This window comes from Acomys minous (genome assembly GCF_964271855.1).
Source record: "Acomys minous genome assembly, chromosome: 2".
NCBI classification, from domain to species: domain Eukaryota; kingdom Metazoa; phylum Chordata; class Mammalia; order Rodentia; family Muridae; genus Acomys; species Acomys minous.
Window position 1 is genome coordinate 85,181,504 of NC_140484.1, and position 121,491 is coordinate 85,302,994.

General features: G+C 54.4%; 9 protein-coding genes across 27 annotated transcripts; 3 read left to right on the top strand and 6 right to left on the bottom strand.

The window, feature by feature from the left end:
- Nucleotides 1-3,700: 3,700 nt before the first annotated feature.
- On the bottom strand, nt 3,701-9,905 carry BCL2L12 (BCL2 like 12). Of its 3 annotated transcripts, none has more exons than XM_084759386.1 (8): nt 9,765-9,905; nt 9,158-9,272; nt 8,813-8,955; nt 7,223-7,309; nt 7,045-7,136; nt 6,663-6,737; nt 5,484-5,771; nt 3,701-3,909 (listed from the first exon to the last, which is right to left on the bottom strand). In XM_084759386.1, the coding sequence occupies exons 2-8, from the start codon at nt 9,262-9,264 to the stop codon at nt 3,859-3,861; spliced, it is 843 nt and encodes a 280-aa protein (XP_084615512.1). In that variant the 5' UTR covers nt 9,265-9,272; nt 9,765-9,905; the 3' UTR covers nt 3,701-3,858. The 3 variants fall into 3 exon arrangements, with proteins under 3 accessions (XP_084615512.1, XP_084615513.1, XP_084615514.1); XM_084759387.1 differs by having other exon boundaries at nt 9,741-9,873; XM_084759388.1 differs by lacking the exon at nt 6,663-6,737 and having other exon boundaries at nt 9,765-9,904.
- Nucleotides 9,906-9,965: 60 nt separating this feature from the next.
- IRF3 (interferon regulatory factor 3) lies at nt 9,966-14,604 on the top strand. Of its 4 annotated transcripts, none has more exons than XM_084759212.1 (8): nt 9,966-10,201; nt 10,779-11,104; nt 11,970-12,141; nt 12,237-12,307; nt 12,443-12,608; nt 12,700-13,080; nt 13,919-14,034; nt 14,381-14,604. In XM_084759212.1, the coding sequence occupies exons 2-8, from the start codon at nt 10,940-10,942 to the stop codon at nt 14,561-14,563; spliced, it is 1,254 nt and encodes a 417-aa protein (XP_084615338.1). In that variant the 5' UTR covers nt 9,966-10,201; nt 10,779-10,939; the 3' UTR covers nt 14,564-14,604. The 4 variants fall into 4 exon arrangements, with proteins under 4 accessions (XP_084615338.1, XP_084615337.1, XP_084615339.1 ...); XM_084759211.1 differs by having other exon boundaries at nt 10,875-11,104; XM_084759213.1 differs by having other exon boundaries at nt 10,906-11,104.
- Nucleotides 14,605-15,227: 623 nt separating this feature from the next.
- On the bottom strand, nt 15,228-28,789 carry SCAF1 (SR-related CTD associated factor 1). 8 transcript variants are annotated; one of them, XM_084758717.1, is made up of 13 exons: nt 28,674-28,698; nt 26,768-26,900; nt 26,536-26,616; nt 26,043-26,156; nt 25,799-25,856; nt 25,276-25,373; nt 24,903-25,003; nt 24,703-24,818; nt 18,583-21,258; nt 18,022-18,104; nt 17,586-17,804; nt 15,767-15,895; nt 15,228-15,640 (listed from the first exon to the last, which is right to left on the bottom strand). In XM_084758717.1, exons 4-13 carry the CDS (start codon nt 26,148-26,150, stop codon nt 15,449-15,451), a joined length of 3,780 nt encoding a protein of 1,259 aa, XP_084614843.1. In that variant the 5' UTR covers nt 26,151-26,156; nt 26,536-26,616; nt 26,768-26,900; nt 28,674-28,698; the 3' UTR covers nt 15,228-15,448. The 8 variants fall into 8 exon arrangements, with proteins under 8 accessions (XP_084614843.1, XP_084614840.1, XP_084614838.1 ...); XM_084758714.1 differs by lacking the exon at nt 28,674-28,698 and adding an exon at nt 28,056-28,649; XM_084758712.1 differs by lacking the exon at nt 28,674-28,698 and adding an exon at nt 27,628-28,649.
- A 1,712-nt stretch (nt 28,790-30,501) lies between these two features.
- Nucleotides 30,502-34,258, top strand: RRAS (RAS related). The gene is made up of 6 exons (XM_084758655.1): nt 30,502-30,728; nt 32,750-32,837; nt 32,935-33,037; nt 33,146-33,254; nt 33,697-33,815; nt 33,891-34,258. The coding sequence occupies exons 1-6, from the start codon at nt 30,576-30,578 to the stop codon at nt 33,973-33,975; spliced, it is 657 nt and encodes a 218-aa protein (XP_084614781.1). The 5' UTR covers nt 30,502-30,575; the 3' UTR covers nt 33,976-34,258.
- Nucleotides 34,259-39,680: 5,422 nt separating this feature from the next.
- On the bottom strand, nt 39,681-68,454 carry PRR12 (proline rich 12). 2 transcript variants are annotated; one of them, XM_084758677.1, is made up of 14 exons: nt 67,837-68,454; nt 66,319-66,431; nt 65,636-65,797; nt 62,248-65,555; nt 61,161-61,827; nt 58,956-59,398; nt 47,444-47,560; nt 47,149-47,282; nt 46,296-46,771; nt 43,767-43,892; nt 43,548-43,645; nt 40,969-41,115; nt 40,773-40,868; nt 39,681-40,610 (listed from the first exon to the last, which is right to left on the bottom strand). In XM_084758677.1, exons 1-14 carry the CDS (start codon nt 67,920-67,922, stop codon nt 40,464-40,466), a joined length of 6,120 nt encoding a protein of 2,039 aa, XP_084614803.1. In that variant the 5' UTR covers nt 67,923-68,454; the 3' UTR covers nt 39,681-40,463. The 2 variants fall into 2 exon arrangements, with proteins under 2 accessions (XP_084614803.1, XP_084614804.1); XM_084758678.1 differs by lacking the exon at nt 67,837-68,454 and adding an exon at nt 67,468-67,808.
- A 181-nt stretch (nt 68,455-68,635) lies between these two features.
- Nucleotides 68,636-78,878, bottom strand: PRRG2 (proline rich and Gla domain 2). 6 transcript variants are annotated; one of them, XM_084759458.1, is made up of 7 exons: nt 78,770-78,878; nt 77,350-77,507; nt 76,810-76,985; nt 74,897-74,936; nt 71,997-72,144; nt 69,582-69,707; nt 68,636-69,261 (listed from the first exon to the last, which is right to left on the bottom strand). In XM_084759458.1, exons 2-7 carry the CDS (start codon nt 77,432-77,434, stop codon nt 69,243-69,245), a joined length of 594 nt encoding a protein of 197 aa, XP_084615584.1. In that variant the 5' UTR covers nt 77,435-77,507; nt 78,770-78,878; the 3' UTR covers nt 68,636-69,242. The 6 variants fall into 6 exon arrangements, with proteins under 6 accessions (XP_084615584.1, XP_084615588.1, XP_084615587.1 ...); XM_084759462.1 differs by lacking the exon at nt 78,770-78,878 and adding an exon at nt 78,049-78,763 and having other exon boundaries at nt 76,810-76,964; nt 77,350-77,406; XM_084759461.1 differs by lacking the exon at nt 78,770-78,878 and adding an exon at nt 78,049-78,763 and having other exon boundaries at nt 77,350-77,406.
- NOSIP (nitric oxide synthase interacting protein) lies at nt 78,852-93,730 on the top strand. The gene is made up of 9 exons (XM_084759316.1): nt 78,852-78,993; nt 89,104-89,174; nt 89,526-89,631; nt 90,065-90,146; nt 92,474-92,633; nt 92,716-92,828; nt 92,903-93,090; nt 93,192-93,300; nt 93,627-93,730. Exons 2-9 carry the CDS (start codon nt 89,105-89,107, stop codon nt 93,696-93,698), a joined length of 900 nt encoding a protein of 299 aa, XP_084615442.1. The 5' UTR covers nt 78,852-78,993; nt 89,104; the 3' UTR covers nt 93,699-93,730.
- A 6,301-nt stretch (nt 93,731-100,031) lies between these two features.
- Nucleotides 100,032-109,155, bottom strand: RCN3 (reticulocalbin 3). The gene is made up of 7 exons (XM_084759269.1): nt 109,040-109,155; nt 108,316-108,563; nt 105,592-105,794; nt 103,937-104,109; nt 102,223-102,283; nt 100,657-100,856; nt 100,032-100,482 (listed from the first exon to the last, which is right to left on the bottom strand). The coding sequence occupies exons 2-7, from the start codon at nt 108,552-108,554 to the stop codon at nt 100,375-100,377; spliced, it is 984 nt and encodes a 327-aa protein (XP_084615395.1). The 5' UTR covers nt 108,555-108,563; nt 109,040-109,155; the 3' UTR covers nt 100,032-100,374.
- A 508-nt stretch (nt 109,156-109,663) lies between these two features.
- On the bottom strand, nt 109,664-118,098 carry FCGRT (Fc gamma receptor and transporter). Its single transcript, XM_084759246.1, has 7 exons — nt 117,940-118,098; nt 117,321-117,597; nt 116,767-117,024; nt 116,095-116,370; nt 111,168-111,437; nt 110,147-110,263; nt 109,664-109,962 (listed from the first exon to the last, which is right to left on the bottom strand). Exons 2-7 carry the CDS (start codon nt 117,385-117,387, stop codon nt 109,853-109,855), a joined length of 1,098 nt encoding a protein of 365 aa, XP_084615372.1. The 5' UTR covers nt 117,388-117,597; nt 117,940-118,098; the 3' UTR covers nt 109,664-109,852.
- Nucleotides 118,099-121,491: the final 3,393 nt, after the last annotated feature.

A 121,491-nucleotide genomic window follows, 5' to 3' on the forward strand; every position in this document is an offset into this window, starting at 1 on the left:
ACAGGCCAAGAAGAACAAGGGCCATTGGCCTAGAAGGAGGCAAGCGGCGTTTGGACAGCAGCGATTGGCTCTCAGGGATGTCAGTCAGCACCATGCGGCGGATCCTGCCCCCCGCTGGGAGGCTTTCTGAAAGAACTGGGGCGCGTGGGTTCGTTGAGCTGTAGGGGACCCTCTAATCCCTGGAAGGAGCATGGGGCGCGCTCTAGTCTGGGGTTCCGAAACCAGCTTGAATCGCTGTGACCGTCATCGCCATGATCTCCGCCTTTGTGCGGGACGGCGCCAAGGTCCGAAGACCTGTGGCCTCCGCGTGGTCTCCAGGTCCACTGCCTGCGGGGATCATCCATCATCCTTTGTCTGGCCAACTACCACACGTCAATCACCGGCTATCCGGACGCCGCCGCCTCCAGGAAGTTTCCTGGGATCTCACAGTTACTTCTTGCCTGAGGATGGCTGCTAATTGCTGGGTTTGTGCCACGTTATGTCCCTCTAGTGCTTGGTCCAAACATAAAAATCCTTTAAACTCCCACATGAGCCCCTCCAATCCGGTCCTCCGCATAAAGTATGCGTGCACATCCGACTTGCTTCCTTCCGACTACCTTGATGTCTCCCAAGAGCTGGCTTTAAGGCGTGCTAAAAACCTCGCCCACCCAATACGGTTTTTCTTTTTCGCTTTTGGTTTTTTGAAACAGTTTCTCCGTGTGGCCTTGGCTGTCCTCACTCTGTAAACCAGGCCGGCCTTGAACTCACAGAGATCCACCTGACTCTGCCTCCCCAATGCTGGCATTAAAGATGTGTGCCACCACCGCCCGGCTTGGTTTCTTTTTATTCTGAGACAGGGATTCTTTGTAGCCCAGGCTGTCCTGAAACTCAACAGATCTGCCTGCCTCTGCCTCCCCAATGCTGGGATTAAAGGCGTGCATTACCACGCCAGGCTTGAGAAATATAAATTAACACAGGGAATCTCTGCAGCCCGTTCAGTTTGCTACTAATGTAGATTCCTATGAGGAAACAGGCTAAGATAGGAAAAAGATAGGTCAGGACCACCACACGTTTATTTTTTAATTTATTTAATTTGGGGTGCGTGTGTGTGTACACAGTATGGGTGGAGGCCAGAGGCTGAAGGTAAAATGCCTTTCTGGATTGCAGTGTACTTTCTGGCTACATAGACCGGACTGGCCTGGAACTCAGATCCACCTACCTCTGCCTCTCAAACTCTGGGATTAAGGGCGCATGCTGCCTTGCCAGGCACTACCTTCTTTTTTTTTTTTTTTTTTTGAAGGGAAAAAAGTGTCTCAGTGAGTCTTGAGCTGACCAGTTCAACTAAACTGGCTGGCCAGTAAGCCCTCAGATCCTGTTTCTGCCTCCCAGAGTGGTGTTGGGTGACTGGCCTGCACTTGCAGAGCTTAAAGATGTAGCTGACACCCACCCGGGAGACCTGTCATTCTCCACTCACACCTATACAGTCCAGCAACCTCAGAGTGCTCTCGGAAGTCAGCGCTGGAGAAGAGGCTTATTGCTAGTTAGCCTAGTTCAGAGGTTCTCAGCCTGTGGGTCAAACGACCTTTTCACAGGAGTCACCAAGAAAACTCAGGTATTTATGTTATGATTTGTTACAGTAGCAAAATTATAGTTATCAAGTGGCAACAAAATACTTTTCTGCTGGGGGGGGGGGTTGCCACAACATGAGGAGCTGTTGCGACATAGGAAGGTTGAGTACGGCCCTTACAGTACCACCCTAGCACCTCAAAAAAAAAGAGCAGAGGCACTGACACAAACCAAGCGGCGACATGTTTCTTCCATACTGAAACATAGGAAGAGGAGGGAAAGCTCTTGAGACTCAGGAAACTTACAAGACTAAGAGTCTCAGAACGTCCAAGACACATAAGCTGTTGCCCAGGGTTACAAAAGCAGTTAAGCAGGGGCTGAGAGGGTTCAGTCTAAGCACCAGTTTCCAGCTCCCTTTCAGATGACTGGCAGCTGCCTATAACTCCAGGTCCAGGTGATTGGCTGGCCATGTTTCTGGTCTCTTGGGTACCTGCGCCCACACCCACATACATATCCACTGCCCCCTCCACATAACTGAACATATAATTTCATTTAGCTGGGTTTTCCAGACAGGGGTTTCTCTGAGTCACCCTAGCTGTCCTGGAACTCACTCTGTAGGCCAGGCTGGCCTCAAAACTCACAGAGATCCGCCTGCCTCTGCCTCCCAAGTGCTGGGATTAAAGGGATGCATCACCACCACCCAGCCTGTACATGTAATTTTAAATTTAAATCTTGTAGAAATCTATAAGCTGAGGTTGGAGAGGCTGCACTCAGGGGTTAACAGTGCTGGTTCTTCTTTGTTGTTTAAAGATTTATTTAATGTATATGAATGATCTTTGTTCATGCATACCAGAAGAGGGCACCAGATCCCATTACAAATGGTTGTGAACCATCAGGCAGTTGCTGGGAATTGAATTCAGGACCTCTGGAAAAACAGCCAGTGCTCTTTTTTTAAAGTTTTATTTATTTATTTATTTATTTATTTATTATGTATACAGTGTTATGTATGTCTGCAGGCCAGAAGAGGGCACCAGATCACATTATAGATGGTTGTGAGCCTCCATGTGGTTGCTGGGAATTGAACTCAGGACCTTTGGAAGAGCAGCCAGTGCTCTTAACCGCTGAACCATCTCTCCAGCCCCGCAGCCAGTGCTCTTAATTAACCTCTGAGCTATCTCTTTAGCACCAACACTGTTCTTGCAGACAACCAAGTTCTGTAACCCCAGCTCTAGGGGCTATGATGCCCCTTTCTAACACCTTCCTTGCTGTGTGCACACTCATACAAAAACACATACATACATACATATATACATGCAACATACTTTTTAAAGATAATTAGAGCTTAGAGATGACTGTTAACCTTCTTGTAGGCCCTGCACACATGTAGTGCACACACTGTTGAGACCTGCTCTTTTAGCATAACTTTAGCCATTTTGTTCCAGGGCCACCACCCATTTCATATTATTGATGCTGACACAGAGAAGTTGACTGTGGCTTGGTATTCCCACTGCTGGAACTACAGCTGGCCCAGACCACAAGCTCCACTTAGGACCAATCAGACTAAAGTTGGTCTGCTTTGTTTAGTTAGCCAAATATCTTGGGTCAGAGGCCACCACCCAATAGTATTCCAATACACCACGTATGAGCTGATTGTGGTTTCGCCTTTATAAGTAGACTCCGGCAGGCTCCCGTGCCTGGGCTGTGTCCCTCACTGATCCATCTTGGGATGAGCCTTCAATAAAGCAGCCATACCTACTGAGATTGGTCTCTGAGTGGTCTGTGTGGCTATTCCTGGACCCTAACACATACACGCAGGCATACGCTCATATATAAAATGTAATGTTTTTTTCCTTTTGCTTTGTGAGATGCTCTTACTTTGTAGCCCTGGAAATCACTAGACCTATGTAGGCCTCCAACTCACAGAGGTCCACCACCTTCTGCCTCACAAGTACTGGGACTAAGGGAGTGGCCACCATGCCCAGCAGGTCAGCCAGAGACCCTGGCTAGAAAACAAAACAAAATAAAAAATGTAGATTATGATAAAGGAAGTCGCCAGCTTTGACCTCTTGCCTCTTGTGTACACATATTCCAGTTCACATGTCTCAAATGACATGTACACACACACACACGTAAACTCACACAAACACTTTAGTGCTCTAGTTGAAGAACAAAGCATTTAATATGGAGACATTCCTAAAAAGTCTTTTTGGCAAAAAAAGAAAAACAATGGCAGGGCAGCCAAATCCCACAGCCTTGAAGGAAGAATGTCCTCAGAGCCTGCGGTCAGTCCTGCAGCTGGTTCAGGGGCGGTGCTCAGTCCAAGGGTAAGTTCAAGTCCACAGGTGAGCCGGCCAGGATGCCTGCCTGTAGAGGACAGAGAGCCGTGACCTGACAAGGACTTCAGTGCCATCACTGCACTCAAAGAGCATGGCGGGGCTTAGGGAGACAAGGAGAGGATTCTCAGACCCAGACAGATGGAGACAGACACCCAGAAAGAGGGATAGAAAGACAGAGCGATGGAGAAAGCAGAGACCCAGAGTTGGGGGATGGACCCCTTGAGAGAGACAGTCCTGGCACTTCAGGAATTCAGTGGCTATTCAGTGGTCTCAGTCTCTGCTCTAAGGACTGCCCGGGCCCGGTTCTCCTGTCGCCTGTTAGACGAAATAGGTCCGGCAGCTTCTCTGCTGAACGCCACATGTCCATCTTTCTCTCCACATTCTTCTCCAGGATAATCTGGACTCCATCACTCCTCACCTCCCTGTCCCAGGGATGCAGGATAATCCCTACAGATGCTCGAAGCAGCATCTTTGATCAGGTACCCACACTGAGTCTTGAGAGAACCTGCAGCTTCACCAACCAGTGAAATCCAGAGTCCTTCCTGCTAGGACTGGCGCCCAGGCCTTCCCCACGGTCTATGTAGAAGTGGACAGGATGCGGCCATGCACAGACAGTCTGTATTCTCAGAGCCTTCATCTCTGTGTGAGCAAGGACCCTCCCAGGCCTGGCTGTGTCCTTAGAACACACTTTCCTTTCTCTCCTGAAATGCTGGACTCTACCATTGAGTCTACTATATCCCAGCCTCCTTTGGTTCGTATTTTGAGATCTCACTAAGTTGCCTAGGCTGACCTTGAACCTCCTCTGTAGCCCAGGATGGCTTTAAACCTAAATGCTCTGCCCTCAGCCTCTCTGGTACCCGGGACGACAGGCCTGCCTCTTTTTACCAGGTACCATCCTCTCCTCTCCCTCTCTTCCTTTAGTACACTACCACCCCTCCAGGATCTTGCTATGTGGCACTTGCTAGTCTGGAATTCCCTACATCCAACAGGCTGGCCTTGACCTCATAGAGCTCTCCCTACCTCTGAGACCTGGGATTAAAATATGGCATCATGCCAAGCAGATTTACTTCTATTTTATGTATATAAAATAATAAACGAAGCCAGGTGTAAGTGGCACACGCCTTTAATCCCAGCACTGTAATCCCAGCACTCGGGAGGCAGAGGCAGGTGGATCGCTGTGAGTTCAAGGCCAGCCTGGTTTACAGAGTGAGTCCAGGACAGCCAAGGCTATTACACAGAGAAACCCTGTGTTGAAAAACCAAACCCAAAATGAAAAATAAACAGGCCAGGGAAAACCTCAATGGGTTGATACTCCACATAGGAAGCAGGGGGACCTGGGAAGACCAAGGTCACTAGATAGACACCCATGCAGCCCTGAAGAATCCTATTCTGCACCCTACAACACCCAATAGCGAGTTGGCTGAGGGGACTGGGGAGCCCTGTGAGATATTCTCACTGTTGGTTCAAGCCAGATGGGCATCAAAACCCCATTAGCACAGTGCCTGGCATACAGCATGCACTCAGCAAACACATGAGGGAAGGCACGGAAGAGCGGGGAACTCTGGACGGAAACCTAAGCCTGGCATGGTGTGTGAGACTTACCCAGCCCCCATGGGCCTGGATCCAGGGCACAAAGCTGTGTACATGTTCCACGCTGAGGCTGGCCAGGGTTCCCCCCAGCCCGGCCACACGCCGGCTCAGTTCCATGGCCAGGGCCAGGCGGGCCAGTGGCTCTGGGGATGGCGGTGGGGGCCCTGGACATGGCAGCGAAGGGCTTGTACAGCTTGAGGAAGAGCTGCCTTCCCGGCTGGAGAAGAGTTCCACAAGGCGGGCGAAAGAGCCTGCTGACAGGCGGGCCAGTTTGCGGTGTAGAGCGGGGTCTGATGCCAGCTGAGGGGCAGAGGTCGGTGTCAGATACTGGCCACCAGCCCAGAGAGGCAAGTTGTGCAAGCACCAACTTCTACCCACCCAAGCAGCCTCTCTGGCCTTGGCCAGTAGACTCCTTCAAGAAGGGCACCTAGAATCAGAGCTGAGTACAATTCTGAGCACTAAATAGTAAACTCTCCTTTAGTTAAGAGTGGTGGCACACGCCCTTAATCCCAGCACTCGGGAGGCAGAGGCAGGAGGATCACTGTGAGTTGGAGGCCAGCCTGGTCTACAAAGGAAGTTCAGGACAGCCAAGGCTACACAGAGAAGCCCTGCCTCAAAACAAGTCCCTGAGAGGCCGGGTGTGGTGGCGCACGCTTTTAACCCCAGCACTCGGGAGGCAGAGGCAGGCAGATCTCAATATGGTCAGGGCCAGCCTAGGCTACAAAATGGGCAGGAAAACCAGGGTTACAGAGAGATGCCCTGTCTCAAGGTAGGGGTCGGGGGCGATGTCCCTGAAGCCCTGTTCTCTACCGGATAACTGCTGTTATATTATGGTTCAACTTTGAAGCCGGATCCCAGGAAACGCAGAGACTGTACCCACTCCAGGAGACATTTGCTCCATGTTCTAAGCTGTGTCCTTACTGTAGCCAATCAGGGTTGTAGACCAGGCTGGCCTTGAACTCACAGAGACCTGCCTGCCGCTGCCTCCCAGCTGCTAGGATTACAGGGATGTGCACCCATATTCCACCTTGTTTTGTCCAAACAAGATCTCCCTGTGTGGCTCTGGCTGCCCTGGAATTCTCTGTAGCCAAGGATAACTTTGAACCAGTGGCAATCCTCCTGCCTCCTATTTCCAGAGTAGGGATACTACGACCCATTTCCACATTTACCTCCCCACAGCCACTCATTTACCGGGCTCTTGTTTCTGGATGCTTCTTTGGTTTGCCATTCTTGCTTTTGCTTTGTTTGTTTGTTTCTTGCTTTTTTCTTGGGGGACAGGGTGATGGGGACAGAGTTAAGGACCTCAGCATGCTACCCAAGGGCTCTGTCACGGAGCCACTCCCTAACGCCTCTGGTGATTTCTCTTGACTAAGATCCCGGTGCATGTTGGTGGTCCATGAAGGACACTGACTTGAAGTCCTAACTGTGGTGAGGCTCCAAAGCTCCTGTAAAGATACTCCAGTGTTCACAGGAGCACTGGGACCTCACCCGACCTCAAAAGACCACCCCACTCCATCTTGTGATCCCTAGCCCACAAGTGCTCTCTCAGAAGCACGGAGCAGAGGCTGGTCACCTTTTGGTTGATAACTTCTGCCTCCTCCTCCAGCAAGGCTACCAGCCTCCTCAGCAGGGCTTCCTTCTCCGTGAGTGGGGGTCCCTGGAACTCTGGTGGGCAGAAGAGAATTGGACTGGGGAGGGGCCGTGGCATCCATCCTACCCTCACCCCTGTCCAGGGCTCCTCTGATGCTGACCTGGGCTGGGCGGAGATTTCAGTTGCTCTTGGACCAACTGTTCCAGGCGCTGGGCAACCAGGGCATAGAAGTCTGAAGTGGCTGGACCTGGTGGAAAGAATCAATAACACTGGCATCTACAGAACAAGATGTTTATGAGCCCTCTCCCATCCCAGCCATCTATCCAGACAGCAACAATTTCTGCAGGCATACCGTTATGTAATTCCATGCTGATTTCTGTTGCCCTGTCCCCCCACCCCCTCCCCCCTTCCCCCCACCCCATCTGGGTGCAAGCTTTGTTCTGAGAATCTCCTGTCTCAATGTTGTATAAACACTGCTCCTGCGTTGTCCCAATATGTCATTAAAGCAGCTTACAGCCAATTGGTGAGCAGAGGAGAGAATAGGGCTGGACTTCCTGCCAGTCAGAGGAGGAAGAGTTAGAGGAGGAAGTGAGGGATTCAGCCAGGGGAGAGAGCCAAGAGACATTAGGAGAGGGGCAGGATCTGGGAAAGCTGCAAAATGCAAGACTCTCTGGCATGTACATTGGGAGGAAAACCACGTTAGCTTAGAGGATTAACAATAGAGTAACCAATATAGTAATTCTTCAGGAGGCAGAGGCAGGTGGGTCTCTGTGAGTTCGAGGCCAGCCTGGTCTACAGAGTGAGTCCAAGACAGCCAGGGCTACACAGAGAAACCCTGTCTGGGAAAAAAAGTAAGTTTATTTAATGAATATGGGTGTTTTGCCTGCACTTACGTCTCTGTGCCAAGTGCATGCCTGATGCTCTTGTAGGCCTTAGGGGGACATCTTTCCTTTACTTCCTAATATGTCCTATCATGCCGCATTTATGTGCTGTTGGGAGTTGAATACAAGGCTAGGCAGGCACTCTACTGTCTCAACTATATCCTCAGCTTTTTTGTTTGTTTGCTTGTTTGTTTTTCGAGACAAGGTTTCTCTGTGTAATAGCCCTGGCTGACCTGGACTCATTTTGTAGACTAGGCTGGCCTTGAACTCACAGAGATTCACTTGTCTCTGCCTCCCAAGTGCTGGGATTAAAGGCAAGTGCTACCACGCCTGGCTCATCCTCAATTCTCAGTAGTCCAGGCTGGCCTTAATCCCAGGCAATCCTCCTGTCTCAGCCTCCCAAGGGTTGACTGCTGCAATGTACCACCACACTCATGTCTGGTGATCATCACCGATCAAGTCCAAAGACCCCCTTCTTCCGTGCCTCCTGCCTCCTGTGTTGGGAGGCTACAAAGAAGGCGTCCCTAAGGCCCAGGGTAGCACCTGTATAAGCATAGAGATAATTACTTAAGGAGGGTGCCCAAGCACCTCCCCCTGGTCAACTACAGCATTGCTCCGCATAAACCTAAGCTGGAGCTCTAATTTATGGGGCATGCCTGTGATTCCAGGACAAGGAAGACGGAGGTGGCAGGGCTCAAGCAAATGTGACTGCCTCAACATTGCCCTTAACCCCTAGAAACAAGTGTAACAGGGACCAGGAATGGTTATGTTGAAGCTGGTGCTGACTTGTAATGGGTGCTGTCTGGATTTTTTGGAACTAGCGCTCCTAGCCCTGAGGGTTTCACAGATGACCTGGATAAATCTCTTACCAGGCTCCGAGGCATAGCAGGGGCGGAGGGGCAGGAAGCTGGGCCGAGAGGACTCCGGGGGACGGGCTCCTCTCCCCAGGGGACATGGGAGGCATCTTCGGAGGCGGCTCAGGAAATCTGTTGGTTCTTCTTGGTCAGGGCTCCTGCGGACACGAACCTCGGAGTTACCCGGAAAGGTTCTGAGCAAGCAGTCCCTTCCCCTCGAGGAAGATCAGGTTTGAAGCTTGAGACAGGCATATGGGGTCAGTTCCAAAGGGAGCAGACAGGCTGCGACCAATACCAAGACTCAGGAAGACCTTCTACTCAAAGGCTGGCCCTGAGGGAGCAGAAGGGTAACTCACTCACCGCGGTGGAGTTGGGACAGGGGACCCAGCCGCTTCACCTCGCCTAAGGAAAGCGGCCAGAACCCTCAGCGTGTCCTCTCGGAGCCCCAGCTCCTCAGAGCCTGCCATGGAGGCACCTGAGGGAGAGGAGAGAGGATGCATCTAAGTGCAGCAATAAGCTCAAACTTCCGAGTCCCTTCCTTAAATGAAGAGAGCGCCAGAACTCGGGAGACACCTAGAAGGTGGCTAAAAGCCATTGGGACAAGTTGATTCCACTGAGGAAAGAGGGTCTGGATAACTGGGTCAAAGGAAGGAGGTAGCTAAGCGGGAAAGGGGATATGCAGCTCCCTCACAGCGGTGGATGCTGAAGGAAGCGCTCATCAAGCTATTGAAGAACTAAGAGAATAAGGAACTACTAATCCTAATTGGCTTTGCGGCGATCACTGGCCCCGTTTCCCTGCTTTTCCACCGAGCAGCCTCCTGGGAGATGTAGTTCCATTTTTACCCCTGAAGGGCACTGAAGACCCCGAGTGTTTGGGCGGCAACGAGGCAGGGCTGGCTGTGGCCGCTCCTGTAGCCCGGTTCTCTCCTAGCACCCAGCTGACCTGATTCGGGGTTCCGCCCCTCACCTGGTTTGGGGTTCCGCCTCAGTCGTGCCGGTACCCACGCTTTCACTCAATTTTTATAAACTTTTCTTCGAAGTTCAACTTTCCCGCGCCTGCGCACTGGGGCCGACCTGGTAACCGCCCAAACGTCGAACGGGCGGGGCTTTGTGTCACATCATTTGCATATGGCGTTCCCAGCATGCCTATAGGCGGAAGGCCAAAAAAGGGCATCGAGGGCGTTGGGCTGTGTTGAACTGCCCCCTTAGCTTTTGCGTTTCTTACCTAAATTATGATAAATTTGTTTTTATCTCAAAATATCGTTAAAGAAGAAATGTCCCAGCGCTCGGAGGCATAGCTGACAAGGAGGGGGTGTTGCGTCGTTGCAAGTCTCAGAACTACTGGGAGCCCCAAAGCCAGTGCTGCCACCAGCACCGTAGGAGCGAGCGCGCGAATCCTCCCCGGTAGGTAACACGGAAGAATCGGGAGGGTGGCGGCCTCGGGGCGCACGATGGGGCAGGCAGTCGTGACGCTCAGGAGCTCTCGGCTACTGAAAACCAGGAGGGCCACGCACGGTAGACGTAAGCCTGCAGTCTCAGCACTCAGATTGCTGCAAGTTCAAGGCCAGCGTGAGTTCAGGAAGGAGCTCCAGACCATCCTGAGCTACTGAGGAGTAAGTTTGAGGCTAGCTTGAGTACAGAAGGGCATTCGAGGCCAGCCCGGCCCACACAGTGAGTCGAAGTTCAAGTTCAAGGCTAGCCTGTGCTACCTACTAAGTCCCTAACCTCAAAACATCCATAAAAACACTATAATAAAATCAAAACCTAACAAACTTGGAGAGAGGCGACAGCACTTGAAGGTACCTGGGAGAAGACGAAAAATGAGTAAGGGTTCTCTGCAAGAGTGAGGTGGGTGAGGGAGTAGTCGCGGTCTCCCTAAAAAGACTAGGGAAAAGGGCTCCGCCCTGGGTGTGGGGCACCCACTTTGAATTATAAAGAGCGCTTTACATTTAGAAAAGGAAAGAAACCTTTGTTTCTACAGAAGACTCTGTGGTAGGAAAGCGGGTCCCATTGTAACTGGACGGATGGGAAGGAGGCGAATTGGATGGGACGGGCAGGAAGGTTTGTGCTGTGGCAGGTCGGAGGTGCGTTCGCCCTTTGACACGCAGGCTCAGGAACTGGCCTGTGTGCGCAGGCCGAAGCATGGGAACCCAGAAACCGCGGATCTTGCCCTGGCTGGTATCGCAGCTGGACCTGGGGCAGCTGAAAGGTGTGGCCTGGCTGGACGAGAGCCGTACGAAGTTCCGGATCCCCTGGAAGCACGGCCTGCGACAGGACGCACAGATGGCTGACTTTGGCATCTTCCAGGTGCTGCTCCCCCGCCCCCACCCCAGGGCTCTGGAAGGCTTCAGAGGGGGCGTTCCCGGGAGTAGCTAGTCAGGGGGCGGGGTCTTGCTAATGAAGGTGGGATGGTCCTGGAGGGGTAGACAGGAATTGATTGGCAGATTCCAGTCATAGAACCCAGAAAGTAAGGTTCACGCTCTCAAAGTTCTGCAGCAATGGTTCTCAATCTGTGGGACAAGACCTGACCCCCTTGTGGGTCGAACGACCCTTTCATCGGAAAACAGATATTTACATTAGGAATTATAACGGTGGCAAAATTATAGTTCTGAAGTACCAGTGAAAATAATTTTATGGTCGAGGGCCACCATAAATAATTTTATGGTTGAGAGCACGAGGCACTGCATTAGGATGGGTGAGAACCGCTGTTCAAGAGAGTGGGGACTGTTTGGGGGTGGGGTGGGGTCTTGGTTTTCAAACCCTTAAACTTTTAAGAGTCGAGGCTGCCTTAAAGGGGTTTAGGTGCCAAAATAGCACAAACTAGTGATAGTATCAGAAGGTGTCCTGGGCTGATTAGGTCACAGAAGGCTTGCAGGTGGACATGGGGCACAAGTCTGTAATCCCAGCACTCTGGAGGTGTCGGCAGGAGAGTCACAACTTGGAGCCCACCTTCGGTTAGAGTGTGTGATAGACCCTGTTTCAAAGCCAAGAAGAAAAAAAAATTGGTTTTGGTGTAGAAAGTGGTGGAGAGGGATGAGGCTGCAGGACGTTCTGTGAATGTGAGAGCCTGGGTCAGGAACCAGCGGAGTACTGAACCTGGCGGGAGGTGTCAGGACCCCGGGGCAGAGCCTAAATCATCTTCCCTGCTGTCCTGGCCTCACTGGTGTGTCAGGCTTGGGCGGAAGCCAGTGGTGCCTACACCCCAGGGAAGGATAAGCCGGACCTGTCAACCTGGAAGAGGAATTTTCGGTCAGCCCTGAACCGGAAAGAAGTGTTGCGGTTAGCTGACGACCGGAGCAAGGATCCTTTTGACCCTCATAAAGTGTATGAGTTTGTGACTCCAGGTGTGTGTGAGCAGGCTGGCTGGCACAGGGGTCACAAAAGCCTTGCGATCAGGAGGGTTTCTGCCACTCACCATGCCCACCTCCACTCTGGCCAGGAGCAAGGGATTTCCTACATTTTGACACCTCTCCTGATACCAATGGCAAAAGCAGTCCGTCTGACCCCCAGGTGAGGGGGCACCTGTCCTGTGTCCTGGCATTCAGCCACGCCTTCCTCCCCGTCCCCAGCCCTTACCCTGGCCCTCCATTCCTTCACCAGTCTGCTACCCTCTTGTCTCCGGCTGTTGGCTCTTTCCTCCTCCAGGAAGACCTCCTGGAATTACTAGATGACATGGCCTTGGGACATGAGGGCTCCTCAGGCCTGGCTGCTGCGCCTGACCACCCTCAACTACTGCTAAGCCCCAATTTGGACAGCTTCCCAAACCCAGAACCCCAGGAAAATCCACTGAGGCGGCTGCTGGCTGAGGAACGTGAGTGCCAGCTGCAGGGGCGGAGGGGCTGCAGCAGGGACAGCAGTCCTCACCCTGGTCCTCTTCTCTCCCCTCTCACACCACCACTCAGAATGGGAGTTCGAGGTGACTGCTTTCTACCGGGGCCGCCAAGTCTTCCAGCAGACACTCTTCTGCCCGGGCGGCCTGCGGCTAGTAGGCACCGCAGCGGGGACCAGAACACTGCCCGGGCAGCCAGTCACCCTGCCAGACCCTCAGGGGTTTCTGACAGACAAGCTTGCAAGGAAGTATGTGAGGCACGTGCTCAAGGGGCTGGGCGAAGGGCTGACGCTGTGGCGGGCAGGGCAGTGTCTCTGGGCCCAGCGCCTGGGCCACTCCCATTTCTTCTGGGCTCTGGGTGAGGAGCTGCTTCCAGACAGCGGGCGAGGGCCAGACGGAGAGGTCCCCAAGGACAAGGGAGGAAGCGTGTTCGACCTTAGGCCCTTTGTGGCAGGTGAGTGCCCTACGGGAATTGGTAGAGCATGGTGGTTGGTTGGATTCCGAGCCTGCTACTAAGCTCTGTGGCACAGACACGGCCTGTACCACCGGGTCCGGAGACTGGCACTGCTGAACCTAATGTAGTAGAGGCACTAACATGCTTAAGATGCTCTGGGAACCATTTCATAGTGGGCACAGAAGTGGTGGTAGGCTGGGGGCAGCTCAGTGGCAGGGCCCTGCAAATCACAGGAAAGGAAGGCCCCCTAGGGCTCTGCCGTGTAGCAGGGGTTTGTGGAGTGATGAGCCTTAGCACCTGCCTCCAGGGCTGTCCAGCCAGGACACAGCCAAGCGCTGATGCAGTTTTAAAGCTGGTTTGAGAAAAGGTCTCACTGCAGCCCAGGCCTTCCTGGTGCCTGGATGCCACTTGTCAGCAGGTGCCCAGTTTAAAGCTGCATCTATATTAGCTACTTCAGCTTTCTGAAGTAGCCTCACTCCTGTTGCTTCTACTAGCCTCGAACTTTCATTCCCCCTCCCGCATCCTCAAGGGCTGGCATCACAGTGCCAAGTTAGAGAAGCACGGCGTGCCTGAGCAGTTGAGGAGCCTTCCCAGCAGCCCCTGAGCTACTGGGGCCCACCATCCTCACTTCTGGGCATTGGGGTGGAGTGGATCAATGTCTCACCTCCACAGTGCTGCAGGAGAGGGGATATGGATGAGGTCACTTTGTGTCTGCAGGGACCTTCCCAAATAGGCAGTGCCTAGGGCGGTGGCAGAGCACTACCAGGGAAGGTATGAAGCTGAGCATATGGGGAAGGTAGAGGATCATGCCTTTTCTGACGTGACTCCTGGGTTCCAGATCTGATTGCCTTCATGGAAGGAAGTGGACAGTCCCCACGCTACACTCTGTGGTTCTGTGTGGGGGAGTCGTGGCCCCAGGACCAGCCGTGGGTCAAGAGGCTTGTGATGGTCAAGGTGCCAGCTGTCTTGTGCTCCTGGGGATGGGAGGATCCACTTGTGGAGGAACCTGCAGCAGCCAGGGACTAAAACGCCCAGAAGCCCTACCCACCACCTCCTGAGAAACAGCAACTGAACAGGCCCCCCGCAGCCGCTGTTCTCCAGCCCAGGAGTCTCAGCAGAGCTTATTCTGGCTGGAGACCCTGTAGCCGGCAGCTGCAAGTCTTTGCACCCTTTGAAGCGTATAGCTCCCAGGAGGGTGGGGTGGGGCTACAGTTCCTAGTAGCACTGGACTAAGTGGGGGTCCACGCTGGGTCATGCTGGGGGCCCCTAGCTGACTGGAGATTTGTCCTGCCCCCTGCAGGTTGTTCCTACATGTCTCAAGGAGCTGTTAGAGATGGCCCGGGAAGGGGGAGCCTCCTCACTGAGAACCGTGGACTTGCACATCTCCAACAGCCAGCCCATCTCCCTCACCTCTGACCAGTACAAGGCCTACCTCCAGGACTTGGTGGAGGACATGGACTTCCAGGCCACTGGAGAGACCTGAGCCTTGTTCAGCTGCCACCAATAAAGTAGTTTGTGCCACCATCATGCCTCCATGACACTGAGCCTAGGCTGGTGGCGACTACACAGGGTCCCGGTTTCCCATCTGCAGCTGGGGTTTGGTGCTCGGTGAGTGAACCACAAGAAGGCGCACCATGGCCGGCGCCAGCTCCGGACCTCTCCTGGAGACAGCGTCACACAGGAAGCAAGGGCTGGGCCCAGGGCTGCACGGCTTCCCTGCAAAGCCAGGGAAGCTGTCCCAGGCTGTGCGTGGCTTCAGTAGCCATGGTTGGCAGCTGGCAAGCTGCAGTGGTGCAGGCTGGCTCACCACGCAGCCCTTGCCAGCCTGTCTCCTATCTGGGATCAGGGCTGAAGTCACTGCCCTCACAACGCTGCTGGCACTAGAGGTCACTCAATGGGATAGTTCTGATGTATACAAAACAGCTCAGTAGCTGCTCAAGGTTGGGCCCTGCTTCCTGTCACCACCACATTCCTGGGTTTGGTGTGACCCCTTCATGGTGCTTCTGTCACCCCAACTCTTTCCTCCTGAAAAGAGCATTTCATGAATTTTTTTTTGAGGTGGGGCGGAGACAGGATCTCTCTGTAGCCCTGGCTGTCCTTGAACTCAGAGGATCTACCTGCTTCGAGGGGGTACTACTACTCACGTCTGTATTTCATGAAATCTTTAATGAAATTGGAAGGGCATGACAGAAGGGCTGGGGCTGTGGGGCAGGCTGAGGGCTAGGGCAGTGGGGGAGGGGCACATGGGGGGGGGTCTCCTCTTCCTCACAGCAACCCTCCCCATCATCCCACTGTGGGAGGTGTAGTGGGGAAGTGGAGCCATAAATATGTCCAGAATCTCAGAGGCGCAGGGGCAGGGTATGGAGTCTCAGAGAGGGGGTAGGGGCAGGCCTGGGCCACCCTTGTCTGGGGGCCCAGGCTCCTTGGGTGGCCGAGGTGGTCCTGGGGGGTCCCCCGGCTTGCGACCGTGCTTGCGGAAGTAGCGGTAGCGCTGGACGTAGGCCCTCACCAGGTTGCTCACCTTGACAGGGTTGATCTCCCCGCTTTTGCTGTGGCAGATCTGCAGAGCCAGGAACAACTGAGTTCTGGCAGCCCCAGGGCACCCTCGACCTTGACTCAATGACTAGGCCTACCCTACACCCCTCTCCTGGACCCAGGGCCCCGTCCCACAGCCCCTCTGCCCCACCTTGTGGACAGCCTTCCTCAGGATGTCCTTGTACTCCTCCTTGGTGATGTCTTTCTTCTGGTAGTATGGTTTGATGGCCAACTTCACCTCCTCCACTGCGCGCTCCTGTGTGTGCAGCTTCTTCAGATACTGGTGGGTGTGAGACAAAGACAGTCAAGACCAAACAAGGAGGGAGTGCCTGCCCAGCAGTTAGCCCAGGCTAGTGGACACCTCGAGGCTAGACCCTGAGCCACTTTGGTCTAGCCAGTTCCAACAGTCTGCTGGGAGACAAAGGAGTCAAACACTACTGTTGCTTTTATGCAGGACCGGAACTGAGGGCTGGCCTTCTTATTTTTGGACAGTTGTCTCTAAGATGCCCATTCCTTTTGTTTGTTTTTCGAGACAGGGTCTCTGTGTAACAGCCCTGGCTGTCCTGGACTCACTTTGTAGCCCAAGTTGGCCTCAAGCTCAGCGAGCCGCCAGCCTCTGCCTCCTGAGTGCTGGATTAAAGGTGCGCGCCACCTCACCCCGGTTCAGTTAACCCACTCTTGCCGCAACTTTTAAATCTTCTGCCTCTCCCTCGAGTAGTAGGGTGAGAAGTGTACTCTCCCCGAGCCCTGAGCCGGCACACACTCTTCCTAAGCAGACCTTACAGGCTTACTCTGACTGCAGACCTTCTCAGTGGTGGGGTACCCAGCCTGGCCACTCATGCTCTGCTCTGGGCCAGGTCACCTGAACTTGGGCAGAAGCACACGACGGGCTGAGTGGTGAAGCCCAGGTGGCTCAGGCTGCTAAGGTGAACAGCATCACAGGGAGCCCAGTGACATAAAATGGGACACCATCATGAAGGGGAGCTGTGCTGGGAGGCTGAGCTTCCTGGGAAAGCCCAGTGTCCCTGACCACAGGTAGAGCTGCTTTCCCAATCAAGTGCATGGAGACAGGGATAGAGCCTGGTCCCACAGCAAGACGAGTGGAGGCAAATGGACCCTGGGAGGTCAGGGCACCACAACACGCCTGCTGTGGTGACGGACACACATGTCCTGGCTACAGGGAGAGCCAGTCCCAGCTCTGTGGGCCATAAGACTGAGACAACAGTGAGAAGAGGGGCTGCCTGCCACTGCGTAACACATTTGCCATGACAAGACAAACAGCCTAGAGGCCTGGCTGGCACAGCACGGAATGTGCGCCAAGCAGGGGCTCTGTGAGCTGAGGCCACCTGCTTCCAGTGCAGGCAGTGGGTGTGCCTCACAAGTGCTGCCTGGGCCATCTAGATGGGACTCTGTCTTCGGGGCCTCGCTCAAGCAGGGGATGGACTCATCACCAGGCCTCACACATGCTAGGGCTACAGGCCTGAGTCCATATGGCAAGCTCAGCCCTAAGTTCTTGACTTTTTAAGAAAAAAGCAACCTACATCTCCCAGTTACATAAAGGTGGGGAGCAAGTGAGAGGTACATTAAAGGGGGTACTTCTACACACATGTATACATAACAAACTATAAATTTGGTTTTGGGTTTTTTTGTTTTTGTTTTTTTGTTTGTTTTGAGACAGGGTTTCTCTGTGTAGCCCTGGCTGTCCTGGACTCGCTTTGTAGAACAAGCTGGCTTTGAACTCACAGTGATCCTCTTGCCTCTGCCTCCTGAGCGCTGGGATTAAAGGCGTGCGCCACCACGCCCTGCCTAACTCTAAATGTTTTAATTGAGGATGACACCCAGTGCTTCATGCCTGCCGGGCGAGCACTCGGCGCTGAGCTGCATCTCCACTCTGGTTTCCTGTTGTGCCTTCCCAGTACCTCGCACTCGCCCCAATCACCTAGTCCTTTGACTCTCCAAGGCCATCTCACCTTGTCAGTGTCCCCACGTCCCTCTGAGCTGCTGCTGCCCTCTCTCTTGTCAGATGCAGGGGCCAGCCCAGTGGGGGTAGGAGGGGTGGAGCCACAGCCCCCTATGGGGAGGCTGCCAGGAAGCAGATAGCTGGAGGGGCCTGGGGGCAGACCCAAGGAAGTGGGTACGGGAGCTGGGGTCACCCCCAGAGTGGAGGGTGGCTTCCGGTGGCTGAGGATCTGTGAGAAGAGAGGATGATGAGCCAAGGGAGGTGGAAGGGAAGAGGGGGCTTCGTACCCCATCTCTTCCCTCAAATTTCCCAATGGTATAGAGCAATAGGCTCCTCTTCCGGCCAATACCTTGCCCTAAGGCCTGCTGGGAGTTGTAGTTCCTCTCCTACCCCGAGGCAATGGACAAAAGAAGGGGCTGCGGGGACTCTTCCCTATGGGAGCCCACCTGGTTGGTGGCCTGGATCAGCTCCTGGGCCTTTGCTCGGCTGGCCAGGTTGGCTTCTTCCATCTTGAATAGCAGTGCAGTCACTGCAAAGGACAGAGAGGTATGGCCATCAATGTGCGTATGAGGATGAATATTACCTACCGCTGATGCTGCCAGGTCCTTCACCTGATCCAGCACAGGGTATAAAGCCTCAGCCTCAGAACAGGAACGGGCCTCATTCACTGGCAATCACTGCAGACACTCCCCCACACCAATGCTCTTACAACTCAAGGGTATGTGCAGCAGTGCCAGGCAGAACGAGGACACGGCATGGAGATGCCTCCTGACCCCCAGTCCCCCACCCCACCCCCACCTAGCAGGAAGACACACTGTTCACGGCCCCCATTCTGGTCCTCTGCTCTACCCAGTTCTGCCTGGAGCAGTCTGTGCTAGTCACTAGGTATCCCTCCGCTGGACAGCTCAGCTCCTGTATGCTGGCGCCTGGACTAGGGCCTGCCCTGCTCCGCCTACCCACCCCGCTCCAGCCATCACCTTCCCCTCTCCCCACTTGGGAAGACTCACAGGCGAGGACACCGCTGGTAGTGCAGTCCACAGCAGCGGGCAGGTTCCAGGGCATGGGTGGGGGGAGCGTTGGCAGCTGGGACACCCTAGCAGCCGGCCCATCCTCTGCGCCGGAGTCTCCAGCTGTAGATGCCACACTGGGGGCCGTGCTTGGGGCAGCTGCGGCGGTGCTGGTGGCTGTGGTAGTGGCAGGCTGCTGCTCCTCTTCTTCCTCCTCTTCCTCTTCTTCTTCCTCCTCCTCCTCTGCCCCTCCTCGGACCCCAGTGTCCTCACTGGCTTCCTCCGGCAGGAAGGAGACTTCAGGGGTCTTGCAGCTGCTATCCACAGTCTGGGAGTCCGGCGTGAGCACGGGTGGAGGTGGGGCTACCTTAGGTGGTGGAGTACTGGGGGCCTTGGTGGTCCGTTCCTCCCCAGACCATGACGTTTCCTCTGTCCCCTTGGCGCTGGCTGCCTGGCTGCAGCTGTCAGCCTTGGACTTCTTCAGTGAACCAGGCCCACCGCTGGCTGTGCTGCTGCCTCCACTGCGGACCTTCTTCCTGGTCTTTGACGGCTTGGTCTTTCCCTTGGTCCCCTTGGCTTTCTTGGCCCCGGCCTTGGCCTTGGCCTTGGTCTTTTTGGGCTTGGTGCTGCCCGGAGCCACCTTGGCCACTTCTGCAGGAGCCCGCTCGTCCGGCTTGAGGAACGGCGAGCGGCTCTCACGGTCGCGGCTAAACTTGACCCCGATGGAGCCCAGGCCCGAAGACGAGGAATCCTTGGCAGGGGTGGTGCTGCTGACGCCCTCTCGGATGAGCACGGCCACCTTGGATTGCAGTTTCACTTTGCGGGAGGAGCAGGACGACGATGAGGATGAGGAGCCGCTGCTTAACGGGGCTTTGGGCAGTGGCCCTGAGCCAGACGCTGAGTCCTTAGGCGGCCGCATCTTCTTGGATGACCTGTCCCTATCTCTGCCCCGGTCGCCCCCATCGAGGGCCTTCCGTCGAGACCCTTTCTCCCTTGAGGACGAGGACGAGGATGCAGCCCCTGAGCGCCTTCGGTCCTTGCCGCTCTTGCCACCCCGCTCATCAGCACTCAGGCCCTCAGAGTCGTACAGCACCTCCCGCTTCGGAGACACAGCAGGTGCTGGCGAAGGTGCCCGGGGCTCTGCCTTGTCCGGGCGACCTACCGTGATGGTCCGTTTGATGGCAAACAGGTCGTGGTCCGTGAGGTCCTGGATAGAGGGTGGCACGGCCCCACGGCGCCGGCTGTCACGGTCAGAACCCGAGGGAGGCACAGGTGCGGGCGGCTTCTCCAAATCCCCAGAACGTTTCTCTGCCCGTGACCGAGATCGCTTTTTTTTCTTCTTGCCACCCTCGCGACGCTTGCCGCGGTGCCGCTCACGTCTCGAGGACGAAGATGAGGATGCTGCTGGAGGTGGTGAGGCTGAGCGCCGCCGGCGCCTGCGCTTCTCTCGGGAGCGGGAGCGGTGGCCCCCTCGTCTGCGGTCTGCGCTGCGGGAACGGGACCGGCGGCGGGAACGGGAGCGGGAACGCGAGCGACGGCGGGCAGTGGAGTGGGAGCCAACCTTGCGCTCACGTGAGCGATGCTTCTTGGCATCCCAGGTGGGCGAGTCGGGTGGCGCTGGGTCCCCGCTGCGCTGACGTTCACGGCGTGCCTTCTTGCGTGCAGGTGGAGGGCCCGGCGAGGTGGAGCGCTGCCGGTAGCGCTCCCGTCGCTGTGTTAGGATTTTGCGGCGCAGGTCCAAGCTGCCCCAGCGCGCGTCAGCCGCAGGCGGTGCGGGTGGCTCACCCAGGTCCACCTGCAGCGCTCCCTCGCCATCTGAGTCAGCATGCAGCGACAGGAAATCATCGCCCTCGGGGGCACGTGGAGCAGAGGCTGGGGGTGCAGCGGGGGCAGCCACTGAAGCAAGGGTGGCTACTGAGGCGGGAGGCTGACGAGGGCGGGCAGAGCGGAACAATGACACTGCCACCCTGGGCTCCTCCTCAGGCTGCACAATCTCGCCCTCCTCTATCTCCGGATCAGTCGCAGGTAGTGGTGGCAGCGGCATCGCTGGTCCACCGGCCGTCACTACTTCCACCGATACCTTGCCCTCAAGACAGGCCTCAGCCTCCGGTCCCACTACGAAGACCCTGCGGCGCGGGGCCCCTTCCGCCCGCGTGGAGTCGGCCTGTGGTGGCGTCCCTGGGGGTCCTAGCGTCTGAGGGGTTGGGGGTTCCCGGTGTGGGCTTTCATCACCTGGGAAGTCCTGGCTCAAGCTGTTGTCATCGTAGATGCCCGCCAGGGTCTCTGAGATGCGGCTGATGCTCTGTGACAAACCTTCCTCCTCCTCTTCCTCCTCTTCCTCCTCCTCCTCTGGTGAAGGGGTCCCCGCTGATGAGCTGGGGTTAGAGCCCGTGGGCTCGAAGGGGTCATATTTTTGCTCAGGGGCTGGTGGTGGGGAATAGGCCTCGTCGGTGGGGTGGAAGGGGTCATAGATGTCAAACCGGGGGGCAGGCAGAGCAGGGGGTGGCGGGGGTGGAGGAGGAGGCGGAGGAGAAGGAGAAGATGAGGATGGGGAAGGGGAAGGCGAGGAGGAGGCAGAGGAGGGAGCAGGTGGCGGGGCAGGCCCTCCATCCCCTGTGCCCAAGGTGAGGAGCTGCCGGGCACAGGCAGGTCGAGAAGCGTGGGACTGTGGAGAAACTGCAGAGAACAGGGTAGACAGAGTCATAGTCAGTGACACCCTGCTGCTCTCTCTCAGTGCAGAGGCCTGCAGACAAGCTGGTGCCATGCCTGCACCAGAGGCAGAGCACACAAAGGTGGTAAAGTGGTCACATCTCCAGTAAATCGACCCATTGATACCACAGGAGTAAGGAGCAGAGATGAAGCTCAGTGGTGACGCCAAGGGCTGGGGTACGTGGCTCAGCGGCCTAATGAGCACAGCTGCCAATGGTCCCAGAGTCCACACTTGAGCCCCGAGGGAGCACCTACTTTAATCTCCCACACCACAGGCTGGCCTTGACCACTGGCAGTGACGTCCCCACAGGACAGAAGAGGCAGCTGCCTCCTACAGGAGGTGAACCTGCTTTGTGGAGAAGAGGCAGCTTGGACAATAAAATGGCAGAGCTAGGGGCCTGGAAAAATAAGAATGTCCTTCCAAAGTTTTGCTCTCAACCTGTACCCAAGGGCTGAGAAGCAAGAGTCACCAACCCACAGGGACACCAGGAGTAGGTGTCCCTTCTCAAAGGCCAGATTCTGCACGTCTCCCTGGATTGCTCCCTCACACCCACTGCGCCAGGGCTGAACGTAGACTCAGATGATGTGTGCAGCACAGGAACAAAGACCACAGCCAGCAAGGCCAGGGAGGACAGTGCTAGCTCCTCATCTAGACCCAGGGTGCAGCACCCTCTAGTGACCGCAGGCCCATGGCTCACTCAGCCTGCTTCAGATTCCGTCACAGAATGAGAATCTGCTCCTTGGCGGGCGCACACCTGTAATCCCAGCACTCAGGGAGGCAGAGGCAGGTGGATTGTTGTGAGTTCGAGGCCAGCCTGGTCTACAAAGCGAGTCCAGTACAGCCAAGACTACACAGAGAGACCCTGTCTTGAAAAACAAAACAAAACAAAACAAAAAAAAGAATCTGCTCCTTCGCTAAACTCCTGTTTCCCTATTTTGTGTCAGGGTCAGTTCCAGGGGCGCCAGGGACTCCCCCTAGGGAAGGGGAGGAATGACAGGTCACTGGTGCCCACCAGGTTCCTGTCCAGAGAACAGATGGGTGTCCATCACATACTTGGAGTAAGAGTGCCTAGTCCCTGTTCCCTTTTGTCATTACAACACAGGCCACATACAGTGTCTGGAAAAACTAGAAGGCAAGTAATTTTGGTAGAGGAGGAGATCATGGGTGACTACTGGGTTCTTTTTCCAAAAGGAAACAAACAAAAAATTTTAAAGACTAACAAACAAAAACATGTAAGCCAGATGTGGTGGCGCACACCTGTAATCCCAGCACTCGGGAAGCAGAGGCAGGCGGATCGCTGTGAGTTCGAGGCCAGCCTGGTCTACAAAGTGAGTCCAGGGCAGCCAAGGCTACACAGAGATACCCTGTCTCAGAACACAAAAGCAAGCAAAACAAACAAACTGCTGGGGCTGACATGATGGCACACACCTGTAGCCTCTACTATTCAGGAGGCTGAGGCAGGGGATCACTCGAGCACAGCAGTGTGAGGCTATGGGTGATGTGATGAGATTTCCCCCCAACTGGAAAAACAGAGCCGGTGTCACGGCACACGCCTACAACTGTGTGTGCACTCTAGACGGAAGCAGGAGGGGCTTAGGGCCAGTGCGAATGCAAAGCAAGAGCCGCCTCAGAACAGCAAAATGGAGGCCCAGAAAAACAAAAACTACAGAGAGATAGACGATAGATAGATAGATAGATAGATAGATAGATAGATAGATAGATGATAGATAACTAGATGACAGATGATAGATAGGTGATAGGTAATAGACAGGCAGGCAGGCAGAGAGATGGAGGAAAACGCCAGCAAGAAGACACCACAGTGAACAGAGTTAGTTGCTACCAAATCTGACGACGTGACTTAGATCCCTGGGACCCACACAGCAGACGGGAGAACTCACTCCTGAAAGTCCACCTATGACTTCCAGACACCGCTGTGGCATGTGCATGCTATCCCTTATAAATATGAGTTTTTTAAAAATAAGGAAAACAAACTTCTCAGTCAAGTGTAAAAACTATAAAAGAACCATGAGCAGTCGGGGAGGCAGAAGCGGGAGTCCCTGAGCTCAGGCCCACGGACAAGTAACTACTTCACTCCCAACATTTGTTTTAAAACAGAACCACTTTAATCCCAGCACTTGGGAGGCAGGGGCAGGTGGATCTCTGTGAGTTCGAGGCCAGCCTGGTCTACAAAGTAAGTCCCGGACAGCCAAGGCTACACAGAGAAGCCCTGTCTCAAAAAACCAAAACAAACAAACAGAACCACAAAGGGAGGGAGGGCAGGAGGCTGCCACAAATTCCAGGCCAGCCTGGGCAACAGAGCGAGACCCCACCTCAAGATAAATAAGTAAATTAAAAACAACAAAACCACAACATAATTTCAGAGTCCCTGTGAGAACAGCTGGCTGAACGCTGATCCCAGGCAGGAGCTGACTCAGCCGCGCGCCTGTGTACACAAGTTCTATTGGGAAGCGCAGCCTCTCAGCCCTGGGGGCTTCAGTGTGGAGTCAAGCGCTCCTGTGTTGTCCAGATTCGTCTTGAGCTTGTGGGCTCCAGGGATGCTCTCCCTCAGCCTAGCAGGTATGTGAGACAGTCGAGGCTGCGCTCACAGGGCCTCACCCTCAGGCTTTAGGATAAGAGTCGAACCCTCTGCTGGCCTCTAAGGGGGTTATGGGAGCTGGGCATCCTGTCCCCTGTGTACAGTGCGTAAGTGGACTTAACAGCTGAGAAGGGACAAAGCGACTGTGACCCGCCTCAAGGGGTCACAAACCATGCTCTTCAAGGCACTGGGACTGACAGCTGCCGAAGACCCAAGGCAAGCCCAGGCCCTTCCCCCTTCTCCACTCTAAACGCGCGCGCACAGAGGGAGGCCACCGCCGGGGCGCAGGCCCTGCCGCAGCCTGAGTTAGAACCCAACCCTGCATGTCCGGGGAGCTGGAGTGGGACCACCTGCTGATGTGCGGATGTCCCTGGGCACCCACAAGGAGCACCATGGGGAGCAGATTCTATCCCACATCACCACAGCACAGAACCAAATTCTGCCTTTCCACTCAAGACTGCAGCTGGTCTCCAGGCCCAGCAGTGGAGCTAGTGAGGACTCCCCTGCTAGGAGGTGAATGCCCAGTTCAAAGGCACCACCGGGCAGCTCTGGTTCCCAGCATGCTCCTTGCTCCTGTGACCCCCAGTGTGCTCTCGTTCCCGAGTATATGCATGAATATCATGACCGTCCTTACGACCTTCACTAAGAATACCTTAAGCAAGGGAGTCAGGGGCTTAGCTTGGTGGCGGAATGCGAGTTCATATGTGTGAGGCCCCCAAAGTCCAGTACCCAGCCCCATGAACAAACACATAAATACAGATGACTTCCATACAATTCCAAGACCACCTACCCAACACAGTGTAGCCCCACATACCTGTCTTTCCTGTCCTCCAGGCCCTGAGGCGAGGCAGCAGACTGGGAACAGGTAGAGGCATGGGGTCCCTGTCACCAATGCGGACCTCAGCCACCAGCTCTAGCATGTCCTCACTTCTGCAAGGCAGAGGAAACGGTGAGCCCAGCAGCACCCTCAGTCTCAGCGAGGGTCACCCCACCTTCAGCTGCCCAGGTTCTTACTCGCCAGGTCGCAGGTCCAGGCGGCTGGGAACCCAGGTGTCCGGGGGATCCAGGATGCTCACCAGCCCCACAAGGAAGCTATCTGCGGCTGTGTCCAGTTCCTGAAAGAAGCCATGTTGGGCTCTGTTCTGTGAACACTCACACCAGCAACTTTCCTAGTTCTAGCCTCTCAGGAACCTACCCATCTCCCCCAAGGACATTCAGGGATCCACCAACCTTATCCTTAATGGTCTCTGGGAGCCAGCTTAGTCAGGGATCTGGTCCCCAGACTCCCGTCACTGCCCACTAGAGGCACCCCAGACCTAGGGTGTGGATGCCCAGCTCCTCTGTCTTGCAGGCCCCAGCACGAAGGCCCATGGACACCCTTACTCACAGCGGCTGTGTCAGCGCCCCCTGACTCCTGTGGACGAGGCTCTGACCGTGGACTCCGGCAGCAGCGCCTCCATCGAAGGCCACGACACCGAGAGCCATCTGGATAGACATCGAAGCAAGGCAGGACTTGACATGAGGCTTCGCAGAACACAGGAACCAGGAGCAGACAGCGTGTGCTGAGGGAGCACCTACCACCTCCCAACTTAGGCAGGACACCGAGCTCCCCCAATGCTTGCACCCTTTGGCTTACTGAAGGGCGCCTCAGCCTGGCCTGTGAGCCCTGCCCTGCCCTGGGCCTAAACAGCTCCTGCTTCCCAAAAGTGTCCTATTACCCCGCTGACAACCCTAAGGCCACACTGGGTCTCATGACGCCATGCCCCTGTGCTGCACTGCACGTCGGCTGGTCCCCTGACAACCAGAGGGTCTTCCCCTGGACACTCCTGACCCAAGCTCAAGGGTAGCATTCAGGACGCCTCAGAAAGAATGAAGACACAAAACCGAGCGGAGGGGTAGAGACATCATACCTTTATCACTAGGCAGGTCCCCCTGCAGGGAGCTTCCCACAGCCTGCTGAATGGCCCGCTGGGAAAGGGCAAAAGTAAAACATCAGGGTGGAGATCTCCAGAACCTTGGCTGCTTAGAAGGCATATTCCAGGCAACCCACAGCCAGAAGCCGATTCCTCCTGAGGGCCAGGGCATGGACCCTCAGCCCCTACTCCAGAGCATTGGGACCTAGGCCGCAGGGCCCACTGCCCATAGCTGTCTTACCAGGATAAAGGCAGAAGGAGACAGGGCGGGATCTCTGTCGGGTGGACCGTCTCCCCGCTCCTCTCCGGACTCTTCTGTTTTACCTCGAGACTCATCTTCTTCCTCCATGGTCACCTGGGGTTGAGGACAACAGTTTGGAGGAAAGGCTGAGGGAGGCAGGGACAGAGGTGACGAAGACCTGAGGGCCTCCACTGCTGTCTCCGTGGCAGCATCCTCCTTTAGTGTCCCTCCTCCACCTCGCTCCTGATGACCTGCAGGGACTAGAGCCATTCCGGTCATTCTTCTGGGCTTCGGCTGCCCCCCCCCCCCCGCCCCCGTCAATGGAGGCCTCCCCGGGCGCCTGCTCCGGCATCGGGCCCTCCGCTGCCCACAGCTTCTTCCCAAAGCTCCCAGTCAAACCTCCAACTCCCCAACCCAGTCAAACGGATGTCAGCTCAACCCTGACTTTGGGTGTCATGATTTTTAAAAGCGTGCTTTAGTCTCAGAAACCCACCTTCCCCACAGCGAGGAGTGCGCCGACATGCTCAGGGGCACCCTGTAACTAGATCCACAGCGTCACACAGCATCCATCGTCCTCCATGGCGAGGAACCAAAGAATTTTACTTATAGCCATGACACAGAACTATGGCACTATGATCTACACAACCACCACACCACTTTAAAAACAAAAAAATGCCAAATTTCAGAAAGGCATGCTGTCCTCCCAGCCCCGTTGGGACACTTGCCTATCACCCAGCTGCCTGTCCTGGGGAAGCATGGCCAAAGCCTCGGTGATGTCACGGGAATTCTGAGCTCTGAGTGCCCAGTGTCAGGTAGTTGAAAGAGCATCCTTCAGACTGGCGGATGTCTTGATTGAGGCTTCAGAAAATATGAACATCACAGCTGTAAACCTCCCCCACAGCTGAAACCTGCTACTCTGAAAACACCTAATCTTGGAATTCCTAGAAGCTCTGGGCTTCCAAAACCACACCTGCGCTTATCTGAAAATGGCAAAATAGTAACATCACACTCATTTGCACACACAAATGGCTGGATACATCTTAGCAATAATTGTAATTGTGATCTTTAGCACTTAGACCAGGCATCCCTGGTTGTGCATCTGCAAGGAAAAGATGCAAGCTCTGGTCTCAGTCCTACTCGGAGCCTACGCCCTGACCTCCACATCCAGGCAGCCTCCCAGCTCCAGCTCTGCAAATCTAAAGCTAATCCCCGCAGACGCACCCTCCTCTGACAGCCCATCAACCACATCCAAGCTCCTCAAGGCTAAACACTGTGTATCAACAGCTCCCAACTCCGGAACTGCTTTCTCACACTGTCTGGGATACGCATGCCATACAGAGCCGTGACTGCCACATATAAGAAACTGAGTCTGAAGCTCCTGGCTGCAGATTTGGAGATTTCCCCCCCGCCCCCCAAACCACAGACATATTATAAGTCTCTGCAGGGCAGACCATGGGAGATCAGTGATCCCTCAACTACAGGGTCCTGAGAGCAACTTAGTGCTTTCACAAATAGCTCATTACACAAAGTACATAAAACAGAATGAAAAATACTTCCCAAGTTTCAAATGGGAACACCCACTTACATGAGTGGAGTTGTGTTAGGAAAATGCGTATGTTGGCGTGCACGAAATCTCATGGAACAATGTATTCTCTCCTTCCTATCAAGGTCAAGTTGTAGAGCACGGCAGTAGATGAGTCTAGACTGCGCTTCAAACCCTCAAGCGTGCACCAGCTGATTCTAACTCCTCAGCCCTAGGCCACACAGGTTCTTTTTTGTTTAAAGCCGTTTTCTTTTTAAGTACTTTCTGAAGGGCAAATACATCTGAGCTGGGTAAAATGCCCAGCACTTTCTATTGTCTTGCTCTCTACACATTTATCTAGTCCCAAAAAGCACTTGAATTTGCTCCAAGGCACAGACTGGATTCTTGCAATCACTGGATGACTCCAGTTCCTTCTAACTGCCCCACCCCACCCCTCTCACCCAGTCACCCATATCAAACACTTCCGAGACCTTGGAGACCCGTCTATGCCACGGGGCACATCACAGTGCTGGCTTCCCTCTCCTTGAGTTGGGAACACATCTCTTTCTTCCAGGTGGCCCTCAATACTTCCTAGTCCTTGAAGAGAGCTTCCAGGCCTCATAAATGGTCCCGGATGCATGTAGATGAGGCGAATGGAGAAGCCATCACCGGTAGACACTTTCCAGCCCTAACAGACATATCCCGGTGATCTAGGTGGCTCTGCAGACCCCCTGCACTCCTGGGACACACATCAAGATCTCAAGATGGCCCCAAACGCCTCTCAACAGACTCTAACCTACGGTTGCACATAAAAACCATCTACAGCGCCTGCAGACATGTCCGGGTTTAGCAATGCGATGGAGGGGGGCATAGGCGCGGTCCAGGCCCTATGGACGCCCTCTGGCACCCCCGGGCGCGTCCCGGGCCCTAAGAAGGGCCCCTACTCAGCGACTGCCTTGGCCGCCGCTGCCGGGTCCGAGGCTGCCACGCTATGCTCTCCAGGCCCCGTGGCGTACGGGCGACACTCGGAGACCACTAGTGACCCGACTCCGCCCCGCCCACCCCGCTAGGCCCGAGCCCCGCGGCCCGGACCGCCGCCGCCATCTTACCCCGCCGCTCGGGCTGCGGCTCCGGCCCCGGCGCGGGGCGGGGCGGACTGGGGCGGGGCTCGAGAGCTGAGCTGGGGAGGGGCGGGGCCAAATTGCCGCCAAGCTTGCCGGGATTTCAAGTACCCAGCTGGGTTTCCAAAACGCCAAAGGGACAGGGGGCGGACTCGGTTTCCCAGAAATCAACGCCTCACGTGGAGGCGGAGTGCGCGCGCTGTACGCTGGGAGACGTAGTCCACACGACAACTCCGTCACTCGGGGACAGTGTAAGGGTGAGAGGTGAAGTAGGCGGAGCTGCTGGGGCGCGCGGTGCGGCCCCCCACAGTGCCCTGCGTGCGCGGGGAAAGAGCGGCGGATCAGGAAGTGATGTAAAAAAGGCGCTCCATCGTTTAGATCCACGGGAATTGTAGTTCACTTTATTGACATGTCAGCTACCCCGCCCATATTCTTCCTTTCTGAGTATGAGACTCTTCTAAATTTTTTTCCCCTATAAGTCCTAAGATTTTTTTGGGAAGGTGTCCATGTAGCTCAGACTTGCCTGGAACTTGCTGCTGTCATCCTTCAGTGCTGGAACTCGTCAGCAACCATGCCCAGCTTATGCTGGAGATTGAATTTAGACCCTCACACATGCTAGACAAATGCCCTAGCATATGTGTGTGTGTCACACACACATATATATACACATATACATATATATATAACTTTTGTTTTTCATTTCGAGACATGTTCATTCTAAGGTGTCCAAGCTAGCCTTGAACTTAAAATAATCTCCACTAAATTTAGAACCTGATACTCGAACTAGAGCATCCTTACTCAGGACAGGAAAGTCCGAAATCTGACTCAGAGCAGAAGAGCCGCCTCAGGGATCTCAATCCTCTTCCCTTGGACGTGTTCCTCAGGCCTTTCCCCTAGGGCATCAGTATCGTACCTTGCACACTCATGCCCTACAACCCAGAATTCTGGGTCGTCCCGGACTCTCCATCCGCTGGCCCCAAAAGTCCAGGCTCTCAGCTTCCCAATACCTAATCTTGTAGTGAGGAGCCCCTCCCGACGGCCAAGTCTCCAGCACGATGCACACTGGTAGGAACCAGGTGTCTGAGCCATCAAGTGCATCCTCCAAACCCCAGATATCCTGGCTGTATGCCCTCCTCGCCGCGGGCTTCCTGACTAGGAGGAGGTGGCTCATGGATTAGGAATGTGGTGATCTCACAGCTTGTCCCTGCCCAGTAACCCCGCTGTCCCCCTCCAGGGCCCCAACTCTCCTCCCAGTCTATCTTCCGTTTGGCTGGGCCAGCAGGAACCGGAAGCCTGGCTCCCAGGGCTGGCCGAGACTCCAGCTTTTAGACCAGCGCCGGGGCAGAGAGCTTGGCTAAGATCCCAGAAAGGAGGGGAGATTCTTTTCCCGAGACCTGTGCCTTCCTAAAATCGCCCTATATACGGCCCTGAAAGGGAGCCCGCAAGCCCCACCTACCAAAAATACCCACGAGTGGTCCTTGGATAACTACTGCAGCAAGCATCCTCATTTGCATATCCCCGTCGGGGGGGGGGGGGCGAACAAAAAAACAAAAAAACTTTTCTCCCGAAATGGTATTTATTAGCATAGCTCCTCCCAAAGGCGGATTGCCTGAAGACAGCGCGTGGCGGGGCTCTGGGTGGGCACAGGTTTATATTAGCATAACCCCGCCCCTCTTGGAATTCCCCTTTTTTTTGCAAACTTGTTTCTTCCTAATCCTAATTAGTATAGCCCCTCCCGTTCCCTGGCCTCGCCTCCTCCCGGAGCATCCGGAGCCTGGCGTCCTACAGGCCGGAGCTCATGTTTATGCAGTATTCATTAGCATAACCCACCCCTTGGTCTCTCCTGACTCCCCCCTAGGCGGTAGCGGCGGCAGCAACAGCGGTGGCGACATGAGCAGCGGGGCGGCGTCCGGGACTGGGCGGGGACGGCCCCGGGGCGGGGGGCCGGGACCCAGGGACCCCCCGCCCGGCGAGACTCACAAGCTGGTGGTCGTGGGCGGCGGCGGCGTGGGCAAGAGCGCACTGACCATCCAGTTTATACAGGTAGTGGGCCCCCACCGGGGAGGGTGTCCCTGAGATGGAGACTTGGAGCCCTTTTAGGATTGCCTGAGACTTTTTTCACTTCTCCCAGAACAATCATTAAGACTCTCCTAAGAGGGTCTCTAACCCCCAAAATCCTCCTCCGATTGCGACTCCAAGTGCCCAGGGCCTCCACCCGCTTCATGAAGGGGAGATTTTTTCCTAATGCGTCCTGAGGCAGATCAGCCTCCCAGAAGTACCAAAGAGCTCTAGTCCCAGTGGAGTACCGTGCTCACCTCCTGGGAGCACCCTAAATTCAGAACAATTACTCCATTCACATCCTAAGCGCTCCCTGAGGCTCGGACTCAGATCTTTCCCAGACCTTGCCTCTAGGACTGGACTGGAACCATCTAGTCCTGAGAAAGGCACCCTGTAACCCCTGCTTGAAGAGGATCCCCCCGCCCCCCAGACCTCAGATTTCAGAAAGATCCTGCTCTACACGACTACTCTAGGAAAGCACCAATATCTGGCAGTACCCCATTCTGCTAGACGGAGACCCCCCCCACCCCCAAGGAAAACCAACCATTTCCCCTTACTAAGTTCCCCACGCAAACTCCCTGCCCTCACCCCTGAAAACCCTGGGTGGCTCCCAAGTCTAGAACTCGGGTTTTTCACAACCTGCTGCTTAGAAGATTCTAGGACCCATAAGAGGACCTCCACTAGCTCGGGAACCTACCCTCCAGAATATTCCAGCCTGTTGTCTCCCTCCAGCATCTCCTAAGGCACTCTGGGCTTTAATCACCTCTCGCCTCCCTTCCTCTGCCTCTCAGTCTGTCAGTCTGTCTCTGTCTGTCTGTCTGTCTGTCTGTCTCTCACACACACACAAGCCTCATCCTCTGCACCCCTTCAAACCTCAGCCCTCAGCAAACACCGCCTAGAGAGGAAGCCACCTTCAGCCCCAGCAGCCAAGTTCTTAAAAGTCCACCCCAGCCCCGGAAACCTCCACCCAGTTCCCACAGGGAGCCTCCCCCACAGCAGAGCCACGCTAGGAAAGCGAGGGCCCACTTGCTGCAGTAGAAGTTCCTGGGTGATACACACACACACACACACAGAGCAATGCCTTTGAGAATCCTACAGTGGGTAAGAAAGAGGCCAGTTCTGAGCCCCTGGCACCTTAGGGCCAAACCTGCAGCTGGCCAGAGGCCTGAATGGAGGCAGCAGGACCCAGTCAGGAAGGGAGAGGCGGGATGAGGGTGGGGCGGCCTCTCAGAAGCTGGGTTGGAACATAGACCTTCCCCAGGGAGGAGACACTGGAGGCTGCTTGTGGAGGAGGGAGTAGAGGAGGTCAGAAGGGGGGGGTGGGGATGGGGGGGCGGAGAGTGGAGGCAGACTGGACAGGCAAGCTAGGCAGCTACTTTGGTCAACAAGATCTCTCAGAAGCTGATCACTGACCATCACCAGACCAAGTGTTACTATTGAACAGGGAATTCTCTCAAACCGGAAAAACTGTTAGATGGTGTAGTGTTTTCATCCTAGGTCCCCAAGTGAGGGAACAGAGGGAAAGTGACTTGTCACAGCTGGGTGTAAGGATGACAAGGGGGCGGGGGATGCTTCATACTGAGGAAAGCAGAGGAAACGGGGAGGATCGGCGACAGTCAGTCAGAAAGGTGGAAACAGCCGCTAGAGAGAAAGGTTGGCCACCCAGAGGATGGGACAGCTCAAGGCAGGGACCAGGGACACGGAGACCCACAGAGAGGGGACGAGAAGGAGGTAGAGATCCCGAGATCCCGAAAAAGGAAGAGAGAGAGAGAGCAGGAGAAAAAGACAGACGGAGTCGAGAGAGAGAGAGAGAGAGAGAGAGAGAGAGGAGATACTGAGATCCAGAGTAGGAAAAAGACCCAGAGAAAGAGAGGGTGACAGAGACCAAGAGAGACAGACCCAGGAGGAGACAGAGACTCAGAGAAAGGATCTAGGGGCAGGACTCACACCCACACACACCAGGATGCTTTGGTGACGGTGGGCTTCTCTGTCCCCCCCCCCCCCAGTCCTACTTTGTGTCTGACTATGACCCCACCATTGAGGATTCCTACACAAAGATGTGCACGGTGGATGGCATCCCTGCGCGGCTGGACAGTGAGGATGGACGGGGCTTGTGTGGGAGGCAGGTGGCGAGGCGGAGGGGACTTGCCCAGGACCTGGGACCCACACATTTCTCTCCCTGACTCCACAGTCCTAGACACCGCAGGACAAGAGGAGTTTGGCGCCATGAGGGAGCAGTACATGCGAGCTGGCAACGGCTTCCTGCTGGTGTTTGCCATTAACGACCGGCAGAGGTGAGCGGGGGTGGGGGGGTGGGGGTGGGGAGCGCTGGTGGATCTGGCTGAGCACGGGGGCAGGTTCCTGGCCCGAGGCTGTCCTCATGTTACTGACTTCTCTTGCAGTTTCAATGAGGTAGGCAAGCTCTTCACGCAGATCCTCAGGGTCAAGGACCGCGACGATTTCCCCATTGTGCTGGTTGGGAACAAGGCAGATCTGGAGACGCAGCGCCAGGTTTGCCATGCCCCCTTTCCTGATAATCCTACTTGAATGGACCTGGGAAGCTCTCTGGCGGCGGGGGGGGGGGGGGGCTGGGGGGGTTGGGGGGCTCTTCTGCTCTGAAACCCTGGTCCCTCTACTGCCACAGCTTTCACTTAGATAGGACCCCCAAGTGGGAGCATCCATTACTGAGGCACACATACTTCCAGAATCACTGGAGGGGCCTGGTCCTTATCCTGATCCCTCTCTCCTAGACAAGGACACCTTTCTTCTTGCTTGCCTCCCAGTTACCTAAAATATTTTCATCATCTTCGTAAGCCTCCAGTAGCCTCTCCTTGGGTCTTCTAGAACTTTCTCTCTTGAACCTGCTGAGGTTATGCAGCACTACCACGCACCTTGGGTCTTCAAGCCTGCCCTCTCCGACTCCCTCCTCCCTTTGTCCCGCGTCTCCTTCCAGGTCCTCCGATCTGAAGCATCCTCCTTCAGCGCTTCCCACCACATGCCTTACTTCGAGGCATCGGCCAAACTGCGCCTGAATGTGGACGAGGCATTTCAGCAGCTGGTGCGGACTGTCCGGTAAGCAGGGGCACCACTTCCTGCCCTCCTGGTCCTTGGCCCTCCCCTCTCATACTCACAGGCTGCCTCCCACAGGAAGTACCAGGAGCAAGAACTCCCGCCTAGCCCCCCCAGCGCTCCCAGGAAGAAGGATCGCGGGTGCCCCTGCGTCCTGCTGTAGCCAGGTAGCCCCAAGTGACCAGCACAGGCTCTCGGGACCAGCTGCCTCGTACTTGCTGTGTGGCCTGAGGCTCTCTCGAGCTGAGCCTCAGTTTCCACCACTGGGTTCCCCAGGACACACTACACCCTCTTACCTTTACTGCTGGCCTCCTGAGGCTACCACTGTGTGCCTTCTGTTAATAACTCCTTTCCCACCCAGGACCCTGGGAGGGTGAGGAGCTCCTTGTCACCGCTGTATATAAGTCCAATCTTTCAGAAAAATAAAGATCACTGCCAAAACTGGAGATCTGTCTTACTGGATGGGTGGGGTGGTTGCTAGAGATGGACCCAGAGTCTCAAGAGTCCAACCTCAGCATCCGTAGCCCAGGTTCTTTTTGATTTTTCAAGATAGGAGTTCTCTGTGCAGTAACCCTGGCTGTCCTGGAACTTGCCTGCCTATGCCTCCCGAGTACTGGGATTTGAAAGTGCGCACCACTATACCTAGCTTTACTTATGTTTTAAAATGAAGCCGGGCGTGGTGGCACACGCCTTTAATCCCAGCACTCGGGAGGCAGAGGCGGGCGGATCGCTGTGAGTTCAAGGCCAGCCTGGTCTACAAAGTGAGTCTAGGACAGCCAAGGCTACACAGAGAAACCCTGTCTCGAAAAACCAAAAAAAAAAAAAAAAAAAAAAATTAAAATGAGAGTGGTCATCTGGTTAGAGGGCCAGGCAGGTAAATGTGTTTGCTGCTAAGGATAACTTTCTGAGTTTAAATCTCAGAACACATATGGTGGGGGGGTAGGGGGGGGGGAGAAAACCAAAACCAAAAAATCCAACTCCTGTAATCTCCTCTGATCTTTAAATGAATGCTATGCATTTTGCACATGTGCTGGGGAGTTTGGTTTTTTGTTTGTTTTTGAGACAGGGTTTCTCTGTGTAACAGCCCTGGCTGTCCTAGACTTTGTTTGGTAAGCAGGCTGGCTTCGAACTCCCATAGACTTGCCTCCCAAGGGCTAGGATTATAGGTGTATGCCACTGTGCCCGGCATGCTGGGTAGTTTTTATGTTAACGTGACACAAACTAAACTCATCTGAGAGGAGGGAACCCCAATTAAGAAAATGCATCCCTAAGATCAGGTTGTGGGAAAGCATTAGTGCATTCTCTTTTTTAAATGTTTATTTTATTTACATGCTTTGAAGTTTTGCCTGCATGTGAGGGTGTTAGATCCCCTGGAACAGACAGTTATAAACTGCCAGGTGGATGCAGGGAATTGAACCCAGGTCCTCTGGAAGAGCAGCCAGTGCTCTTAACTGCTGAGCCATTTCTCCAGCCCTATAGTACATCTTTTTAATTAGTGATTGATGGGGGAGGGCCCGGCCCATGGTGGGTTGTGCCACCCTGGGCTGGTGGGCCAGTTTTATAAGGAAGCAGGCTGAGCAGCCAGTAAGCAGCAACCTGCATAGCCTCTGCCTCAGCTCCTGCCTCCAGGTTCCTGCCCTGCTTGAGTTCCTGTCCTGACTTCCTTCAAAGATGTACAGTGAGTGATGTGGAAGTGGATTCTGTTGTTCTTTTCAAACCCTTCCGTCCTAAATTTGCTTTTTGGTCGTAGTGTTTTATCACAGCAATAGTAAGCCTAACTAAAATACACACACACAGCCGGGCGTGGTGGCGCACGCCTTTAATCCCAGCACTCGGGAGGCAGAGGCAGGCGGATCGCTGTGAGTTCGAGGCCAGCCTGGTCTACAAAGTGAGTCCAGGACAGCCAAGGCTACACAGAAACCCTGTCTCAAAAAACCAAAATAAATAAATAAATAAATAAAATAAAATAAAATAAAATACACACACACTAAATGTAGTAACATTTGTAAAGTTAAGCAGGGATGGTGATACATGCCTCAAACTCCAGCATCTGGAAGGCTGAGGCAGGAGAGTTCAAGCACAAATTCAAGTCCACTTTAACCTCTCTGACAAGACCTTGTCTCGGGGTAAAGAATCTTTTTTTCCTGGAAAGTTCTAGAACTACACTGTTCAATGTGGTGGCTAGACCAGACCCTACATATGGCTGTTAAGAATCCTCAGCCTCATGGTGGTAGGTAGCGCAAGCCTTTAATCCCAGCACTTGGAAGGAAGAGGCAGGGGGGAATCTCTGAGTTGGAGGCTAGCCTGGTCTACAGAGTCCAGGACAGCCAGGGCTACACTGAGAAACCCTGTCTTGAAAAAAACAAATGAATAAAATGTATATGGATGTTTTGCCTGCGTGTCTGTGTGCCGTGTGCATGTAGTCCCTCCGGGCCAATCAGGGCGGCAGATCCTGCAGAGTTGGAGTCACAGTGGCACTGAAAAATGAACCCCAGGCATCTGCACCACCACCAAATGCTCTTAATCAAGCCATCTCCCCTGCCCGTGGACCTTTCTTTGACACATACACTAAATGTGCTCCTCATCTTATCTGTCTTAATTATAAACATGGTTTCTGGGCACACACCTTCACTCCCAGTGCCTGGGAGGCAGAGGCAGGTAGATCTCTGAGTTCGAGGCCAAACTGGTCTATAGAGCAAATTCTGGGACAGCCAAGGGTACACAAAGAAACCCTGCCTCAAAAAACCAGAAAAAAAATGAATAGCTATAATTAATTTCTCCAAGTTCAAAAGTTCAGTAGTCACTCATGGCTAGCAGTGAACCCTAACAGGCAAGGCAATTATGTAAGATCCTGATAGCTGAGGAGGGCCCTACTGGAAGTGCTATTCTAGAAAGTTCCAGGAACTTAGCATACAGTACGAAAACTCTGGCCATCAGGCTCCCACCCTCCACCCTCCGTGTAAAGGAGCAGACTGGCTTCCGGTTCTGAAAGGCAGTCTTTGTATACTTACACGCCAAGCCAGGACCCCCACCAGTCCTGCCGTACATACTGCGTGACAGCTTGGAAGGCTGGGGGCCCAACTTGGTGGCCATAGGACACCAGGCACCAACCTCCAACCCTAAACCGACTCTCCTCGGCTTTACTGAAACAAGGTTTCACACAACCCAGGCTGGCCTCGAACTCCTGCCCCTCCTGGCTTGATCACCCATCACCCAACTCACCAGAGTGGAAGAGCCTCATCTGACCCCCTGCCATCAAATATGTTGGCTTTCACCATGCCTGGGCCTAATTCTCCAACACCTCTCCTACCCACCGCGGGCTCTGTCTCCTGTTCACCGCCCCTGGCAAATGAAATTGAGACTGGTAATTGCGTGCAAGTTGCCTGCCTTAATTCTTCTCTGGGGAAGACACAGGGTACCAGGCTGCCTCATAGGGTAGTGTCTAGTCCCTACTAAACTATCCACAACCCACCGTTTTCTGTCGTCCCAGGACCAATTGCTAGTCTATACTCCAGATTAGAGTGCCGATTAGTAGCATCCCTTTCTGGCTTCACCGAGTCTTGGGGCTGAGCAAGGCTAAGACGTGCAGCAGCAGGCTCACACCCAGGCCCAAGAAGGGGTTGCCCCTTCCAAGAGGACAACCTGCAGCCAGCTGTAGCCTTTTCATCCTTGCCCAGTCAGGGGTTTCCAAGTCTCAGTCGGGGTGGGGGAGGGGGAACAGGACGAGAGCGGGACACTGCTTCTTGCCAGCAAAGGGTCCTGCGGCCCCAGCAGCCCCACCATATGGCAAGCCGCACTTGTTGGCCTGAACGTTCTGGTGTGCCAAGACACACATGATGAAGGGGACAAGTTGCCGCTTGCCCCGAGAAGGAAGCACTAGAACGTGTGTGACAGCTGGCAGGCCATTTTTGGAAAGGACCGGGCTGCTGCCATTCCAAAGTTTCTTAAGACAAGAGTCAAAGGCTGGCACAGCCCGCCTGGCATCTCTCTGGGCACGTGTTTGTGCCTGTGGTAGGGTTTCCGCCCTCTCCCAGGCTCTGGCAACGATTTTCGTGCGGGTGTTTGGGAAAAGGTCTCTCTCTGAAGCCAAGATTGCCCTCTGACTCTGCCCCTCAGGCTCCACAGCACACCAGGCTTGCGCCATCCACCCCCACACCCTCCCCCAGTTTTAAAATGTGTATGGTCACACCAACTGCCCCCCCCCCCAATTTTAAAGTGTGTATGCTCACACCAACTGGCCTGCTTTAACTACAAGAAGCTGAGGGTTAAATTTAGGAACCTGGATTTTACCCAAAAGTCACCACCGCCCTTCCACTCTGGATGGGTGGGCTTTGCAGGTCCAATCTCTGCTCTAGAACTTAAGAGCTGGGACAGCTATCCGGACCCTAGGAAACCCACATCAAGGCACTGCATATTCTGGCCTGCAGGCCACAGTCAGTCCACTCACTAGGAAGCTAACCCTGTCACTCACGTTTCGATTTTAGTGCACACCCCCTCATCGCCCAAGTGCAGCGATGGGGATGCAGGCTCTCCTACGGGATAGGTCAGTGTTCTTACCACTGAGCCATCATCCCAGCCCCGCACTGGGGGAAATTACTAGACAGTAGCTCTTACCAGAAAGACCTGATCCCATCCCTTTTCAGGATAGCCTTGAATTTCCCTGACAACTCCTCCTGGGATCACATGTGAAAACCATTTTGGCCAGCACCTATTAACTTTCTTTTCACATACAGACCTGAGACAAAATACCTGCAACCTCTTGGAGGGCTTCAGGGACACCCTGAACAGCAAATGACTCAGTGACAGAGTTCCTGATGTTCACTATGTACAGGCCCATAGTCCTGAGAGCATCAGACCAACCTAGGCTACCATGAGGTAGGCGGTCTCAAACACTTCTAGGTCACTTATGCTCAGAACTTCCCGGTTGTGGAGGAGACTCCCAGCTCTGTAATAAGAATTGCTACTCATCCAAAAAAAAAAAAAAAAAAAGCCGGGCGTGGTGGCGCATGCCTTTAATCCCAGCACTCGGGAGGCAGAGGCGGGCGGATCACTGTGAGTTTGAGGCCAGCCTGGTCGACAAAGTGAGTCCAGGACAGCCAAGGCTACAGAGAGACCCTGTCTCGAAAAACCAAAAAACCAAAAAAAAAAAAAAAAAAAAAAAGAATTGCTACTCAGCTCCTGAAACTTGTTCTCCCATCAATCAACCTGGAAAGTACATTAAAAATACCCATGGGGGAGAAAAAAAAATCCACTTATTCTTTCAAAGTGGAATTTAACCAGGTGGGGTTGCACATGCCTATAACCCGGCACTTAGGAAGTGGGGGGCAGATGTAGAAATTTAATGTCAGCTGGGTGTTGGTGGCTCACACCTTTAATCCCAGCACTGGGGAGGCAGAGGCAGGCGGATCGCTGCGAGTTCGAGGCCAGCCTGGTCTACAAAGCGAGGCCAGGATAGCCAAGGCTACACAGAGAAACCCTGTGTGGGGGGGGGGAGTTTAATGTCAGCCAGTTACTTGGTAAGCTGAGGCTGCATGAGACCAAAAAGTGGGCTCAGCTGCCTTTGTGGGTTCTGGAAGGAGAAATGGGGTCCTCTGTAAGAGCAGCAAGTGTTCCTAACTACTGAGCTACCTCTCCAGCCACAAGGCCTCCTAGGGAGCCAGAGGGCGGATGACTTAGACAGCTGCCTCCTTGTCAGCCACCATCTCGTAAGGATGCACACTGTGCCCCATGAACATGGCACAGCCCAGACGGAGCCAGTCACTTGACAGTGGAATCCTGCAGCCACAACCCCCTGGGCAGCCTGGAAGATGCCAACCCTTGCTCCCAGGGCCCCGGCTCACCCACCGCCGCAGACAGAGCACTCCAGCCTGCTGGTAAAGTGTTGCTGTTGGGTTTCGTTTGGCTGGTTGTGTGTACACAGTGTATACAAGGTGAGTTGTACAGCGCCCAAGAAAGAGCAAGAGGTCAAGGAGAGGAGGGAACAGGCCAGAAAGGAGCAGGGACAGGACAGAGGAAGGCATTAAAAAATAGAACCACATTGAAAAGACAAAGGGAAGTGGGGCCGAGGGTGGAGGAGACAGACCGCTGTAGAAAAGGAACAGGAGGGGCAGGACGAGGGGAGCCTTCTCACCCTCCCCCTCCACTCCTTCCCCACCCCAGGTATGTACAATAAATAAGATTAAAAATAATTAACAAGATGTTTGGCCCCTCCCACCCAACACCACACACCCTTGGGGAGCAGCCTTTAGCAAAGATGTTGGCCTGGAGGGGGAAGCTTGGGAGGGGAGAGGGGGGTGTCCCCCAGTTCTCTCAAGCCGCCCCACCTCCCTCAACCATACATAGAATTTTCCTATACATTATGTACACGGTGGAGGGGCAGGGGCGATGGCCGTGTTGGGGGGGCTGGGCCAGGGGACAGGGCAAGTGTTACTAAATAGACATTTATACATATATATAAATAATTTCTCTGTACATGAATGGGGGAGGGTGTGAAAGGGAGTAGGGAGGGGGAGGGGCTGTGTGGACACACCCTGGCTGAGGACGACCCCTTCCCTCCTGGCAGCAAGGAAGGCCAGGAGTCAGCTCCAGAGGACAGCTCTGTCCAGCTCTCAGTTCGTGGAGGAGGTGCGGGCCTCGCCAGGCAGGGTGCGGTCACCCACAGCGGCTATGGGCCTGTGCTTGGGCCAGGAGGTCACTGAAGGAGTCAAAGAGCTGCTCTAGCCACGGCTGGTTCCGCATACACTGCTGGACCACCTCCTCTTGGCCCAGGTCCTCGGCACCGCCCTCGATGGCCAGGGTCTGTGGGGAACAAAGGTAAAGCTGTATAGGAAGAAACGGCTAGGGGAGGGATGGGGCAGGGCAGGGTGCCTGAGAAGACGGGGCCCCGGACCCCGAGACTGAAGGAGGGAAGCTACAGCGTAGACCCCTAGCCTAGGGAGGGAGGCTGAGGGCTGGGCTCACCTGGTCTCGGCAGCGCAGGAAGGTGTGGTACTTATAGTGGTGCAGAGCGTGGTAGAGGGTGTAAAACCCGGACTTTTCCAGCTCCACCTTGAATTCCTGCAGACAGAGGGGGGCAGATGGTCAGACGCTGTGGCCAGGGTCACTCGTCACCCCTCTTCCTGGGGGGGGGGGTCACCCCTCCCAGCTCAAGTCATACCTGGGCCCGCACGACGCTTCTCTTGAGCTTGCTGAGTGTCTTGCGGTTATAGGGCTCGCCCGCCGGCCGCAGCCGCACAGCCCCCTCCTCAGGGGAGCCTTCTCCAGTCTGCTCCACCTGCAGCTGTGGGAACGTGTGTAGGGCATCCTGCAGGAAGCCAGAGGGTCAGTGGCCACCTCCCCGGACCCACATACCAGCCAACTCCAGCGCTCAGATCCTTGGGTCATGAGGGGTATCACTGTCCCCCAAGACAATGTCAGGAAATCCTTAGGCGCATTTTGTCTCCCAAGCCTGGCTGTCCTGCCCCTGTGACTCTAGCATGGCCTCAGATCTCACAAGTACCACATTCCTACCCTCCGTCCTGAAACACCCCAATTTATGCGCTCTATGGAATGGGGGAGACAGCTCTGCTCTTGCAGACAACCTAGGTTCAGCTTTAACACCCACACAGAGTGGCTCCCAGCTACAGAAATGGGAGATCTTTTGTTTGTTTTTCCTTTTTTTTAAAGATGTATTTATTACTATATATACAATGCTCTGCCTGCATGTACACCTTCAGGCCAGAAGAGGGCACCAGATCTCATTCTGGATGGTTGTGAGCCACCATGTGGTTGCTGGGAATTGAACTCCGGACCTCTGGAAGATCAGTCAGTGCTCTTAACCTCCGAGCCATCTCTCCAGCCCCTGTTTGTTTGTTTGTTTGATAATTTATTTTTACTTTATATGCATTGGTGTTTTGCCTGCATGTATGTCTGTGTGAGGGTGTCAGATCTTGGAGTTACAGACAGTTGTGAGCTGCCATATGGGTGCTGGGAATTGAACTCGGGTCCTTTGGAAGAGCAGGCAGTGTTCTTGACTGCTGACCCATCTCTCCAGCCCTGTTTGTTTTTCAAGACTGGGTTTCTCTGTGTAGTCTTGGCTGTCTTGGACTCGCTTTGTAGACCAGGCTGGCCTCAAACTCACAGACACACAGACAGTCTCTCTCTCTCTTCTCTCCTCCCTCCCTCCCTGCCTCCCTCCCTCCCTCTCTCTCTCTCTCTCTCTCTCTCTCTTTCTCTCTCTCTCTCTCTCTCTCTCCTGGAGATTGGTAAGTGGTTACAGAAGACCCAGGTTTGTTTCCTTCCCAGCATTTACATGGTGGCTCACAACCATCTTTAATTCCAGTTCCAAGAGACCTGCTGCCCTCTTCTGGCCTCGAGGACACTGCACACACCTGGTGCACATACAGACAGGAAGGTGAAACACTCACATACATAAAATAAACACACCTAAAATTATGCACTGTAATTCATGGTGCCAGCCAGACCTATCCCAGAAGTGTGCACACCAGGTGACTATCTGACCCAAATGCAGCAGCGGTGGCTTACCACCAATCCCAGTTGTCCCTCTCCTTTTTAAAAAGAAAGAAAAGAAAAGAACATCTGATCTCAGGGCTGGAGAGATGGCTCAGTGGTTAGGAGCACTGACTGCTCCTCCAGAGGCCCTGCGTTCAATTCCCAGCAACCACATGGTGGCTCACAACCATCTGTAATGTGATCTGATGTATACTGTATACATAATAAATACAATTTTTTTAAAAAGAAAGAAAAGAAAAGAAAATCTAATCTCAGAGCTGGAGAGATGGCTCAGTGTTAAGAGTACTCTTAAAGCTGGGCGTGGTGGTGCATGTCTTTAGTCCCAGCACTCGGGAGGCAGAGGCAGGCGGATTGGTGTGAGTTCGAGGCCAGCCTGGACTACAAGGTGACTCCAGGACAGCCAAAGCTGCACAGAGAGACCTTGTCTCGAAAAACCAAAAAACTAAAACTAAAAATAAAAAAAAGAGTACTCTTAAACACTGAGCAAGCTCTCCAGCCCCAGAGTTACTTTTTCATCTTGTAACACAGCCTCATTAGGTTGCCCACGATGGCTCTGAGATTTGATTCTCCTGCCTCTGCCTCCCAAATAGCTGAGATGACAGGAGCCATGCACAGACTAATTTACGCGGCAAGTTCCAATGTAGCCAAGGCTACCTAGTAAAGCCTCAACTAAACCAAACCAAAAAACGTAAAAGAATGCAGCTGGGAGCAGTGGTGCACGCCTGTAATCCCAGAACTCAGGGAGGCAGAGGCAGGAGGGTCTGTGAGTTCGAGGCCAGCCTGGTCTACCAAGCGAGTCCAGGACAGCCAGTGCTACACAGAGAAACCCTGTCTTGAAAAACAAAACAAAACAAAACAAAAAACAAGAAAAAGAACACACCAGAACCCTTAGAACCAGACGAACCTTACACCTTTTCCAAATCACACTGACATGTTGCCAGGCATCTCAAAGACCTGACATTCTATCCAAGTATTCTCAGAGACAAATCTACAGGCCTCGGGCCCAGACCCTGCTCTATTTACATCCCCTGTGGACCGCTGGGAAGCCAGAGGCCTCTGCAGCTAGCCCTCATCTTCTCCTGACCAAGCCCAGGGTACCAGGCCTTTGCAATGACCCGCCCCCTCCCCCCTTAGGGAAGTAACCTCAAGTTGGCTGACAACCCACAGCCCAGTCTCCACACCTGATCTGGGCCCCACGCACGGCTCAGGCAGGACCCCACGCACCTGCAGCGCCGGGCTCAGCGACAGCCGCTTCAGGACCTTTTTCTTGTGCTCATTGAGGAGGCCGTCAATCTTCCGCATGGGCGGGAGGTACAGCTCGTCTGCAGGAGCGGGGTTGTCGTCAGCAGACAGCAGCTCCCGGGAGCAGGGTTTGCCGAGGGCCCCCGAATCCCCTTCTCCCCGAGAGCACTGAGCTTGGGGCCAGCCATCCTCCCAGCTTACCATGCGTGTCCTCCAGGGCCTGGATCATGTCCGGGTCCAGGGCTGTGCTGACCAGCATCTCGACATAGCTCCGGTACATTTCCCGCATGGCCCGCGTCTTCAGCAGCCGTCCTGGAACTGCCCGCTCTGGGGAGAGATGGGACAGAGACTCAGGCCAAGATGACGGTGCAGCGAACACTATTTCCAATGGCAAGAACCCACCCGAGATGTAGCCCCTCCCTGGGAAGGCACGGGCAAGGCAAGCCCCTGTTATGGACGCCTCAATGACTGAGCTCAGAGGAGAAAGTGACTTGGCCTGCCCTGGGCGGAATGACACCCTCAAGGCCACAAGAGCAGAGAGTGACAAGAACAATGGTTCACAGCTGGTGAACTAGGCCCCATGGAAACCCACAGAAACACTGAGCCAAGACCAAATGAGAGTGGTGGCACAAGCCTTTACTCCCACTACCTTGGAGTTCGAGGCCATCCAGAGCCACACAGTGAGACTCAATCGAGACAAACAAACCAAACCAAAGGGCAGAGGCCAGGCCTGAGCCATAGCGTGGCTGGTACAGCGCGGATCTAGCACACAAAACACCAAATAAACTATGCACAATGACGTAAGTTTAAAATGCCAGAAGCATCCGGGCGGTGGTGGCGCACGCCTTTAATCCCAGCACTCGGGAGGCAGAGGCAGGTGGATCGCTGTGAGTTCGAGGCCAGCCTGGTCTACAAAGCGAGTCCAGGACAGCCAAGGCTACACAGAGAAGCCCTGTCTGAAAAAAAGGAAAAAAAAATGCCAGAGGCAGAGGCAGGAGGATCAAAAGTTAAAGAGCTACCTAAATACAGAGCAAGTTCCAAGGCAGACTGGGCTCCATAAGACCCTTCAATAAAAAAGGAAAAAGAAGAGAGAGAAGGTGGGTGGGGGGGAAATAAAATGAAATAAAATAAAAAGTGGAAAGCCCATAGCGGGACAGGCCACAGGGAAGGACCGTCTTCCCTACTGAAACAGACTAAGTTAAGAAATCACAGTGGGGCTGGAGAGATGGCTCCAGAGGACCCAGCACCTCCTGGTGGGTCACAGCCAGCTGCAACTCCAGGTCCTGTCCTGGGGATCCAACACCCAGGTATACACACGGGGCATAGGCACAGAGGCAAACCACAGATACACCTAAAATAAATGTACGTTTCTCAGCGCCTTTACAAGTGGATGTGACATGTTACCCGTTTACAGGCAAACAGTGCCTGGAAGGCAGCTCAGGCCTCATCCGAGCCCAGCAGCGCAGGCACGGTATAGCCAGGCTAGCCCTCTCCGCTCACAGCAATCCTCCTGCACCATATGAGGCACACAGCAGTGAGTCCAGCTGGCACGGAAGCCTTGGGGGGGGGGGGTGACTCCAGGTTCCCCCTCTATGAGACCAAGTCTACAGGCCAGGCCAGGCCATGCCCTGCCCAGGGGCACCCAGGATCCGTGGCTAGGATCTAGCCCTGAGAAACTGACCCAAACCACCCACCAGTCTACATGAAGGGCCCTGCTGGCTTCACGGGACTCTGCGCCAGCGCCCACACTGGGCAGGTGCGCCCCCCTGGTGCCTCTCCTCGTCTGTATACAGTGCTCACGTTTTATTTACTTACACATTCTGCAACTCTCACTTATTCTGCAGTACAGGAGAGTCAAACGCCGAGCTACATCTTAGCCTTACGTTTATTTTGAAAAAAAATTTTTTTTGTTTTGTTTTGACTTTGTTTTTTGTTTGTTTGTTTTGAGGCGAAGTCCTGCCATATAGCCTTGAAGGCTGTCCTGGAACTTACGCTGTAGACCAGGCTAGCCTCAAACCCAGAGATCCACCTGCCTCTGCCTCCCTAGTGCTGGGATTAAACGTGTGCCGCCACCATCTGGCTTCACCATGGCTGTTTCCACTTTCTTCTCTCTCTCTCTCTCTCTCTCTCTCTCTCTCTCTCTCTCTCTCTCTCTCTCTCTTTTGCTTTTTGAGACAGGGTTTCTTTCTCTGTGTATCCTTGGCTGTCCTGGACTCTCTTTGAAGATTAGGCTGGCTCACTTTCTTCTTCTGAGACAGGCTACCACTATGCCGTAGCTGACCGGGCTGCAGCTCAGACTGGCTCTGAACTGTCAAAGTCTGCCTTGGCCACTGTGTGGCTGGATGGACAGCATCTACCTCTTATGACTGCCCCGGAAATCAAGCAATTCTGTACTAAGCCAGACGCACAGTTACATAGGGAAATCACTGTGACTGGCTTGCTTGTTTTGGTTTTTTTGAGACAAGGTTTCTCTGTGTAGCCTTGGCTGTCCTAGACTCCCTTAGTAGACCAGGCTGGCCTCGAACTCACAGAGACCTGCCTGCCTCCGCTTCTAAGTACTGGGATTAAAGGCCTATGCCACCACGTGGGGCTGACTGTGACTACTGTCAGCAGTTAAGCTTCTGCCCTTTGTCCCTATTTTGTAGAGATCACCCTGACCCTCCCGAAAGCCAGTGTTCCCTCCTTAGGTGACCGCCCCCCCCACCTCGGCCTGCAGCTGCTGGAACCTACCATCCTCGCTGGGTGCACCAGGGGAGGACTCCGAATCCGAGGAGCTGCCCCCAGGCCCGCCCCCGGCTGAGGCGTTGCCCACCGTCTCCTTCAGCCACTTCTTCCTCTTCTTTGGAGGTGGCTCGGCCTTCACCTTCGCAGGCCTGGCTTTGGGCAGCCGGGAGGTGGTGGACTGTCCCGTGGCCAGGCTCCGGTCAGTCCGCATCTGGCGCCCGCTGGCGGCCCGCTCGCTCCGCAAAGGCCGATCGCCACCACGGGTCACCCTTTCCTTTTCCTTCTCCTTCTCCACGGGGCGGGGCGGGGATGGCTTCTCTGGGGCAGGGGGCTCGGGGACAGCAGGCTCAGGTGTCTGCTCCGGAGGCTTCTCTGATGTCACCTTCTCAGGGGTCTCCGGCTTAGGCGCTGGGGCCGGGGCCTTAGATGGAGGTGCGGAGCTGCCCCCTACAGGGGTAGGGCCCTTGGTCTGCCCAGACCGTCTACAGGGGAAAGTGACAGAAGAGACTGTCCTCAGCAGGCTGAAGACCCCTCACTCCCATCCCGTGGACTGCTCCCATACTGCTAAATGTTCTTCCTGTTTTCCTCAGGTATGAGTGGGGAGCTCTCTGCTTTCCCCACGGCTCTAAGCCTCTCTCCTCCTTCCTCTCTCTGGGTCTCTGCCTCTCTCTCTCTCTCTCTCTGGATGTGTCTCTTGTGTGCCCTCCCCCTGGGTGTCTGTCACCCTCCACTATGGGTCTCTTTTTCCTCCTCCCGGGTGTCTCCTGGCTCTGTTTCCCTCAATGAGGAGCACTCCACTTCCTCCATGTGGAGCTGGCCTCACGCCCTTTCCTCTCCGGCATCCTGTCACTGTCTGTACCTGACTGGCAACGGCGGCCGGTGCCAGGGTTTCCGGGCGCACACCCTCACATAATCCTTCTTGTTGACATTCTCCAAGAACTTCACGTAGAGGCGCTGGTACCGGTTTTTAGCATCCCCAAAATAGCCCAAATACTGTGGAGGGAGCAAAGCCTGTGAGAACTGGAACGCTTCAGCAACGCACCTCCAGACACGCACTTCCGCCCTGCCCCGGGCCATGCCAGAGAGGAACCCCAGCATTGTACCCCCACATCCACAGCCCCACCCCCACCCCCACCCCCCGAGCACAGGCTTACATTACTGGTGGCACAGAACTGCCTCTGGCCGTCCTTGATCTCTGGAGTGAACTTCTGCAGAAGTGCCTTCTGGACACGCCAGATGGGTGGGGGCTCACGGCCCGTCTGCAGCGCCAGCTGCGGAGGAAGAGAAGAGGTAGGCCGGCAGGTTACCCTCACCCCTGCCCTACCGGCCTGCCTCCACAGAGAAACACGCAAAGCGAGTGAGGGCATGGGAGCTCACACCTCTAACCCCAGCACTCTGGCTGAGGCAGGAGGATTGTCATAGGCTGGCATATGCCACATTGCAAGGTGATCACACAAACAAGAAACAACAACAAATTAAGACCCATCTTAAGGTAAGTACCAGGCCAGCGGTGCCCTGTACCAGCCCCATGATGCCCTCAGCCCCAGGTGAGATAAAGCCTGATTCTACCTGAGTCTTCCCAGCGTCTGGGCTAACACGCTCCTTTTCCAGTGCTGAGCCAAAGCCAAAGTCTTATGTGTGCTGAGGCACCTCCCCCACCGAGGCCCTCACTGACAAAAAGCAAGGCACAGTCTCCTACTGAGATACACCGCAGCCAACTAAGACAAAGTCTCGCTAACTCGACATCCTCCTGGGTCAGCATCCTGGTATATCTGGGTAGCAGAGGGCAGGCTGCCTCATCAGGCACAGGCGCTGGCTAATTCTTTTGTTTAAGCAGCAGTATTTCAACTTTCTATTATTCAAGTAGGGTAAACTCTCAACACCCACTACAAGCTAGACCCAGGGTCACAGCAACAAAGACTCAAAGCATCCCTGTCTCGCCTCTGTCTGTGCCTTTAGCCAAAACACTCTCAGCCTCCTGGTGAGCAGACTGTTAACATCTTCTCTGTACTCACGTGACTCGCCCAAGAGCCATAAAATTTTTTTTCGAGTATGTTTAAGTAAATCGCACCAGTTCAAGAATAGATAGCTAACTATCTAGCTAGCATGCAGGCCTCAGTGTCTGAGCTGATAGTCACAGCAGACATCACTAATAGATCCTACATCTTGCTACTTCTAAATACAGAGATAAAAAGCAGACATGTCTAATCAGTAACTACTGAAAAAGAGAAAAAAGAAAAATTGGGGACTAGGCCAAGCGGCTAAAGTTGGGGCGGAAGAGATGGCTCGCTGATAAAGAGAGTTTATTGTTTTTTGTTTTTTGTTTTTTAAGATTTTTTTATTTATTATTAAGTATATAGTGCTCCGCCTTCGTGGACACCTGAAGACCGGAAGAGAGCATCAGATCAGATTATAGATGGGTGTGAGCCACCATATGGTTGGTGGGAATTGAACTCAGGACCTCTGGAAGAGCAGTCAGTGCTCTTAACCTCTGAGCCATCTCTCCAGCCCCCAAGAGTTTACTGTTCTTCCAGAGGACCCACGTTCAGTGCTGGCCCCTCCCCCCATAACATATAATTACAAAGACACAACCTAAATAAAAATAAAATAAATCTTTAAGGAGGTAAAGGACAATTGGCCTAGCCTCTTCTTTTGGGAGACTTTTGGTGACACAGCCTGAAGGTTCTATCCAACCCTAACCAGGAAGAAGGCCTTACCAGAACCCAAATTTGCCAGCAGGTTGACCTTTAACTTCCAGTCTCCAAAGCTGCGAGCAAGACATTTGTTCTTTTTATAAGCCACAAGCTACAGGCTGTGGTAATTTAGTACAACAGCCTGACGGAGACAGCGCAGACCTCAAGGCCTTTCACAGGGCACGCAGAGCACAGGCGGCAAGACCCACAAACAGAAATACAAGTACGCCACGACGGTGGAGACGGTCATCCCTGCTACTTAGGATGCCCGGGCGGGAGGACAGAGACATTAAAGCCAGTCTAGGATACACAGTAAGGCACTATCCCAAAAAGTAGAGCCCCTGCCTACAATCCTCCAAGGAGGGTTTGGGCACTTTTTTTTTTCCTCTTCGAGACAAGGTTTCTCTGTGTATCCTTAGCTGTCCTGGACTCCTTTTGTAGACCAGGCTGGCCTCGAACTCACAGCGATCCACCTGCTTCTGCCTACCAAGTGCTGTGATTGAGGTATGCGCCACCACCGCTCTGTTGACAGGGCACTTTTGAGTACATTTTCTCTTCTAAGTCCATCCCTAGGACCTGGAAACAACAGCAAACATGGAGTCTGGCTTATCCCAAGGACAGATAGGTGCCTGGCATGAGACATGTCATCAACCTGTCACCTGAAGGACCGCAGGGACAAATAGGCTTCCCCTTTCTTTCTTCCTTTCTTTTTTTCTTTTTCTTTTTCTTTTTTTTTTTTATGAGGCAGGATTTCCATGTAGCCCTGGCTGTCCTGGATCTCACTTTGTGGACCAGGTTGGCTTCGAACTCAGAGAGTCGCCTGCCTCCGCCTCCGGAGTGCTGGCATTAAAGCAAGCACCACCGCGCCCAGCCTAGGCGCTCCGTCTTGACCCACACTCTGACATCCTCCATCCCACTGCAGTTTCACACCTAGCATCTGACCTACGCACGTGAAGAGGGCATAGAGATAAACCCAGGCACAAAACAACGGCCCAAGGAGGCCAGGTGTGGTACTGCATGCCTGTAATTCCAGCAGCTTGGGAGTCGGAGGCAGAAGATGACTTGAGGTCAAGGCCAGCCTGAGTTATACAGAGAGACACAAAATATGCTTCCGGAGAGAGGTGATGGGTACTTGAAAAAGAGCATGTGAGGAGCCAAGACAGCCACGAGTGAAATCACGAGAATGCAGACATGAATGAAACATGGTTCTTGCATTCAAAGACTACAGATCAGGTGATCAAAAGAATTCAGATGATAACTACAATCGATTAATCATGTCTGCCTTTTAATTTTGTGCTCGGAAGCAGCAAGGTCTGGGATCTATTGGTAATGTCTGCTGTGAGTTATGGGTGTTGCCATGCCAAGTAATGACTACGTAGTCTTAGCCAGATCAAATTTGTTTCCGTATCATCATTCAAAAAAAAAAAAAAAAGATTATGGAATCAGTTATATGCACGTAAAGAAGGGTCCTAACGGCAAAGGTCCTAACAACTTGCTGAGTAGGAAACAGAGAGGGTCTTAGCTAAAGTGGCATACAGAAATAAAGCAGGGATGGCCAGGTGTGGGGGCGGCGCAGGTGGATCGCTGTGAGTTCGAGGCCAGCCTGGTCTACAAAGTGAGTCCAGGACTGCCAAGGCTACCCAGAGAAACCCTGTCTTAAAAAATAAAAAAAAAGAAGGAAGAAGAAAGAAAAGGGGGGGGGGGAGGCAGGGATGCAGGTCCCCAGCCCCGAGTCCCTTTCCTCCCGGCTCCCACATGGCTCTGGTTCCTCCTCTGTGACATCACAGGCTGCGTCAGAGGGCCATCCGCTCAGCTCCAAAATACTCCCGGGACCCCAAACACAGACTTGTAGCCCAGCAGGCAGGCAATGTCTCTCTCTGTCCTTGCCCCACAGGGCACCAGACCTTTCAATGGCAGCCACATCACAGACTTCCTGGGCCTGTGGGCAATGCCCCCCATCACAGACTTCATGGACCTGTGGGCAATGCCCCCATCACACACTTCCTGGACCTGTGGGCAATGCCCCCCATCACAGACTTCCAGGACCTGTGGGCAATGCCCCCCATCACACACTTCCTGGACCTGTGGGCAATGCCCCCCATCACAGACTTCCTGGACCTGTGGGCAATGCCCCCCCATCACACACTTCCTGGACCTGTGGGCAATGCCCTCCATCACAGACTTCATGGACCTGTGGGCAATGCCCCCCAATCACAGACTTCCTGGACCTGTGGGCAATGCCCCCCATCACAGACTTCCTGGACCTGTGGGCAATGCCCCCCATCACAGATTTCCAGGACCTGTGGGCAATGCCCCCCATCACAGACTTCCTGGACCTGTGGGCAATGCCCCCCCATCACAGACTTCCTGGACCTGTGGGCAATGCCCCCCATCACAGGCTTCTAGGACCTGTGGGCAATGCCCCCCAATCACACACTTCCTGGACCTGTGGGCAATGCCCCCCCCATCACAGACTTCCTGGACCTGTGGGCAATGCCCCCCATCACAGACTTCCTGGGCCTGTGGGCAATGCCCCCATCACAGACTTCCTGGACCTGTGGGCAATGCCCCCCCCATCACAGACTTCCTGGACCTGTGGGCAATGCCCCCCATCACAGACTTCCTGGACCTGTGGGCAATGCCCCCCCCATCACAGACTTCCTGGACCTGTGGGCAATGCCCCCCATCACAGACTTCCTGGACCTGTGGGCAATGCCCCCCATCACAGATTTCCAGGACCTGTGGGCAATGCCCCCCATCACAGACTTCCTGGACCTGTGGGCAATGCCCCCCCATCACAGACTTCCTGGACCTGTGGGCAATGCCCCCCATCACAGGCTTCCAGGACCTGTGGGCAATGCCCCCCAATCACACACTTCCTGGACCTGTGGGCAATGCCCCCCCCATCACAGACTTCCTGGACCTGTGGGCAATGCCCCCCATCACAGACTTCCTGGGCCTGTGGGCAATGCCCCCATCACAGACTTCCTGGACCTGTGGGCAATGCCCCCCCCATCACAGACTTCCTGGACCTGTGGGCAATGCCCCCCCCATCACAGACTTCCTGGACCTGTGGGCAATGCCCCCCATCACAGACTTCCAGGACCTGTGGGCAATGCCCCCCAATCACAGACTTCCAGGACCTGTGGGCAATGCCCCCCCATCACACACTTCCTGGACCTGTGGGCAATGCCCCCCAATCACAGACTTCCAGGACCTGTGGGCAATGCCCCCCATCACACACTTCCTGGACCTGTGGGCAATGCCCCCCATCACAGATTTCCAGGACCTGTGGGCAATGCCCCCCAATCACAGACTTCCAGGACCTGTGGGCAATGCCCCCCATCACAGATTTCCAGGACCTGTGGGCAATGCCCCCCATCACAGACTTTCTGGACCTGTGGGCAATGCCCCCCATCACACACTTCCTGGACCTGTGGGCAATGCCCCCCATCACAGACTTCCTGGACCTGTGGGCAATGCCCCCCCATCACAGACTTCCTGGACCTGTGGGCAATGCCCCCCATCACAGACTTCCTGGACCTGTGGGCAATGCCCCCCATCACACACTTCCTGGACCTGTGGGCAATGCCCCCCCATCACAGACTTCCTGGACCTGTGGGCAATGCCCCCCATCACAGGCTTCCTGGACCTGTGGGCAATGCCCCCCATCACAGACTTCCTGGACCTGTGGGCAATGCCCCCCATCACAGACTTCCTGGACCTGTGGGCAATGCCCCCATCACAGACTTCCTGGACCTGTGGGCAATGCCCCCCATCACACACTTCCTGGACCTGTGGGCAATGCCCCCCATCACACACTTCCTGGACCTGTGGGCAATGCCCCCCATCACACACTTCCTGGACCTGTGGGCAATGCCCCCCCATCACAGACTTCCTGGACCTGTGGGCAATGCCCCCATCACAGACTTCCTGGACCTGTGGGCAATGCCCCCCCATTACAGACTTCCTGGACCTGTGGGCAATGCCCCCCATCACACACTTCCTGGACCTGTGGGCAATGCCCCCCCATCACAGACTTCCTGGACCTGTGGGCAATGCCCCCATCACAGACTTCCTGGACCTGTGGGCAATGCCCCCCATCACACACTTCCTGGACCTGTGGGCAATGCCCCCCATTACAGACTTCCTGGACCTGTGGGCAATGCCCCCCCATCACAGACTTCCTGGACCTGTGGGCAATGCCCCCCATCACAGACTTCCTGGGCCTGTGGGCAATGCCCCCCCCCCATCACAAACTTCCTGGACCTGTGGGCAATGCCCCCCCCCATCACACACTTCCTGGACCTGTGGGCAATGCCCCCCATCACAGACTTCCAGGACCTGTGGGCATGCCCCCCACGTCACAGACTTTCTGGGCCTGTGGGCAATGCCCCCCCATCACACACTTCCAGGACCTGTGGGCATGCCCCCCACGTCACAGACTTTCTGGGCCTGTGGGCAATGCCCCCCATCACAGACTTCCAGGACCTGTGGGCATGCCCCCCACGTCACAGACTTTCTGGGCCTGTGGGCACACCCCCACAAGCTTTCTTGTCCAACTAACATGAACACAATGACACACTGTTATGGTTCTGAAGGGACTTCCAGAAAGTCCTATTGGGGCTCCTCATCAGGCCCCAACCTCTCCCTATCTGCCCCTCTGTTTTTTTCCCAACTGGGCTTTTTGGTCTTCCTCCAAAACACCCCACTTCCTCTACGTTGCTGGTTTTTGTTGTTATGTGCCAGTGTTGGTGGGAATGTGCACGTGCGTGCAGTACCCACGGAGGCCAGAAGAGGGCGAGAGGTTCCCCTGGGGCTAGAATTATCCCTGGTTGGGAGGAATCCACTAACCCATCTCCATAGTGTCACCCTTCAAGAATGGCACCGGATGTCACAGTCTCTATCCTCCCCAGGCTATCTTTAAGGCTTGGACTTGCAGGCGCCTCTCTTGTCAATCATTATCCTCTGCGACGTCTAGTGATTGACTAAAAAGCTGTCCACCTTGAGGACCCCATACTGAGGTGGTCAGCTCACTGCCGGACATCTGACTCGCACAGCCGATGGGCGGGGCCAATCACAGCCCTCCATCTTGATACTTAAGGATGACTGGGACCAATCATGTTATCTCCTATGAACGTGACCCGGGATAAGCTAAGCCGCACGCTGTGTGCTGCTGTCAGCAGCAGTAATGACAGCAGGCGAGCTACCTACACACCCAGGTATGGTATTTAACTAGAAAGATTAGCGGGTCCAGTCCAGTCGCCTGGAACTCTCTACGTGGCCAGGTCAGCCTCCGACTCTGAAGGGCGGGGGTCATAGGATAAGCCCCCAAGCCTGATAGGCAAGAAAACCTCGTGTGCCAGAGTTATGGCCACTCAGTGTGACAGAACCAAACCACAACAAAATCAAAGAAGTTCCAACGACAGGAAGGCAGTCATGGACGGACAGCGGCAACAGACACGTGGCTCCTCAGGCCTGAAACTATCCTCAGTCACCCCTTTTCTCAATGCTGACCAAGGGCCCCACCAGCAAAACCGATGTCATCAAGAACAGCCACCCACCCCGCCTCAGGGCCCCAAGTCCGGCGTGATCTGGCCTTGGTCGCCTTCCCAATGGTCTAGCCTCTCACCCTAGTACTCCCACAAACCAGCCACACGTCTCACACGCACAGGCCACAACCTCAGGAACTGCATTATAGGACCATTTTTTCTTTTTCTTGGGGGAGGGGCATTCAAGACAGGGTCTCTCTGTGTAGCCTTGGCTGTCCTGGACTTGCTTTGTAGACCAGGCTGGCCTCGAACTCACAGAGATCCGCCTGCCTCTGCTTCCCGAGTACTGCTGCCTAAATTTTTTATACTTGTGGAAATAAGAAAGTATAAAATCTGGGGCTGGAGAGATGCCTCAGTGGTTAAGAGCTCTGGCTGCTCTTCCAAAGGTCCTGAGTTCAGTTCCCAGCAACCACATGGTGGCTCACAACCATCTGTAATGAGATCTGGTGCCCTTTTCTCACATGCAGGCAAAACACTGTATACATAATAAGCAAATAAATATTTTTTAAAAATAAGAAAGTGTAAAATCTTACAGCACCACTGAGGATGTACCTCAGCAGTAGATCTTCTGCCTACAATGCCACAGTGAAGGTTCCAGAAGTGGAACTCAAGCTATCAGATTTTGAGACAGGTGATTTTGCCTAATGAACCATCTCACTGGCCCTACTTTTTTTTTTTACATTAACTAATAAATGTGAATTCGTGTGTGTGTGTGTGTGTGTGTGTGTGTGTGTGTGTGTGTGTATGCGCACATGTGGAAGGTTGGAAGCCAGCTTGTGGGATCTGCTTTCTCCTTCCACCTTGTAAGTCCTATGGAGCAAACTCAGGTCCGCCTCTGCCTCCTGAGCTTCCTCGCAGGCCTCCCTGGCTTTTGAGACAGGGTCTCTCACTGGCCCAGAACTCACCAACTAAGCTAGACTGCCTGGCCCACTGGCCCCAGGAACCCACAGGTCTCTGCCTACTAAACACGGGGATTACAAGTAGGTACCACCCAGAGGGCTTGTGGGGTGGAGCTCAGTAAGGGCCCCACGCCTGCAGCTGAGCTGTTGCCCTAGCTCTTGCTCCATTTGAAACACATCTCCTGTATCCCAGGCTGGCCTCGACTCCTCGCTCTACTGGCTGCACTTTCCACGCTGGGAGTCACAGGCTCAAGGCAGGAACTTCCCGCATCAGCCTCAAAACAACACTGCTCAGACGACCATGGAGGGAAAATGCCAGGGCAGCAAATCATGGCACAACCTGACATGCACCGTGTGTGTGTGTGTGTGTGTGTGTGTGTGTGTGTGTGTGTGTGTGTGTTTAGTTTTTGAGACAAGGTTTCTCTGTGTTATCTTAGCTGTCCTGGACTCACTTTGTAGACCAGGTTGGCCTTGAACACCCACCTTGCCACCAAACCCAGCGCACCCTCTGTATTTTACAGAGCATTTGCCCTTGTAGTAAAAGGCCCAGGTCCACAGCAACAGATCCAACGTTCCCAGGCCCTTCTGTGTGAGACCAGGCTAGGCCAGCTCACGTGGGCACACGTCAGCACACTGCCCAGGAGGAGCTCATACCATCAGCTGTGGCTGGGGAGACAAGATGGCGGCCTAGCTCCTAAGCAGGAGAAGGCGGAACGGAGTCCAGTAAACCCTGGAGCAGGAGGCAGAAGCCTGGCTTCTCACCTCTAAGAGTCACTGGTGCCAACAAGAGGTATGGTCCCGGGCTCTGTGCCCCCTGCCACTGCTCGCACTTGGGTAGTATTTTAAGCATCTGAATCCTTGCCTGGCTCCTTCCTTGACCCACACCTGCTGGGCAGTAGGATCAGATGGAATGCTCTGGCTCCTGTCCCAGCACAGGCCAGCGGATGGGCCCCTTCCCAAGGCCCACTGGCCTTCCTGAGCCCTAAGATGGGCTAGAAAAGGCACTGCCTCAAGCCCTGTTCACCAGGGTTAGAAAACACGGGGCCGGGGAACCATGGAAAGCTTGCAGTCTGCCCAGATTGCACACACAGTGACAACTCAGGCCAGCCCAGGTGACTCAGTGAGACCTTGCCTGCAGCAAGCGCCTTTATCAACTGAACCATCGCTCCAGCCCTGATTCAAAGCACTCACAAAAACAAAAACAAAAATAAAATAAAGCCCCCAAGACCACTAAGTCTACCGCTCAGAAAGATTTGTTTTGTTTTGTTTTTCCAGGCAGGGTTTCTCTGTGTAGCCCTGGCCATCTTGAACTCACTTTGCAGACCAGGCTGGCCTTGAACGCAGAGATCCTGCCTCCCAAGTGCTGGGATTAAAAAGGTGTGTGCCCCCAGTGCCCGGCCTCAAAAGAATCTTAATAATAGTTTCTGTCCTTGCCCTGAATTCAACCCAACATCCATGTGGAGTGCAGAGAGAAACAGCTGAGATTCAACGCAATACAACGTGCACAACTGCACTGCCTAACCCTACCACCGACACGCAGAACAGCCCCCCCCCCCCCCCCCCCCCGGTGCCAACAGAGAGACAGCAGCCAGCTGAGCACAAACCAGACATCCATCCTAGAGGTCAGCCAAATTTTTGGGAAACAAGGCTAGCAGGAAGCTGGTTAATACTATTGGCTATTTCCAGTTTTACTCAGCCACTGGTGTGAAAAATACCCACAGAGGACATGTTGCCAACAGATAAATATCTATTTACAAAAAAACAGAGGACAGGGGCTGGAGAGATGGCTCAGTGGTTAAGAGCGCCACCTGCTCTTCCAGAGGTCCTGAGTTCAATTCCCAGCAAGCACATGGTGCCTCAAAATCATCTATAATGAGATCTGGTGCCTTCTTCTGCAGATAAAACACTCATATACAATAAATAAATCTTAAAAAAAAAAAAAAAAAGAGGACGGCATGGTGGCGTACCCCTTTAGTCCTAACACTCAGAAAGCAGAGGCAGGCAAATCTCTGAGTTCGAGGCCAGCTTGGTCTACATAATGAGTTCCAGGACAGCCAGGGCTCTGAAGAGACCCTGCCGCAAAGAAAAACAAACAAAAAAACAAAAGTGGACTGTCACCAAGCACAGTGGTGCACACCTACAATACTGCAGTCATGACGCTAAGGCAGGGGGATTGTTGCATGTTTAAGACCAACCTGAGCTACACAGTGAGATACAGACCAGGCCCCTATCTCTGGAAAGGTCTCTGTCAATAGACAGGGCACTACCCAGCCTTTTTAAAAATATGTTCCTCACTGTAGTTTCCAGGCAAGCCTTCAATCTACTCTATAGCATAGGAAGATCTTGAACGTAGGACCATCCTGTCACAATGTCTGGAAAACCTGGGATGGCAGGCTGACCCCAGCAGGTCCAGATCTGCATCAAGAATTTAAATCTCTGGGCTGGAGAGATGGCTCAGTGGTTAAGAGCACCGACTGCTCTTCCAAAGGTCCTGAGTTCAATTCCCAGCAACCACATGGTGGGTCACAACCATCTATAATGTAACCTGATGCCCTCTTCTGGCCTACAAGCAGACAACACTGTAATACACAATAAATAAATCTTAAAAAAAAATAAAAGAATTTAAACCTCAGCCAGACACTGGTGGTCCATGCCTTTAATCCCACCACTTGGGCATCAGAGGCAGGCAGACCTAAGTTCACAGTAAGTTCCAGGACAGTCAGAGAAAGCCTGTCTCAAAAAAAACAAAACAAACAAAAAAGCCCTAAAAACTCAACCCGCCACACAGCAAGCATCCTTAAGCAGATCACTGCTGCACTACCTGCAAGGTACACACACATAACTGCACCAGATTGATGGCAGCTACATACACGGGGAAGAACAGACTCTCTGGCTGGTCCTCTCTGATCGAAAGCCCCCGAGAAATGGAATTAACCAAGTGATGAATCTGAATCCGGAATGCTACAATATTGACCTGCCAGGCAGGACCGGATTTGTTGCCTGGTCCATAGGCGGGAATTAGTCTGGCCCTATAGATCTGTCAAGAGACCATGGCTTGACAAGCCATATGGCCCTGGGGGACAGGGGTTGGGGGTGGGGTGGGGACAGCACTATTATTCTGCTGAGTAGACACACTGTCTCCCAGCCTTCTGCATGTGTATGAATACCCACAGTGCAGGGCTGCTCTCCCTGTTAGCCAGAGAAGCGTCTTTCTGCAGCGGGCAGAAGTTAGCACAGAGACTCATACCTGGCCGAGGTGCTAAGAGCGAGGGCCTGAAGAATGCTTAGCCCTAAAAATAAACAGTACCTCTGTATCAACCCCATGACGGCTCAGTCAGGGGACATCACGGAGGAGGGGGCAGAATGAATGAAAAACAAGTGTCCTGGCCCAACTCTTCTATCAGCCAAGTCAGACTTGGACCCAGAAGCACCCTCGCAAACCCATGTAGGCGACTCCCCTGCCTGCACTCCCATCCAGACCAGCCTGTCAGACTCCATTTGGGGGCAATGCCTGAGACTCACCTTGAGGGAGGGGATGTCCTCTGCACGAATGACAAACTCATCCCGCTCCCGGAAGATGCCCTCGCCACCACTCTCCCCAGCCTCCTCATCCGTCTCCCCACACACGGCTGCGGTCTCCTGCTTCTTGGCCAGGTGTAGAGGCCGAGCATCTGGAGGTTCGGGGTCCTCTGGGGATGGAGCAGCAGGCTCCTCTGGAGGGGCAGCTGGTGGGGCAGCTGTGGGTGCCGGCAGGGGAGGTGGAGGTGGTGAGGGCAAGGCCGGTGGAGGTGGCGGTGGCGGGGGCGGGGGTGGCGGCGGCGGTGGCGGTGAGCTAGCCACAGGAGTCACCAGTGGAGTGGGTGAGGGCAGGGCTGGAACTGGGGGTGGGGGTGGGGGTGGGGCAGGCTGAGGCGTTAGGGCAGGCGGTGGAGTGGGTGGGGGCTTCTCCTCCAGCATCGGGGGCTCTGAGCGGGGAGGGGAGAGAGGGAGAGAGAGAGTCATGAGGTTTATGTACCACTCACTGTGGTAGCCCGGTCTGCCCTGGACTTCCCGTTACAGCCCAGGCTGACCTTCAACCCCTAACTTTCCTGTTCCAGCCTCCCAAGTGTTGGTTAGGAAGAATGACAGTCATGTGTCGCTGGGCCCAGCTCTACCAAACTTACAAATCCACAAGTGTCCTTAGGGGTTACTGAGTGGAGACGGCAGAGGCAGCAGATGAGACACTGTAGAGGCCCCACTTCTAGGTCCTTCTGGGAAACCATCACTGTGGCCCCAGCAACTTCGTGGAGCTCCTGAAACCCATCTCGTGGGCCTTGTCAGCTCAGAGCTCTCTCAAGTCCTCGCAGCTCCTGTCCAACCTCTCAACTCCACACCCTAATGCCTCCTAACTCTGTGCCCCTTCCGTGACTAACTCCTCGCTCCCTCCAAGGACTGTCACCCCCTTTATACAAAATCCTCCCTGCGCCCCCAATCTGCTGTCACGATTTCCAATGCCATCCGCATCTGCCAAATTCCTTTGTGTCTGTGTGTGGCATGTACATACAGGTGCCTACGGAGGTAGGAGAGGGTACCGGATCCCTTGCGAACGGAGCTGCCGGCAGCTGGATGTGGGTGCTGGGAGTCAATCCTGAGTTCAGCTCTTACCCACTGAGGCATCTCTCCAGCCCCGCTACTTAATTTACTAATGATAGAATCCAAGTTGTTCACTCATTAGGAAAACACGAGTCCCTTCCCTGGAGGATTCTACACAGGAACTCTACCTCTGAGCCATGCCCCCAGCCCCTGACTGGGGGATTCCAGGCAGTGGCTCTACCACTGAGCCACGCTCCAGGTTCATTGCTGACTTTTTTTTTTTTTTTTGGAGACAGGGTTTCTCCGTGTAGCCCTGGCTGTCCTAGAACTCTCTTTGTAGACCAGGCTGGCCTCGAACTCACAGAGATCCACCTGCCACTGCCTCCCAAGTGCTGGGATTAAAAGGGTGCACCACCAGGGCTGGAGAGATGGCTCAGAGGTTAAGAGCACCGACTGCTTTTCCAAAGGTCATGAGTTCAATTCCCAGCAACCACATGGTGGCTCACGACCATCTATAAGGAGATCTGGCACTCTCTTCTGGCCTGCAGGCAGAACGCTGTATACATAATAAATAAAGAAATCCTTAAAAGAAAAGAAAACAACCAAACAAAAAGGGTGCACCACCACACCCGGCTTTACTCAGAGCACTTTCTAAGGCTCATAATCCTTAATAGTTCCTAAAAATTCCCTTGTCCCATTTCCTGGCCCCTTCACCTATACCCTATTCCATCCTCAGCGCCCTCCAGGGCCTGGTACCAGACGCCTGGGATTCCTTGCAGAACCTCTGAGCTCATTTATGAAAAGACCACCTCTAGGTTCTAGCGGCACACACACACACGCCTTTAATGTGTGGCATGGGAGGCAGAACTGCTGGATCTCTGTGAGTTAGAGGCCAGCCTGGTCTACAAAGAGAGTTCCAGGCCAGCCAGGGCTACGATGAGAAACCTTGTCTCTCTGAAAACCAAAACAAAGAAAAGACTCTTCTTTCTCAGAAAAGACTTTTTTTCTCTGTCAATCAGGAAGCCACTTTTGTCAAGTGTGCTGGCCTACACAATAAAAAGCCTGTTAACAGTGTGTAACCTCAGTCGTATCTGCTGACTCCAGCGAGCCCCATCCCCTCCGCCCCCCAGGCCAGCACACCTTCTGAGAACTCACCGGGCGTCCCATTGCTGTTGGTGCTGGGCAGGCTTGGGAGAGGGGGTGGACCGGAGGCTGGAGGTCCAGTGTCTAGGGGTGGCTCCTCCGGTGTAGACGTGTCCTTAGGCCCCGTGAGGGGGGGATCGTCCAGGGCAGAGATGGCGGAGGAAATGCTCTCCTGTAGGTCTCGGTTCTTGGCCACCGAGTCTTCTTCGTCCGAGGAGAAGGAGGGCAGCGTCTCGAGATTCCTCTTTAATTCCTCATCCAGCCGCTTGCAGGGTGACGGGCAGCCCAGGCCCAGCCCCTCGCTCTCGGCGGCCTCCAAGGCGCCTCCCAAGCCAAAAGGACCAGAAGGCGCAGGGTGTGACACAGTGGGCGCGGTGGGCGGTGGGGGCTGCAGGCCTCGGGTGGGCACCGAGGCTGGCACGCTCTTAGGGGGGCTCAGCGGAGGCGTCAGGCCGGCTTGGTAGAGCGGTGGGTGCCTCTTGCCTGACTTGAGGAAGTCAAGGAAAGAGGCCATGAAGCCCGACTTCATCTCCGGCTGCTTCTCCTCAACCTCCTTGATCTTGGCCTCGATTTTTTCCCTGGTCAGGTTGGAATCCAGGCTGTTGTGGTCCACGCCGATGATGGTGTCACTGGAGGGCGCTCCCAGACCCTCGCCAGCCTTGGGCACAGATAGCTTGATCTAGATGTGGACACAGCAAGGCGTCAAGCTCTAGGGGCCGAACCCCCCAAAACCTCCTCCCCCTCAGATGCAGGGAATCCACAGTTTGCCTTTCCTCTACGAGACCCTTGTGTTCCATAGCCCGCCTCCCAATGCCTATATGCAGCTTGTGGAATCCTGGATGTCAATACAATTAATCTCACTCAAGTGATAGGCGGCCAGGCCAACAGCCCCTTCCACACGGGATCTGAATGCCCAGCCCAGCCCTCCATTGGCAAGACTTCAGATCCTGGGTCCTGACACCAAGCCCTCACAACATTGTAACTCACAGAGATACCAGAATTCCATCTTAATGAGACAGTCACTACCCTGTACCCTGCCACCTTCAAGGTCAGACGATCCAGCCCAACCCCACCCCCACCCCGACCCAGTCCCTCTCACCTTAAGTGGCTTCAGGGGCTCCAATCGGGTACCTCCCATCTCCTCAGCCTTCCTGCCTCTGCCCCTACCCCGGCCCCGAGGTTTCTTGGCCCCATCAGTGGTTATGGAGGCTGAGGCTGGCCCTGCCATGGCAGGACCCTCCAGTGGACGAATTCGGGGCCTCCCCCTGGGCCGGGGAGGGCCGTCGCGCTTTGCCTTGGTGGGCTTGCGGCCACGGCGCCGAGGGCCGTCGGGACCAGGGTTGGGTGGGCAGAAGTCTATATCGCCCAGCGGTGAGAGGGCTGGTCGGGAGCGGCAGCTAGACACCAGATCAGGCAGGCGCCTCGGGTTTAGGCGGATGTCCGCGGGCACGTCGGCTTTATCCTCGTCGGCCTCAAACTCATATTCCTGTGCATACAGCTTCTTGGGTGTCTGGAAGGGGGGGTCTCGACGCCGTAGCAGATGGAAGGAGGACGTCTTCAGCAGCTTCTTTGGCTTGGTTGAGCAGAAGATAGGCGAGGTGAGGCCACCCTTGGGCTCGGACACGGGCGGCGGCGGGGGAGGAGGAGGTGGCGGCGGCGGCGGTGGGGGTGCTGACTGATGGGGCCCGCTCTGGATCAGGCCCAGTGGCTCCGCATTGACTGTGGAGGGGAGCTCAGGGGGTTTGTTGGGATCCAGCCCCAAGCCTGGAGTCTCTGGTCCAGCTCCGGCCGCCCGACCTCCACAGTAGGGTCCATAGGGATCGTAAGCAGCGGGCCCAGGGTGGGGACCAGCACCAGTCTTGGGGTCTCCATCATCCTCAGCCTGGCCAGCCTTGCCATAGTCATCAGCTGCCCCTCCGCCAAACATCTCCTCCATACTGGGGAAAAAGCTCCGCTCCTCATCTTGGAGCAAAGAGTCAGGGAAGCAGATAGACGTGAGGGGTACAAAGCGCGGCGCCTTGGTCCCTTGAGGGCTGGGGCTTCGGTAAGCGCCTGCAGGATCCTTGCCCTCGGTGTTGGGTGGTCCGACACCAGTGTCCCCGGGCCCTGGTGGCAAAGGTTCCAGAGCCCCGAGCAATTCCTGCATGGCTCCCGGAGGCTCCAGGCTCTCTTCAGGCCGTAAGCGAGGGCTTGGGGCTGTGGGTTCCAGGCCGTGAGTGCGCAGGTGGGCTTCAAGCTGCAGCGGCATAGGTGGCGGTGGTGGGGGCGGGGGCGGCGGGGGCTGGGGAGCCCCATCCCGGGGAGCTGGCTCAAGGAGGTGGACGCCGACTTTGGGGGCACTGGATGAGGGGCTGGGGGCATGGCTGAGCACAGAGGGGAGCAGCTGGGGAGGAGGTGGAGGCAGCACCATGGGAAGGTCAGGACCTCCGGCCTCTAAGAGGAGGCCATGGGGCTGGGCTGGCTGGGCCGTGGGTGGCGGGGGAGGTGGGCTCTTCTGCAGGAAGGCTCCCAACTCCTTGGCACCTGCTCCATAGTGAACAACCGAGGTGGCTAGTCCCTCAGGGGTTTCACCACCCCTTTCTGGACCCTTCTTCTTGTCCTTCATCCTCCCCAGGCCCAGCTCCAGGGCAGCCGTGGCGCCCTCATCCAGGCTGGCACTGGTCCGGATGACACTTTGCAGGTGGTACCTCTGGGGGTCTTCCTTGGCCAGTTCATATGGTGTGCCTGGTGGTCCGCCAGCTCCACCACTGCCCCCAAGTCCCTTAGAGGCACCAGCAGGCCCATCCTCGCCTACCAAGCCATCTGCCCCTGAGGTCCGAGGGGGGCTGGGTGCCTGGAGCAGGTGCTGGATCAAAAACTCTTCATCTTCTGTGCGCTCGGTAGTAGCAGCACCAGGGCCACCGAGCAGCTCTGAGCCATCACCTTTGCCCTTGTAGCCACCTGTTCCAGCTGCATAGCTGCTGGCTCCAGGGGGTGCTAGGAACGGAGCAGAGGCTAAGACCGAACTTAAGTATTTGCCAGGGGCTCCTGGAGAGCCAACACCGGGAGGGCGGCCAGTCGCAGGTGGTGACTGGAGGGGTCGGATTATATGAGATGGGCTAGCCTCCCCGCCACCGCCCAGAGAACTGGGTCCCCAGCCGCCTCCGTGGCCTGAGAGCGCAGGGGAGTGGCCAGTACTGTAGCTGAGGGAGGGGCTGGCTGTGGGGAGACCCTGTGAATGCGCAGCTGGGCCTGGGTAAGGCTCACCCTGTACCCCATAGAGCTGGCCCTGAAGCTGGTCGGGGGAGTAACTCTGACACGTAGGCAGGCCAGGAGGTGGGGGGCCACTGGGAGGCTGAGGGGGACCCCCGGAATAGCTAGGGCCTTTGCTTAAGTCCTGTGCTTGACCTCCTCCAAACCCTTGCCCATAGGCCTGGGGTCCCAGAAGCCCTTGGGGCTGGCCAGGGGAGTATGCCTGGCCGCCTGCAGCTCCGGCCCCAGCAGCTTTCCCAGCAGCATACGCAGCTGCTGGTCCACCCAGGCTCTGACACTTGGGCGTGGCAGTAGATCGAGATGGTGGGGGCCTGGCGGCACCCCCCGTAGCTGGTCCGTAACCTCCCTTACTTGTCTTGTAACCAGGGGACTGGATGATTGGGCGGTACCCGCCACCACCTCCGGCCGCGCCTCCCCCAGCAGTCTCTGGGCCCGCGGCCCGACCCCCTGCCCCAGCTGCCGCTCCGCTAGGCCCACCCTTGCTGGGTTCTCCTGCACCTGGAGAGGGTTCTCCACCCCCTAAAGGGCTGCAAGCCAAGCTGGCGCGGTGACCCATGGAGGGATAGCTGCCTCCACAGCTCAGATAGTGCTGTAGGGAATGCGCCGGCGGCGGAGGCGGCGGGGGCTGGGCACTGGCCGGCCGCTGATAGTGTTTGATGACTGTGTCTTGTCGGGGCAGGGCCCGCTCGGGTGGGGGACCCGGGGCAGCACCCGAGAAGTTGTAGAGCTGAGGGGAGGATGGCTCGGCGGCAGTGGCGGCGGAAGAAGAAGCCAGTAGATTGAACTGAGTCGGGAGGTGGCGGGGAGGTGGAGGTGGATCTGGGGGACCAGGGCGGTAAGGGGGAGTCTGCGCAGGGCCAAGGCCAGCAGGCCCCAAGACTCCGCCCCCTGCCAGGCGCTCAAAACCCAATGACGAGGGCACTGTAGGTGCCTGCGAGGGCTTCAGGTGGAGCACGTCATGCGGGGACAAGAGCCCATTAGCAGGAGGACTGAAGGGTGGATCCTGGAGGCTGAGGGACGAGGGCACCGGGAAGGGGCGGCTGCCGAAGGACGCTGGGTGCTGGTAGGCAGACAGGGCGGAGGAAGATGGAAAGGTGCTGGACCCCGGGAGGGCACCGGAGATGAACAGTTCCGTGGGGCCCGGTGTGTGCATGGCTAGGGATGAAGGAGAAGACCATAGGTCAGAGTGGACCACGAGACGGCCCCTCTCCAGCCCTCTGGGAGCGAGCGCTTACCTGTTTGCCAGGAAGGACTTCGGAACTGGGAGAGGAGAGAGGAGGCGGAGGGGCCGGGCTGGGGGCCCCGGGACTCCAGGGCCGAGATGAGGTTCATGACGGAGGCGTCGGGCCCTGCTGAGCCCGCGTGGTGGAGGCCAGTGTCAAAAAGTCCAGAGAGGCCTGACAAGGGACAAGAGGAGAAGTCAGCCAGGTTGGGGGGTGGGGGCCAACTGGACTGGTTTTAAAGCCAGAGGGAAAGGATCCAATCAGAGGTTTGGACGGCAAGGCCAAGGTACTGGATAAGGTTACACTAAGGAAAAAGGGAGTGGGCCAAAGAATTGGAGCCGATGGGGAAGAAAAAGGAGCCCAGGAGCCAGGAGAATCCCACAGGAAAAGAAAGGACTGGGTGGGCTGGAAAGAGGAGGAAAAGCCTGGAAGAGAAGGTGGGATTTGGGGGCCCCTGATGGGTAACAGCCAATAGGAGGAAAAGGGGCGGAGCCATAGAGGGCCTGACGAATCCGGTGCGAAATGAAGTAGGGACCAGCAGCCTCACAGGCAACCAATCAGAGGAGAAGTAGAAAAAAAAAAAAGAGGACCAGAGGCCCAGGGCAAGGCCAATTAGCAGGGGCGGAACTTTCAGCAACCAATCAGATGTCTTCTCGGGCAGACCCGTTCCAGCCCTTTGGGATGGAAGCCCATACCTGCCGGGTGGTGGTTGGTGGCATAGCTTTGTAGTGGGTGGGGGGCCGCATAGGCCTGGCGGTGCAAGATGTCGGTTTCTGGGTGCGAGGTCCGGGAGCTGCCGTAGACCAAGCTGAGAGCAAGGGAGAGATGTCAGGAGATCCTCTCAGGCTATTCTCTGAGAAGGGGGCTACAAGGAACTTCCAAGGAACCCTGATAACACTTAGGGAATCTAGTTCCCCCATGGCGGGGCACACAAAAATGACCTGTTCTAGAGTCTTTAAGACTCCCCACGTTTGCAAACACAAGCATGCAGAGGAAGTCAGGGGGAAGCATCAACGTGAAAGGCGTGGTCCTCCCTTACCACCCTCCTGCGGGGACACATGGACACCCTAAGGTCTGCCTGAACATCACAGACCCGGAATTAAAGAAGAGACCCAAGCCAAGCTGGGAGCAGGAGGCAGTTTGTGTCCCAAATGGCAAGGGGGGAAGGTGGGGAAGAGGACAGGACCCAGGGAAAGCCCCAGGTACAAGTCCTGACATGAATTCGGTGCATCCCCGGAGGCCGAGGTTCAAGTGCATCGGCCTATGCAAAGCCAGGTGCCTGTACAAACAGGAGTCCAAGTCACTCGTGGGGAGATAAGGTCCCGAGTGTGAAGTCCCACTCGAAAAATGTGTAGGCTCTGGGAAAGCCGAGTGTTGAGGGGGAGGGGCTGAAGGGCATGTTAAAGAGTGAAGACAGGGGGTACCAGATTAAACTGCAAGAGCTGCCTCAGGCTCACAGCTGAACACGCGGCTAGCCACGCATGCACGGGGCCCACGCTCACACACGCAAACACCAACGGGGAAAAGATCCGACTGTAACCCTGCAAGGACCTAAATCCGTGGCCCTGGACCGGAGGGCAAACAGCTGGCGATCAACCACGATTCTCAGCTTTTGAGGGATGTGGGGAGCAGAAGGGGGCGTGTCCCTAATCTCAGGACCCCCCCCTCCAACACACAGAACCCTAGTTTAAGAAGGGGGCGGGGCCCCGTGCCCACTCTGCGCGCGGAATTTCTTAGAGGGGGGAGGGCCCGAGTGGCCCAGCCTCGCGAAGCCCCGGAACAATAGGACGTGGGAGGGGGTGTGCGCCCCCCAGGTCTGCGAGCTAATTCTCCTCTCCTCCCACCTTTGCAGTTACAGAGCCCGAGACGCCCGGGGGGAGGGGTCAGCAAGCCGGGGATCCAAGGATGGGGGGCAAGTCCAGGCCTTGCTTCCCCAAGCCGTCCCATCTTCCCAAGGCCTTCCCGGTTCGAATTTGTTTTTGCGCCTTGCCTGCTTCGTTTCTCTCTTTTGCAAGCCGGAGCTGGCTTTGCCAGAGTTTGCAATTTGCAAACTGGGGCGGCGGCGTTGTTACAAACCCAAAGAAGGCCGCTCCCTTGCAAAAGCCGGAGGGGGAGTTGGCGATGCACGCGTCGCCGGGCGGGCCCCGGGCCCAGGCCCGGCAGGAATCCCCCACCTCTTGGCCCGTTTCTCTAGGTCTCCCTGAGCTCCTTACCTAGCTTTCGCTGACCTCTCGTAACTCCATCCCGCCCCGGCGCCGAGCGGGTCCCCGAAGCCGGCGCTGGGGTAGTTCCTGTCCATGAATTGGCCGCGGTGGAAATTGGGGGGAGGGGGAGGGAGGGGGGAAAGGAGGGGGAGCGCGCGCGCTCTCCTCCGCCGCCGCTCCCTCGGTTGCTTTTTTCCTCCCTTTCTTTTTTTTTTTTTTTTCTTTTTCTTTTTTTTTTTTTCTTTGCGGCCACCGAAGGCCCGGGAAGGCCCCGGGCGGGGGAGGGAGGGGGCAGGGACGGAGGGGCGGGCAAAGGAGGGGTGCAGCCGCTGAGCCAAGGAGGGGGGGTTCCCCCTGGAGGAGGGAAAGGGGGGAGGAGGGACCCCGCTGTCTCCGCCTTTGCCCCGGCGCTTGCAAGAGAGAAGGGGGACGCGCGCTCGGGAGGGGGCGTCCCGGACGGCCCCGGAGTGGGTGCAGGCGCTGGGTGCTCCCTCTTTCGCCGCCGCCGCCGCCGCCTCCTCCTCCTCTGCGCTCACGGTGCAGCCATCTTTGCACAAGGCGGCTGGGGGAGGGGGGAGGGGAAGGGGGGCGGGCGGCGGGGTGTCTGGCTGCGCTCCGCTTCCTCCCACAATCCCGTGCAAATGTAAAAAAAAAAAGAGAGAGAGGGAGAGAGAGAGAGAGAGCGCACTAGCAGAGCCTGGGGGGGTGGGGGGGGTAGCGTGAGCGAGCGAACGAGTGCGAGCGCACCAGCGGAGCCTGGGGGTGTAGAGCACAGCGCCTGTACAGAAATTCAGTTCCACCGCGCAGATGTGCCCAGGAACGGGTCTCAGTTCGTTTGCATTTTTATTTTTCTCGCATTGTTTAATTTTTGATTTGGGGGAGGGTCTTTTTTTCCTCCCTCCTTCCTTTTGCAAGGTTTTTGTTTTGTTTTGTTTTAGGTAGAGGGCAGCTCAGCTCAACTCCATTTCCCCATATGCGACATAAGCGTGACACCCTTCTTAGAGGGCATTGCAAATGCGTCCCCCACCTTTATACTGGATTACGAACTGCCCATGTGCCCGAGTAGGGAAAACCACTAAGTCAGGCGGATGCAAGGGCCTGGTTCCCTGTGTGTACGCGCCCCACGGCACCGGAGGGAAGACAGTCGAGTCACGTCTGGTCCGAGTTTCCCAAGAGGCCTGCCCACTCGGAGTCAAGGACGCTGCTCAGGAGCGGTGGCGGGGCGCGCGAGGGGCAGGGGCATGCGTGTACCCGTGCCCGGCGGAAACACGTGTGTGACGGTAGACCTAGGGTCCGACGACCCTGACTCGCCCACGGACACACCGAAGCCCCAGGGGTCGGAGAAGCCGGCGACTTCCGGAATCCGCTACGAATCAGGGGCACAGTTCGGGGAGCCCGCGCTCCGGAGCACGTCTTCAGTGAGGCCTTCTGAGGCTGCCGCGGGTGGGGTGGGGGGATGGGGGGGTTGTACAGTGCAGAGTCAAACAGGCCCCCCACCCACCAAGACCACACCGACCCGCCCTTGGAGCCTCAGCCAATCCTCAACCCTGTAGGCACAAGCCCCACCTTCCAGAAAAGCAGCACCCCTGCAAGGCTGGTCCACGCCCCTACAGACAATTGCGTAGGGCCCGCCCCGCCCTGCAAGCCCCGCCCCACGTAGGTTTCCCGAAGCGCCAGGCCCGGCCCTTAGGGGACCCGCCCCTCCCACACGTTGCCTTTCCCCGCGCCACCCGGGGGGAAGCCGGGCCCTGTACCTGGAGTAAGGGGGCGGAGGGGCGTCGTGCACCCCAGAGGCTGCTAACGCCTGTTCATAGGTGGGGAGGCCTGGGGGTAAGGGTGGAGACTGGGGCGTCATGGGACTCAGGAGGATGAGTCCGGTCCTGGGGACAGAAAAAGAAAAAAGTATGGTTTGTATAAAACCTACGTTGGAGTTGGCAACACACTTGCTCTTGCTGAGGACACAGGTTCCATTCCCAGCACCCACGTGGCGGCTCACAGCCATCGGTAACTCCAGTGCTAGAGGACCCGTCGCCCTTTTGTGACCTTCGATGGCCTCAGGCACATAAAACAAAACTTTAAAAGAAACAAAATAAGCAGAGCAGTGGTGACTCACGCCTAGGATCCCAGTACTCGGGAGGCAGAGGCAAGTCAATCACTGTGAGTTCGAGGCCAGCCTGGTCTACAAAGCGAGTCAGGACAGCCATGATAACATAGAGTCTCAAAAAAACAGAAAAACAAAAACACAGGTGGTGGCGCACGCCTTTAATCCCAGCACTCGGGAGGCAGAGGCAGGCAGATCACTGTGAGTTCGAGGCCAGCCTGGTCTACAAAGCGAGTCCAGGACAGCCAAGGCTACACAGAGAAACCTTGTCTCAAAAAACCAAAAAGAAAAGAAAAGAAAAGAAAAGAAAAGAAAAAAACGCACATACCAAAAGGTTACAGACCAGGAGGCCGACTGAGGATGAAGTCACAGAGATGGAAAGGAGAAAAGGTGCCTCAAAGGACACCCTGATGGACAGGCAGATGTGAAAATGAACCTGAGTTTACACCGTCATCCACAGAAACACCCCAGTGCACCAGATTAACAGGAACCTCAGGTAGACAGAAAGCAAGAACAAACAGGACAAAGCCCAGTAGGTCCACACAGAGGAACATAACACAGCAACACTGCGTCTCAGAACTCCAGGCAAGGTCTCTCAGGCTGCTTTCAAAGCATCCAGCTACCCTTCCACCCCACTGCATGCGCGAGCATGGGACTGCATGCGCAAGCCGCCACGCCCAGCTTCCAACTCTGTTCTTTTTGGTTTTTTGTTTTTTGGGGTTTTGTTTTGTTTCCAAGACAGTGCTTCTCTGTGTAGCCTTGGCTGTCCCGAACTAGCTTTGTAGACCTCGAACTCACAAAGATCCGCTTGCCAAGTGCTGGTTGGGATTAAAGGTGTGTGCCACCTCAACTAAATCGGTTCTTTATATTGTATCTTTATATTTAAATTACAGTTATGTATTCTGTGTGTTCGCACACCTGCCCACACACAATGATGAACAGAAACCAAAACAGGGGAATGTGTTTTCTACTTCCATCATGTGGAACCGCCGAACAGAACTCAGGTTGTCAAGTTTGGGAGCAAACTGCTTTACCCACAAAGCCGTCCCCCGACCCAGGCCATCCTTAGTCACAGGTCTTCCACTGCTGATCTACGCCCTCACCTCTCTGTTCACATTTAAGTTACCAAGGCTAGCCTTGAACTTACATTTTATCTTTATTTATTTATTAATTTTACTTTGTTTTGTTTTGTTTTGTTTTTCAAGACAGGGTTTCTCTATGTAGCCTTGGCTGTCCTGGACTCACTCTGTAGGATCTGAAGAAATGGCTCAGCGGTTAAGAATACTGACTACTCTTCCAAAGAACCCAGGTTCAATTCCCAGCACCCACTTGGCAGCTCACAATTGTCTGTGACTCCAAGATCTGACACCCTCATATATACATGCAGGCACATAAAATAAAAACTGGTGAATTCCCATTTTAGATCCTCCTGCCTCTGTCCCCCAGGTGCCGGGATGACAGGAATGAGCCACCGTGAAATCCGCCTACAACCATCAGGCAGCCTAGGACACTGCTGCCGCCAAAGACATACCTAGGGCCATACGTGGAGGCGCCAGTAATCGCAGCACTCGGGAGGCAGAGGCGGGTGGATCGCTGTGAGTCCAAAGCCAGCCTGGTCTACACAGTGAATCCAGGACAGCCAAGGCTACACAGAGAAACTCCTTCTCGGAAAAACAAACAAACAAAAAGCCCAACTCACAGCTCATATAAACAACACTGACCTGTACCCATGGAGCAGACTATGCTACGGACAGCTGTCACTCACGGCCTGCAGAGCACCTCTGTGAGTTCTCTGTGTGTTCAAGGCCATCCTGGTCTACAAAGTGAGTCCAGGACAGCCAAGGCTACACAGAGAAACCCTGTCTCAAAGGGAAAAAAAAAAATTAAAAACCGCTGTATATACTGACCAGATGACAGGAATGGCCACAGTGGCTTGCCATAGGTCCGACGGTCCAGACTCTTCATCACTGGTCTCTTGCCCTTTAGCCCTCCTCCTCAGATCAAGCTTCCTCCTTACCCCTTTCTTCCCCTCCCCCCCCCATCCCCCTCCTTCCGGAAGACCCCTTACTCTTGCAGACAGGACTCCTGGACTCCGAGGTGAGGCCGCCGTCTTCGGTATTGCAGGTACCAAAAGGCTCCCAAGCCAGCGAGCACGATGAGCAGGATGCCGCAGGTCAGTCCCACTGCCAAGCCTGCCACGTCCACGCGCCCACGCCCTGCGGGGTAAAGGGCCCCGCCGCCGACTCAGTACCACCACCTCCTCCAACAGCTGAATACCTTTCCCGCAGAGCACTGGCTAAGAAAGCAAGGCAGAGCTGAGGGTCCCTTCCTGCTCCCGAAAATTCACTGAGGGGCTGATGACCCCAGACCTGTCCGCTCAGCGTCTTAGGAGGCAGAGGCTGGGGGATCCCGTGGTGGAAGTCTGTCTGATAGTGAAATTCAAGGTCAGCCTGGGTAAGTTAGTGAGACCCTGTCACAAAACAAGAAATGAAGAGTTTGAGATGCAGCCCAGTGGTTGGGCCGGCGTCCGGCAGCAGCGTAGGAAGGGAAGGAAGAGGGGACGCTGTATTGTCCTGGAACTCTCTCCATAGACCAGGCTGGCCTCAAACTCACACAGTTCCACCTACTTCTGACTCCCAAGTGCTGGGATTAAAGGTGTGCACCACCATGTCCAGGTGGAATTTTTAATATTTTTTTATTTCTATTTTATGTGTGGGGGTGATTTGCTTGCGTGTGCATCTTGTACCATGTGCGTGCCTGATAACCAACAAAGGCTAGTACAGGGAGCTGGCGGCCCTGGAACTGGAGAGTTTCAGATTGGATGAAAGGCCTGTGCCACCACCAGGGAACTTCTAGCTTTAAAAAAGAGATTTACTAGAGGCAGGTGGGTTGCTGTGAGTTTGAGGCCAGCCTGGTCTAAAAAGCCCAGGACAGCCTAGGCTCCACAGAGAAACCCAGTCTTGAAAGAGAGAGAGAGAGAGAGAGAGAGAGAGAGAGAGAGAGAGAGAGAGAGAGAGAGAGATTGATTTACTACAGGGTGTGGTGGCTCACACCTTTAGTGCCAGCATACTCGGGAGGCAGAGGCAGGTGGATCTCTGAGTTCGAGGCCAGCCTGGTCTACAAATCAAGTCTAAGCCAAGTCTGTTACACAGAGAAACCGTGTCTCAAAAAACCTAAAAAAAAAAAAAAGAGAGAGAGAGAGATTTATTTTATTTCATGGGTATATGCACCATATCCCTTCCTGGTGCCATAAGAGGTCAGAAGGAAGGTACTAAGTGTCCCGGAGCTGGAGTTTATGACTGACCACTATGTGGGCACAGGGAACTGAACCCCGACCCTCGGCGAGAGTGGAAAGTGCTCTTAACCCCTGAGCCGTCTAGTCCTTGCTGCTGATTTATTTTGTTTGGTTGTTTGGTTTGGTTTTTTGGAGACAGAGTTTCTGTGTGGTAACAGTCCTGGCTGTCTTGGATTCACTTTGTAGACCAGGCTGGCCTTGAATTCACAGAGATCTGCCTGCTTCTGCCTCCCGAGTGCTGGAATTATAGGCATGTGCCACCATGCCCGGCCTTACTGCTGTTTAAAAAAAAAAAAGGGTACCTGAGTATATTCCTGTATGTAGTAACCACAGTTCACAGTTCAACCTTAAGTGTTTCTCTTAGGAGTCATCTACTTTGTTATTTTTTAAATTTCATCATTTATTATGTGTGCCTCTGTGTGTGGGGGCACCTGTGTGCCACATGTGTTTAGAGGTCAGAGGACAATTTGCAGAATCCGTTCTCTCATGGTACCATGTGGTGTCCAGACACTGAATGCAGACCATCCAGCTTGGTGACAAGCACCGTCCGTCACCTGCTGAGCTGTCTCACTGGCCTGCTTTGGTGTTTTTCAGCCGGGGTGGAGTGGTGGGGGGAGGGGTGGAGCTCCTCTCATTGGGCTGCAGCTAGACAACGACTCTCAAGCTGGCCTCGAGCTTGGTATGTAGCAGAGACTGGCCTCGAACTCACAATCTTTCCCCTTCAGCCTCTGGAGTAGCTGGGGTTGCAAGGCCAAGGCCAGGGCTATCAGATCAGGCTACCTCCCATCCCCACCCCCACCCGGCTTTTAGCGTGCAGTGGGAAGACAGGTCTCCCGAAGTCTGGCAGATTTCAGGTGATCCAAGGAGCCACTGGGTCTTGCTAAGATTGTAGTAAAGGAGCTAGCTCCCTAGCAACCAGTTCCATTGTGAGGACTCCGGTAGAGACCGAGGGCCTGTTGCTAAGGTGCATCCACCCCTAGCAACCAGGCCATGAGGGGGTGGGGCAGCTGGTACCCAGAGGGGGGTCCTCCAGCTGGGCAGGAGGCCCTGGTCCTCCAGCTAGGTACGGTTGCTAAGGAGAAGGCCTCCTTAGCAACCAGGCAGGCTGTGGCTGGCATGGGGCTGTGGGGGAGGGGAAGCCAGCCAGGTAGTGCTTCTGGCTTCCTCAGTCTGGCCTGGCTAGGGCCCTGTTGCTAAGGAGCAGCCCCCCTTAGCAACAAGGCTCAAGCCAGGATGAGGGCTTCAGAACTCAGAGGAGGGGCTGGGGTAGGCAAACTGGACAGGTGAGAATGGCCAGGCTTCCTGCCTTCGCTCTGTTGCTAGGGAACAGTCCCATCAGCAACAACCATGATGCTTTTAAGGGGCTGGGGCGGCTCTGGTCTCTAGAGCAAGGCCCAGGTGTGTTTGTCCTTCTGATGGGCCCCATGACAGTAACCCCTTGTCCCAGCCACCCACCCAACATGTCCCCACCCTGAGGACTTGGGCCCTCCTATGAATGTGGATGAATGCACTGTGCTGGGTTTCTCAGACAAGGGCCATAGTGAAAAGGGAGGAAACACCTTGTCAGTCTCCTCTGAACAGCATGGGATTGGAGGGTAGGAGGACTTGTATATATTGAGGGGACTTTGGATTGAACGTGTCCACGTCGGGGCAGGAGGGCTGGGCAAACTCACCTCCCTTGCCATTGTACTTATAGTTTTCCCAGAAGCGTTCCTAGGATTGGAGGAAAAGAGAAGGGAAAAACAGCAACTAAACACGCAGAGTCACTGCCCCCCACAACAACCAATCCACCCTGACATGGCCCCCACAACAAACAGTCCACCCTGACATGGCCCCCCACAACAACCAATCCACCCTGACATGGCCCCCCACAACAAACAGTCCACCCTGACATGGTCCCCCACAACAACCAGTCCACCCTGATGGCCCCCACAACAACCAGTCCACCCTGACATGGCCCCCACAACAACCAGTCCACTCTGACATGGCCCCCACAACAACCAGTCCACCCTGATGGCCCCCCACAACAACCAGTCCACCCTGACATGGCCCCCACAACAACCAGCCCACCTGACATGGCCCCCCACAACAACCAGCCCACCCTGACATGGCCCCCCACAACAACCAGCCCACCCTGACATGGCCCCCCACAACAACCAATCCACCCTGACATGGCCCCCCACAACAACCAGCCCACCCTGACATGGCCCCCCACAACAACCAGCCCACCCTGACATGGCCCCCCACAACAACCAATCCACCCTGACATGGCCCCCCACAACAAACAGCCCACCCTGACATGGCCCCCCACAACAACCAGTCCACCCTGACATGGCCCCCACAACAACCAATCCACCCTGACATGGCCCCCCACAACAACCAGTCCACCCTGACATGGCCCCCCACAACAACCAATCCACCCTGACATGGCCCCCCACAACAACCACTCTACCCTGACATGGCCCCCCACAACAACCAATCCACCCTGACATGGCCCCCCACAACAAACAGCCCACCCTGACATGCCCCCCACAACAACCAGTCCACCCTGACATGGCCCCCCACAACAACCAATCCACCCTGACATGGCCCCCCACAACAACCAGTCCACCCTGACATGGCCCCCACAACAACCAGTCCACCCTGACATGGCCCCCACAACAACCAGTCCACCCTGACATGGCCCCCACAACAACCAATCCACCCTGACATGGCCCCCACAACAACCAGTCCACCCTGACATGGCCCCCCACAACAACCAGTCCACCCTGACATGGCCCCCCACAACAACCAGTCCACCCTGACATGGCCCCCCACAACAACCAGTCCACCCTGACATGGCCCCCCACAACAACCAGTCCACCCTGACATGGCCCCCCACAACAACCAGTCCACCCTGACATGGCCCCCCACAACAACCAGTCCACCCTGACATGGCCCCCCACAACAACCAGTCCACCCTGACATGGCCCGCCTCAACAACCACTCTACCCTGACATGGCCCCCCACAACAACCACTCTACCCTGACATGGCCCCCCACAACAACCAATCCACCCTGACATGGCCCCCCACAACAAACAGCCCACCCTGACATGGCCCCCCACAACAACCAGTCCACCCTGACATGGCCCCCCACAACAACCAATCCACCCTGACATGGCCCCCACAACAACCAATCCACCCTGACATGGCCCCCACAACAACCAGTCCACCCTGACATGGCCCCCCACAACAACCAGTCCACCCTGACATGGCCCCCCACAACAACCAGTCCACCCTGACATGGCCCCCCACAACAACCAGTCCACCCTGACATGGCCCCCCACAACAACCAGTCCACCCTGACATGGCCCCCCACAACAACCAGTCCACCCTGACATGGCCCCCCACAACAACCAGTCCACCCTGACATGGCCCCCCACAACAACCAGCCCACCCTGACATGGCCCGCCTCAACAACCAGTCCACCCTGACTTCTGAGACCCCGAAGAGGTGGAGAGGGAGGTGAAGGCTGGACTCCCCTGATCCGTAACACCTGGACAAGCCAGAGAAGCTCTTGATGCCAGGGTCCTCTGAGGCCCTCACCGTGTTTGTGTTGTCCTCAAAGCATTCCCGGGCCTCCTCCCAAGAGCATCTCTCCTCCTGACACTCCCGTTCCAGGTTCCCGGGGGTCAGCAGCTCCAGGTCCCAGTGGTTAGCTCGAGGAAAACGCTTGTGGTTGACTAGGAAACTCTGGGCCTCTGGGGGATCCAAGAAGATGTCTACGGATCAGGGTCAAGAGCACAGAGTCCTTAGGACTGGGGACAAAGAAGGTAAAGAGCTACGGGGGTTCTAGCGGTGAGTGCCAGGGGCTGGGTCTGAGCAATAGGGCCAGGGTCTGCACCATTGGGTATGCAGGAGGAAGACTGGAGCCTGGACTTCTCTTTCTGAAGGAGGAAGGCTAGGGCTCGGGCTTGGGGGCGTGAGGGAAAAGGCTGAAGAATGGACTTTCGGGTCTGGGGGACGGCTGGGGCCTGGACTTCCTGGATCTGAGGGAGAAGGGTCGGGCTCTGGGAAGCCAGCAAGTATCCTGGGTAGGGGAAGGCAGAAATTAAACCGCCGCAAGGCTCTTCCCCAAGCACTCACCTTGGTTTTGCTCTCTATGATGCAAGGTGTCCAGACAGGTGGCCAATCCCATATAGACTAAGAACAAAGGAGGGTGGCCCCTCATAGTTTATGTGAACTCCCAGATGACAAATGCCTGACGAGAGGTACGTACGAGGCAAGGACTCCCTGCCCTGACTCTGTAGTCATGAACAAAGATAAGAGCAAGCACTCAGCCTGGGTCCCACGCCAGACACTGTGGGGCTTTATCAACGCATCTGATCCCTCAAAGCAATGCTAGCCCGCCTGCCACTTTACAGCCGAGGAACCTCTGCTGCCGGGTGGTAAAGTCGCGTGCCTATTGTACCAGGTATTTGAATGTCCGAGGAGAATTTCAGAGGTGACAGTGCTAGCCCAATGAGGGGCACACAGTTGCCGAGGCTATACCTCAGCACCCACCACAGACCTGACACAGTAGGCGTTTAAACCGGTTCCTCTTCAGTCCTGGTCCCTTCCAACCCGGGCAGATTCCGGTCCAAGTCAACCTCCCTCTGTCCGCTGTTGCCCCATCCACCCTCAGAGATCAAAGATTACAGGACAGACCAGGTGTCTATTTGTAGGTCTGGAAGGCTTGAGGGGACAGGTCCCTGAGATCCAGGACCAAGGGCTTAGGGTCCCAAGTTTCTAGATCCCAGTCGTGGGGAGTCAGGACACCAGAACCCCGCCCCCAAGTTTCCTTACCTGCCCAGACCTGGGAGCCCTGCCTCTGACTTCTTTAGTGAAGACCCTCTAGGTGAGCAGCAGCCAGCTGTACAAAGGGGTAGGGGCGGGGGAGGGGGAGAGGGAGGAGTAGTGCTCCTCTCCAGTAACTAGGCTGGGATCGGCAACTAGCAGGGGGCGGGGCTATTAATTACCTGCTTTGGGAGGGACTCAGGTAAGGGACTTAAGTAAGTACTTAAAGGGGCCTTAGGACCAAAGTCTTCAGCGATGCAGCTCCACATGCAACGAGCAAGGCTTTCCTACGCTATGCAGGGACCTAGGGGGCTTTATTAGAGCCTGTTCCTCCGTCCTCTCCCAGCCCGGGTCTCTCTTTACAGACAACTTGCTTGGCAGAGCCCCGAAAAGAAATCTTGGGTCTCTAGAGGTCTACAAACTGGTGGGAACAGAATGCTTTGGTTCCTAGAATAACTGGGCGTTACCACAGTCAACCTGTTTCCTGAGGGTAACTTGAACAGCTTGGCCTCATGATCTTTGACTATCGCTCTTATAACTTGATCGTCTCTTAAGATGCAACGGAAAAAGTAGTTATGTATTTGGGAAAGTGGGTATCAGAATCTCTGGGCGAAGGAGTTAGTCCTTAAAGTCAGACTTGAAGAGATTCGTAACAACTAACCGCCCCGCTCTCCGGGGAATGCCTAGTACAGGCTAAGCTGTCTCGGATATTTAAGTCACTTTCGCTCACCGGAACCTTCGAGTTGTCTCTCACGTTTCCGGGGGGTGGACGAAAAGAAGAAAGCACCTCCTAAGCCAGAAAAATCGCCTCCGAAACTAGGGGCAGTGTTATTTCCGGTTTCTACTGAGGGCGGAAGTGGGAGGAGTGGGAGTGGAAAAAAAAACCCACAACAGTACTTTCTTCCGGTTCGGGACACAGTTGAAGCCACGACAAGTCGGAGAACCGTTTGTGAGGTGAGTTGCGGGCGGCGAGGGGTCGCGTCGCTAAGATCCCTTTTTCTGTGGGGGATATTTGGAGTTCGGAGGGGCGTAGGAGAAGGTTTCGCACTCTGATTCCCGGCCAATCATTAACAGAGCGCTCTTGGACGCCCTGGCTTAGAAGCTGAACTACATCTCCCAGCATTCCTTGTAACCACTCACCCCCCCCCCCCTCATCCTGGCAGCTCTCAGAAACTAGTTCCTCAGTGGAAAAGCTACCTGGCCCAGTGCCGAGAAGAACGTTGGAGTCCCTGGGTTAGTGGGAATTGAGGCAGGATGCCTTTTTGTTTTGTTTTGTTTTGTTTTTAGAGACAGGGTTTCTCTCTGTAACAGCCCTGGCTGCCCAGGAATTCCCTCTGTAGACCAGGCTGGCCTTGAACTCACAGCGATCCTCCTGCCTCTGCCTCCCAAATGCTGGGATTGAAGGCGTGCGCCTTCATCGCCCGGCTCGAGGCAGGATTCCTTAATCTGTTTCAGTTTTCCAGACAATGGTGAGGAGGAGGGTGCCGCCAACACTATTTTATTTTATTTTATTTGTTTTGTTTTAAGGGACAGGGTCTCTCTGTGTAGCCTTGACTGCCCTGGACTTGCTTTGTAGACCAGGCTGGCCTTGAACTCACAGGGATTTGCCTGCCTCTGCCTCCCAAATGCTGGGATTAAAGGCGTGGGCCACCACTCATCGACACCAATACTTATGCCCAAATCTTGAGATTAAAAAGTTTATACTCTGCTGTGTATATATATTTGGTTATTTTTTTTTCTTTTTTCTTTTTTTTTGGGGGGGGTATATTTTTTTAATTAATTTATTCAGATTACAACTCAATTGTTATCCCATCACTTGTATCCTCCCATTCCTCCTACCCTCCTGCTTTTCTTTTTTTGTTTTGGTTTTGTTTGTTTGGCTTTTTCTTTTTTTCTCAATGTAGCCCTGACTACCCAGGACTCACTTTGTTGACCAGGCTGGCCTTGAACTCACAATGATCCGCCTCTCTTGGCCTCCTGAGTGCTGGGATTACAGGCTTTCACCACCCGACCCGGCTTCACCACCTCTTTTTTGAGACAGGGTTGCATGTAGTCCTGGCTGGAGTCAAATTTCATTATATGTCTCTGTAGGGAGATTAATATTTATTTAAACTGGATGTGGGGACATCTTTAATCCCAGCACTGAGGAAGTAGAGGTAGATGGATCTTCCTGAGTTTGAGGCTAGCCTGGTCTACATATGGAGTTCCAGACCAGCTAGGGCACTGTCCCCGAAAAAAAAAAAGGAAAGAGTTTGCTTTTATTTTGTGTGAATGGATTTTTTTGCCTGTGTTACACTGTGCACTCCATGTGCATGCCGTGCCCACAGAAGCCGGAAGGCACTCAGGGCGCCTGGAGCTGGAGTTACAGCCTGCTGTGAGCTGCCAGGTGGGTGTTAGGCGTTAACCCAGGTCTTCTGGAAGCGCAGCCAGCATTCTTAGCCTCGGCACCGTCTCTCCAGCCTCTGGGTTGGTTGGTTTGTTTTGTTTTGAGACAGGGGCAGCGCAGTACTGAAATTACAAGCATGCATTCCCCACTCCTGGCTCGTGTTCTCATTTCCAGTGAGCTTCCCTGGGATATAATTTCACGTAATCTATACTTTACCCACTCAACAGCAAACAGTTCAGCAATTTGTAGGACATTCACAGAGTTGTACTGACATCACCACTGACAATTTTAGAGCGTGTTCTCGGGGCGTGGTAGCCCACACCTGTAACCCCTCCAATCTCAGGGCATCCAATGCCCTCTTCTGGCCTCCAAGGGCACTAAGGCAGCCACCTGCTACCGAGGAACCACTCAGTGGTTAGAGACCACAGAGCCTGAAGTGCAGGGTCACTCTCAGAGGCCAACCTGGGCTACATGAGATCCTGTCTCAAAACAATTTGAGGACATGTTTAATAACCCCCAGAAGAATCCTGTCCCACATTCTCTGCCACGTCCCGTCTCTTCCATCCCAGTCCTAAGGCAATCTCTAAGCGCCTATGAATTTGCCTAATGTGCACATTTCTCCTCGGTGCAGTCACGCAGGGTGTGAGTCACATGACTGGCTTCTCTCGCTCAGCGTGTTGCTTCAGGATCGCTCCGTGTTCTGTCCTGACAGTCTGTTTGCGGATGAACAGTACTGTCGCGTGAGATGCACCACGCTGTGTCCCCCCATCACTTGATGGCCCTTTAAGGATGGAGCCCTTTGTGCTCCTCAGCTGTCGCAGGTGCTGCTGCTGCTGTAAACATGCGAATTCAGGGTTTGATGGATGTGTTCTCACATTCCTCGGGAGCAAAATCCACTGGAGGGACTTCCTCTTCAGCGTTTCATGTGTGTGTGTGTGTGTGTGTGTGTGTGTGTGTGTCTGAGTGTATGTGGGTGGCTAGAGGAAAGCCCTGTCCTCTCCCTGGACCTGGAATTAACACCTGGTTGTGAGCCACCAGCCATGGGGTGCTGGGAACACAACTCTGCTCCTTTGTGAGGGGAGCAAGTGCCTTTTTGTTTCATTTTTCGAGACAGGGTTTCTCTGTGTGGGATTAAAGGTGTGCACCACCACTGCCCGGGCGCCAGCAAGCCTTCTTAATCTCTGACCCATCTCTCCAGCCCCAGTCTTTGGTTGGTTGGTTGGTTGGTTGGTTAGTTTTTGTTGTTGCTGTTTTGTTTTAAGACAGGGTTTCTCTGTGTAGACCGCTGTCCTAGAACTTGCTCTGTAGGCCAGGATAGCCTCAAACTCACAGAGATCCATCTCCGTCTGCCTCCTGAGTGCTGGGGTTGGAGCTGTGTACAGCCCTGTCTGGCTGGTCCGGTTTTGACCTGAGTACCAGGATCTGAACTCAGGTCTTCATCCTTGTACGACAAGCACTTCTTAACTGAGCCATCTCCCCCGTCCCGTGCACAGGCTCTGAGCTCTGAGCCAGGGGCATACTAACTAACTAGTTAATAATACTGTCATCATTATTTTGGTTTTGGTTTTTTGAGACAGGGCTTTCTCTGTGTAAAAGCCCTAGCTGTCCTGGACTTAATCTGTAGACCAGGCTGGCATGGAAGTCACAGAGGTCCACCTGCCTCAGCCTCCCCAGTGCTGGGATTAAAGGCGTGCCCCACCACGCCCAGCTCGGGTTTTTGTTTTCTGCAGCAGGGTCTTGCTGTGTGGTCTAGGCTGGCCTTGAACTCCTGAATCTCTCTATCCTGGCCAGCCAAGACTGGCCGGGAACTCAGTGGACGTCCTCCTCCGCCTGACTTCACGCCCTCGGCTCTCCAGGGCCTGAGGAACCACACCCTAGTTGTTCAGGAAGGCTGACTGGCAGCTTGTGCACTTCTGGTGATAGACTGACATGGTGCCTCAAATGGCCTTTGAATGTCTGTGACCCCCACCAAAGTCCCATGTAAAGATCGTGTCCCCTCAGTTTGGCATCCTTCAGAGTTGCACCTTTGAAGGGTCATAAGGATGCGGTCCTAGGTGCAGGAGATTGGTGTTTTCATAAAAGGAGGGGTAAGGGCAGGAATGTGGCTCAGTTGGTACAGCGCACCTAGCCTGGATGAAGCCCTGCATCCCATCTCCAGGGACCAATAAACTGACCACGATGATGTAAAGGCTTCTACTTTGAGCACTCCTTAGGCGGAGACAGAAGGAGGGAGTTCAAGGTCATCCTGGCTACATAGTAAATTGGAGGCCAACCTGATTAAAGGAGACCCTGCCTCAGAGAGCAGCAATCCGCAAAGCAGGGATGGGGTCATCATCAGCACCATACTACTGATAACCAACCTTGGGCTTAGAGTCCCCATAAGGAACGACTGAGGGGGCTGGACATGGCTCAGAGGTTAAGAGCACTGACTGTTCTTTCTGAGGTCCTGAGTTCAATTCCCAGCAACCACATGGTGGCTCACAACTATCTATAATGTGATCTGGTGCCCTCTTCTGGCATGCAGGTGTACATCCAGAACACTGTATACATAATATATAAATACAGAAAAAAGAAAGGTCTGGCTGCTTTGGGAAATGGGACACACACACACCCCCCACCCCGAGATAGGGTCTCTCTGTGTAGCTGTGACTGTCCTGGACTCTTTGTAGACCAGGCTGGCCTTGAACTCACAGCGATCTACCTGCCTCTGCCTCCCAAGTGCTGGGATTAAAGGCGTGCACCACCACTGCCCGGCTGGGAAATGGGGCTTCTAAATTTTTTAAAAAAGAAAGAATGAAAAAGAAAATGAGTGAGAAGCCAAGTGTGGCACATGCTTGTAATCCCTGCACTCTGGAGGCAAAAGCAGGCAGATCTCTAAGAGTTTGAGGCCAGCCTGGTTTACAAAGCGAGTCCAGGATGGCCAAGGTTACACAGAGAAACCCTGTCTGGAAAAACCAAAAAGAAAAAGAGAAAAGAAAAGATGTGCTGGAGAGGTGGCTCAGCGGTTAAGAGCATTGATTGCTCTTCCAAAGGACCCAGGTTCAATTCCCAGCACCCACATGGCAGCTTACAGCTTTCTGTAACTCCAAGATCTGACACCTTCACACACACATACATACAGGTAAAACGTCAATAAGATAAAATAAAAATAAATAAGTTGTTTAGAAAAACTCTCTTTGGGTCTGGAGAGATTGCTCAGCAGTAATAGGGCCTAATGTGAGACTTCAATTCCAGGGCACCTGACCCCTTCTTCTGGCCTCTGGGCACCCACACATGTGTGACAAAACATACACACAGACATCTACAAAAATTTTTTACAAAATCTTTAGAAAAACATGCCCTCTCTATAGCTGTTCCTCTCACTTTAAGGAGGGAGTGTTTCCCTAGCCTAGTGGAATCCTGTACCGTGGCCAAGAGACACCAGCCGCCCAGGGCCAGATTCTGCTCTGGGCAAGGCAGTTGGCCACCAAGAATAAAGCAGGGATTTGCCAATAAGGTCAACAAGGGGCAGAAGCCAAGGGGACCGGGAAGCGGGTGGCACGTGGGTGTGAGTGAGAGCCAGGTGCGGGAGGCCTGGGGTTGGGCAGATGAGAAGAGGCCTGGCAGGCCGACCCCAAGGGGTCCAGGTGGCTGGTGTGGAGGACAGCCGTCTCTTCACAGTGGCTGAAACGTGGGTGCGCACGCTCACTGCACTACACAAGGAGCTGCATTCAGAACCTGTCACCACGCTGCCTGAGCTGTCCTTGAACTCACCCCTTAGCCCCGGCTGGCCTCGTGGCGCTTTATTTAATTTTTAATATAATTTATGATTTCCATGTATGCACGTGAGGGTGTGTGCTTGCAGCCATGGCAGCCAGAGGGCAGCGTTTGGGAGCCTTTTCTCTCCTTCCACTGTGAAATCCTGGAAAAGGATTCTGGTTGTCAAGTCGCCAGGCTTGTTCATAGAGCACTTTCCCACACTGAGCCATCTCATGGCCTCTGCCTGTCATACTCTGGCCTCAGCCGCCCTTGGGGCACACTGGCTGCAAGGGACAAAAGACACCCTTTTAGAGAGACGGAGGTGTGTCGGATCCCAGCTAGGGTGGCATCAAACTGAAATCTGCATTGGGGGCTAGAGAGATGGCATCCTGTAATCCGGGTGACCCTGAATCGGTTCCCAGCATCCAAGTAGGCTGTAACTGGGGGGCTCTCTGATGACCACCCTCTTCTGGCCTAATTGGGACATCTGCATTCACACGTTCATACACACACACACACACACACACACACACACACACACACACGGACACACGGACACACGGACACACACACGGACACACACTTAAAAAAAATTAAAGCTGGTGTGGTGGCACATGCCTTTGATCCCAGGACACGAGAGTGGATCTCAGTAAGTTTGAGGCCAGCCTGGTCTACAGAGTTCCAGGACAGCCATGGCTACAGAAAGAAACCCTGTCTTGAAAAACAAAACAAAATTAAGTAGAAAAAGGATCTCTGTGTTCGGTGTGTGTAAATATACCGGAAAAACAAAAGGTGAGGCCAGCAGGAAGGGACGCAGGGTCAGAACTGGGGTGCCCATCCCTCAAGCTCTGAGTAGGGCAAGCACTTCAAGCCAGCCACAAGGTGGAGATAAAGGGGTCTGGACTACTGGGTGCTGCCTACATCCAGAAAAATATGGTGGGGGACCCCCTCTGAGCACTGGAGTGCTACCTCCGTGTGTCACCCTCCCTGAGAATGAGACCAAGGGCATTGGTCCCGGGCACCTTCCTGCCTCTCCTTCCTGAGTGCTGGGATTTTAGGCCTCACCTCACCCGTCCTCGGCAGTCTATTAGAGCCAGGGTCACAGTGACACTGTCCAGCTGTACCTTGAATTCACTCTGTAGCTGAGGCTGGCCTTGAATTTTGGACTTTCTTTGTAGACCAGGCTGGTCTGGAACTCAAAGAGATTTGCCTGCATCTTGATTTTTGAAAAAAAAAAATTTATTTATTATTTATTCAATAGTCTGCCTGCACGCCAGAAGAGGACACCAGATCTCATTATAAGTGGTTGTGAGCCACCATGTGGTTGCTGGGAATTGAACTCAGGACCTTTGGAAGAACAGCCAGTGCTCTTAACCTCTGAGCCATCTCTCCAGCCCGGATCTTGATTTTTAATTTATTTTTATTTATTTATTTTGGTTTTTCAAGACAGGATTTCTCTGTGTATCCCTGGCTGTCCTGGACTCACTCTGTAGTCCAGGCTGGCCTCGAACTCTCAGAGATCCGCTTGCCTCTGCCTCCCAAGTGCTGGGATTAAAGGCCTAAGCCACCACCACCCAGCCAGATCTTGATTTTTTTCAAAAGAGGTTTATTTATTGTATGTTCATTGGTGTTTTTCCTGTGTGTGTGTCTGTATGAGGGTACCACATCCCCTGGAACCAGAGTTACAGACAGTGGAGAGCTGCCATGTGGCTGCTGGGAATTGAACCCTGGTTGGGTCTGAAAGAGCAGCCTCTGAGCCGTTTCTCCAGCCACCCCAGATCTGCTAGAATTTCTGTGCACTCCTGTACTGTCGTGCTTGTTTCGAAGATGCAAGTTGACTTTCATGCCCATGACACAGGACCTCATCTTTACAAGAGAGGCCGAGGGAGCCAGGGCCCGCTGGGGGTTGCATATAACAAACACATCCTGCGTATCAGACACTCACATTATGACTCATAGCAGTAGCAAAATTACACTTATGAGGTAGCAATGAAAATACTTTTGTGCCTGGGGGTCATCAGCACGTGGGGGCGCGGCAGGAGGAAGTTTGAGAACCGCTGCTGTGCGCAGAACTTGGTCTTTCTCAAAGTCAGGGTCCTCGTCTCTGGCATGTACGCGCGTGCAGGTGTCTCTTAGCCATTGAGTGTCTGTAAAATCATCCAGACCTGCTCACCCAGGCTGCATGTGACTGACACCTGTCCGTGGAGCCAGGGCGCACCCATTCTCTCCACGGCCCACTTCACTGCCTCCAGGAGAGTTTTTACATATCATATTGGTGTGACGTCAGGGACCACAGGTGCTCAGAATCTCCAAACTAGGGCCAGGCACAATGATGCAGGCCTCCAATCCTAGTGGAGGTCAGAGGGCGGCTTTCAGGACTGTTCTCTGCTTCACAGCTCAGGTGAGCCCCGTCACTCCCTGGGTCATCTGTCTTTCATTGTTTGATTTTTGAGACTGTTTTACAGTGTAGCCATGGCTGGCCAAAAATTCTCTATGTAAAAAGATTTGTTTTATGTGTGTGAGTATTTTGCAGGCATGTATGTGTGTCTGATGCCTCTGGGGTCAGGGAGGGCATTGGATTTCCTGGAAATTAGAATTACATGTCTGAGCCACCATGTCAGTGCTGGAAACTGACTCCAGGTCTTGTGCAAAAGCAGCAGGTATGGTTCTGCTCCAGAGGACCCAGGTTCAATTCCAGCATCCACATGGCTCCAGTTCCAGGCCATCTGACCCTCCTCTTCTGGCCTCCCTGGGCACCGCACATGCAGGTGGGTGCACAGACGCACTTGCAGGCAAAGCGGTGGTCCCAGCTGGCCTTGAACTCACTGCGAGCTCATGAGGGGCTGTGGGCTGTCTCCTAGGGACAGCATTTCTCAGCTGAGCCATGCTTGGTGACAGTTACAGGAAACCCTGTGGGGAAGGTGTGAGGAGAAACCATCTAAAACTCCAGCTTCAGGAGATCTGACCCCTCCCTCCTCTGGCCTCTGCGGGCACCAGGCACTCAAGTGGTACACAGACATACGCAGATAAAACACCCAGACACATAGAAATCAGTCTTTAAAAAGTTTTATCTTAGCCGGGTGTGGTGGCGCACAACTATAATCCCAGCACTCGGGAGGCAGAGGCAGGTGGATCGCTGTGAGTTCGAGGCCAGCCTGGTCTACAAAGTGGGTCCAGGACAGCCAAGGCTACACAGAAAAACCCTGTCTCAAAAAAGCCAAAAAAAAAAAAAAAAAAGTTTTATCTTTAAAAAAAATTTTAACTTTATTTTTATTAATATGTGTTTTGCCTGAATGTCCATGTGTCCATGTGTCCAGGAAGTCAGGAGAGGGGTCAGATCCTCTGGAATTGATGTACAGGTGGTTGGGAGCCACCATGAGGGTGCTGGGACTCTGGAAGAGTAGCCACTGCTCTTAACCACTGAGCCACCTCTCCAGTCCTGGGGTTGGTGGCATCTGCCTGTCCTGTCTAGGACACCAGAGGTAGAGGCAGGAGGATAGGAAGTTCAAGGCCACCCTCCACTTCATAGCTTAGGTGGCCAGCCTGGGCTTCTTGAGAGCTGGTGTGGAGAACCAGTGGGTGTAGCTCTTGACCTGGCGCTCCTTGCAGACCGCACTGTCCGTCCACAGCGTTTAAAGGGGACCGTCATGCCACGGTCAGACTGCAGCCACAGTACAAGTGAGGACATGCCTGCTGGGCAGATAGAGGATGGACCTAGAACTTTTTTAAATTTTTTTTGAGACAAAGTCTCACTGTTTAGCACTGACTGTCCTGGAGCACACTCTAGGCTGGCCTTGAACTCAGAGATTCTCACGTCTGTGCCTCCCAAGTGCTGGGAGTGAAGGTGTGAGTCACCACTGCCCTGGCCATAATTTATTCTTTTAAAGTCAAGGTTTCAGTTGGGTTGCAAAAGTGTTAACTTGTTTTGTTTGCTGAGCAGGGTCTCATGTAGCCCAGGCTGGCCCCCAGTCACACTGTAGGTGAGAATGACTGTCAGCATTTGCCCTCCTCCACCTCCCAAACGCCAGCGTCACCAGTGTACACCTGGGCTTCCTAACTTAAGGGTGAGAGGTGTGTACACCTGGGCTTCCTAACTTAAGGGTGAGAGGTGTGTACACCTGGGCTTCCTAACTTAAGGGTGAGAGGTGTGTACACCTGGGCTTCCTAACTTAAGGGTGAGAGGTGTGTACACCTGGGCTTCCTAACTTAAGGGTGAGAGGTGTGTACACCTGGGCTTCCTAACTTAAGGGTGAGAGGTGTGTACACCTGGGCTTCCTAACTTAAGGGTGAGAGGTGTGTACACCTGGGCTTCCTAACTTAAGGGTGAGAGGTGTGTACACCTGGGCTTCCTAACTTAAGGGTGAGAGGTGTGTACACCTGGGCTTACTAACTTAAGGGTGAGAGGTGTGTACACCTGGGCTTAGTAACTTAAGGGTGAGAGGTGAAAAGCACATCTGGAGGGCTGGGAATGCAGCTCAGGTGGCAGACCGCTTGCCTAGCGAGAAGCCCCGGGTCAGATCCTCAGGATGAACTGCATAAGCCTGTCCTCGCAGCATATGAGAGGCTGAGGCAGGAGGTTTGCACGGAATGCAAAGTAGCCTGGGCTACAGAGTGAGATTCCGTTTTTAAAACATAAAGGTGCCGGGTAGTAGTGGTGGTGCACGCCTTTAAATCCAGCGCTCTGGAAACAGAGGCAGGCAGAGTTCGAGGCCAACCCAGGCTACATAATGAGACTCTGTCTCAAAAACGAAAGGAAGTGGTCCTGGCGCTGCCTGGCCTGCCCTCGGCCCCGCTTCAGACCATGTACTCCTGTGGTTTAGCCCTGACCTTTAGGTGAGTCAGACAGGCCCTGACCACAAGCCGGGGTGGGTGGGGGGTGTTCTTGTTCTCTGTGAAGGTCCTGGGTCACCCCAGCCTGCCACTTCCCCTCTCTGCCACAGGATGACGCGGCACGGCAAGAACTGCACTGCAGGCGCCGTCTACACCTACCATGAGAAGAAGAAGGACACAGGTACCCCACCTGGAGGGCCTCACCCTCGCCTCTGTGTCATCCTCTGACCCCTCTGTTGTATGGAGTTCTGCCTTTGAGTGGCCTCCCTGTCCCACCTGTACTAATGGTGGCGACCATAGGCATCACAGCCCATCATCCCGTGTCAGCTCCCCCTCCTCCCAACCATTTCTGGGTACCAGCTTTGCAGAAAGGAAAGCTGAGAGCCATGGTGGCCCCCACCCCAGGGAGAGGGGAGTAAAGGCTGACCTGTGCCTTCCTTAGGCCCCACTCAACCTCCATACTGCCCTTGGGCATTTGGTAAAGGGCACGTCCCTGTCCCTCCCTTCACCACAACCTTCTTTCTGTCGCCAGCGGCCTCGGGCTATGGGACCCAGAACATTCGGCTAAGCCGGGATGCTGTGAAGGACTTCGACTGCTGCTGTCTCTCTCTGCAGCCCTGCCATGATCCTGTGGTCACGTGAGCCGGGGCGGGGCTGCGGGGGGAGGGGGGGGGGCCGAGGGCCAGCTGGTATGTGTGGGTTTAGCAGTCGCTCAACCTTCCAGAGCCTCAGAGCTCTCACCAGAGACAGGGCAGGCTCTCCACCACAGGTGGGCAGAGCGCATTGCTGCTGGCTGCGGCCGGCTCGGTGGGTACAGTGCCTTCTCCTAGACACACCTGTTGTCCCTGCACTCAGGCAATGCAGACACGGGGATCAGCAGTTCAAGGCAAGCCTCACTACATGGTAGTTTGAAGCTAACCTGAGTTGCAGGACACCGTGCCTCAAAAGAAAACAAAAAGAGCTGGCTGAAGGGAGTGCTATGGAGGATGCCACCTAAGGATGCTCAGTGGTACCCAAGGTGAGAGTGGACGCCACTGTGTGACCCATGCTTTCCTCATCCTCTCTCTGCAGCCCAGATGGCTACCTGTATGAAAGGGAGGCGATCCTGGAGTACATCCTACATCAGAAGAAGGAGATCGCCCGGCAGATGAAGGTGATGGGGCTGAGGAGACGTGAAGGGACACAGCGGGGCGGGGTCTGATCACAGCGAAGGGACACAGCGGGGCGGGGTCCGATCACAGCGAAGGGACACAGCGGGGCGGGGTCCGATCACAGCGAAGGGACACAGCGGGGCGGGGTCCGATCACAGTGAAGGGACACGCGGGGCGGGGTCCGATCACAGTGAAGGGACACGCGGGGCGGGGTCCGATCACAGCGAAGGGACACGGCGGGGCGGGGTCCGATCACAGCGAAGGGACACAGCGGGGCGGGGTCCGATCACAGTGAAGGGACACGCGGGGCGGGGTCCGATCACAGTGAAGGGACACGGCGGGGCGGGGTCTGATCACAGCGAAGGGACACGGCGGGGCGGGGTCCGATCACAGTGAAGGGACACAGCGGGGCGGGGTCTGATCACAGCGAAGGGACACGGCGGGGCGGGGTCCGATCACAGTGAAGGGACACGCGGGGCGGGGTCTGATCACAGTGAAGGGACACGCGGGGCGGGGTCTGATCACAGCGAAGGGACACAGCGGGGCGGGGTCCGATCACAGCGAAGGGACACGCGGGGCGGGGTCCGATCACAGTGAAGGGACACAGCGGGGCGGGGTCCGATCACAGCGAAGGGACACAGCGGGGCGGGGTCCGATCACAGTGAAGGGACACAGCGGGGCGGGGTCCGATCACAGTGAAGGGACACAGCGGGGCGGGGTCCGATCACAGTGAAGGGACACGGCGGGGCGGGGTCCGATCACAGTGAAGGGACACGGCGGGGCGGGGTCCGATCACAGCGAAGGGACACGGCGGGGCGGGGTCCGATCACAGCGAAGGGACACGGCGGGGCGGGGTCCGATCACAGTGAAGGGACACGGCGGGGCGGGGTCCGATCACAGTGAAGGGACACGGCGGGGCGGGGTCCGATCACAGTGAAGGGACACGGCGGGGCGGGGTCCGATCACAGGGAAGGGACACGGCGGGGCGGGGTCCGATCACAGGGAAGGGACACGGCGGGGCGGGGTCCGATCACAGTGAAGGGACACGGCGGGGCGGGGTCTGATCACAGTGAAGGGACACGGCGGGGCGGGGTCTGATCACAGCGAAGGGACACGGCGGGGCGGGGTCTGATCACAGCGAAGGGACACGGCGGGGCGGGGTCTGATCACAGGGAAGGGACACAGCGGGGCGGGGTCCGATCACAGCGAAGGGACACAGCGGGGCGGGGTCCGATCACAGCGAAGGGACACAGCGGGCGGGGTCCGATCACAGCGAAGGGACACAGCGGGGCGGGGTCTGATCACAGCTCCTTCACTGATGCTGGTCCCTGCCTGGAACCCCATCCGCCTCCCACTTCTCTGCAGATAGTTCCTTCCACTCAGCTCTCGGCCCAGGCAGCACCTGTGCTGACCTCCTGTAGGCCAGGGCCTCTGGGCGCACCTGCTAACCCCGCTCTAAGAACCTGTGACTCGGGTGTGCGCCCTCAGACTCCCTGCCGTGTCCACCCTGGACTGCAGCCCCTGCGGCAGTTTGCTCTGCTCTGCTTGGCGCCAGGCACTCGGCGGATACTGTGTGTGGCCGAAGCCTGCTTTCCACCTCTGGCCTCAGGCATGCTCAGTGCTTGCTCCCCAGACTGTGTCCTCCCCACAGCCCAGTGGCTACCCAGACTCCCCCTTACATGGTGCCCCTGTTGGACGCCTTCACGGCCGCAGGACTGTCACCACCTCATCAGTCAGGTGACCCTGCGAGCCTCTGCCGATGACCACTTGACACCTGCTGGGTGCCCAGCAGGACTGAGCAAGGAGCATACGTTACCTGTTCTGGTCACACTGTACTGCTTGTGGACTTCCAAGCCACCCCCAACCCCCAACCCTACCACAGATACACAGACAGGTTCGCTGCATAGCTAACGTGCCTACTGAGTGCTTACCGTGTGACCTTCAGAGTCTGTGCATGTTGGACACTTTACCTTGTGGCTGGAGATGTGGCTCAGTGTGTACCACTAAGCAGCCAGGCCTCAGGTCCCACGCCCAGCACCGCACAATAACCAGCTGTGGTGGCGAGCGATTTGGTTGGTGGAAGATGTTCCGGTCAACCCTTGGCTGCGTAGTGAGTTCCAGACCAGCCTGGGCTACGTGAGCCCCAGTCTCAGCAGGCGCACCGAGTCCCCACGCCACGGATTCAGAAACTCCAGGGCCCCCTTAGCACACAAAAGCCCCAGCAGCTCTTGCAGGACCACTCAGGGCTCCATCCTCCTACTGGTGGGCGGGATAGGTACCAGGCTGGCCCCGGGATACTAAGCCAGGCCCTACACCCCCCGCCCCCCAGGCCTATGAGAAGCAGCGAGGAGCCCGGAGGGAAGAGCAGAGAGAGCTCCAGAGAGCTGCAGCGCACGACCAGGTCCGTGGCTTCCTGGAGAAGGAGGCAGCCATTGTGAGCCGGCCCCTCAACCCCTTCATGCCCAAGGCTGCCACTACGCCCAACACAGGTAACGAGGAGCCACCTGCCCATGGTCGGGTCTTCACGGGGCAGCTTCCTGAGGCGTGTACCCCAGCTTCTCCCTCCCACAGATGGTGAGCAGCCGGGGCCCAGCGCCGGTTCCCAGGGCAAGGACAAGGCGCTGCCCAGCTTTTGGATTCCTTCCCTGACGCCAGAGGCAAAGGCCACCAAGCTGGAAAAGCCGGTGAGCTCCCAGATGTGCGCCGCCCCTGCTCTGCTGGCTTGGCCAGCCCTGTTGACCGTTGCCTCTGCCCGCAGTCCCGCACCGTCACCTGCCCGATGTCTGGGAAGCCGCTGCGCATGTCAGACCTGACGCCCGTGCGCTTCACGCAGCTGGACGACTCTGTGGACCGGGTGGGGCTCATCACACGCAGCGAGCGCTACGTCTGTGCAGTGACCCGAGACAGCCTGAGCAACTCCACGCCGTGTGCAGTGCTGCGGCCCTCGTGAGTAGGGGGGCGGGGAGAAGAGGCTGGAGGGGTCCGCGGTGCCACCCCCCCCGCCCCCGCACCCCCGGGGCCGACCTCAGCTCTGTCTTCTCCTGCAGTGGGGCTGTGGTCACCCTGGAGTGTGTCGAGAAACTGATCCGGAAGGACATGGTGGACCCTGTGAATGGGGACACGCTGACAGAGCGCGACATCATCGTGCTGCAGCGGGTGAGCTGCCCTTACCCCGCCCTAGCCTGCCCTAGCCCCTTATAGCCCACCCCACACACACACTCCTGTTTCCCCAGAGCACCTTGCCTTTTTGGGTGGGAGGGGGTTGAGACAGGGTTTCTCTGTGTAGCCTCGGCTGTCCTGGACTCACTTTGTAGACCAGGCTGGCCTCGAACTCACAGCGATCCGCCTGCCTCTACCTCCCGAGTGCTGGGAACCTTTTTTTTTTTTCTAATGCTTCACTCCATTTTCCTGCGCATGCCCTGGGACTCCAACCCCCACCTATCTAGAGGCTCCTCCAACTTGTTCTGTTCTTTCCTCTCCAGGGCGGCACAGGCTTTGCAGGCTCCGGTGTGAAGCTACAGGCGGAAATGTCCCGGCCCGTGATGCAGGCCTGAGCTATGACCTAATAAACCTGCGTGTGAACAGACTATGTCTGTTTTCTCACTGTAGGCAGGAGCTGCAGAAAGAGTGGGCGTGACGTGCGGGATTCTCCGCTCCAGAGCCCTCAGCTCCTGGAAGCTGACTCAGTCACTTTTGACCGAGCAGGAACCCTGGCAACATGACCCTGTCAACCTAGTCTCCTTCAGCCTCGGGCAGAATGTGGGAGAGGTTCCGTTCCTCTTCCTGGGAAGTTGCAGGGCTTAGGGTGTAACATAGTCCCAGGCTAGCTGCCTTCGGGGCTGACACACGCACACGCGCCGCCACACATGGACCTGCCCCCTCCTTGCACTCCCACCAGGGGCCCTCTGCCACACTCCAGCACACCACTTCATATGCAGTCCTGCCCCCGCCCCCCCCAACACCTGGAGCCCATCTCCCAAGAATCCAACTTCCCTGAAAATGTCAGCTTCTTCTGCACCCCCAGACCCCCTAAACCTGTTCAGAAGTGACACAGACCACCCTCAACCCCAGCTCCATAAGCAACTTGGAATTTCCCTTTATTCTTCTTTCTTTTTTTGGTTTGGTTTTTGGAGGTGGTTTGTTTGTTTGTTTGTTTGTTTGTTTGGAGACAGGGTTTCTCTGTGTAGCCTTGGCTGTCCTAGACTCATTCTGTAGACCAGACTGGCCTGGAACCCACAGCAATCCGCCTGCCTCTGCCTCCGAGTGCTGGGATTACAGGCGTGCCCTATGGAGGAGTTCCTTTTTTGTTTTTATTTTATTTTATTTATTTATTTATTTTGGTTTTTCAAGCCAGGGTTTCTCTGTGTAGCATTGGCTGTCCTGGACTCGCTTTGTAGACTAGGCTGGCCTCGAACACACCAGCCTGCCTCTGCCTCCTGAGTGCTGAGATTAAAGGTGTGCGCCACCATGCCCGGCCTGGAGGAGTCCCTTCAATCTTCTGTGCATCCGGAGTGGTGGTGTGTGCCTGTAATCACCGCAGTGTCCCATGTTAGCAGAGTGCATCAGGGCACTTGGATCTTTTCTGTTTGCATAACCTGCTGCTTTGGGTATAATTTTGGTGAGACACTGTCGCTTGTCCACTTGTAGCCACTAGAGGGCAGCATGCCACCACCAGGGAAAGGCTGCACACAGGGTTTGACTTCCAAGACTTGCAGGAAAACGGCAGCCAAGATAAAGAAAGATAAGAACAGAGCGCTGGCTGTGACTGAGGGGGACCTCCTCCCCCTGTATATGCTCATAGGGTATCAAGTCTCATAGGGGAGGGGAGGGAGGGAGGAATGGGAGGATATAAGGGATGGGATAACAATTGAGATGTAATAAGAATAAACTAATAAAATATATTTTTTTAAAAAAAGGAATAGAGAGCTGGGCTGAGGTGCCTCCACCGCAGAGTGCACAGGCTGGGGGACCTGAGTTCACATCCCTGAAGTCGCAGCCCCAGAGGCAGGAGGACCCCTGGGGCTGGCTGGCCACCCCCACTGCCCTGATGCAGGTCCAGTGAGGCCCTCTTCTCACAAAGGAATGTAGACGCTAGTTGACACCCAGCCCTGGCCTATGGCCTCACACAGGGACACATACAAAACAGCCAGGATGAGGGGACATTTGGAGGACCCCACCCTCAGAAAATGCAAAGCCAATGGGGAGAGCCTCAGTGTGCGTCTTTTAGCCTGGGACAGGGTCAAGCCTTGCCAGGAGTCACTGCCAAATGCCAGTGGAGTTCCAAGCCAGGCCTGGAGGTGCACACCCATCACCCCAGAATTCCAGAGTGCTATGCAGAAGGATTATTTCAAATTCAAGGCCAGCCTGGAAGGGAGGGAGAGGGAGATGGAGGAGGAAAGAGAAAGCTAGGGAGGTGCCCAACTTTCTTCTGTAAAATCTGTCTAAACACACTAGAACCACACATGCTGTACGGGATCTCACTGCAAGAAGCCCCCCAAGCAGCTGGGTGTGGCGACACACTCGTGAAGCAGAGGCAGGCGGATCTCTGTGAGTTGAGGCCAGCCTCATCTACAAAGTGAGTTCCAGGACAGCCAGGGCTACACAGAGAAACCTTGTCTCAAAAAACAAAGCCTCACAAGGCCGGAAAGCCTTGACTAAAGTATAGCAGAAAGCTGACAAGCAGGTACATCAAGTCCCCAGCTTAGAAGAAAGGAATGTGGAAGCTGGAGATGTGGCTCTGCAGTTAAGAGCACTGGCTGTGCCGGGTGGTGGCGCACGCCTTTAATCCTAGCACTCAGGAGGCAGAGGAAGGCGGATCGCTGTGAGTTCGAGGCCAGCCTGGTCTACAAAGCAAGTCTAGGACAGCGAAGGCTACACAGAGAAACCCTGTCTCAAAAAAACAAACAAAAAATAAAACAAAACAAAAACACTGGCTACTCTTCCAGAAGACCCAGGTTTCATTGCCAGCACACACATGGCAGTACACAACCATCTGCGACTCAGACCCAGGGCAATGGCACATCCACTTCTGGGCTCTGAGGTCTCTGGACACATGTGGTAGTACATAGACATATATGCAGCCCAGACATGTGTACACATTAGTAAGTTCTTTTTAAAGAAAAATAATTTTCAACCCAGCGGTGGGTGGTGTGGCACACGCCTTTAATCCCAGCACTTGGGAGGCAGAGGCAGGAGGATCTCTGTGAGTTCAAGGCCAGCCTGGTCTACAAAGTGAGTCCAGGACAGCCAAGGCTACACAGAGAAGCCCTGTCTCAGGAAAAGAAAAAGTAAACAAGATGAGCCGCCTTGAGAGATGCCTTGCATAAGTGAACAAATGCCCTGCGATTTCACAGGCTGGACCACACTGGGAAGCAGCAATCCTTCATAAGAGCATGTTGACTTCTCAGCCCGCGGATGCTTCTGGCACAGTCCCAGCACTCGCCAGCAGGGGGCGAGCACGCCTTTCAGTTCCTTGTTATAAGTAATTAGTTCTGCTCTGGAAGACACTGCCTGGGCCAAAGTGCACTTGGAGACTCTGGGGGTCCCTTGATCGAACTTGTACGTCGAAGTCTTTGAGATGCTTCACCCCACGCCGCCCAGGGACCCAGAACTTTGTAAGGTTCTGAGGTCCACCTTCAAGATTCCAAACTGGGGCGCCGAGTGTGGTGGTGCACGCCTTTGATCCCAGCACTCCAGAGGCGGAGGCAGACCGATCCCTGAGTTGGAGGCTAGCCTGGTCTACAAAATGAGTCCAGGACAGCTAGGGCTACACAAAGAAACCCTGTCTATGAGAGAGAGAGAGAGACAGACAGACAGACAGATAGAGACAGGGACAAGGAGGGAGGGAGGGGGAGGGAGAGAGGAAGGGAGGAGAAAGATAAATTGTGGGGCCACCTGGGAGGTGGTGGCACACTGGTTTAATCCCAGCACTAGGGAGGCAGGTGGATCTTGAGTTCGAGGCCAGCCTGGTCTACACAATGAGTTCCAAGACAGCCAGGGCTACATAATGAAACCCTGTCTCGAAAAACAAAAGAACAAACAAAAAAATATTTAAAAGTTCTGGGTCCAGTCTCAGGCTTAGAAGTGAGCACTTTACCCACCCGCTGGCTAATGTTATGTCCACTTGACATTCGGGAAGAAAAAGCCTCTCATCTATCTACTATATGTGTAGGTGTCTTGCCTGTCTTTGTTTTTGTTCTTCAAGACGGGGTCTCTCTGTGTAGCCCTGGCTGTCCAGGACTCACTTTGTAGATCAGGCTGGCCTTGAACTCACAGCGATCCATCTGCCTCTGCCTCCCGAGTGCTAAGTGGTGGCATTAAAGGCGTGCGCCACCATGCCCAGCTGTCTTGCCTGTCTTTGTGTATCTGTGAAGATGTCAGATCCCCTGAAACTGGAGCTATGTAGACAGTTATGAGCTGCCATGTGGTTGCTGGGAACTGAACCCTGGTCCTTTGGAAGAGCAGCCAGTGCTCTCAACCGCTGAGACATCTCTCCAGCACCTATTTTTGTTTTTTTGAGACAGGATTTCTCTGTGTAACAGACCCTGGCTTTCCTGTACTCTTTGTAAATCCACCTACCTGCCTCTGGCTCCGGAGTGCTGGGATTAAAGGCGTGCTCCTGTTGAAAGAAGCTTAATTGAGAAAATGCCTCCATAACTTCGGTATGTGAGCAGGGCATGGTGGCGCACACCTGTAGTCCCAGCACTCAGGAGGCAGAGGCAGGTGGATCTCTGTGAGTTCAGAGTCAGCCTTGTCTACAAAGGTAGTTCATGACAGAGAAGGCTACACAAAGAAACCCTGTTTCTTCAAAAAACCAAAACAAAATTTTAAAAGTTTTAAAAAGCATTGGCATGCGGACAAACCTGCTGAGCATTTTCATGATTGATGATCGATATGGGAGGGCACACCCCATTGTGGGCGGGGACACCTCTGGGCAGGCGGTCCCGGATTGATGATGGATGTGGGAGGCCACACCCCATTGTGGGTGGGGCCACCCCTGGGCAGGCAGTCCCGGATTGGTGATGGATTTGGGAGACCACACCCCATTGTGGGTGGGGCCACCCCTGGGCAGTCGGTCCAGGATTGATGATGGATGTGGGAGGGCACGCCCTATTGTGGGTGGGGCCGCCCCGGGCAGGCGGTCCCGGATTGATGATGGATGTGGGAGCGCACGCCCCATTGTGGGTGGGGCCACCCCTGGGCAGGCGGTCCCGGATGCTATCAGGTTTTACAAGCCATTGGGAACAAGCTAGTGAGCAGTGACCCTCCGTGTCCTCTGCCTCTGTTCCTGCCTTGCCTTCCCTTAGTGATGAGTTGTGATCTGTCTGGAATAAACCCTTTCTTCCTCAGTGTCTTTTCCTCATGGTGTTCTATCAATGCAGTAGAAAGCCCTAAGACACCCGCTGAGCCATCTAGCCAGGCACCTCTGCCCCCATTTTTTATTGGGTTTTCATTTATTTTATTCCTGAGAGTGTATAAACTTGTGTGAGTGTCCTAAGAGGCAAGAAAATGTATCAGATTCCTCGGGGACAGAGTTACAAAGCACTTGTGAGCAGCCTGCCATGGGTGCTGGGATCCCAACACTAGGATCTCTTTTTATTGCTGATCCATCTTTCCATCCCCATCCGTGTGTGTGTGTGTGTGTGTGTGTGTGTGTGTAGCCTTGGCTGTCTTGGACTCCTTTGTAGACCAGGCTGTCCTCACATGCTGGCAGTGATGGTGGTGGTGGAGGCAGCAGTTGCAGCAACGGTGGCGCGGGCGCCTTTAATCCCAGCACTCGGGAGGCAGAGCCAGGTGGATCTCTATGAGTTTGAGGCCAGCCTGGTCTACCAAGTGAGTCCAGGACAGCCAAGGCTACACAGAGAAACCCTGTCTCAAAAACAAACAAACAAAAAGATTTGCCTGCCTATTACTAGGATTAAAGACATTCACCACTGCCTGGCTTGCTTGCTTGTTTTTGCACACACCCCTCTTTTAAAATTAAAATATAACTACATCATTTCTTTCTTCCTACTTCCCCTCACAGGGAGGGGGAGGGCTTTATTTTGTAGCCCAGGCTGGACATGAAGTTCCAGCAATCCTCCTGCCTCAGACTTCTGGAGTGCTGGCATTGCAGGCACACCTCACTCTCAGTCCAGCCCAGTGCAGCCCACACCGTGTCAGAACACGTATCACCAGGCACCTGAGAACTGTGGTTGTTTCTTTGCTGCGGTTTTGTGTTTCCCCACCACCCTGTGGCATTTGAAGGGCGGAGCTTCCTGCCTGGCTTTCCTCTGTGGCCTCCAGTCGGCTGGCTTTATTCTCAGTCTCTGGGAACACCCTGAGACGCCCACGAACACCCGTCTCCCATGTCCAAACGCCCTACACCAGTGGTTCTCAGCCTTCTAGCGCTGTGACCCTTTAACCCAGTTCCTCGTGTTGTGGTGACTCCCAAGCATAAAATCATTTCCACTGTTACTTCATGATGGTAATTTTGCTACAATTATAAACCACAATGTAAAGCCGGACGGTGGTGGCGCACGCCTTTAATGCCAGCACTTTGGAGGCAGAGGCAGGCGGATCACTGTGAGTTCGAGGCCAGCCTGGTCTACAAAGTGAGTCCAGGACAGCCAAGGCTACACAGAGAGACCCTGTCTCGAAAAAACAAAAAACAAACAAAAAAGGAAAAACAAACAAACAAACAAACAAACAAATCACAATGTAAGCATCTGATATGTAGGATATCTGATATGTGCGCCCCATGAAAGGACTGATTGACCCCTAAAGGGGTCATGACTCACAGGTTGAGAACCACTGCCCTGTACCTTCCTGCGGGCCTCGGCACCGGTTCCCAGCATACCCACAGCATCCTTCCTCCCACCCCCAGAGAGACAGACACACCAGAGGGCCCCAGCCATGGCTTTTATTGATCCTGGGCAGTGAGTGGGCAGTACAGGTAAGCTTGTGTGGTAGAGGCTCAGATTGGGCTTGGGTCGGGGTGTGGGCCCAGAGTCTGTGCTGGGGAATGGCATCCGTGGGTGTCACTTGTCCTTCAAGTGTCTGAGTGTCCTGGACAGGTTAGGGGCCACAGGGTTGGTGGCAGGGGTCCCAGAGAGAGAAGGTGACTTACTGGGTCCCTGACGTCCCAGGAACCGGAGCTGAGTCTGTGCCCTGGAGGGAGGGGCTGGCTGCAGTGGCCCCTCAGTTGGCCCCATGGGGTCATGGGGTCATAAGCCTGAGCAGACCTAGGAATCAGAGCTCATCATGATGCCTTGTCAGGTCCTCGCCGTAGTTGGTGGCCTGGCTGCCCACAAACATGTTCCAGTTCTTCAGAATCTCAGCTTTGCTCAGTCGGCCATCCTGTGGGGAGCAGGGTCAGCAGGAGGCAGGGCCCACATGGGACACGACCCACTCAAGGTGTCCCTAGGACCCCTCCTCTTCCTTCCTGCCCTCCTCTAGGCCTCCACCGCACCGCCCACCTCTGTTTCTCTCACGGCTGAGTTCCCACGGTAGCCCAGGCTAGCCCAGGCTCACCCTGTCTGTGTCGCTCTCATGCAGTAGGTGGTTGGCCTCCACCAGGGGCTGGTCCTGGGATGGGGGCAGCACCCAGTAACCGACTTCACTGCCGTCCAGCCGCCCATCCTTGTTCAGATCCCGGAAGTCGTGGAACTGTTGGCGCTCTGTCTGCACCCAGGCCGGCTCCTCCTCCCCAGGCTCCTCAGAGTACAGGTCGGCTGGAAGGGACCCGGGCGGGGGGGGGGGGGGGGGGGCACGACGACAGTGGGGCATGAGATCCAGGTGGCTCTTATCCCAAGAGCCATCCTCTTTGGTGCTGCCATCTATGCTGCTCTTCCAGAGGTCCTGAGTTCACTTCCCAGCAACCACATGGTGGCTCACAACCATCTATAATGAGATCTGGTGCCCTCTTCCGGTGTGCATGAAGACACACCAATATATATATAGCCGGGCGGTGGTGGCGCACACCTTTAATCCCAGCACTCGGGAGGCAGAGGCAGGTGGATCGCTGTGAGTTCGAGGCCAGCCTGGTCTACAAAGTGAGTCCAGGACAGCCAAGGCTATACAGAGAAACCCTGTCTCGAAAAACAAAACAAAAAAAAGGAAGAAAGCAGTCTTTGTAGTTTTTGTAGTCTTACAAAAATTATAAACACATAATTTTTACACAAAAATTAAGCAAAAATGTCTTCCATGAAGATTTGTCGCATAAAATATTTCATATACAAACCTTTTGAAACTCAAAAAAAAAAAAAAAGCTGAAGAAATGACTTGGTTGGCAGAGTGCCTGTTTGCCAAGCACCGGGCCCTGGGTTCCGTGCCAGCACTGTACAAGCAGGGTACTGCTGTAGTGCCTGTGACCCCAGCTCTGTGGAAGCCCAAGGATCAGGAGTTGTGGGTTTTCTTCACTTTATAACAAGTTCAAGGCCAGCCTGGGTTACAGGAGACCTAGCTCAAAATTAAAAAAAAAAAACAAACAAACTTTTTTTTTTTTTACCCAACAAACCAGATGTTACCCCCACTAGTACTTCCCTGGGCTAAACAGTCTGGTGCTGAGCACAGGGCTGGCTGCAGTAGGGACACAGCGCACATGTGGCCTGAAACATTTCGAATGGTCCCAACCAGGACACTCCTTATGGAAACAAGACAAAGCTTGAGCCTAGTACACTCTTTTGTGGTTTGGTTTGGGTTTTTTTTGTTTTGTTTTGTTTAGTTTTGTTTTTTGTTTTTTGTTTTTTGTTTGGTTTTTCGAGACAGGGTCTCTCTGTAGCCTTGGCTGTCCTGGACTCACTTTGTAGACTAGGCTGGCCTCGAACTCACAGAGATCCGCCTGCCTCTGCCTCCCGAGTGCTGGGATTACAGGCCCAGCAGTAGCCTAGTACACTCAGCAGCGCCCCTGAGCCACGCTTTGTGAGACCCCAGGCTACCCGCCCCCACAAAGGGCCTCTGTCTCCGGAGCTTTCTGCAGCAGGTGCCCAGAGAACGCTTTCTGAGCAGCGGTGCTTGATCCCCGCAGTGTGAGGAAGGCATGAGGCCCGACCACTGCTCTCCCGGGGCCGGGAGACAACACGCGTGGGGCGCACTCACCGATGTACTCCTCCACCTGGATGTACCCATCTTTGTTCTTGTCGAGGTCCTCCAGGGTCTCCTGGGGGACACACATGAGGGTGAAGGGTCAGGGGACCTGCCTTGAGCAGTCTCCACAGGGGGGAGGGCAGGTGGGGACTTGGACTGTGACAGAAGGCAGCCAGGAAAGCCCAGCTTTGTTCGTTTTGTTCTGGAAGCCAGGCTGTCACCGTGTAGCCCCGGATAGCCCAGAACTTATTCTGTGGACAGGGCTAGCTATTTTCTTTCTTTTTTGTTTTTTTGTTTTTCGAGACAGGGTTTCTCTGTGTAGCCCTGGCTGTCCTGGACTCCCTTTGTAGACCAGGCTGGCCTCGAACTCACAGAGATCCGTTTGCCTCTGCCTCCTGAGTGCTGGGATTAAAGGCATGTGCCACCATGCCCGGGTCATGAATTATGTGTTTTTAAATTGTTTTACGTATATGGGTGTTTTGCCTGCATGTCTGTGTGCCGTGTGCATGCAGTCCCTCCGGGCCAATCAGGACGGCAGATCCTGCCGAGCTGGAGTTACAGTGGCGCTGAGAAACGAACCCCAGGCATCAGCAACACCAGCAAGTGCTCTTAACCATCAAGCCATCTCCCCCGCCCGTGGACCTTTCTTTGACACATACACTCAGTGTGCTAACTCTTCGTTTTATCTGTCTTAATTTTAAATAACGGCATCTAGCCGGGCAGCGGAGGCACACGCCTTTAATCCCAGCATTTAGGAGGCAGAAGCAGGCGGATATGTAAATTCGAGGCCAGCCTGGTCTACAGAGCAAGTTCTAGGACAGCCAGGGCTACACAGAGAAATCCTGTCTCAAAGAAAAAAAGTTTCTGAAGCCGGGAGTGGTGGCGCACGCCTTTAATCCCAGCATTCGGGAGGCAGAGGCGGGCAGATCGCTGTGAGTTCGAGGCCAGGCTGGTCTACAAAGTGAGTCCAGGACAGCCAAGGCTAACACAGAGAGACCTTGTCTCGAAAAAAAAAAAAAGTTTCTGTTCTCCACTTTTTTTCTGTTCCCCACTTTTACATTCAGACTCACTCAGCAGTAAAAATCCCTACCCTTGCTGGGCATGGTGGCGCACGCCTGTAATCCCAGCACTCGGGAGGCAGAGGCAAACGGATCTCTGTGAGTTCGAGGCCAGCCTGGTCTACAAAGTGAATCGAGGCCAGCCAGGGCTGCACAGAGAAACCCTGTCTCGAAAAACCAAAAACCAACCAAACAAAAAACTCAAAACAGAGACAAAGCGTGGAGAGGTGGCTCAGAGATTAAGAGCTGTCATACAGAGGACCCGGGTTCAGTTCCCAGCACCCACAGCAGGCAGCTCACAACAACTGTAACTCCGGGTCCACGCCGCCCAATGGCTTTTTCGGGCCTTATAGCACTTGCACACACAACAGTCTTTCCTCTAAACACATTCCATGTCCAGTGTCTGAGACACAGCGTGTTCTATGTGCACTTCAAATGCACTCTGCTTTCCTGGGGTCCAGCCTCAATTGGTGTTCACCCGAGGCTCTTCTTAGGATGTGCTTGTCTGGGCGCTGGGGACTGGACACCCAATGGGAGCACCGGGCCGTCTGACAAGGAGATGCCAGCCTCTGGGTGTGGAGTTGACACGGGATAAGCTGCCATCCCTTGTGAAAGACGCTAGGACCCAAGTTAGGGATGGGAAGCAGGTTCCCCGCCATGTCACTCACTGCAACCACGATGTCCCGCATGTGAGGGAACTCCTCGGGATGCAGAAAGGCTGTCAGCTCTTCCCGAGTCGCCATGGAGTCCCCATCCTGGTCCGCCACCCGGAATCGCCGCTCATCCCGAGCCAGCATCTTCTTGTAGGTCTCAGCATCCTCCACGTCGTGAAATTCCTCCCCTGGGGAAGGACGGATGCAGGTGAGACGCATGCGCACAGAGCGGGAGGCTTGGCCGCTTGGGAAACAACAGGAGGACCCAGGGTCGGGTTTGCACCATGTGTAAGAATACAGGTCAGTCACAAGACGAGTGTGATGGCAGGTCTGTCATCCAAGACCTTTAAGAGACTGAAGCAGGGGCATTGCACGTTCAAGATCAGACTGGGTAAGTAAGCAAGACTGTCTCCAATAAAGAATAAGAAGACGGCAAAGGACACGGCTCAGAGATAAAGCGAGCAGCGAGCCCCCGCCTAGAACCCCAGTGAGGAGCTGGGGTTGTGGCTCAGCCTTTTCCTTCCAAGTTTGAGGCCCTAGGTTCAATTTTTAGAGCTGAAAAAAAAAAATCACAATTTCCATGTGTAATATACTCAGCTTGTGCTATCTGGCCAGGGCAGTCAGCTAAGTCATACACTAACTCCCCAGGGCTGAGAATGTCCTAATAGCTGAAGCCTTCATTTGCAATCTTTTCTTTCTTTCTTTCTTTCTTTCTTTTCTTTTCTTTTTCTTTTTCTTTTTTTATTTTTTATTTATTTATTTATTTATTTTGGTTTTTCAAGACAGAGTTTCTCTGTGTAGCCTTGGCTGTCCTGGACTCGCTTTGTAGACCAGGCTGGCCTCGAACTCACAGTGATCCACCTGCCTCTGCCTCCCTAGTGCTGGGATTAAAGGCGTGTGCCACCACATCTGGCCTTTCTTTCTTTTTTAAGATAGGGTTTTACTATGTAGCCCAGGCTGACATGGATACATCTGCCTGGCAGGTGTGTTGCCACATGGGAGGCAGAGGCCAGCCTAGTCTACAAAGTGATTCCAGGACTGCTAAGGCTACATAGAGAAACCCTGTCTGGAGGGGGTGGGGGAGGGGCACCACCATTCCCACTCCCCAAGCCCCTTTCTGTCCAGTCAACTACAGTTGTGCATTTAACCCTCACACAAAGCAGGATAATTGCTTTTTCCACCTCTGTGCTGGTGGTCCTGGGTTCTACTACGAAAGCAAGTTGAGCAAGCCATGGGGAGCAAGCCAGAAAGCAGCACCCTTCGTGGCCTCTGCCTCAGCTCCTGCCTCCAGGTTCCTGCTCTGTTTGAGTTCCTGTCCTGACCTCCTTCAGTGATGTGTAAGTGTGAGCCAAATAAACCCTTTTCCTCCCCGGCTTGCTGGTCGTGGTGTTTCCTCACAGCAGTAGTAACCCCAACTAAGCATAGAGAGACTGTTTCAAAAACAAAAACAAAACAAAACAACCACAGCAACAGCAATAAAACAGAGATCAGGGGTCTGCACCACAGGGTTAAGTGTTAAGTGTTCCTGGCCAGGCACGTGAAATCTCCAGTCAACTTGTCACATAGGTTGTATCCCGGGAGGAAGAGCAAATGAGATGAGAAATGGAGGAGAGGTTTCAGTAATAAAATCCTAAGAGAGAGGGCAAAGGGCAAAGGCGAGGTGGGCATACCCGGCTCATAGTGGCCATACGTGGCATTGCGCAATTCCTCCCAACCCACGCGCCCGTCGCGGTCCGTGTCGTAGGTGTGCCAGGCTGCGCTCACCGAGTCACGGATGTGCCGCTGCTGCGTGTGCGCGATCCACGCGCGGAGCTCGGCTAAGGACACCCAGCCGTCGCTGTCTCCAGCAAGGTCCATGCGGTCGACGATCCGCCTGTGGGGGGCGGGGGGGCGGGGGAATGGATGACTGTGGGTCTTTGGCTCCGCCCAGTAAGGCTCCACCTTTAGAGCAGAGATGCAGTCAATCTCGGTCTTGACCCCGCCCACCCGGGCCCCTCCCTTTCCTACAGAGCCGCCCTTGCACCTCCATAAGACTGGAAAACGGGGACTTAAGTGATGGCTCAGAGGTTACGAGCACTGGCTGCTCTTGTAGGGACCTGGGTTTGATTCCTAAGAACCCCACAAGGCAGCTCACAAACGTCTGTAACTCCAATTCTCCCGTTCTAGGGGATCCGTCACCCTCTTCTGGCCTCTGTGGGCACCAGATATGTTCATGTTAACATATATACAGGACAAATATCCACACTCATACACTAATATAAATAAATATTTAAAAAAAAATTTTTAAGAACAGGGCATGGTAGTGCATGCTTTTGATCCTAGCACTTGGGAGGCAGAGACGGCGGATCTCTGTGACTTCAAGGCCAGCCTGATCTCCAGCACAGCCAGAGAGACTATCTAGAAAAACCAAAGCCAAAACCAAAAAGAAAGCCAGCACGGTGGTGCATGCCTGTTATCCCAGCACTCCAGAGGTAGAGGCGGGCAGATCTCTTTGAGTTAGAGGCCAACCTGGCCCACTCACATCTATCATCCCAGCACTCGGGGAGGCAGAGGCAGGAGGAAGAAAAAAAGAAAAGTAAGGAGAAAAAACATGCCACCCAAGGTCTGCAAGCAAAGAGAAGCAGGACTCTGCCGGCTGTGGTGGCGCACGCCTTTAATCAAAGCACTTGGGAGGCAGAGGCAGGCGAATCGCTGTGAGTTCAAGGCCAGCCTGGTCTACAAAGTGAGTTCAGGGCAGCCAAGGATACACAGAAAAACCCTGGCTGGAAAAACCAAAAAAAAAAAAAAAAAGAGAGAGAGAGAGAGAGAGAAGCAGGACTCTTCTCAATCTTCAGACCTTGTCCACCCCAGAGCTCTGCCCACTCTGCCCACACTTTTTCTGCCTTTTGATCACAGCCAAGTCCCCAATTACAACTGAAAATTCTACGCAGTATCCACACATGGACTCAGGAGGGGAGCTCTGTTTTTCGGTTGGTTGGTTTTAGTGGGATTTTGTTTGTTTGTTTTTTGAGAGAGTCACAGTATGTAGCCCTGGTCAGTCGGCCCGGATCTCATTGCATAGATAAGGCTTGGTCCTGAACTCAAAAAGATCTGCCTGCCTCCTTCTTCCAAATGCTGGGATTAAAACCGCGTCAAACTCAGGAGGCAGAGAGAGACAGGTGGATCGCTGTGAGTTCGAGGCCAGCCTGGTCTACAAAGCAAGTCCAGAACAGCCAAGGCTACACAGAGAGACCCTGTCTCGAACAAAAACCAAGCCAAACAAAACCAAAGCAACCAAACAAACAAAAACTGTGCGCTAGCACAGGACCAGGAAGAGAGCAGTCATAGACAGGTCTAGTCAACCCCAGCTCTTTGCCCGCCCCGACCCCGCCCCTAGCCACGCCCCTCATGCAGGATTGCAAAGGCGGTGATTACCCTAGGTAAACTGAGAGGCACCTGGTTAATCTCAGCACCTGGCCCATCTAAAAGTCTGCCCTCCTCGCCAAGCCTGTCTCCTACAGGAAGTCCTAGAGCTTTAGATTAGCACCTGGCACAGACCAAGGTCACACCCCCTCCTCTAGCCCCGCCCTCTAAGTTCTGCACAGACTTCAACTTAGCTGCACTGCGCCCCAGTGCTCAGCGAGTGCGGCCTCTCACCCAGTCCGAGAGTGCCACTGTCTCTATTAACTTTAAAGCTCCACTTGTCCTCACCTCAGGGCCCGCCCCTCTGTCAGGCTCAGCTGGGCAGATCAATTTTTAGCTCCTCCCTCGCCACCTCAGCCCTGCAGCCCTTCAATGCCACGATTTGCCCCTGTTTAAATTAGAACTCATTCGCGGGGCGTGGTGGCCCACACCTTTTTTTTTTTAAATCCATCCCAAGGGGCTAGAGAGATGGCTCAGCGGTTAAGAGCACTGACTGCTCTTCCAAAGGTCATGAGTTCAATTCCCAGGAACCACAGGGTGGCTCACAACCATCTAGAATGTGATTTGATGTCCTCCTCTGGCCTGTAGGTGTACATAATAATAATAAATACATAATAAATAAATAAATCTTTAAAAAAAATCCATCCCAGCACTCAGGAGGCAGAGGCAGGCAGATCTCTGAGTTCCAGAGCAGTCTGGTCTACAGAGTGAGTTCCAGACCAGCCAGAGCAACACAGTGAGATTCTATCTCAAAGTAATAATAGTGATGAAAATAATAAAGCACACATGCACGGAGTGGCCTTCTTGTCCCCGGCCCACGCTGACCGTGTCCTTCATCTAAAACAGGGCGATCCCCTCCACCTGGAAGTTAAGACTACATTTTTTCCCAGTTCAACTTGATCTCTGAGCTTGGCATCTCCCTCCAATTCCAGTCTTTTCTGTGAGCTCTCCCTGACCTCCCACTTCTGCCCGGCTCCCCAGCATCCTCCTACCCAAGTCGGGCCTGGCTTTCCTCTGGGCTGAGTTGGTCAAATTCCTTGGCCACGTCTCGTCCCAGGAACGCCTCATGGTCGTACTGGAAGTTGCCGTGGGCGTCATCGTGGGGGGCCTCGCTCAGGGGGGTTCCCTGATGCACCCTACCCTGGCCATGAGGTCCTGCATCAGGGGATGGCTTCCCCAGGGCCCAGGGCCTCAGCAGTAAGAGAAGCAACAGAAACGACCATCGCCACATCCTCGGTCCCTGGGGAGAGGTGAGGACCAGGGATCAGGGGTCAGATGGAAAGAATAAAATAAAATAAAATCTGAACCAGACAGAATGTGCGGAGAACTTCAAGGCGGCGGCGGCGGCGGCGGGAGAGGGTGTGTGTTGCAGATATAAGAGCAGGCTGCAAAAAGTTTAGGATTGAAAAAAAGCTGGCAAAAAGAATAAGAAGTTTGAAGGTAAAAACAAGCTATGGGGGTGGAATCGGAGCCTCAGAGGAGTCCAAGAGCAGAAAGGGGGTATTTCAGTTGGAGACGTGGCACACGTCCCACGCAAAGTTAAGGGCATAGTGGTGGCCGAAAGCATCGTGCAGGCTCCTCTGTGTTGCCCCCAGCCTGGACCACGACCCGAACCCCGAACCCCCCTCCATGGCTAGCTCCCCATCCTTTCACCCACCACCACCACCCCACCGCCACCACCACCCCACCGCCACCACCACCCTACCGCCACGTTACCCGGCCTGGGTTCGCGCCCCACGCTGAGCTCTGCTATCTCGCAAAGATGCCCAACCTGGCCTGGTTCCAGGTATACTCCGCCCCCAGCAATCCAGAGACCCCTGACCAATGACTGCGCCGGAGGGTTTCAGGGGCGGAGCCTAGGAGCCCCTTGCCACGTCCACAAAGCTGGGAGGGCGTGGCGGGCCGTAAGGACAGTGTGAACTACAACTCCCAGCAGACACGGTCATCTTGCACGACCACCTCCAGAGTCTCTGGCCCTAGAGGACTAAGGGAAATGTTTTTGGTTTTTGGTTTTTCCTTTCTACTGATTCCTTTTTCTCGGATCCGTTTAAGAGGAGGTCATCTTGGTGGCTCATGCCTTTAATTCCAGCACTAGGGAGGAGAATTCCAGGACTATAAAGGGGATCCTGTCTTTAAAAAAAAAGAAAAAAGAAAAAAAGAAAGAAGGGGGGAATGCCTGGCACAGTGTATGCATAAAACATTTATGACTAAAAATGTGCAACTCTGTGTATAATAAAAATGCCACGACCAGAGGAGGGGGTCTCTGTGATCTTTCCCAAACTCGGTCCGTTGTCCCCACCCCCATCGTCTGAAACTTGAGAATAACGGTGCACACACAGATTTGGGCCCAACTTTATATGGAAATGAAAAAGAGCCATGTACATTAAGAAGGGAAACTGAGGAAGGCCACGAAAAGAGGGATCTACAGGGAGGACGTCCGGTCCAGGGATCCCTCAGGAGGCTCAGAGACTCCAGGAATTCGGAAGGTCACTCAGCACCAAATGCTGCAGCGGGCAGGATGAGCCGCCATCAGGAAGTGGCTGGAAAGGCATTTGCCCCGTGAGGATCAGCTTCGGGGGGCAAGTTCCCACCAGGCAGCAGGTCGCCAGAGTCATCACCGCTGAGAGAAAGCCATGGAGCTAAGAGGAGCAGAGGTTCGCATAAGTACCCAAGGTGTTCTCGTGTTCTCTCTCTCTCTCTCTCTCTCTCTCTCTCTCTCTCTCTCTCTCTCTCTCTCTCTCTCTCTCTCTCTCTCTGTAGGATCTCTGTCCTACTCCCGCCCCCACTCCCCACCCCCGCACCCCTCCCGGCCCCTGCTCATACCTGGCAGCCCACTGCGCATCCTGCTCCAGAGCAACACGCCCCCTGCAGCAACCACCAACACCACCAAGAAACCAAGAACAATTCCAACCACGGGCACAAAAGATCTGGCCGGTGAATCTGCAGCCAGAATGTGTTATGAAGGACAGGGAAGGAAGCCCCTGATTCCCCTTGGAGCCCCCCCCCCCGCCCCCAGCAGCGTATGTCTGCAGGTGACGCAGAGGAAAGGCGCTGGTCCTCACGTGTTCCCACACTGAACGTAAGAACCAGCCATTCGGCCGGGCATGGTGGCACATGCCTTTAAACCCAGAACTCGGGAGGTAGAGTGGGGCAGATCTCTGTGAGTTCAAGGCCAGCCAGGTCTACAAAGTGAGTCCAGGACAGCCAAGGCTACACAGAGAAACCCTGTCTCGAAAAACTAAAAAAAAAAAAAAAAAAAAAAGAACAAGCCACGCTTGCCAGTTTGAACCAGCCTGTTCTACAGAGTGAGTTCTAGGACAGCCAGGGCTACACAGAGAAACACTGTCTCAACACCCTCACCTGCAGAAATAAATAAATAAATAAATAAATAAATAAATAAATAAAAGAACCAGCCACACACGCACTGGAGAGGTGGCTCTCCAGAGCCCATGCTGCTCTTCCAGAGGACCAGGGTTTGGTTCCCAGCACTCATATCCTGTGCCAAGAGACATGACCCTGACCTCTAAAATATAAATCTAGGCTGGATGCCTCAGTGAGTAAAGACCCTGGCCTTTGCCATAAAGCCTGAGGGCCTAAATTTGATTCCCACGGCTAACCCCCACAGGTGGCCCTCTGACTACCACAAGTATGCCGTGACACAGGCTCACCTCTGCTTTCCCCTCTCACATAACGAATGTAGGAAAATTAAATATATAAGCATATGCATACATATATAAATATTTTTTCAAATACCAATAGACATATTGAGAGGACACTGTGACACTGTGATGGATCTGGGTGAGGACCCAACAGAGCAGGAGCAGGCTCTGGCAAGCAGCCTCACCTAGGCCCACGGTGAGAGGCTGTGACAGCCCCTCGTGCTCCACGTAGCACTGGTAATGGTCTTCATCTCCACGTTTGACCTCCAGCAGTGACCAGGCGTGGAAGGAACCGTCACCGTTGGGACCAATGCTGCCGTTCCCGGAGCCCGCAGCCAGCCCGTTGCGCAGGAATCGTAGCTTGAGCTCCGGTGGGTAGAAGGAGAAAGCCGCACAGGTCAGCACGGAGGAGCCAGGGTTGCCAACACGGGCTTTCAGGCGCATGGAGGGAGGCTCTGTGGGCACACAGGGGAGGAGCCAGCGGTTAAGCAGGGCTATGACACCCCCCACCAAGGCTTAGTGGGAAGCCGGTCACGGACGGACACACACTTCCCTGTATCAGCACTGTGCTGACCCAGAGGGCTTCCCAGAGTGACAGACACCCAACCCTGCTACCCAGGAAGGTCCCCTGCTGACCCCCTCCTTATGTTGGTGTATGTGTGATATATGCATGTGTCAAAGTCAGAGGTCAAAAGCAGATGTCTTCCTCTATTGCTATTCAGCTTTTCCACCCTTTATTTTTCATTCCGGGGCCGGGGGGGTTGAGGGGAGGTGGGGGGTATTTTTTGGCAAGTACATCGCTGTACCACATGCATGCAGTACTCATGGAGGCCAGAAGAGGGCATCAGATCTCCTGGAACTGGAGTTACAGATGGTTTTGAGCCACCATGTGGGTGACAGGAATCAAACTGAGGTCTTCTGCAAGAGCAGCCAGTTCTCTTCCCAACATCCACTTATTTTTTTGAGACAGAGTCTCTCACTAAATCTGGGGTTCCCTCTTCCAGCCTCAATAACTGCCGATAACGCACCCCTGCAGATGCAGCTGTGCAACTGCTAGGATCAAAACTCAGCACCTCGCCAGGCACATATGTTTGTTTGTTTTGAAGCTGAATTTCTTTTCTTTCTTTCTTCCTTTTTTTTTTTTCCCCTGAGACAGGGTTTCTCTGTATAGCCTTGGCTGTCATAGCCTCAATTTGTAGACCAGACTGGCCTCGAACTCATAGTGATCCACCTGCCTCTGCCTCCCCAGTGCTGGAATTAAAGACGTGCACCACCATGCCCAACTTTCTCCTCCTCCTCCTCCTCCTCCTCCTCTTCTTCTTCTTTTGGTTTTGCAAGACAGGGTTTCTTTCTCTGTGTAACCCCTGGCTGGCCTAGAACTCACTCTGTAGACCAGGCTGGCCTGGAACTTGTAGAGATCCATGCCACCAAGCCTGGTTTGTGTAATGTTGGGCATGGAACCCCTTTAGGCAAGCCACCTCCATCATCACATTCCCAAATGGAAATGTGCTGCGCATCTCTGTAGGGCCAGCGCCTGTTCTTAGCCCTGAGATCACTCACTGGATGTACAGAGCAAAGCAATGTGACAGTCCTAGCTGGGTGTGATGGCACACGCCCACACCAGGAATCCCAGCTCTTGAGGAGCTAAGGCAGGAAAATCACGAGTTCCAAATGGGCTGGCTGCTGTCTCAAAAAATGAGAGAGCTGGAGGCATGAAGGACAGCTTTCATCCCAACTTTCAGGGAGCAGAGGCATGTGGATCTCTGTGGATACCAGGCCAGCCTGGTCTACATAGCAGCTGAAGGCTGACAGAGTGACAGAGTGAGGCACTGTCTCAAAAGAAAATAAAATACAAATAAATAAATACACAAATACAGCCAAGTGTGGTGAGTGGCACACACCTGTAATCCCAGAACTCGGGAGGCAGAGGCAGAGGCAGGTGGATCTCTGTGAGTTCAAGGCCAGCCTGGTCTACAAAAGCAAGGCCAGGACAGCCAGTAATTTTACATAGAGAAACCCTGTCTCGAAAAAAAAAAAAAGAAAAAAGAAAAAAGAAAAAGAAAAAGAAAAAAAACTCTGGTCTACAAAGCAAGTCCAGGATAGGCAAGGCTAACTAACACAGAGTGACTTTGTCTCGAAAAACCAAAAAAAGAAAAAATAATAACAATAAATAAATAAAAATTAATTAATTAAATTTAAAAAAATAAAAAAAGTTCAATGTTACCTTTGGCTAATAGGAAGTTTGAGGTCAGCCTGATCAACAGCAATAAACCCCTGTGCTGGGCAGGGGACTTCCCTCTGTCCAGGGTGGGTCTCACAATCCTGGCTCTGCTTGGGTCCTCAGCAGAAAATAAGCTGACCACTTCTTCAGAAAAGGAAGCTAAGCAGCTTCCCTGAAAGAGGGGCCCCACTGCCCGCTAGTAAGACCCAAGGCCCCGTCTCTCAGCCACAGAAGACCGGACCTCTGTCAGCAGTTCTGTGTCCTGCCTTACGGCAGTTGTTGTTTTCGAGTGAGGGTGACTTCCCGTGGGTAGTGCTGAGGAACACCCATTTTTCTCCTGTTTTCCAGCTCTGACCCTGAGGTTCAACCCCGAGAGTTGGCCGAGCCTTGCCTTCTGCTTAACAGGGAAAAAAAGGAAGCAGCTTATGCCATATTTAAAAGTTGGGGTGCCTGAGGCCCGTGGGCCCTGCACTTAGGGGGCCGGAGCGGGCAATCAGAGTGAGTTCAAAGCGAGCCTGAGAAACTTAGTGAGACCCCCTCACCTCAAAGTCAAACGCCCAGTGAAGAGCTTAAGGGATGGCTCAGCAGCTGGGAGCATCTTCTGTCTACTACAGAACTGAGCTCAGTTCCCACCACCAAAACAGGGTGACTCTTTACCACCCGCACCTCCAGCTGCAGACGTTCTGATGACTTTTGGCATAACATGTGACCACGGCTACATATAAATTATGTACACATACATGTAAATTAGTAATAAAATATAAATGAGCCAGGCAGTGGTGGTGCACGCCTGTAATCCCAGCACTCCGGAGGCAGAGGCAGGTGGGTCGCTGTGAGTTCGAGGCCAACCTGGTCTACAAAATGAGTCCAGGACAGCTAAGGCTACACAGAGAAATCCTGTCTCAACCCCCCCCCCAAATAAATAAATAAATAAATAAATAAATAAATGTATTCAGAAAATAAACGTTTTTTGTTCTTGCTCAGTGCATAAAGGTGCCTGCTGACAGGCCTGGTGCCCATCCTCACCACCTACATGGCAGAAGGAAACTTACAAACTTACACACACACACACACACACACACACACACACACACACACACTAACTTTAAAGAGATCTTAAAGCAGAAGAAGCCAGAGACATGCTCAGTGGCAGAGCCCCTGCCTTGTTCTGAAGGGAAACAGGACTAACTTTACATCTTATAACAGAAGGCTATTACGAAAACCAAAATCATAGCAGCTGGACACACTTGTGATCCCAGCACTTGGGAGGCAGAGGCAAGTGGATCGTTGTGAGTTCGAGGCCAGCCTGGTCTACAAAGCACAAAGTGAGTCCAGGACAGCCAAGACTACAAGAGAAACCCAGAAAGAAAGAAAGAAAGAAAGAAAGAAAGAAAGAAAAGAAAAGAAAAGAAAAACCATGTACAGATAGAAAGTATTAAGTGTAGCCAGTACTTGCTAAAACTGGAACTCTTGTAAAGGGGACTGTAAACAGTCCAGCTATTATGTTTCTTTTTCTTTTTTCCTTAGCCTTGGCTAGCTTCCAACAGAAACCTACCTGTTTCTGCCTCCAGAGTGCTAGGATTAAATGCATGTACCACCACACTGGGCTACCGTGGTTTTCCTGAATAAATGACCCTGGGGCTGGAGACATGACTCGGCAGGTAAAAGTAGTGGCTGCGCTTACAAAGGACTCAGGTTTGGTTCCCAGCGCCTATGTGGTAGTAATTTATACCCTTCTGCAAGGCCAGCTCCAGGGCATGTGATGCCCTCTTCTGGGATGGTGCACATGGTGCATAGACATACGTGGAGGCAAAACACACATACATAAAATAATTTTTTTTTTACGAGACAGGGTTTCTCTGTGTAGCCTTGGCTGTCCTAGACTCGCTTTGTAGACCAGGCTGGCCTCGAACTCACAGCAATCCAACTGACTCTGCCTCCCGAGTGCTGGGTACAGGCGTGCACCACCACTGCCCGGCAAGCACAATCCTCAAAAGAGAAAGATGATTAATGGAATTTTTCCACTGAAGAGATGGCTCAGCAGTTAAGAGCACCAGCTGCTCTTTCAGAGGTCCTGAGTTCAATTCCCAGCCACCAAAAGCACCTCACAACCATCTGTAATGAGAGCTGATGCCTTCTTCTTGACGACATACAGGCAAACAGAGTACTTAATACATAAATAAGTCCTTTTTTTTTTTAAGTAAAAACTCCACTGTTTGAAGACATCTTTAAAAGGATGAAAGAAAAAAGGTGGAGGAAGTGTATGTGAAACACTTGTATGAGCAGGGAGCAGTGGTGCACACTCCCAGGTCATTGGGAGGCAGAGGCAAGTGGATCTCTGTGAGTTCGAGGCCAGCCTGGTCTACAAAGCAAGTCCAGGACAGTCAAGGCTACCCAGAGAGACTCTGTCTCGAAACCACCCCCCCCCCCAAAAAAAACCGAAGAACTCTTCAGTTAAAGTAAAAAAAGACATGGAAAATCCTAGTGCCTGTGAGGCTGAGACTAGGAAGATGACAAGTCCGAGGTCACCTTTTCCACGTTGTTAGACTCTGTCTTAATATTAACAACGAACAAACGGAAAAAGAAAACGGGCACGGCAGCATGCTCCTTTAATCTCAGCACTCAAGAGGCAGAGGCTGGCAGATCTCTGTGAGTTCGAGGCCAGCCTGGGCGACCTACTGAGACCCTGACTCACAAACAAAAACTCTTAACTGGGTGTGGCAACACACTTCCATCAAGCCAGCTCTCGGAAGGAGACCTTCCTCGGCTCTACAGTGAGCTCAGGGTTAGGCTGGGCTACGTGAGAAAACAGGCGGACCTGGCACGTGTGCCCTGGGGAGGCTTCGAGCTCGGCTGTGGAGATCTAGAGGAGGGACAGGAGCCAGGCCCACCTTTCCACTCCAGGTTCCGACGGCCCCTCTCCAGGTGGCCCAGCAGCCGCTCAGGGCAAGTCGTCAGGAGGAACTCGCTCTCCTTTCTGGCCACATCCAGCTGCTTCAGCCACAGGTTGCCAATCAGCTCCGTCTCAGGCCACTCGCCCGTCCAGTTGCTGGCGCTCGCATTGAACTCCATGAACGCCTCACCGTTGAGGGCAAACACAGCCGTGGGCAGTGAGGAGTTGTCGGGGGCCAGTTCACAGCCCAGCAGGCCTTGCAGCGTGAAGTTACCTGGACGCCAACGGGCAGGCGAGCAACTCAGGAGCCAGGGCCTGCCTTCCCCTCCCCTCCTCGCCCAGACCTCAAGGTCCAGACCCCAACTGGGCTCGGATCTACTCCTCCTTCAGACCCGGGGCTCCGGTCTCCTTCTTTCTTTCTTTCTTTCTTTTGTTTGTTTATTTATTTATTTATTTATTTTTGGTTTTTCGAGACAGGGTTTCTCTGTGTAGCCTTGGCTGTCCTGGACTCACTGTGTAGACCAGGCTGGCCTCGAACTCACAGCAATCCGCCTGCCTCTGCCTCCCGAGTGCTGGGATCACACCCGGCCCAGCCTCCTTCCTTGACCCAGGGAGTCCAGACCCCATTTTCCTTCCTCAGGCCCAGGCTACTGCACCCCACTTTTCTGACCATTTACGTGTTTTTCCAGGGTTCCGAGGGCGTCCAAGAAGAGCTGTTCTTTGGCTTTCAGGTCCACGGTCTCCTTCTCCCAGTACCAGGACACCTGGTCTTCCCACATCCAGGCCCCACAGGGCTCAGCCTGGTGCCTCAGGCTGCTGTAGCTGAGATACTGCTGAGGACCCAGCCAGCCTGTGGCCCAGAAGGAGGGAACCCCCTTGGATGGGTGCGACACTGCTGTGAGGTGGTACAGCAGCGGGGGCCGGGGCTCTGTGCAAGGAAAAGAGGGGAGTCATTGAGGCAAGGACCGCACCCCATGGAGATGCATAGTGGGAAACGGGGCTCAGCCTGGAGAGGGAGCGAGACAGATGGACAGACAGACAGACAGACAGACAGAGGGGCAAACACCCTAAGGCTGTCAAGTGTATTTGACTCCAAGGCTGAGAAAGCTATTGGGGTGGGGGGGGAGCTGGAACATCACAAAAAGCCTTTTTTTTTACTGTCTCTCTCTGTGGCTCTTCTTCCTGCTTCCCCTCCGCTTATGCGAGGCCCGGGTGGTTTCTTACCCGTGCCCCAGGTCGGAGGCAGAAGCACCAACAAGAGGCTGAGGACCCAGGGCTGGGGTATGCCCATCCTGGCAGAGCGGCCCGGAGTGGAAGAGTCACGTGACTCCACGGGCGCACGCTTTGCTGCTTCTTCACAAGGTCCCTGTGGACTCCTCTTTGTAGACCAGGACCAGTGGGTGGTGGATGAGGGAACCCAGTCCAAGATGATACGAGCGCCCTGCTCCTGGGTGAACTTTCACCTCCTCATTGGATCCACTTTAGTTAATTAATTACAGAACTAGACAGAGACAAAATTTGTCTCAGACTTCTGTTACTTATTTTTTTTCTCCTCCCTTCAGACTCAGGAGTCCCGTCCCAAGAATCCCTCCCTCGGACGCAAAAATCGAGGCCCAGCCTTCCACCCTCAGACTCAGGTGCCCGAGTCCCCGCTCTGTTCCCTCAGACAGCAACCCCCCCCCTTCACGCGCGGGAGTCCTGGACACACTCACTCCTCCCTCAGACCCAGGAGTCCAGGCCCCTAATCCTCTTCCCTCAGAGCCTGGGGTGCTGGGCCCTCAAACCCCGGGGACCCAGGCCTAGGCCGTCTGCTCTGACCCTCTGCCTGCGCCCTGCTACTCACCGAATGCTGTTTCCCTTTTTGCCTGCAGCCACAGAGGATCGTCCGCTGGAAGCTCTAAATCTTGTGTTACATCCTGTGTCCGTACACAACCGGGAACTCTGAGGGCATCCAACTCCACCCCCTCCTACTGAGAAGGCCCAGCCTCTCTTGACTTGACTCCTGTGGCATCTGGTTGGAAGGCTCCTGGGGCAATCATCAGCCCAGCCTGCCTCCCAGAGCCGCGTCCATGTTTACTGGTTCTGAGGGGTTTTGCAGTACGACTTGCAGGCCTGGCAAGGCCTGTGCACTGAATGTAGCTTTAAGACACCTCAGGACTTGTAGGCTGGTGTGTGTGTGTGTGTGTGTGTGTGTGTGTGTGTGTGTGTGTGTGTGTGTGTGTGCGCGCGCACGATGGAATGGTTGCCTGACATGCAAGGCTTGGCTGCAGCCCACTCGCCCAGCTGTGAGACTGCTCTGATATCCTCCACGTCCCTGCTTGAGCGAGGCGAAGCCCAACCCTGCTTACACACTCCGAGCCTGGCGCCTCCTCTCAGGACCTGTCCACACGTTCTGCTCAAGATCTTGCCTGGCAGAGGCAGAAGGATCGCTGTGAGTTCGAGGCCAGCCTGGTCTACAAAGTGAGTCGAGGACAGCCAAGGCTACACGGGCAAACCCTGTCTTGAAAAACCAAACCAAACCAAAAAAGAAAGAAAAAAAGAGGGAAAAAAGGGTGGCGTCTCTTCAAAAACATATTACACTGAACATAAACCTCCAAAACCATAGGTACAGCTACGGTTGCGACACTGAAGTGAAGAGGCAGGAGGATTGCTGTGAGTTCTAGAACAGCCTGGTCTACAGAGAGTTCAGGACTATAAGAGAAACCTTGTCTCCGACAAAAAAAAAAAAAAAAAAAAAGACACTTACGTGGGCCAGGCATGGTCGCTCACACCTATAATCTTAGCACTCAGGAGGCAGACACAGGGCATCTCTGTGAGTTCAAGACCAGCCTGGTCTGCAGAGCAAGTTCCAGGATAGTCAGGGCTACACAGAGAAACCCTGTCTGAAAAAACACACACGGGCTGGAGAGGTGGCTCAGAGGTTAAGAGCAGTGACTGCTCTTCCAGAGGTCCTGAGTTCAATTCCCAGCACCCACACGGTGGCTCATAACCATCTGTAATGTGATCTGGTGCCCTCTTCTGCTGTGCAGGTGAACAGGCAGGCAGAACACTGTACACATAATAAATATAAATATTAAAACAACAACAGAAAGCCAGGAGCAGTGACACTGGGCTGCTGGGTCCAGGAAGGTGCCGGAAGCTTGCAGACCAACTTGGTACCAAAGCGGTGACCTCCATGTGCAGTGGGGGCCCTGCATCAGCTGATACCGTGGAGATTAATGGAAGACACCTGCGCACACCCTTCATACACACACACTCTACACACACACACACACACCCTCCACACACACACACACACCCTACACACACACACACACACACACCCTACACACACACACACACCCTCCACACACACACACCCTACACACACACACACACACACCCTACACACACACACACACCCTCCACACACACACACACCCTACACACACACACCCTACACACACACACACCCTACACACACACACCCTCTACACACACACACCCTACACACACACACACACACCCTACACACACACACTCTACACACACACACACATCCTACACACACACACACCCTACACACACACACCCTACACACACACACCCTACACACACACACACACACACTCTCTACACACACACACACACACACACCCTCCACAGACACCCTACACACACACCCCCACACACACACACACCCTCCACACACACACACACACCCTACACACACACACACACACCCTACACACACACACCTACACACACACACCCTACACACACACACACCCTACACACACACACCCTCCACACACACCCCCTACACACACACACATCCTACACACACACACCCTACACACACACACACCCTCTACACACACACCCTCCACACACACACACACACACACCCTACACACACACACCCTACACACACACACACACCCTACACAGACACCTTCCACACACACACCCTACACCCACACACACACCCTACACACACACACACACACCCTACACACACACACACACACCCTACACACACACACACACACACACACCCTCCACACACACCCTCCACACACAACCCTCCACACACACACACCCTCCACACACACACACTCTCTACACACACACCCTCCACACACACCCTCCACACACACACACCCTCCACACACACACACACCCTCCACACACACACACACACCCTCCACACACACACATACACTCTCTACACACACACACACACACCCTCCACACACACACACCCTCTCCACACACACACACCCTCCACACACACACACACACTCTCTACACACACACTCTACACACACACACACACACACACTCCACACACACACACCCTCCACACACACACACACACACTCTCTACACACACACCCTACACACACACACCCTACACACACACACACCCTACACACACACACAACCTACACACACACCTACACACACCCTACACACACCCTACACACACACACACACACACACACACACACACACACCACTCCACACACACACACACACACCCTCCACACACACACACCCTCCACACACACCCTCCACACACACACCCTACACACACACACACCCTACACACACACCCTCCACACACACACCCTCCCCACACACACACCCTCCACACACCCCCCCTCCATACACACACACCCTACACACACACACCCTACACACACACACACACCCTACACACACACACACCCTACACACACACACACCCTACACACACACACCCTACACACACACACACACACTCTCTACACACACACACACACACACACACACACCCTCCACAGACACCCTCTACACACACACCCTCCACACACACACACACCCTCCACACACACACACACCCTCCACACACACACACACCCTCCCACACACACCCTCCACACACACACCCTACACACACACACCCTACACACACACACACCCTACACACACACACACCCTACACACACACACCTACACACACACACCCTACACACACACACACACACACTCTCTACACACACACACACACACACACACCCTCCACAGACACCCTCTACACACACACCCTCCACACACACACACACCCTCCACACACACACACACACCCTACACACACACACACACCCTACACACACACACCCTACACACACACACACACCTACACACACACACCCCTACACACACACCCCCTACACACACACACATCCTACACACACACACCCTACACACACACACACCCTCTACACACACACCCTCCACACACACACACACACACACACCCTACACACACACCCACCCTACACACACACACACACCCTACACAGACACCTTCCACACACACACCCTACACCCACACACACACCCTACACACACACACACACACCCTACA

Bases quoted from the DNA above. Each gene is read 5' to 3' on its own strand.
- PRRG2 (XM_084759458.1), bottom strand. From the start codon at position 77,434: ATGAGGGGCCACCCTCCTTTGTTCTTAGTCTATATGGGATTGGCCACC. The intron at 76,986-77,349 runs GTGAGTGCTTGG...CCTGATCCGTAG, and splicing joins TCATAGAGAGCAAAACCAAG to ACATCTTCTTGGATCCCCCA. The intron at 69,708-71,996 runs GTAAGGGGTCTT...TTCTGTCCCCAG, and splicing joins CAGGAGTCCTGTCTGCAAGA to GACCGGACTCATCCTCCTGA.
- FCGRT (XM_084759246.1), bottom strand. From the start codon at position 117,387: ATGGGCATACCCCAGCCCTGGGTCCTCAGCCTCTTGTTGGTGCTTCTG. The intron at 117,025-117,320 runs GTAAGAAACCAC...TTCCTTGCACAG, and splicing joins GCCTCCGACCTGGGGCACGG to AGCCCCGGCCCCCGCTGCTG. The intron at 111,438-116,094 runs GTGGGCCTGGCT...GTGTGCCCACAG, and splicing joins TCGGAACCTGGAGTGGAAAG to AGCCTCCCTCCATGCGCCTG.
- SCAF1 (XM_084758715.1), bottom strand. From the start codon at position 26,150: ATGGAGGAAGAAGATGAGTCTCGAGGTAAAACAGAAGAGTCCGGAGAG. The intron at 17,805-18,021 runs GTGGGCTCCCAT...CTCTTCTCACAG, and splicing joins TGATCCAGGCCACCAACCAG to ATCCTCAGCCACCGGAAGCC. The intron at 15,896-17,585 runs GTGAGATGGCCT...CACACCCACCAG, and splicing joins GACGTGGGGACACTGACAAG to TATCTGAAGAAGCTGCACAC.
- PRR12 (XM_084758677.1), bottom strand. From the start codon at position 67,922: ATGGACAGGAACTACCCCAGCGCCGGCTTCGGGGACCCGCTCGGCGCC. The intron at 65,556-65,635 runs GTAAGCGCTCGC...CTTCATCCCTAG, and splicing joins AAGTCCTTCCTGGCAAACAG to CCATGCACACACCGGGCCCC. The intron at 47,561-58,955 runs GTGAGTCTCAGG...CTTCCTCCGCAG, and splicing joins AGGACATCCCCTCCCTCAAG to CTGGCGCTGCAGACGGGCCG.
- RCN3 (XM_084759269.1), bottom strand. From the start codon at position 108,554: ATGTGGCGATGGTCGTTTCTGTTGCTTCTCTTACTGCTGAGGCCCTGG. The intron at 105,795-108,315 runs GTAGGAGGATGC...CGCCCCCCACAG, and splicing joins GAAAGCCAGGCCCGACTTGG to GCGGATCGTCGACCGCATGG. The intron at 102,284-103,936 runs GTGAGTGACATG...TGTGTCCCCCAG, and splicing joins TGCGGGACATCGTGGTTGCA to GAGACCCTGGAGGACCTCGA.
- NOSIP (XM_084759316.1), top strand. From the start codon at position 89,105: ATGACGCGGCACGGCAAGAACTGCACTGCAGGCGCCGTCTACACCTAC. The intron at 89,175-89,525 runs GTACCCCACCTG...TTCTGTCGCCAG, and splicing joins TGAGAAGAAGAAGGACACAG to CGGCCTCGGGCTATGGGACC. The intron at 93,091-93,191 runs GTGAGTAGGGGG...CTTCTCCTGCAG, and splicing joins TGTGCAGTGCTGCGGCCCTC to TGGGGCTGTGGTCACCCTGG.
- IRF3 (XM_084759212.1), top strand. From the start codon at position 10,940: ATGGGAACCCAGAAACCGCGGATCTTGCCCTGGCTGGTATCGCAGCTG. The intron at 12,142-12,236 runs GTGTGTGTGAGC...CACTCTGGCCAG, and splicing joins GTATGAGTTTGTGACTCCAG to GAGCAAGGGATTTCCTACAT. The intron at 12,609-12,699 runs GTGAGTGCCAGC...ACCACCACTCAG, and splicing joins GCGGCTGCTGGCTGAGGAAC to AATGGGAGTTCGAGGTGACT.
- BCL2L12 (XM_084759386.1), bottom strand. From the start codon at position 9,264: ATGGCAGGCTCTGAGGAGCTGGGGCTCCGAGAGGACACGCTGAGGGTT. The intron at 8,956-9,157 runs GTGAGTGAGTTA...TCGTGTCCGCAG, and splicing joins CCTGTCCCAACTCCACCGCG to GAGCCCTGACCAAGAAGAAC. The intron at 3,910-5,483 runs GTAAGTCTCACA...TGTCCTCTACAG, and splicing joins TCCAGGCCCATGGGGGCTGG to GCAGGCATCCTGGCCGGCTC.
- RRAS (XM_084758655.1), top strand. From the start codon at position 30,576: ATGAGCAGCGGGGCGGCGTCCGGGACTGGGCGGGGACGGCCCCGGGGC. The intron at 32,838-32,934 runs GTGAGGATGGAC...CTGACTCCACAG, and splicing joins CATCCCTGCGCGGCTGGACA to TCCTAGACACCGCAGGACAA. The intron at 33,816-33,890 runs GTAAGCAGGGGC...TGCCTCCCACAG, and splicing joins CAGCTGGTGCGGACTGTCCG to GAAGTACCAGGAGCAAGAAC.